At 32.3% G+C, this 122,667-nt stretch overlaps 1 protein-coding gene across 1 annotated transcript; it reads right to left on the bottom strand.

Moving 5' to 3' along the window:
- Nucleotides 1–37,426: 37,426 nt before the first annotated feature.
- Nucleotides 37,427–105,054, bottom strand: LOC143228687 (uncharacterized). The gene is made up of 5 exons (XM_076459948.1): nucleotides 104,917–105,054; nucleotides 76,052–76,145; nucleotides 64,939–65,258; nucleotides 50,649–50,834; nucleotides 37,427–41,683 (listed from the first exon to the last, which is right to left on the bottom strand). Exons 2-4 carry the CDS (start codon nucleotides 76,108–76,110, stop codon nucleotides 50,662–50,664), a joined length of 552 nt encoding a protein of 183 aa, XP_076316063.1. The 5' UTR covers nucleotides 76,111–76,145; nucleotides 104,917–105,054; the 3' UTR covers nucleotides 37,427–41,683; nucleotides 50,649–50,661.
- Between the last annotated feature and the right edge of the window lie 17,613 nt (nucleotides 105,055–122,667).

Raw genomic sequence — 122,667 nt, 5'->3', positions numbered from 1 at the left:
TGTGTAATATCATGGTCACTAAATTAATGTTTAGATATGATACACAGAGAGAAAGAAATGTGTGTAATATCATGGTCACTAAATTAATGTTTAGTATATGATACACAGAGATAAAGAATATGTGTGTAATATCATGGTCACTAAATTAATGTTTGTATATGATACACAGAGAGAAAGAAATGTGTGTAATATCATGGTCACTAAATTAATGTTTAGATATGATACACAGAGAAAGAAATGTGTGTAATATCATGGTCACTAAATTAATGTTTGTATATGATACACAGAGAGAGAAAATGTGTGTGTAATATCATGGTCACTAAATTAATGTTTGGAAATTATACACAGATTAAAGAAATGTGTGTAGTATTATGTTGAGCAAATTAATGTTTAGATATGATACACAGAGAAAAAGATATGTGTGTAATATCATGGTCACTAAATTAATGTTTAGATATGATACACAGAGAGAAAGAAATGTGTGTAATATCATGGTCACTAAATTAATGTTTAGATATGATACACAGAGAGAAAAATGTGTGTAATATCATGGTCACTAAATTAATGTTTGAGATATGATACACAGAGAGAAAGATATGTGTGTAATATCATGGTCACTAAATTAATGTTTGTATATGATACACACAGAGAAAGAAATGTGTGTAATATCATGGTCACTAAATTAATGTTTAGATATGATACACAGAGAGAAAAATGTGTGTCTAATATCATGGTCACTAAATTAATGTTTGTATGTGGTACACAGAGAGAAAGAAATGTGTGTAATACCATGGTGACTAAATTAATGTTTAGATATGATACACAGAGAGAGAAAGAAATGTGTGTAATATCATGGTCACTAAATTAATGTTTAGATATGATACACAGAGAGAAAGAAATGTGTGTAATATCATGGTGACTAAATTAATGTTTAGATATGATACACAGAGAGAAAGAAATGTGTGTAATATCATGGTCACTAAATTAATGTTTAGATATGATACACAGAGAGAAAGAAATGTGTGTAATATCATGGTCACTAAATTAATGTTTGATATGATACACAGAGAGAAAGAAATGTGTGTAATATCATGGTCACTAAATTAATGTTTAGATATGATACACAGAGAGAAAGAAATGTGTGTAATATCATGGTCACTAAATTAATGTTTAGATATGATACACAGAGAGAAAGAAATGTGTGTAATATCATGGTCACTAAATTAATGTTTGTATATGATACACAGAGAGAAAGAAATGTGTGTAATATCATGGTCACTAAATTAAGATATGATACACAGAGATGTGTGTAAAAAGAAAATGTGTGTAATATCATGGTCACTAAATTAATGTTTAGATATGATACACAGAGAGAAAGAAATGTGTGTAATATCATGGTCACTAAATTAATGTTTAGATATGATACACAGAGAGAAAGAAATGTGTGTAATATCATGGTCACTAAATTAATGTTTGTATATGATACACAGAGAGAAAGAAATGTGTGTAATATCATGGTCACTAAATTAATGTTTGTATATGATACACAGAGAGAAAGAAATGTGTGTAATATCATGGTCACTAAATTAATGTTTAGATATGATACACAGAGAGATACACAGAGAATGATATGTGTAATATCATGGTCACTAAATTAATGTTTAGATATGATACACAGAGAGAAAGAAATGTGTGTAATATCATGGTCACTAAATTAATGTTTAGATATGATACACAGAGAGAAAGAAATGTGTGTAATATCATGGTCACTAAATTAATGTTTAGATATGATACACAGAGAGAAAGATATGTGTGTAATATCATGGTCACTAAATTAATGTTTAGATATGATACACAGAGAGAAAGAAATGTGTGTAATATCATGGTCACTAAATTAATGTTTAGATATGATACACAGAGAGAAAGAAATGTGTGTAATATCATGGTCACTAAATTAATGTTTAGATATGATACACAGAGAGAAAGAAATGTGTGTAATATCATGGTCACTAAATTAATGTTTTGTATATGATACACAGAGAGAAAGAAATATGTGTGTAATATCATGGTCACTAAATTAATGTTTGATATGATACACAGAGAGAAAGAAATGTGTGTAATATCATGGTCACTAAATTAATGTTTGTATATGATACACAGAGAGAAAGAAATGTGTGTAATATCATGGTCACTAAATTAATGTTTGGATATGATACACAGAGAGAAAGAAATGTGTGTAATATCATGGTCACTAAATTAATGTTTAGATATGATACACAGAGAGAAAGAAATGTGTGTAATATCATGGTGACTAAATTAATGTTTAGATATGATACACAGAGAGAAAGAAATGTGTGTAATATCATGGTCACTAAATTAATGTTTAGATATGATACACAGAGAGAAAGAAATGTGTGTAATATCATGGTCACTAAATTAATGTTTAGATATGATACACAGAGAGAAAGAAATGTGTGTAATATCATGGTCACTAAATTAATGTTTAGATATGATACACAGAGAGAAAGAAATGTGTGTAATATCATGGTCACTAAATTAATGTTTAGATATGATACACAGAGAGAAAGAAATGTGTGTAATATCATGGTCACTAAATTAATGTTTGTATATGATGATACAGAGAGAAAAGATGTGTGTGTAATATCATGGTCACTAAATTAATGTTTGTATATGATACACAGAGAGAAAGAAATGTGTGTAATATCATGGTCACTAAATTAATGTTTGTATATGATACACAGAGAGAAAGAAATGTGTGTAATATCATGGTCACTAAATTAATGTTTGTATATATACACATGTGTAATATCATGGTCACTAAATTAATGTTTAGATATGATACACAGAGAGAAAGATATGTGTGTAATATCATGGTCACTAAATTAATGTTTAGATATGATACACAGAGAGAAAGAAATGTGTGTAATATCATGGTCACTAAATTAATGTTTAGATATGATACACAGAGAGAAAGATATGTGTGTAATATCATGGTCACTAAATTAATGTTTGTAATATATGGTACACAGAGAGAAAGAAATGTGTGTAATATCATGGTCACTAAATTAATGTTTAGATATGATACACAGAGAGAAAGATATGTGTGTAATATCATGGTCACTAAATTAATGTTTGTATATGATACACAGAGAGAAAGAAATGTGTGTAATATCATGGTCACTAAATTAATGTTTAGATATGATACACAGAGAGAAAGAAATGTGTGTAATATCATGGTCACTAAATTAATGTTTAGATATGATACACAGAGAGAGAATGTGTGTAATATCATGGTCACTAAATTAATGTTTAGATATGATACACAGAGAATTAAAATGTGTGTAATATCATGGTCACTAAATTAATGTTTAGATATGATACACAGAGAGAAAGATATGTGTGTAATATCATGGTCACTAAATTAATGTTTAGATATGATACACAGAGAGAAAGAAATGTGTGTAATATCATGGTCACTAAATTAATGTTTAGATATGATACACAGAGAGAAAGATGTGTGTGTAATATCATGGTCACTAAATTAATGCTTGTAATACACAGAGAGAAAGAATGTGTGTAATATCATGGTCACTAAATTAATGTTTGATATGATACACAGAGAGAAAGATATGTGTGTAATATCATGGTCACTAAATTAATGTTTAGATATGATACACAGAGAGAAAGAAATGTGTGTAATATCATGGTCACTAAATTTATGTTTAGATATGATACACAGAGAGAAAGAAATTTGTGTAATATCATGGTCACTAAATTAATGTTTTGATATGATACACAGAGAGAAAGAAATGTGTAATATCATGGTCACTAAATTAATGTTTAGATATGATACACAGAGAAAGATGTGTGTAATATCATGGTCACTAAATTAATGTTTAGATATGATACACAGAGAGAAAGAAATGTGTGTAATATCATGGTCACTAAATTAATGTTTAGATATGATACACAGAGAGAAAGAAATGTGTGTAATATCATGGTCACTAAATTAATGTTTAGATATGATACACAGAGAGAAAAAATGTGTGTAATATCATGGTGACTAAATTAATGTTTAGATATGATACACAGAGAGAAAGATATGTGTGTAATATCATGGTCACTAAATTAATGTTTAGATATGATACACAGAGAGAAAGAAATGTGTGTAATATCATGGTCACTAAATTAATGTTTGTATGTGGTACACAGAGAGAAAGAAATGTGTGTAATATCATGGTCACTAAATTAATGTTTGATATGATACACAGAGAGAAAGAAATGTGTGTAATATCATGGTCACTAAATTAATGTTTAGATATGATACACAGAGAGAAAGAATGTGTGTAATATCATGGTCACTAAATTAATGTTTAGTATATGATACACAGAGAGAAAGAGAAATGTGTGTAATATCATGGTCACTAAATTAATGTTTGTATATGATACACAGAGAGAAAGAAATGTGTGTAATATCATGGTCACTAAATTAATGTTTAGATATGATACACAGAGAGAAAGAAATGTGTGTAATATCATGGTCACTAAATTAATGTTTAGATATGATACACAGAGAGAAAGATATGTGTGTAATATCATGGTCACTAAATTAATGTTTTGATATGATACACAGAGAGAAAGAAATGTGTGTAATATCATGGTCACTAAATTAATGTTTAGATATGATACACAGAGAGAAAGAAATGTGTGTAATATCATGGTCACTAAATTAATGTTTAGATATGATACACAGAGAGAAAGAAATGTGTGTAATATCATGGTCACTAAATTAATGTTTAGATATGATACACAGAGAGAAAGATATGTGTGTAATATCATGGTCACTAAATTAATGTTTGTATATGATACACAGAGAGAAAGAAATGTGTGTAATATCATGGTCACTAAATTAATGTTTAGATATGATACACAGAGAGAAAGAAATGTGTGTAATATCATGGTCACTAAATTAATGTTTGTATATGGTACACAGAGAGAAAGAAATGTGTGTAATATCATGGTCACTAAATTAATGTTTGTTTGATATGATACACAGAGAGAAAGAAATGTGTGTAATATCATGGTCACTAAATTAATGTTTAGATATGATACACAGAGAGAAAGAAATGTGTGTAATATCATGGTCACTAAATTAATGTTTAGATATGATACACAGAGAGAAAGAAATGTGTGTAATATCATGGTCACTAAATTAATGTTTAGATATGATACACAGAGAGAAAAAATGTGTGTAATATCATGGTCACTAAATTAATGTTTGTATATGATACACAGAGAGAAAGAAATGTGTGTAATATCATGGTCACTAAATTAATGTTTGATATGATACACAGAGAGAAAGAAATGTGTGTAATATCATGGTCACTAAATTAATGTTTAGATATGATACACAGAGAGAAAGAAATGTGTGTAATATCATGGTCACTAAATTAATGTTTAGATATGATACACAGAGAGAAGGATATGTGTGTAATATCATGGTCACTAAATTAATGTTTAGATATGATACACAGAGAGAAAGAAATGTGTGTAATATCATGGTCACTAAATTAATGTTTAGATATGATACACAGAGAGAAAGAAATGTGTGTAATATCATGGTCACTAAATTAATGTTTAGATATGATACACAGAGAGAAAGAAATGTGTGTAATATCATGGTCACTAAATTAATGTTTAGATATGATACACAGAGAGAAAGAAATGTGTGTAATATCATGGTCACTAAATTAATGTTTAGATATGATACACAGAGAGAAAGAAATGTGTGTAATATCATGGTCACTAAATTAATGTTTGTATGTGGTACACAGAGAGAAAGAAATGTGTGTAATATCATGGTCACTAAATTAATGTTTAGATATGATACACAGAGAGAAAGAAATGTGTGTAATATCATGGTCACTAAATTAATGTTTGTATGTGGTACACAGAGAGAAAGATATGTGTGTAATATCATGGTCACTAAATTAATGTTTAGATATGATACACAGAGAGAAAGAAATGTGTGTAATATCATGGTCACTAAATTAATGTTTAGATATGATACACAGAGAGAAAGAAATGTGTGTAATATCATGGTCACTAAATTAATGTTTAGATATGATACACAGAGAGAAAGAAATGTGTATAATATCATGGTCACTAAATTAATGTTTAGATATGATACACAGAGAGAAAGAAATGTGTGTAATATCATGGTCACTAAATTAATGTTTAGATATGATACACAGAGAGAAGGATATGTGTGTAATATCATGGTCACTAAATTAATGTTTGGTATGATACACAGAGAGAAAGAAATGTGTGTAATATCATGGTCACTAAATTAATGTTTAGATATGATACACAGAGAGAAAGAAATGTGTGTAATATCATGGTCACTAAATTAATGTTTGTATGTGATACACAGAGAGAAAGATATGTGTGTAATATCATGGTCACTAAATTAATGTTTGTATATGATACACAGAGAGAAAGAAATGTGTGTAATATCATGGTCACTAAATTAATGTTTAGATATGATACACAGAGAGAAAGAAATGTGTGTAATATCATGGTCACTAAATTAATGTTTGTATATGGTACACAGAGAGAAAGATATGTGTGTAATATCATGGTCACTAAATTAATGTTTTGATATGATACACAGAGAGAAAGAAATGTGTGTAATATCATGGTCACTAAATTAATGTTTAGATATGATACACAGAGAGAAAGAAATGTGTGTAATATCATGGTCACTAAATTAATGTTTGGATATGATACACAGAGAGAAAGAAATGTGTGTAATATCATGGTCACTAAATTAATGTTTAGATATGATACACAGAGAGAAAGATATGTGTGTAATATCATGGTCACTAAATTAATGTTTAGATATGATACACAGAGAGAAAGAAATGTGTGTAATATCATGGTCACTAAATTAATGTTTAGATATGATACACAGAGAGAAAGAATGTGTGTAATATCATGGTCACTAAATTAATGTTTTGATATGATACACAGAGAGAAAGAAATGTGTGTAATATCATGGTCACTAAATTAATGTTTGTATATGATACACAGAGAGAAAGAAATGTGTGTAATATCATGGTCACTAAATTAATGTTTGTATATGATACACAGAGAGAAAGATATGTGTGTAATATCATGGTCACTAAATTAATGTTTTAGATATGATACACAGAGAGAAAGAAATGTGTGTAATATCATGGTCACTAAATTAATGTTTAGATATGATACACAGAGAGAAAGAAATGTGTGTAATATCATGGTCACTAAATTAATGTTTAGATATGATACACAGAGAGAGAAAGAAATGTGTGTAATATCATGGTCACTAAATTAATGTTTGGATATGATACACAGAGAGAAAGAAATGTGTGTAATATCATGGTCACTAAATTAATGTTTAGATATGATACACAGAGAGAAAGATATGTGTGTAATATCATGGTCACTAAATTAATGTTTAGATATGATACACAGAGAGAAAGAAATGTGTGTAATATCATGGTCACTAAATTAATGTTTAGATATGATACACAGAGAGAAAGAAATGTGTGTAATATCATGGTCACTAAATTAATGTTTGTATGTGGTACACAGAGAGAAAGATATGTGTGTAATATCATGGTCACTAAATTAATGTTTGTATGTGGTACACAGAGAGAAAGAAATGTGTGTAATATCATGGTGACTAAATTAATGTTTGATATGATACACAGAGAGAAAGAAATGTGTGTAATATCATGGTCACTAAATTAATGTTTAGATATGATACACAGAGAGAAAGAAATGTGTGTAATATCATGGTCACTAAATTAATGTTTGGATATGATACACAGAGAGAAAGAAATGTGTGTAATATCATGGTCACTAAATTAATGTTTAGATATGATACACAGAGAGAAAGATATGTGTGTAATATCATGGTCACTAAATTAATGTTTAGATATGATACACAGAGAGAAAGAAATGTGTGTAATATCATGGTCACTAAATTAATGTTTAGATATGATACACAGAGAGAAAGATATGTGTGTAATATCATGGTCACTAAATTAATGTTTGTATATGATACACAGAGAGAAAGAAATGTGTGTAATATCATGGTCACTAAATTAATGTTTAGATATGATACACAGAGAGAAAGATATGTGTGTAATATCATGGTCACTAAATTAATGTTTGGTATGATACACAGAGAGAAAGAAATGTGTGTAATATCATGGTCACTAAATTAATGTTTAGATATGATACACAGAGAGAAAGAAATGTGTGTAATATCATGGTCACTAAATTAATGTTTAGATATGATACACAGAGAGAAAGAAATGTGTGTAATATCATGGTCACTAAATTAATGTTTGTATGTGGTACACAGAGAGAAAGATATGTGTGTAATATCATGGTCACTAAATTAATGTTTGTATGTGGTACACAGAGAGAAAGAAATGTGTGTAATATCATGGTCACTAAATTAATGTTTAGATATGATACACAGAGAGAAAGAAATGTGTGTAATATCATGGTCACTAAATTAATGTTTTATGATATGTAATATCACACTAAATTAATGTTTGATATGAGAGAGAAAGAAATGTGTGTAATATCATGGTCACTAAATTAATGTTTGATATGATACACAGAGAGAAAGAAATGTGTGTAATATCATGGTCACTAAATTAATGTTTGTATATGATACACAGAGAGAAAGAAATGTGTGTAATATCATGGTCACTAAATTAATGTTTAGATATGATACACAGAGAGAAAGAAATGTGTGTAATATCATGGTCACTAAATTAATGTTTGTATGTGGTACACAGAGAGAAAGATATGTGTGTAATATCATGGTCACTAAATTAATGTTTGGATATGATACACAGAGAGAAAGAAATGTGTGTAATATCATGGTCACTAAATTAATGTTTAGATATGATACACAGAGAGAAGGATATGTGTGTAATATCATGGTCACTAAATTAATGTTTAGATATGATACACAGAGAGAAAGAAATGTGTGTAATATCATGGTCACTAAATTAATGTTTAGATATGATACACAGAGAGAAAGAAATGTGTGTAATATCATGGTCACTAAATTAATGTTTAGATATGATACACAGAGAGAAAGAAATGTGTGTAATATCATGGTCACTAAATTAATGTTTAGATATGATACACAGAGAGAAAGAAATGTGTGTAATATCACGGTCACTTAATTAATGTTTGGTATGATAGACAGAGAGAAAGAAATGTCTGTAATATCATGGTCACTAAATTAATGTTTATATATGATAAACAGAGAGAAAGAAATGTGTGTAATATCATGGTCACTAAATTAATGTTTGTATGATACACAGAGAGAAAGATATGTGTGTAATATCATGGTCACTAAATTAATGTTTAGATATGATACACAGAGAGAAAGAAATGTGTGTAATATCATGGTCACTAAATTAATGTTTGATATGATACACAGAGAGAAAGAAATGTGTGTAATATCATGGTCACTAAATTAATGTTTAGATATGATACACAGAGAGTAAAGAAATGTGTGTAATATCATGGTCACTAAATTAATGTTTAGATATGATACACAGAGAGAAAGAAATGTGTGTAATATCATGGTCACTAAATTAATGTTTAGATATGATACACAGAGAGAAAGAAATGTGTGTAATATCATGGTCACTAAATTAATGTTTAGATATGATACACAGAGAGAAAGAAATGTGTGTAATATCATGGTCACTAAATTAATGTTTGTATATGATACACAGAGAGAAAGAATGTGTGTAATATCATGGTCACTAAATTAATGTTTAGATATGATACACAGAGAGAAAGAAATGTGTGTAATATCATGGTCACTAAATTAATGTTTGTATGTGATACACAGAGAGAAAGAAATGTGTGTAATATCATGGTCACTAAATTAATGTTTAGATATGATACACAGAGAGAAAGAAATGTGTGTAATATCATGGTCACTAAATTAATGTTTAGATATGATACACAGAGAGAAAGAAATGTCTGTAATATCATGGTCACTAAATTAATGTTTAGATATGATACACAGAGAGAAAGAAATGTGTGTAATATCATGGTCACTAAATTAATGTTTTGATATGATACACAGAGAGAAAGAAATGTGTGTAATATCATGGTCACTAAATTAATGTTTGATATGATACACAGAGAGAAAGAATGTGTGTAATATCATGGTCACTAAATTAATGTTTGATATGATACACAGAGAGAAAGAAATGTGTGTAATATCATGGTCACTAAATTAATGTTTAGATATGATACACAGAGAGAAAGATATGTGTGTATTATCATGGTCACTAAATTAATGTTTAGATATGATACACAGAGAGAAAAAATGTGTGTAATATCATGGTGACTAAATTAATGTTTAGATATGATACACAGAGAGAAAGAAATGTGTGTAATATCATGGTCACTAAATTAATGTTTAGATATGATACACAGAGAGAAAGATATGTGTGTAATATCATGGTCACTAAATTAATGTTTAGATATGATACACAGAGAGAAAGAAATGTGTGTAATATCATGGTCACTAAATTAATGTTTAGATATGATACACAGAGAGAAAGAAATGTGTGTAATATCATGGTCACTAAATTAATGTTTAGATATGATACACAGAGAAAGAAATGTGTGTAATATCATGGTCACTAAATTAATGTTTAGATATGATACACAGAGAGAAAGAAATGTGTGTAATATCATGGTCACTAAATTAATGTTTAGATATGATACACAGAGAGAAAGAAATGTGTGTAATATCATGGTCACTAAATTAATGTTTAGATATGATACACAGAGAGAAAGAAATGTGTGTAATATCATGGTCACTAAATTAATGTTTAGATATGATACACAGAGAGAAAGAAATGTGTGTAATATCATGGTCACTAAATTAATGTTTAGATATGATACACAGAGAGAAAGAAATGTGTGTAATATCATGGTCACTAAATTAATGTTTAGATATGATACACAGAGAGAAAGAAATGTGTGTAATATCATGGTCACTAAATTAATGTTTAGATATGATACACAGAGAGAAAGAAATGTGTGTAATATCATGGTCACTAAATTAATGTTTAGATATGATACACAGAGAGAAAGAAATGTGTGTAATATCATGGTCACTAAATTAATGTTTAGATATGATACACAGAGAGAAAGATATGTGTGTAATATCATGGTCACTAAATTAATGTTTAGATATGATACACAGAGAGAAAGAAATGTGTGTAATATCATGGTCACTAAATTAATGTTTAGATATGATACACAGAGAGAAAGAAATGTGTGTAATATCATGGTCACTAAATTAATGTTTGTATATGATACACAGAGAGAAAGATATGTGTGTAATATCATGGTCACTAAATTAATGTTTGTATATGGTACACAGAGAGAAAGATATGTGTGTAATATCATGGTCACTAAATTAATGTTTAGATATGATACACAGAGAGAAAGAAATGTGTGTAATATCATGGTCACTAAATTAATGTTTTAGATATGATACACAGAGAGAAAGAAATGTGTGTAATATCATGGTCACTAAATTAATGTTTAGATATGATACACAGAGAGAAAGAAATGTGTGTAATATCATGGTCACTAAATTAATGTTTAGATATGATACACAGAGAGAAAGAAATGTGTGTAATATCATGGTCACTAAATTAATGTTTAGATATGATACACAGAGAGAAAGAAATGTGTGTAATATCATGGTCACTAAATTAATGTTTGTATATGATACACAGAGAGAAAGATATGTGTGTAATATCATGGTCACTAAATTAATGTTTGTATGTGGTACACAGAGAGAAAGATATGTGTGTAATATCATGGTCACTAAATTAATGTTTGTATGTGGTACACAGAGAGAAAGAAATGTGTGTAATATCATGGTGACTAAATTAATGTTTAGATATGATACACAGAGAGAAAGAAATGTGTGTAATATCATGGTCACTAAATTAATGTTTGTATATGATACACAGAGAGAAAGAAATGTGTGTAATATCATGGTCACTAAATTAATGTTTGATATGATACACAGAGAGAAAGAAATGTGTGTAATATCATGGTCACTAAATTAATGTTTGATATGATACACAGAGAGAAAGAAATGTGTGTAATATCATGGTCACTAAATTAATGTTTGGTATGATACACAGAGAGAAAGAAATGTGTGTAATATCATGGTCACTAAATTAATGTTTAGATATGATACACAGAGAGAAAGAAATGTGTGTAATATCATGGTCACTAAATTAATGTTTAGATATGATACACAGAGAGAAAGAAATGTGTGTAATATCATGGTCACTAAATTAATGTTTGTATGTGGTACACAGAGAGAAAGAAATGTGTGTAATATCATGGTCACTAAATTAATGTTTATATATGATACACAGAGAGAAAGAAATGTGTGTAATATCATGGTCACTAAATTAATGTTTAGATATGATACACAGAGAGAAAGATATGTGTGTAATATCATGGTCACTAAATTAATGTTTAGATATGATACACAGAGAGAAAGAAATGTGTGTAATATCATGGTCACTAAATTAATGTTTAGATATGATACACAGAGAGAAAGATATGTGTGTAATATCATGGTCACTAAATTAATGTTTAGATATGATACACAGAGAGAAAGAAATGTGTGTAATATCATGGTCACTAAATTAATGTTTAGATATGATACACAGAGAGAAAGAAATGTGTGTAATATCATGGTCACTAAATTAATGTTTAGATATGATACACAGAGAGAAAGAAATGTGTGTAATATCATGGTCACTAAATTAATGTTTAGATATGATACACAGAGAGAAAGATATGTGTGTAATATCATGGTCACTAAATTAATGTTTGTATATGATACACAGAGAGAAAGAAATGTGTGTAATATCATGGTCACTAAATTAATGTTTAGATATGATACACAGAGAGAAAGAAATGTGTGTAATATCATGGTCACTAAATTAATGTTTGTATATGATACACAGAGAGAAAGAAATGTGTGTAATATCATGGTCACTAAATTAATGTTTAGATATGATACACAGAGAGAAAGAAATGTGTGTAATATCATGGTCACTAAATTAATGTTTGGTATGATACACAGAGAGAAAGAAATGTGTGTAATATCATGGTCACTAAATTAATGTTTAGATATGATACACAGAGAGAAAGAAATGTGTGTAATATCATGGTCACTAAATTAATGTTTGTATGTGGTACACAGAGAGAAAGAAATGTGTGTAATATCATGGTCACTAAATTAATGTTTAGATATGATACACAGAGAGAAAGAAATGTGTGTAATATCATGGTCACTAAATTAATGTTTTGATATGATACACAGAGAGAAAGAAATGTGTGTAATATCATGGTGACAAAATTAATGTTTAGATATGATACACAGAGAGAAGGATATGTGTGTAATATCATGGTCACTAAATTAATGTTTGGTATGATACACAGAGAGAAAGAAATGTGTGTAATATCATGGTCACTAAATTAATGTTTAGATATGATACACAGAGAGAAAGATATGTGTGTAATATCATGGTCACTAAATTAATGTTTAGATATGATACACAGAGAGAAAGAAATGTGTGTAATATCATGGTCACTAAATTAATGTTTAGATATGATACACAGAGAGAAAGAAATGTGTGTAATATCATGGTCACTAAATTAATGTTTGTATGTGGTACACAGAGAGAAAGAAATGTGTGTAATATCATGGTCACTAAATTAATGTTTAGATATGATACACAGAGAGAAAGAAATGTGTGTAATATCATGGTCACTAAATTAATGTTTGTATGTGGTACACAGAGAGAAAGATATGTGTGTAATATCATGGTCACTAAATTAATGTTTGATATGATACACAGAGAGAAAGAAATGTGTGTAATATCATGGTCACTAAATTAATGTTTGTATATGATACACAGAGAGAAAGAAATGTGTGTAATATCATGGTCACTAAATTAATGTTTGGTATGATACACAGAGAGAAAGAAATGTCTGTAATATCATGGTCACTAAATTAATGTTTAGATATGATACACAGAGAGAAAGAAATGTGTGTAATATCATGGTCACTAAATTAATGTTTTGATATGATACACAGAGAGAAAGATATGTGTGTAATACCATGGTGACAAAATTAATGTTTAGATATGATACACAGAGAGAGAAAGAAATGTGTGTAATATCATGGTCACTAAATTAATGTTTAGATATGATACACAGAGAGAAAGAAATGTGTGTAATATCATGGTCACTAAATTAATGTTTGTATATGATACACAGAGAGAAAGAAATGTGTGTAATATCATGGTCACTAAATTAATGTTTATATATGATACACAGAGAGAAAGAAATGTGTGTAATATCATGGTCACTAAATTAATGTTTGGATATGATACACAGAGAGAAAGAAATGTGTGTAATATCATGGTCACTAAATTAATGTTTAGATATGATACACAGAGAGAGAAAGAATGTGTGTAATATCATGGTCACTAAATTAATGTTTAGATATGATACACAGAGAGAAAGAATGTGTGTAATATCATGGTCACTAAATTAATGTTTAGATATGATACACAGAGAGAAAGAAATGTGTGTAATATCATGGTCACTAAATTAATGTTTAGATATGATACACAGAGAGAAAGAAATGTGTGTAATATCATGGTCACTAAATTAATGTTTGTATATGATACACAGAGAGAAAGAAATGTGTGTAATATCATGGTCACTAAATTAATGTTTAGATATGATACACAGAGAGAAAGATATGTGTGTAATATCATGGTCACTAAATTAATGTTTAGATATGATACACAGAGAGAAAGAAATGTGTGTAATATCATGGTCACTAAATTAATGTTTGTATATGATACACAGAGAGAAAGATATGTGTGTAATATCATGGTCACTAAATTAATGTTTGTATATGATACACAGAGAGAAAGAAATGTGTGTAATATCATGGTCACTAAATTAATGTTTGAGTATGATACACAGAGAGAAAGAAATGTGTGTAATATCATGGTCACTAAATTAATGTTTGTATATGATACACAGAGAGAAAGAAATGTGTGTAATATCATGGTCACTAAATTAATGTTTGTATGTGGTACACAGAGAGAAAGAAATGTGTGTAATATCATGGTCACTAAATTAATGTTTGGATATGATACACAGAGAGAAAGAAATGTGTGTAATATCATGGTCACTAAATTAATGTTTAGATATGATACACAGAGAGAAAGAAATGTGTGTAATATCATGGTCACTAAATTAATGTTTAGATATGATACACAGAGAGAAAGAAATGTGTGTAATATCATGGTCACTAAATTAATGTTTAGATATGATACACAGAGAGAAAGAAATGTGTGTAATATCATGGTCACTAAATTAATGTTTGGTACGTGGTACACAGAGAGAGAAAGATATGTGTGTAATATCATGGTCACTAAATTAATGTTTAGATATGATACACAGAGAGAAAGATATGTGTGTAATATCATGGTCACTAAATTAATGTTTAGATATGATACACAGAGAGAAAGAAATGTGTGTAATATCATGGTCACTAAATTAATGTTTAGATATGATACACAGAGAGAAAGAAATGTGTGTAATATCATGGTCACTAAATTAATGTTTAGATATGATACACAGAGAGAAAGAAATGTGTGTAATATCATGGTCACTAAATTAATGTTTAGATATGATACACAGAGAGAAAGAAATGTGTGTAATATCATGGTCACTAAATTAATGTTTGTATGTGGTACACAGAGAGAAAGATATGTGTGTAATATCATGGTCACTAAATTAATGTTTGTATATGATACACAGAGAGAAAGAAATGTGTGTAATATCATGGTCACTAAATTAATGTTTAGATATGATACACAGAGAGAAAGAAATGTGTGTAATATCATGGTCACTAAATTAATGTTTGTATGTGGTACACAGAGAGAAAGAAATGTGTGTAATATCATGGTCACTAAATTAATGTTTAGATATGATACACAGAGAGAAAGAAATGTGTGTAATATCATGGTCACTAAATTAATGTTTGTATATGATACACAGAGAGAAAGAAATGTGTGTAATATCATGGTCACTAAATTAATGTTTTGATATGATACACAGAGAGAAAGAAATGTGTGTAATATCATGGTCACTAAATTAATGTTTAGATATGATACACAGAGAGAAAGAAATGTGTGTAATATCATGGTCACTAAATTAATGTTTAGATATGATACACAGAGAGAAAGAAATGTGTGTAATATCATGGTCACTAAATTAATGTTTGTATATGATACACAGAGAGAAAGAAATGTGTGTAATATCATGGTCACTAAATTAATGTTTGGATATGATACACAGAGAGAAAGAAATGTGTGTAATATCATGGTCACTAAATTAATGTTTAGATATGATACACAGAGAGAAAGATATGTGTGTAATATCATGGTCACTAAATTAATGTTTAGATATGATACACAGAGAGAAAGAAATGTGTGTAATATCATGGTCACTAAATTAATGTTTAGATATGATACACAGAGAGAAAGAAATGTGTGTAATATCATGGTCACTAAATTAATGTTTGTATATGATACACAGAGAGAAAGAAATGTCTGTAATATCATGGTCACTAAATTAATGTTTAGATATGATACACAGAGAGAAAGAAATGTGTGTAATATCATGGTCACTAAATTAATGTTTAGATATGATACACAGAGAGAAAGATGTGTGTGTAATATCATGGTCACTAAATTAATGTTTGTATGTGGTACACAGAGAGAAAGAAATGTGTGTAATATCATGGTCACTAAATTAATGTTTAGATATGATACACAGAGAGAAGAAATGTGTGTAATATCATGGTCACTAAATTAATGTTTAGATATGATACACAGAGAGAAAGAAATGTGTGTAATATCATGGTCACTAAATTAATGTTTGTATATGATACACAGAGAGAAAGAATGTGTGTAATATCATGGTCACTAAATTAATGTTTGTATGATATGATACACAGAGAGAAAGAAATGTGTGTAATATCATGGTCACTAAATTAATGTTTAGATATGATACACAGAGAGAAAGATATGTGTGTAATATCATGGTCACTAAATTAATGTTTAGATATGATACACAGAGAGAGAAAGAAATGTGTGTAATATCATGGTCACTAAATTAATGTTTAGATATGATACACAGAGAGAAAGAAATGTGTGTAATATCATGGTCACTAAATTAATGTTTGTATATGATACACAGAGAGAAAGAAATGTGTGTAATATCATGGTCACTAAATTAATGTTTGTATATGATACACAGAGAGAAAGAAATGTGTGTAATATCATGGTCACTAAATTAATGTTTTAGATATGATACACAGAGAGAAAGAAATGTGTGTAATATCATGGTCACTAAATTAATGTTTGATATGATACACAGAGAGAAAGAAATATGTGTAATATCATGGTCACTAAATTAATGTTTAGATGTGATAGCCACAGAGAAAGAAATGTGTGTAATATCATGGTCACTAAATTAATGTTTAGATATGATACACAGAGAGAAAGATATGTGTGTAATATCATGGTCACTAAATTAATGTTTGTATATGATACACAGAGAGAAAGAAATGTGTGTAATATCATGGTCACTAAATTAATGTTTAGATATGATACACAGAGAGAAAGAAATGTCTGTAATATCATGGTCACTAAATTAATGTTTAGATATGATACACAGAGAGAAAGAAATGTGTGTAATATCATGGTCACTAAATTAATGTTTGATATGATACACACAGAGAGAAAAATGTGTGTAATATCATGGTCACTAAATTAATGTTTGATATGATACACAGAGAGAAATAAATGTGTGTAATATCATGGTCACTAAATTAATGTTTGTATGTGGTACACAGAGAGAAAGATATGTGTGTAATATCATGGTCACTAAATTAATGTTTAGATATGATACACAGAGAGAAAGAAATGTGTGTAATATCATGGTCACTAAATTAATGTTTAGATATGATACACAGAGAGAAAGAAATGTGTGTAATATCATGGTCACTAAATTAATGTTTAGATATGATACACAGAGAGAAAGAAATGTGTGTAATATCATGGTCACTAAATTAATGTTTGTATGTGGTACACAGAGAGAAAGATATGTGTGTAATATCATGGTCACAGATATGATACACAGAGAGAAAGAAATGTGTGTAATATCATGGTCACTAAATTAATGTTTAGATATGATACACAGAGAGAAAGATATGTGTGTAATATCATGGTCACTAAATTAATGTTTAGATATGATACACAGAGAGAAAGAAATGTGTGTAATATCATGGTCACTAAATTAATGTTTAGATATGATACACAGAGAGAAAGAAATGTGTGTAATATCATGGTCACTAAATTAATGTTTAGATATGATACACAGAGAGAAAGAAATGTGTGTAATATCATGGTCACTAAATTAATGTTTGATATGATACACAGAGAGAAAGAAATGTGTGTAATATCATGGTCACTAAATTAATGTTTAGATATGATACACAGAGAGAAAGATATGTGTGTAATATCATGGTCACTAAATTAATGTTTGTATATGGTACACAGAGAGAAAGAAATGTGTGTAATATCATGGTCACTAAATTAATGTTTGATATGATACACAGAGAGAAAGATATGTGTGTAATACCATGGTGACTAAATTAATGTTTAGATATGATACACAGAGAGAAAGAAATGTGTGTAATATCATGGTCACTAAATTAATGTTTAGATATGATACACAGAGAGAAAGAAATGTGTGTAATATCATGGTCACTAAATTAATGTTTGATATGATACACAGAGAGAAAGAAATGTGTGTAATATCATGGTCACTAAATTAATGTTTAGATATGATACACACAGAGAGAGAAAGAAATGTGTGTAATATCATGGTCACTAAATTAATGTTTGTATATGATACACAGAGAGAAAGAAATGTGTGTAATATCATGGTCACTAAATTAATGTTTAGATATGATATACAGAGAGAAAGAAATGTGTGTAATATCATGGTCACTAAATTCATGTTTGTACGTGGTACACAGAGAAAAAGATATGTGTGTAATATCATGGTCACTAAATTAATGTTTAGATATGATACACAGAGAGAAAGAAATGTGTGTAATATCATGGTCACTAAATTAATGTTTAGATATGATACACAGAGAGAAAGAAATGTGTGTAATATCATGGTCACTAAATTAATGTTTGTATGTGGTACACAGAGAGAAAGATGTGTGTAATATCATGGTCACTAAATTAATGTTTGTATGTGGTACACAGAGAGAAAGATATGTGTGTAATATCATGGTGACCAAATTAATGTTTAGATATGATACACAGAGAGAAGGATATGTGTGTAATATCATGGTCACTAAATTAATGTTTAGATATGATACACAGAGAGAAAGAAATGTGTGTAGTATCATGGTGACTAAATTAATGTTTAGATATGATACACAGAGAGAAAAAATTATGTTATATCATGGTGACTAAATTAATGTTTAGATACGATACACGGAGAGAAAGAAATGTGTGTAATATCATGGTCACTAAATTAATGTTTAGATATGATACACAGAGAGAAAGAAATGTGTGTAATATCATGGTCACTAAATTAATGTTTGTATATGATACACAGAGAGAAAGAAATGTGTGTAATATCATGGTCACTAAATTAATGTTTGTATGTGGTACACAGAGAGAAAGAAATGTGTGTAATATCATGGTCACTAAATTAATGTTTAGATATGATACACAGAGAGAAAGAATATGTGTGTAATATCATGGTCACTAAATTAATGTTTGATATGATACACAGAGAGAAAGAAATGTGTGTAATATCATGGTCACTAAATTAATGTTTAGATATGATACACAGAGAGAAAGATATGTGTGTAATATCATGGTCACTAAATTAATGTTTAGATATGATACACAGAGAGAAAGAAATGTGTGTAATATCATGGTGACTAAATTAATGTTTAGATATGATACACAGAGAGAAAGAAATGTGTGTAATATCATGGTCACTAAATTAATGTTTGTATATGATACACAGAGAGAAAGAATGTGTGTAATATCATGGTCACTAAATTAATGTTTAGATGTGATACACAGAGAGAAAGAAATGTGTGTAATATCATGGTCACTAAATTAATGTTTAGATATGATACACAGAGAGAAAGATATGTGTGTAATATCATGGTCACTAAATTAATGTTTAGATATGATACACAGAGAGAAAGAAATGTGTGTAATATCATGGTCACTAAATTAATGTTTAGATATGATACACAGAGAGAAAGAAATGTGTGTAATATCATGGTCACTAAATTAATGTTTAGATATGATACACAGAGAGAAAGATATGTGTGTAATATCATGGTCACTAAATTAATGTTTAGATATGATACACAGAGAGAAAGAAATGTGTGTAATATCATGGTCACTAAATTAATGTTTAGATATGATAATGTGTGTAATATCATGGTCACTAAATTAATGTTTGTATATGATACACAGAGAGAAAGATATGTGTGTAATATCATGGTCACTAAATTAAAATTAATGTTTGTGTAATATCATGGTCACTAAATTAATGTTTAGATATGATACACAGAGAGAGAAAGAAATGTGTGTAATATCATGGTCACTAAATGAATGTTTGTATATGATAAAGAGAGAGAAAGAAATGTGTGTAATATCATGGTCACTAAATTAATGTTTGTATGTGGTACACAGAGAGAAAAAGAAATGTGTGTAATATCATGGTCACTAAATTAATGTTTAGATATGATACACAGAGAGAAAGAAATGTGTGTAATATCATGGTCACTAAATTAATGTTTAGATATGATACACAGAGAGAAAGAAATGTGTGTAATATCATGGTCACTAAATTAATGTTTAGATATGATACACAGAGAGAAAGATATGTGTGTAATATCATGGTCACTAAATTAATGTTTAGATATGATACACAGAGAGAAAGAAATGTGTGTAATATCATGGTCACTAAATTAATGTTTGTATGTGGTACACAGAGAGAAAGAAATGTGTGTAATATCATGGTCACTAAATTAATGTTTAGATATGATACACAGAGAGAAAGAAATGTGTGTAATATCATGGTCACTAAATTAATGTTTGTATGTGGTACACAGAGAGAAAGATATGTGTATAATATCATGGTCACAAAATTAATGTTTTGATATGATACACAGAGAGAAAGAAATGTGTGTAATATCATGGTCACTAAATTAATGTTTGGTATGATACACAGAGAGAAAGAAATGTGTGTAATATCATGGTCACTAAATTAATGTTTAGATATGATACACAGAGAGAAAGAATGTGTGTAATATCATGGTCACTAAATTAATGTTTAGATATGATACACAGAGAGAAAGAAATGTGTGTAATATCATGGTCACTAAATTAATGTTTAGATATGATACACAGAGAGAAAGAAATGTGTCTAATATCATGGTCACTAAATTAATGTTTATATATGATACACAGAGAGAAAGAAATGTGTGTAATATCATGGTCACTAAATTAATGTTTAGATATGATACACAGAGAGAAAGAAATGTGTGTAATATCATGGTCACTAAATTAATGTTTGGGTATGATACACAGAGAGAAAGAAATGTGTGTAATATCATGGTCACTAAATTAATGTTTAGATATGATACACAGAGAGAAAGAAATGTGTGTAATATCATGGTCACTAAATTAATGTTTGTATATGATACACAGAGAGAAAGAAATGTGTGTAATATCATGGTCACTAAATTAATGTTTGTATATGATACACAGAGAGAAAAAGAAATGTGTGTAATATCATGGTCACTAAATTAATGTTTGTATATGATACACAGAGAGAAAGAAATGTGTGTAATATCATGGTCACTAAATTAATGTTTAGATATGATACACAGAGAGAAAGAAATGTGTGTAATATCATGGTCACTAAATTAATGTTTGTATATGATACACAGAGAGAAAGATATGTGTGTAATATCATGGTCACTAAATTAATGTTTGTATATGATACACAGAGAGAAAGAAATGTGTGTAATATCATGGTCACTAAATTAATGTTTAGATATGATACACAGAGAGAAAGAAATGTGTGTAATATCATGGTCACTAAATTAATGTTTAGATATGATACACAGAGAGAAAGAAATGTGTGTAATATCATGGTCACTAAATTAATGTTTGTATGTGGTACACAGAGAGAAAGATGTGTGTGTAATATGATGGTTACTAAATTAATGTTTGGATATGATACACAGAGAGAAAGAAATGTGTGTAATATCATGGTCACTAAATTAATGTTTAGATATGATACACAGAGAGAAAGAAATGTGTGTAATATCATGGTCACTAAATTAATGTTTGTATATGATACACAGAGAGAAAGAAATGTGTGTAATATCATGGTCACTAAATTAATGTTTAGATATGATACACAGAGAGAAAGAAATGTGTGTAATATCATGGTCACTAAATTAATGTTTAGATATGATACACAGAGAGAAAGAAATGTGTGTAATATCATGGTCACTAAATTAATGTTTAGATATGATACACAGAGAGAAAGAAATGTGTGTAATATCATGGTCACTAAATTCATGTTTGTACGTGGTACACAGAGAAAAAGATATATGTGGAATATCATCGTCACTAAATTAATGTTTAGATGTGATACACAGAGAGAAAGAAATGTGTGTAATATCATGGTCACTAAATTAATGTTTGTATGTGGTACACAGAGAGAAAGAAATGTGTGTAATATCATGGTCACTAAATTAATGTTTAGATATGATACACAGAGAGAAAGAAATGTGTGTAATATCATGGTCACTAAATTAATGTTTGTATGTGGTACACAGAGAGAAAGATATGTGTGTAATATCATGGTCACTAAATTAATGTTTAGATATGATACACAGAGAGAAAGAAATGTGTGTAATATCATGGTCACTAAATTAATGTTTAGATATGATACACAGAGAGAAAGAAATGTGTGTAATATCATGGTCACTAAATTAATGTTTGTATGTGGTACACAGAGAGAAAGATGTGTGTAATATCATGGTCACTAAATTAATGTTTGATATGATACACAGAGAGAAAGAAATGTGTGTAATATCATGGTCACTAAATTAATGTTTAGATATGATACACAGAGAGAGATATGTGTGTAATATCATGGTCACTAAATTAATGTTTAGATATGATACACAGAGAGAAAGAAATGTGTGTAATATCATGGTCACTAAATTAATGTTTAGATATGATACACAGAGAGAAAGAAATGTGTGTAATATCATGGTCACTAAATTAATGTTTAGATATGATACACAGAGAGAAAGAAATGTGTGTAATATCATGGTCACTAAATTAATGTTTAGATATGATACACAGAGAGAAAGAAATGTGTGTAATATCATGGTCACTAAATTAATGTTTAGATATGATACACAGAGAGAAAGAAATGTGTGTAATATCATGGTCACTAAATTAATGTTTGATATGATACACAGAGAGAAAGAAATGTGTGTAATATCATGGTCACTAAATTAATGTTTAGATATGATACACAGAGAGAAAGATATGTGTGTAATATCATGGTCACTAAATTAATGTTTAGATATGATACACAGAGAGAAAGAAATGTGTGTAATATCATGGTCACTAAATTAATGTTTAGATATGATACACAGAGAGAAAGAAATGTGTGTAATATCATGGTCACTAAATTAATGTTTAGATATGATACACAGAGAGAAAGAATGTGTGTAATATCATGGTCACTAAATTAATGTTTAGATATGATACACAGAGAGAAAGAAATGTGTGTAATATCATGGTCACTAAATTAATGTTTGTAATATCATGGTCACTAAATTAATGATATACAGAGAGAAAGAAATGTGTGTAATATCATGGTCACTAAATTAATGTTTAGATATGATACACAGAGAGAAAGAAATGTGTGTAATATCATGGTCACTAAATTAATGTTTGTATATGATACACAGAGAGAAAAAGAAATGTGTGTAATATCATGGTCACTAAATTAATGTTTGTATGTGATACACAGAGAGAAAGATATGTGTGTAATATCATGGTCACTAAATTAATGTTTGATATGATACACAGAGAGAAAGAAATGTGTGTAATATCATGGTCACTAAATTAATGTTTGTATATGATACACAGAGAGAAAGAAATGTGTGTAATATCATGGTCACTAAATTAATGTTTGTATATGATACACAGAGAGAAAGAAATGTGTGTAATATCATGGTCACTAAATTAATGTTTAGATATGATACACAGAGAGAAAGAAATGTGTGTAATATCATGGTCACTAAATTAATGTTTAGATATGATACACAGAGAGAAAGAAATGTGTGTAATATCATGGTCACTAAATTAATGTTTGTATGTGGTACACAGAGAGAAAGAAATGTGTGTAATATCATGGTGACTAAATTAATGTTTAGATATGATACACAGAGAGAAAGAAATGTGTGTAATATCATGGTCACTAAATTAATGCTTGTATGTGGTACACAGAGAGAAAGAAATGTGTGTAATATCATGGTCACTAAATTAATGTTTAGATATGATACACAGAGAGAAAGAAATGTGTGTAATATCATGGTCACTAAATTAATGTTTAGATATGATACACAGAGAGAAAGAAATGTGTGTAATATCATGGTCACTAAATTAATGTTTAGATATGATACACAGAGAGAAAGAAATGTGTGTAATATCATGGTCACTAAATTAATGTTTAGATATGATACACAGAGAGAAAGAAATGTGTGTAATATCATGGTCACTAAATTAATGTTTAGATATGATACACAGAGAGAAAGATATGTGTGTAATATCATGGTCACTAAATTAATGTTTAGATATGATACACAGAGAGAAAGAAATGTGTGTAATATCATGGTCACTAAATTAATGTTTAGATATGATACACAGAGAGAAAGAAATGTGTGTAATATCATGGTCACTAAATTAATGTTTGTATGTGGTACACAGAGAGAAAGATATGTGTGTAATATCATGGTCACTAAATTAATGTTTGTGATATGATACACAGAGAGAAAGATATGTGTGTAATATCATGGTCACTAAATTAATGTTTGATATGATACACAGAGAAAGAAAGAAATGTGTGTAATATCATGGTCACTAAATTAATGTTTAGATATGATACACAGAGAGAAAGAAATGTGTGTAATATCATGGTCACTAAATTAATGTTTAGATATGATACACAGAGAGAAAGAAATGTGTGTAATATCATGGTCACTAAATTAATGTTTAGATATGATACACAGAGAGAAAGATATGTGTGTAATATCATGGTCACTAAATTAATGTTTGTATATGATACACAGAGAGAAAGATATGTGTGTAATATCATGGTCACTAAATTAATGTTTATATATGATACACAGAGAGAAAGAAATGTGTGTAATATCATGGTCACTAAATTAATGTTTAGATATGATACACAGAGAGAAAGAAATGTGTGTAATATCATGGTCACTAAATTAATGTTTGTATGTGATACACAGAGAGAAAGATATGTGTGTAATATCATGGTCACTAAATTAATGTTTGTGATATGATACACAGAGAGAAAGAATATGTGTGTAATATCATGGTCACTAAATTAATGAGATATGATACAAGAGAGAAAGAAATGTGTGTAATATCATGGTCACTAAATTAATGTTTGGTATGATACACAGAGAGAAAGAAATGTGTGTAATATCATGGTCACTAAATTAATGTTTAGATATGATACACAGAGAGAAAGAAATGTGTGTAATATCATGGTCACTAAATTAATGTTTAGATATGATACACAGAGAGAAAGAAATGTGTGTAATATCATGGTCACTAAATTAATGTTTGTATGTGGTACACAGAGAGAAAGATATGTGTGTAATATCATGGTCACTAAATTAATGTTTGGATATGATACACAGAGAGAAAGAAATGTGTGTAATATCATGGTCACTAAATTAATGTTTAGATATGATACACAGAGAGAAAGAAATGTGTGTAATATCATGGTCACTAAATTAATGTTTGATATGATACACAGAGAGAAGGATATGTGTGTAATATCATGGTCACTAAATTAATGTTTGATATGATACACAGAGAGAAAGAAATGTGTGTAATATCATGGTCACTAAATTAATGTTTAGATATGATACACAGAGAGAAAGAAATGTGTGTAATATCATGGTCACTAAATTAATGTTTAGATATGATACACAGAGAGAAAGAAATGTGTGTAATATCATGGTCACTAAATTAATGTTTAGATATGATACACAGAGAGAAAGAAATGTGTGTAATATCATGGTCACTAAATTAATGTTTATATATGATACACAGAGAGAAAGAAATGTGTGTAATATCATGGTCACTAAATTAATGTTTAGATATGATACACAGAGAGAAAGATATGTGTGTAATATCATGGTCACTAAATTAATGTTTAGATATGATACACAGAGAGAAAGATATGTGTGTAATATCATGGTCACTAAATTAATGTTTAGATATGATACACAGAGAGAAAGAAATGTGTGTAATATCATGGTCACTAAATTAATGTTTAGATATGATACACAGAGAGAAAGAAATGTGTGTAATATCATGGTCACTAAATTAATGTTTGAGTATGATACACAGAGAGAAAGAAATGTGTGTAATATCATGGTCACTAAATTAATGTTTGTATGTGGTACACAGAGAGAAAGAAATGTGTGTAATATCATGGTCACTAAATTAATGTTTAGATATGATACACAGAGAGAAAGAAATGTGTGTAATATCATGGTCACTAAATTAATGTTTAGATATGATACACAGAGAGAAAGAAATGTGTGTAATATCATGGTGACTAAATTAATGTTTAGATATGATACACAGAGAGAAAGAAATGTGTGTAATATCATGGTCACTAAATTAATGTTTGTATGTGTTACACAGAGAGAAAGAAATGTGTGTAATATCATGGTCACTAAATTAATGTTTAGATATGATACACAGAGAGAAAGAAATGTGTGTAATATCATGGTCACTAAATTAATGTTTAGATATGATACACAGAGAGAAAGATGTGTGTGTAATATCATGGTCACTAAATTAATGTTTGTATGTGGTTCACAGAGAGAAAGAAATGTGTGTAATACCATGGTCACTAAATTAATGTTTAGATATGATACACAGAGAGAAAGAAATGTGTGTAATATCATGGTCACTAAATTAATGTTTAGATATGATACACAGAGAGAAAAAATTATGTTATATCATGGTCACTAAATTAATGTTTAGATATGATACACAGAGAGAAAGAAATGTGTGTAATATCATGGTCACTAAATTAATGTTTAGATATGATACACAGAGAGAAAGAAATGTGTGTAATATCATGGTCACTAAATTAATGTTTAGATATGATACACAGAGAGAAAGATATGTGTGTAATATCATGGTCACTAAATTAATGTTTGGTATGATACACAGAGAGAAAGAAATGTCTGTAATATCATGGTCACTAAATTAATGTTTAGATATGATACACAGAGAGAAAGAAATGTGTGTAATATCATGGTCACTAAATTAATGTTTGTATGTGGTACACAGAGAGAAAGATATGTGTGTAATATCATGGTCACTAAATTAATGTTTAGATATGATACACAGAGAGAAAGAAATGTGTGTAATATCATGGTCACTAAATTAATGTTTGTATATGATACACAGAGAGAAAGAAATGTGTGTAATATCATGGTGACTAAATTAATGTTTAGATGTGATACACAGAGAGAAAGAAATGTGTGTAATATCATGGTCACTAAATTAATGTTTAGATATGATACACAGAGAGAAAGAAATGTGTGTAATATCATGGTCACTAAATTAATGTTTAGATATGATACACAGAGAGAAAGATATGTGTGTAATATCATGGTCACTAAATTAATGTTTAGATATGATACACAGAGAGAAAGAAATGTGTGTAATATCATGGTCACTAAATTAATGTTTAGATATGATACACAGAGAGAAAGAAATGTGTGTAATATCATGGTCACTAAATTAATGTTTGTATGTGGTACACAGAGAGAAAGAAATGTGTGTAATATCATGGTCACTAAATTAATGTTTGTATGTGGTACACAGAGAGAAAGATGTGTGTGTAATATCATGGTCACTAAATTAATGTTTGGATATGATACACAGAGAGAAAGAAATGTGTGTAATATCATGGTCACTAAATTAATGTTTGTATGTGATACACAGAGAGAAAGAAATGTGTGTAATATCATGGTCACTAAATTAATGTTTGTATATGATACACAGAGAGAAAGAAATGTGTGTAATATCATGGTCACTAAATTAATGTTTAGATATGATACACAGAGAGAAAAAGAAATGTGTGTAATATCATGGTCACTAAATTAATGTTTAGATATGATACACAGAGAGAAAGAAATGTGTGTAATATCATGGTCACTAAATTAATGTTTGTATATGATACACAGAGAGAAAGAAATGTGTGTAATATCATGGTCACTAAATTAATGTTTAGATATGATACACAGAGAGAAAGATATGTGTGTAATATCATGGTCACTAAATTAATGTTTGTATATGATACACAGAGAGAAAGAAATGTGTGTAATATCATGGTCACTAAATTAATGTTTAGATATGATACACAGAGAGAAAGAAATGTGTGTAATATCATGGTGACTAAATAAATGTTTAGATATGATACACAGAGAGAAAGAAATGTGTGTAATATCATGGTCACTAAATTAATGCTTGATATGATACACAGAGAGAAAGAATGTGTGTAATATCATGGTCACTAAATTAATGTTTGTATGTGGTACACAGAGAGAAAGAAATGTGTGTAATATCATGGTCACTAAATTAATGTTTAGATATGATACACAGAGAGAAAGAAATGTGTGTAATATCATGGTCACTAAATTAATGTTTGTATATGATACACAGAGAGAAAGAAATGTGTGTAATATCATGGTGACTAAATTAATGTTTAGATATGATACACAGAGAGAAAAAATTGTGTTATATCATGGTGACTAAATTAATGTTTAGATATGATACACAGAGAGAAAGAAATGTGTGTAATATCATGGTCACTAAATTAATGTTTGTACATGGTACACAGAGAGAGAAAGATGTGTGTGTAATATCATGGTTACTAAATTAATGTTTGGATATGATACACAGAGTTAAAGAAATGTGTGTAATATCATGGTCACTAAATTAATGTTTAGATATGATACACAGAGAGAGAAAGATATGTGTGTAATATCATGGTCACTAAATTAATGTTTGATATGATACACAGAGAGAAAGAAATGTGTGTAATATCATGGTCACTAAATTAATGTTTGTATGTGGTACACAGAGAGAAAGAAATGTGTGTAATATCATGGTCACTAAATTAATGTTTGTATATGATACACAGAGAGAAAGATATGTGTGTAATATCATGGTCACTAAATTAATGTTTAGATATGATACAGAGAGAAAGAAATGTGTGTAATATCATGGTCACTAAATTAATGTTTAGATATGATACACAGAGAGAAAGAAATGTGTGTAATATCATGGTCACTAAATTAATGTTTGTATGTGGTACACAGAGAGAAAGAAATGTGTGTAATATCATGGTCACTAAATTAATGTTTGATATGATACACAGAGAGAAAGATATGTGTGTAATATCATGGTCACTAAATTAATGTTTGTATATGATACACAGAGAGAAAGAAATGTGTGTAATATCATGGTCACTAAATTAATGTTTAGATATGATACACAGAGAGAAAGAAATGTGTGTAATATCATGGTCACTAAATTAATGTTTGTATGTGGTACACAGAGAGAAAGATATGTGTGTAATATCATGGTCACTAAATTAATGTTTAGATATGATACACAGAGAGAAAGAAATGTGTGTAATATCATGGTCACTAAATTAATGTTTAGATATGATACACAGAGAGAAAGAAATGTGTGTAATATCATGGTCACTAAATTAATGTTTAGATATGATACACAGAGAGAAAGAAATGTGTGTAATATCATGGTCACTAAATTAATGTTTAGATATGATACACAGAGAGAAAGAAATGTGTGTAATATCATGGTCACTAAATTAATGTTTAGATATGATACACAGAGAGAAAGAAATGTGTGTAATATCATGGTCACTAAATTAATGTTTGTATATGATACACAGAGAGAAAGAAATGTGTGTAATATCATGGTCACTAAATTAATGTTTTTATATATGATACACAGAGAGAAAGATATGTGTGTAATATCATGGTCACTAAATTAATGTTTAGATATGATACACAGAGAGAAAGAAATGTGTGTAATATCATGGTCACTAAATTAATGTTTAGATATGATACACAGAGAGAAAGAAATGTGTGTAATATCATGGTCACTAAATTAATGTTTGTATGTGGTACACAGAGAGAAAGATATGTGTGTAATATCATGGTCACTAAATTAATGTTTGTATGTGGTACACAGAGAGAAAGATATGTGTGTAATATCATGGTCACTAAATTAATGTTTGATATGATACACAGAGAGAAAGAAATGTGTGTAATATCATGGTCACTAAATTAATGTTTAGATATGATACACAGAGAGAAAGAAATGTGTGTAATATCATGGTCACTAAATTAATGTTTGTATGTGGTACACAGAGAGAAAGAAATGTGTGTAATATCATGGTCACTAAATTAATGTTTGTATATGATACATAGAGAGAAAGAAATGTGTGTAATATCATGGTCACTAAATTAATGTTTGGATATGATACACAGATTAAAGAAATGTGTGTAGTATTATGGTCACTAAATTAATGTTTAGATATGATACACAGAGAGAAAGAAATGTGTGTAATATCATGGTCACTAAATTAATGTTTAGATATGATACACAGAGAGAAAGAAATGTGTGTAATATCATGGTCACTAAATTAATGTTTGTATATGATACACAGAGAGAAAGAAATGTGTGTAATATCATGGTCACTAAATTAATGTTTGTATGTGGTACACAGAGAGAAAGATATGTGTATAATATCATGGTCACAAAATTAATGTTTTGATATGATACACAGAGAGAAAGAAATGTGTGTAATATCATGGTCACTAAATTAATGTTTGTATATGGTACACACAGAGAGAAAGAAGTGTGTGTAATATCATGGTTACTAAATTAATGTTTGATATGATACACAGAGAGAAGGATATGTGTGTAATATCATGGTCACTAAATTAATGTTTGTATATGATACACAGAGAGAAAGAAATGTGTGTAATATCATGGTCACTAAATTAATGTTTAGATATGATACACAGAGAGAAAGAAATGTGTGTAATATCATGGTCACTAAATTAATGTTTGTATGTGGTACACAGAGAGAAAGATATGTGTGTAATATCATGGTCACTAAATTAATGTTTAGATATGATACACAGAGAGAAAGAAATGTGTGTAATATCATGGTCACTAAATTAATGTTTAGATGTGATACACACAGAGAAAGAAATGTGTGTAATATCATGGTCACTAAATTAATGTTTAGATATGATACACAGAGAGAAAAATGTGTGTGTATTATCATAGTCACTAAATTAATGTTTAGATATGATACACAGAGAGAAAGAAATGTGTGTAATATCATGGTCACTAAATTAATGTTTAGATATGATACACAGAGAGAAAGAAATGTGTGTAATATCATGGTCACTAAATTAATGTTTGTATGTGGTACACAGAGAGAAAGATATGTGTGTAATATCATGGTCACTAAATTAATGTTTGTATGTGGTACACAGAGAGAAAGATATGTGTGTAATATCATGGTCACTAAATTAATGTTTGATATGATACACAGAGAGAAAGAAATGTGTGTAATATCATGGTCACTAAATTAATGTTTGTATGTGGTACACAGAGAGAAAGAAATGTGTGTAATATCATGGTCACTAAATTAATGTTTGTATGTGGTACACAGAGAGAAAGAAATGTGTGTAATATCATGGTCACTAAATTAATGTTTGGATATGATACACAGAGAGAAAAAGAAATGTGTGTAATATCATGGTCACTAAATTAATGTTTAGATATGATACACAGAGAGAAAGAAATGTGTGTAATATCATGGTCACTAAATTAATGTTTGTATGTGATACACAGAGAGAAAGATATGTGTGTAATATCATGGTCACTAAATTAATGTTTGGATATGATACACAGAGAGAAAGATATGTGTGTAATATCATGGTCACTAAATTAATGTTTGTATGTGGTACACAGAGAGAAAGAAATGTGTGTAATATCATGGTCACTAAATTAATGTTTAGATATGATACACAGAGAGAAAGAAATGTGTGTAATATCATGGTCACTAAATTAATGTTTAGATATGATACACAGAGAGAAAGATGTGTGTGTATTATCATGGTCACTAAATTAATGTTTGTATGTGGTACACAGAGAGAAAAGATATGTGTGTAATATCATGGTCACTAAATTAATGTTTGTATATGATACACAGAGAGAAAGAAATGTGTGTAATATCATGGTCACTAAATTAATGTTTAGATATGATACACAGAGAGAAAGATGTGTGTGTAATATCATGGTCACTAAATTAATGTTTGTATGTGGTACACAGAGAGAAAGAAATGTGTGTAATATCATGGTCACTAAATTAATGTTTAGATATGATACACAGAGAGAAAGAAATGTGTGTAATATCATGGTCACTAAATTAATGTTTAGATATGATACACAGAGAGAAAGAAATGTGTGTAATATCATGGTCACTAAATTAATGTTTGTATATGGTACACAGAGAGAAAGATATGTGTGTAATATCATGGTCACTAAATTAATGTTTGGATATGATACACAGAGAGAAAGAAATGTGTGTAATATCATGGTCACTAAATTAATGTTTAGATATGATACACAGAGAGAAAGATATGTGTGTAATATCATGGTCACTAAATTAATGTTTGTATATGATACACAGAGAGAAAGATATGTGTGTAATATCATGGTCACTAAATTAATGTTTGTATATGATACACAGAGAGAAAGAAATGTGTGTAATATCATGGTCACTAAATTAATGTTTGTATGTGGTACACAGAGAGAAAGATATGTGTGTAATATCATGGTCACTAAATTAATGTTTTGATATGATACACAGAGAGAGAAAGAAATGTGTGTAATATCATGGTCACTAAATTAATGTTTAGATATGATACACAGAGAGAAAGAAATGTGTGTAATATCATGGTCACTAAATTAATGTTTGGGTATGATACACAGAGAGAAAGAAATGTGTGTAATATCATGGTCACTAAATTAATGTTTGTATGTGATACACAGAGAGAAAGATATGTGTGTAATATCATGGTCACTAAATTAATGTTTGTATGTGGTACACAGAGAGAAAGAAATGTGTGTAATATCATGGTCACTAAATTAATGTTTAGATATGATACACAGAGAGAAAGAAATGTGTGTAATATCATGGTCACTAAATTAATGTTTGTATGTGATACACAGAGAGAAAGATATGTGTGTAATATCATGGTCACTAAATTAATGTTTATATATGATACACAGAGAGAAAGAAATGTGTGTAATATCATGGTCACTAAATTAATGTTTAGATATGATACACAGAGAGAAAGAAATGTGTGTAATATCATGGTCACTAAATTAATGTTTAGATATGATACACAGAGAGAAAGAAATGTGTGTAATATCATGGTCACTAAATTAATGTTTGATGTGATACACAGAGAGAAAGATGTGTGTAATATCATGGTCACTAAATTAATGTTTGTATATGATACACAGAGAGAAAGAAATGTGTGTAATATCATGGTCACTAAATTAATGTTTGTATATGATACACAGAGAGAAAGAAATGTGTGTAATATCATGGTCACTAAATTAATGTTTAGATATGATACACAGAGAGAAGGATATGTGTGTAATATCATGGTCACTAAATTAATGTTTGGATATGATACACAGAGAGAAAGAAATGTGTGTAATATCATGGTCACTAAATTAATGTTTAGATATGATACACAGAGAGAAAGAAATGTGTGTAATATCATGGTCACTAAATTAATGTTTGTATGTGGTACACAGAGAGAAAGATATGTGTGGAATATCATGGTCACTAAATTAATGTTTGTACGTGGTACACAGAGAGAAAGATATGTGTGTAATATCATGGTCACTAAATTAATGTTTGTATGTGATACACAGAGAGAAAGAAATGTGTGTAATATCATGGTCACTAAATTAATGTTTGGATATGATACACAGAGAGAAAGATATGTGTGTAATATCATGGTCACTAAATTAATGTTTGTATGTGATACACAGAGAGAAAGAAATGTGTGTAATATCATGGTCACTAAATTAATGTTTGTATGTGGTACACAGAGAGAAAGATATGTGTGTAATATCATGGTCAGAAAATTAATGTTTTGATATGATACACAGAGAGAAAAAAATAAATGTGTAATATCATGGTCACTAAATTAATGTTTAGATATGATACACAGAGAGAAAGAAATGTGTGTAATATCATGGTCACTAAATTAATGTTTGGATATGATACACAGAGAGAAAGATATGTGTGGAATATCATGGTCACTAAATTAATGTTTGTATGTGGTACACAGAGAGAAAGAAATGTGTGTAATATCATGGTCACTAAATTAATGTTTGTATGTGATACACAGAGAGAAAGATATGTGTGTAATATCATGGTCACTAAATTAATGTTTTGATATGATACACAGAGAGAAAGAAATGTGTGAAATATCATGGTCACTAAATTAATGTTTGTATGTGGTACACAGAGAGAAAGAAATGTGTGTAATATCATGGTCACTAAATTAATGTTTGTATATGGTACACGGAGATAAAGATATTTGTGGAATATCATGGTCACTAAATTAATGTTTGTATGTGGTACACAGAGAGAAAGAAATGTGTGTAATATCATGGTCACAAAATTAATGTTTGGATATGATACACAGAGAGAAAAAAATGTGTGTAATATCATGGTCACTAAATTAATGTTTGTACGTGGTACACAGAGAGAAAGATATGTGTGTAATATCATGGTCACTAAATTAATGTTTGGATGTGATACACAGAGAGAAAGAAATGTGTGTAATATCATGGTCACTAAATTAATGTTTGGATATGATACACAGAGAGAAAGAAATGTGTGTAATATCATGGTCACTAAATTAATGTTTAGATATGATACACAGAGAGAAAAGCAATGTGTGGAATATCATGGTCACTAAATTAATGTTTGTATGTGGTACACAGAGAGAAAGAAATGTGTGTAATATCATGGTCACTAAATTAATGTTTGTATGTGGTACACAGAGAGAAAGAAATGTGTGTAATATCATGGTCACTAAATTAATGTTTGTATGTGGTACACAGAGAGAAAGATATGTGTGTAATATCATGGTCACAAAATTAATGTTTGGATATAATACACAGAGAGAAAAAAATGTGTGTAATATCATGGTCACTAAATTAATGTTTGGATATGATACACAGAGAAAAAGATATGTGTGGAATATCATGGCCACTGAATTAATGTTTGTATGTGGTACACAGAGATAAAGAGGTGTGTGTAATATCATGGTCACTAAATTAATGTTTGTATGTGGTACACAGAGAGAAAGATATGTGTATAATATCATGGTCACAAAATTAATGTTTTGATATGTTACACAGAGAAAAATAAATGGGTGTAATATCATGGTGACTAAATTAATGTTTGTATATGATACACAGAGAGAAAGAAATGTGTGTAATATCATGGTCACTAAATTAATGTTTGTATTTGGTACACGGAGATAAAGATATTTGTGGAATATCATGGTCACTAAATTAATGTTTAGATATGATACAGAGAGAGAAAGATGTGTGTAATATCATGGTGACTAAATTAATGTTTAGATATGATACACAGAGAGAAAGAAATGTGTGTAATATCATGATCACTAAATTGATGTTTGGATATGATACACAGAGCGAAAGTTGTGTGTGTAATATCATGGTCACTAAATTAATGTTTAGATATGATATACAGAGAGATGGAGTAAGCAGATAATATTTAATTAAGAGAGTAAAAAAAGATATTAAACAAGTAACCCATATGTTCAAATAGGCAGGGGGTTTATATAGAATACTTCAAGAAAACAGTGAGGGAGTGTGTGTCATTATGAATAATTCTGTAAATACCTATAGAAAAGTTGTCATGTGAAACAAATGAGAACCCTATAACTACTAGTGAGAAGTTAGGTAGGTAATAAATATACAGTAGGTTTATTTTTAGTTTCTTTTCTTTTGTTTATACTTTAGCTTATATTCCATTTGTATTTGTTAGAGTTAAGTATTTTGTAAACCATTAAGATATATTTTATACACTGGGTAGAAATATTTTGTGATGAGAACTGATGAGGTACAAGTTTTTAATGAGGTGATTAACCAGAGATTAACAAATTGTATTACTTTATAATAGGAAAGAAATCATCTTTTTCTGAGAAAAATTATGGGATTCTTTTAAGATTGTTTTTTACTGCAGTCCTTTGTTATAGATAAACATTGCATAAGAACTATTTCTTTTCTCTTGCATTTAATATTACTTATTTTACACTTATTTGTTATTTCTGTAAGCAAAGCTAATGGAGGAGATTTTGGTAACCCAATTTTGTTCTTATCATCAGTATTATATTATATGGATTTTAATCAACCTTCACCAATCTCAACGTGATGAGATTTTCAGCTCATATTACAAAAGTTAACAACTCTACTGAGCAAAACACTGTTAAGAGTTATTTAAACAGCAAAACATCATTGTTACTGATTTCCCTAAACAATAGAAATCAGATGCACTTCTGGATGAAATGGTTAAACTTTCTTTGTTGGTGTGAAAACACATTAAGAAAACTACAGATCCAATGTTTAATAAGAAAGCAATTTTATTTGGAATGCAACTTTTAGTGTATTTTACACAGTCCAATAGAAATATATATATATATATATACCAAGTTTCTCTATAACTTATATCTCTCTTCAGCAGGGCAGGCTTTGATACAAGTGTTTCTGCCCATGTTGGGAATGTTTAGTAATGGACAAAGAGTTGTAGAAAATCAAACAAACACTACAGCACCAAGGAATAAACCCAAAGTATATAATTCTGATAATCCAATTCTGTCTAGGTGTTGTATATCCATTATATGAAACAACACAAACCTTCTCAAGATACTTCTTATATCCAATAACAAAGTTCCTCTCTGTACTTAACTGTATATTTGTTATATCCAACAATACAGACCTTCTCTGTATGTTTTCTGAAGTTTATATTTCTGACAGCCAAGATTCGTTCTAGGTGTTATATTTCAGACAGTCGAAATCCTTTCCACATATTATACATATATCCGTAACAGTCTTTATTCATTTGAAAAGTGGGTTATACACATTTGACTGATCAGATTCAATGTATATATTAAGAATACCTTTATATTGGAGATTAATTTGAAATATTTAGATTTTAGCTTAATCTTACAGTCGTCTAATGGTCAGCCTGATTATCCAAATCCTTTCTAGGTGTATAAGTAATCGTATTTTCCGAACAGTATATATTTTTGTCTAGTGATTAGTGTATATTCTGTATTCTAGAAAATCCATCTACAAGTTAATGTAACATGATATATTTCTCCAGATTGTGTTCCTTCTAGAGTAACTGTCATAAAGTGGTTACGAATGTGCTCGTGTGGTGAGTGAACTATGCAACTTCCAGTAGTATTTGTTTCACATGGTAAAGATGATGAGTTGTCCACTTATCTATATTTTAATGTTTGGTACTTGATAGAACTGTATAATTACAACAGACATTAGAAAATATTCAATTCTAGCACAAGCTCTTGTACCACAAGAAGTACTCAGTTCTTTTTAACTATAGAAATGTTTGGATTATTGGCCATGATTTTAAAGCAACTAATGACCAACAAATGTGTCTATAGTGATGTCAGTGCTTACAATTTGTACTTTTATTTTTGTTGTCAAATGCTGAATGAAATTTCCCAGTAGGTTTTGTTCTGATTATACAGTCCTACGATGGTTTTACTGTCTTGAAATTGTTACATGTACTATAATAATTCCTGTAAGTAGAATCCGAAACTTATATCCATTTTTTCTCCATCACGTACAAACTTTTCACATAATATCACTTTATGTTTTTACATAAGTGAATCATTTTCATATTAGGGTCACATTTTGTTATGCTTAAAATGTTGACAACCATTGGGTGTAGGTTTCTCTTATCCAATCGCAATGTGAGAGTTTTATCAATAGTTCTACAACCCAAAACTAACAACAATAATAATAATAAATGTTTATTGTTGTAAGCAAAATAATATTTCGACCTAAGTAAGAATCTGTTCTTCCCAATTTGTAAAAAAATCCTTACGTGATAGAAAAAAATTAATATTGTTTTCGAAATCTACACAGATGAATTATGGGAAATACGTTAATAAAACTAAAACAACGTTTATAAAGTTTAGGTATGCAGGCTTGTGTCATTTATAATTCTGAATAAGAAAATTAGTAAAACGTAAAAAGGAACTTTGAACCGCATAAATATCCTGTTAACCAGGAAATATTAATTACAGTAGCTGTTGTAGCAACATTTGCCATAATTTACTACTAATTAGGTAATTTGTTTTGTTAAGTTTCGCGCAAAACTACTCGAGGGGTAACTGTGATAGCCGTACCTAACTTTGAAGTGTCAGACTAGAGACAGCAGCTAGTCAACACCACCTACCACCAATTCTTGGACTGCTATTTACAAAGGAAGTGGAATAGACTTCAAGTTAAATCGTCCTCAAGGCTGAAAGTGTGAACATATTCGATGACTGATTTCCATCCCGCAATTAGCAATGCTGTGCTGGGTCCAATATCAAGCCCTAAATTATAGATCCTTTAACTATTACACATGACAAGTACCGTCAAAAATGGGATAATCGTTAAAACAGAGTGAAGCTAATGTCTTAATAACGTACTTTTTTGTATTTTGTAAACAGTCTCACATATAGACGAGTATACGACAAAACGAACAGAAACATCAAATAATAAGAACGTTATTAGCAAATCGAAAACAATCAAGAACGTAACAACAGAACAGGAAACAAGTTAAGAACATAATGAAAGAACGGGAAACAAGTTAAGAACGCAATGAAAGAACGGGAAACAAGTTAAGAACGCAATGAAAGAACGGGAAACAAGTTAAGAACGTAATGAAAGAACAGGAAACAAGTTAAGGACTAATGAAAGAACAGGAAACAAGTTAAGGACTAAAGAAAGAACAGGAAACAAGTTAAGGACTAAAGAAAGAACAGGAAACAAGTTAAGAACGTAATGAAAGAACAGGAAAAAAGTTAAGAACGTAATGAAAGAACAGGAAAAAAGTTAAGAACGTAATGAAAGAACAGGAAACAAGTTAAGAACGTAAAGAAAGAACAGGAAGCAAGAACACAGCGAAAGGACAAAAAACAAGTCAAGAACATGATAAAGGATCTAATTTATCAATAGTGATGTTGAAGGTGCTGTATCCCAGTGCTACTGACATCTGAAATAATAGAACGAATAGTTAAATGTGTAATATAGGGTTAAACAAAATGTTCGTGTGGAACTGATGGATCCCTTTATTCAACGTGGGTACATAGCATGGCAAAGCTATCTTTTATAGGAAATTTCTTAATTAATTATAAACATCGGTATTACTGTAATTTCTCTACAGCTATAAGTACAGATAGCCCATTGTGAAGCTTTGTGCTTAACAAGCCGCGGGGCAGCGAAGATAAGGGTTTACAAAATGTTTAGTACCACGTAACAAAAATATAAAACATTCTGTTCTACATGTAAACACGTTCATTGGAGGGTGTTAGAACCAAAGCTATTTAGATGAGTGCGGTCATTATCACAAACTGTATTGTCATATAGGTATTCCCGTATACATAAAACCTGACGACTCTTACCATCACAGAAGTCGAGCGTTCGGACTGCTATATCACAGAATCTATATCATTTAACGAAACCAAAACCTATAATTTGTCATCAGCAAATATACGAATACAGGTCTGAACCATCGTCTTTGTGTAAATAGAAACTGATTTGAAAAAGTTATTGTATCACATCAATTATAAGAAGAAATAGTGTACCACAATAAGGCGGCACTTGTCAATGAAACCTAAATAAACTTAGTCTCTGCCACAACGGCCATCGTTTAAATTATTTATAAATTGTTACGAAAAAATAAGCAAAATTAACATTAATAACACAAAAAAGCATAGAACGTAAAGGTAAAGGCTTGGTTACTATAAATCATTAAAATTAATTACAAGATTTTCATATAATTAACCATTAAATTCTGGTAGGAAGGAAGTAAATATTTTAAATGCTCAAATATTGACTGGAGTTGATTTTGGAATCCATAACAGGTAGTCAAAATTGTTTCAAAATTACAATAAAAATCTTTCACGAAACAAAATTCTCAATGCTAAGCAAATTTCTTGTGTGTTTTGTAATTTAAAGCCAGGTTTTTCAAACAGTATATTAACAACATTAGTACTTTCAAATATTCAGTTGAAGGCAGTGTTCATATAAAATGTCACTGAGCAACTTTTAATATGTATATTTATATATTTATATATTCTTTACATATAAGGTGATTCTCCTGACTTATCACCATCAACCACGTGGAAGAAGCACCTTACCCCTGAAAGTGGGTAATAACTGGCCTGGGGAGCTCTACGTTGAGCTTACACGACTTATTTCGGTTAATGTTAACCCTTCTCTTCATCTGGACGAATTGTAAAATGGGGAAGCCCGACACAGGACGCTAAAATATAGCAAATGTATGCTGACCAGTACACAGGTATGTTGTAACCAGCAGCCTTTTCTCAGCTGATCATCTTAGTGTGAATAATAAATGTTTCACAAACAGTATCTTACAGCTGTCTCTAGCCAACGAACGTCTCGATGCATTATGGCCCAGGTAAGTAAATATAAAAGTGTCTTCCAGCAAAAACCGCTGTATGCTGCTGACGTCATGGTCACTAAACATAAAAAACAGATGAACACCGGATTCGTCCTGAGCCATTTTAGTTTTGAAGTAGTTCATCTTGTTCTTATTCGTCAGTAGGCTGTAAGGTCACAGGAAATATCTGTTAACAAAAATTGTATTAAAAGACTGGATATTTTAAAGTAATGAAATATGAAAAACAGTCTTTACTAAACCATTAAACAATGATTGACCATACTGCAGTAAAGCTTGTTCTTGGGTTATGAAGTTGTAAAATGAAATATTAAACAATTATTGACCATACTGCAGTAAAGCTTGTTCTTGGGTTATGAAGTTGTACAATGTAATATTAAACAATGATTGACCTTATAGCTTCATTAAATTTTGGTGCTTGGTTATGAAGTTGTACAATGTAATATTAAACAATGATTAACCTTATTGCATTAATAAATCTTGGTGATTAGTGATGAAGTTGTACAATGAAATAAAAAATGATTGATTTTATTCCTTTACTAAATTTTGGTGTTCGGCTATCAAGTTGAACAATGAAATGTTAAATAATGATTGGCCTTATTGCTTCAGAAAGTGTTGGTGACTAGTGATAAAGATATACAATGAAATATAAAACAATAATTGATTTTATTGCTTGCATAAAATTCCTTGTTTACTGATGAAATTGTACAATGAAATATTAAACAATGATTCATCGTATTCCTTCATTAAATGTTGGTGTTTGGTAATGAAGTAGTAAAATAAAATATTAAACAATTATTGGAGTTATTACTTTAATAAATCTCGGTGATTAGTGATGGAGTTGTACAATGAAATATTAAACAACGATTTTCTTTACAGCTTGAGTTACTGTTTGTATTATTTATTATAAAAATGTACAATGAAATATTGAACAACGATTGGCCGTATTACTTAAGTAAATCTGTGTGTTTAGTGAAGAAGTTTTACAATGAAAAATTACACGATGACTGACCATATTGCATCAGTAAATCCTGGTGTTTCGTTATGAAGCATAGTAAAAAATGATTGACCTTATTGTTTCAGTAAATCTTCTTGTTTAGCGGTAAAGTTGCACAATGAAATATTTAACCATGATCGACATTATTGCTTCGGTAAATCTTGGTGTTTGGCAATGAAGTTGTGCAATGAAATATTAAACAACTATTGACCTTATTGTTTCATTAAATCTTGCTGTTTGGTTTTGATGTTGGATATTGAAATATTAAACACTCATTGGCCATATTCCTTCATTATATTTTGGTGTTTCATTATGCAGTTGTATAATGAAATATTAAACAATGATTGAACTTACTTCTTCAGTAAATCATAGTGTTTGGTATGAAATTTTACAATGATATATTAAACAATCACTAACCTTAGTGCATCAATAAATTTTGGTGTTTAGTGATCAAGTTGTATGGGTGATTGGTTATGAAATATTAAAAAAATGATTTATCTTATTGCTTTTGTAAATTTTCATGTTTGGCTATAAAGTTGTGCAATGAAATTTAAAAACTAATGGACCTTACTACTTCCATCAATAATGGTGTTTGGTTATAAAGTAGTAAAATGAAATATTACAAAATGATTAACCTTATAACTTTATTACATTTGATGTTTGGTTATGACGTTCTACAATGAAATCTTAAACAATGATTGTCCTTATTGCCTCATTAAATCTTGGCATTTTTGGTTATAAAGTTGTACAATGAAGTATTGAACAATGACTGACCTTATTGCTTCATTAAATCTTGGTGTTTAGTGATGAAGGTGTACTATGAAATATTAAACAATGATTGAAGTTATTGCTTCATTAAATCTTGGTATTTAGTGACGATGTTGTACCATAAATATTTAACAATGATTGACGTTATTGCTTCATTAAATCTTGGTGTTGTTTGGTTTTTACGTTGTACAATGAAATATTGAAAAATGACTGACCTTATTGCTTCATTAAATCTTGGTGTTTAGTGATTAAGGTGTACTATGATTGACCTTATTGCTTCATTAAATCTTGGTGTTTTTTGGTTATAAAGTTGTACTATGAAATATTAAACGATGATTGACCTTATTGCTTCATTAAGTCTTGGTGTTTTTTGGTCATAAAGTTGTACAATGAAATATTAAAGAATGATCTTATTGGTTCATTAAATCTTGGTGTTTAGTGATGGTGTACTATGAAATATTAAACAATGATTGACCTTATTGCTACATTAAATCTTGGTGTTTTTGGTTATAAAGTTGTACCACGGAATATAAAACAACGATTGACCTTACTTCTTCATTAAATCTTGGTGTTTTTTGGTTTTTAAGTTGTACAATGAAATATTAAACAATGATTGACCTTATTGCTTCATTAAATCTTGGTATTGTTTTGTTATAAAGTTGTACTATGAAATATTAAACGATGATTGACCTTATTGCTTCATTAAATCTTGGTGTTTTTTTGGTTATAAAGTTGTACAATGAAATATTAAACAATAATTAATCTTATTGCTTCATTAAATCTTGGTGTTTAATGATGGTGTACTATGAAATATTAAACAATGATTGACCCTATTGCTACATTAAATCTTGGTGTTTTTGGTTATAAAGTTGTACCAAGAAATATAAAACAACGATTGACCTTACTTCTTCATTAAATCTTGGTGTTTTTTGGTTATAAAGTTGTACAATGAAATACTAAACAATGATTGACCTTTTTGCTTTATTGAATCTTGGTATTTTTTTGGTTATAAAGTTGTACAATAAAATATTAAACAATTATTGACCTTATTGCTTCATTAAATCTTGGTGTTTAGTGATGGTGTACTATGAAATATTAAACAATGATTGACCTTATTGCTTCATTAAATCTTGGTGTTTTTTAGTTATGAAATTGTACTATGAAATATTAAACAATGATTGACCTATTGTTTCATTAAATCTTGGTATTTTTTGGTTATAAAGTTGTAAAATGAAATATTAAACAATGATTGACGTTATTGCTTCATTAAATCTTGGTATTTTTTGGTTTTTAAGTTATACAATGAAATATTAAACAATGATTCACCTTATTGCTTCATTAAATCTTGGTGTTTCTTGGTTATCAAGTTGTACAATGAAATATTAAACAATGATTGAACTTATTGCTTCATTAAATCTTGGTGTTTTTTGGTTTTTAAGTTGTACAATGAAATATTGAACAACGACTGACCTTATTGCTTCATTAAATCTTGGTGTTTAGTGATGAAGGTGTACAATGAAATATTAAACAATGATTCACCTTATTGCTTCATTAAATCTTGTTATTTTTGGTTTTTAATTTGTACTATGAAATATTAAACAGTGATTGACCTTATTGCTTTATTAAATCTTGATGTTTTTTGGTTTTTAAGTTGTACAATGAAATATTGAAAAATGACTGACCTTATTGCTTCATTAAATCTTGGTATTTAGTGATGAAGGTGTACTATGAAATATTAAACAATGATTGACCTTATTGCTTCATTAAATCTTGGTATTTTTTGGTTTTTAAGTTGTACAATGAAATAGTAAGCAGTGATTGACATTATTGCTTCATTAAACCTTGGTTTTTAGTGATGAAGGTGTACGGTGAAATATGAAACAGTGATTGACCTTATTGCTTCATTAAATATTGGTGATTTTGGTTATAAAGTTGTACAATGAAATACTAAACAATGATTGACCTTATTGCTTTATTTGATCTTGGTATTTTTTTGTTATAAAGTTGTACTATGAAATATTAAACGATGATTGACCTTATTGCTTCATTAAGTCTTGGTGTTTTTTGGTTATAAAGTTGTACTATGAAATAATAAAGAATGATTGACTTTATTGCTTCATTAAATATTGGTGTTTAGTTTTGAAGTTGTACTATGAAATATTAAACAATAATTGACCTTATTGCTTCATTAAATCTTGGCATTTTTGGTTATAAAGTTGTACAATGAAATATTAAACAATGATTGATCTTATTGCTTCATTAAATCTTGCTGTTTAGTGATGGTGTACTATGAAGTATTAAACAATGATTGACCTTATTGCTACATTAAATCTTGGTGTTTTTGGTTATAAAGTTGTACCACGAAATATAAAACAATGATTGACCTTATTTCTTCATTAAATTTTGGTGTTTTTTGGTTTTTAAGTTGTACAATGAAATATTAAACAATGATTGACCTTATTGCTTCATTAAATCTTGGTGTTTTTTTGGTTATAAAGTTGTACAATGAAATACTAAAAAATGATTGACCTTATTGCTTCATTAAATCTTGGTGTTTTTTGGTTATAAAGTTGTACTATGAAATATTAAAGAATGATTGACTTTATTGCTTCATTAAATCTAGGTGTTTTTTGGTTATAAATTTGTACAATGAAATATTAAACAATGATTGACCTTATTGCTTCATTAAATATTGGTGTTTAATTTTGAAGTTGTACAATGAAATATTAAACAATGATTGACCTTATTGCTTCATTAAATCTTGGTATTTTTGGTTTTTAAATTGTACTATGAAATATTAAACAGTGATTGACCTCATTGCTTCATTAAATCTTGGTGTTTTTTGGTTGTTAACTTGTACAATGAAATATTGAAAAATGACTGACCTTATTGCTTCATTAAATCTTGGTATTTAGTGATGAAGGTGTACTATGAAATATTAAACAATGATTGACCTTATTGCTTCATTAAATCTTGGTATTTTTTGGTTTTTAAGTTGTACAATGAAATAGTAAACAGTTATTGACCTTATTGCTTCATTAAATCTTGGCGTTTTGTGGTTATAAAGTTGTACTATGAAATGTTAAACAATAATTCACCTTATTGCTTCATAAAATATTGGTGTTTTTGGTTATCAAGTTGTACAATTTAATATTAAACAATGATTGAACTTATTGCTTCATTAAATATTGGTGCTTTTAGGTTATAAAGTTGTACAATAAAATATTAAACAATGATTCACGTTATTGCTTCATTAAATCTTGGTGTTTAGTGATGAAGGTGTACAATGAAATATTAAACAATGACTGAACTTATTGCTTCATTAAATATTGGTGTTTTTTGGTTATAAAGTTGTACAATGAAATATTAAACAATGATTGACGTTATTGCTTCATTAAATCTTGCTATTTAGTAACGAAGTTGTACTGTAAATATTAAACAATGATTGAAGTTATTGCTTCATTAAATCTTGGTATTTAGTGACGAAGTTGTACTATAAATATTAAACAATGATTGACGTTATTGCTTCATTAAATCTTGGTGTTGTTTGGCTTTTAAGTTGTACAATGAAATATTGAACAATGACTGACCTTATATATGCAAAAACGGCTCATTTGGGTTGAGAAAATATTTTGCATAGAAGAGCGAACAACCTTATTGCTTCATTAAATCTTGGTATATTTTGGTTATAAAGTTGTACTATAAAATATTAAACAATAATTGACCTTATTGCTTCATTAAATCTTGGTATTTTTGGTTATAAAGTTGTACAATGAAATATTAAACAATTATTGACCTTATTGCTTCATAAAATATTGGTATTTTTGGTTTTTAAGTTGTACTATGAAAAATTAAACGATGATTGACCTTATTGCTTCATTAAATCTTGGTGTTTAGTTTTGAAGTTGTACAATGAAATATTAAACAGTTCTTCTTGGTGTTTAGTGATGAAGTTGTACAATGAAATATTAAACAGTTCATCTTGGTGTTTAGTGATGAAGTTGTACAATGAAATATTAAACAGTTCATCTTGGTGCTTGGTGATGAAGTTGTACAATGAAATATTAAACAGTTCATCTTGGTGTTTAGTAATGACGTTGTACAATGAAATATTAAACAGTTCATCTTGGTGTTTAGTGATGAGTTTGTATAATGAAATATTAAACAGTTCATCTTGGTGTTTGGTGATGACGTTGTACAATGAAATATTAAACAGTTCATCTTGGTGTTTAGTGATGAAGTTGTACAATGAAATATTAAACAGTTTATCTTGGTGTTTGGTTATGAAGTTGTACAATGAAATATTAAACAGTTCTTTTTGGTGTTTGGTTATGAGGGTGTACAATGAAATATTAAACAGTTCATCTTGGTGTTTAGTAATGAAGTTGTACAATGAAATATTAAACAGTTCTTCTTGGTGTTTAGTGATGAAGTTGTACAATGAAATATTAAACAGTTCATTTTGGTGTTTAGTAATGAAGTTGTACAATGAAATATTAAACAGTTCATCTTGGTGTTTGGTTATGAAGTTCTACAATGAAATATCAAACAGTTCATCTTGGTGTTTATTGATGAAGTTGTATTATGAAATATTAAACAGTTCATCTTGGTGTTTAGTGATGAAGTTGTACAATGAAATATTAAACGGTTCATCTTGGTGTTTAGTAATGACGTTGTACAATGAAATATTAAACAGTTCATCTTGGTGTTTAGTAATGAAGTTGTACAATGAAATATTAAACAGTTCTTCTTGGTGTTTGGTTATGAGGGTGTACAATGAAATATTAAACAGTTCATTTTGGTGTTTAGTGATGAAGTTGTACAATGAAATATTAAACAGTTCATCTTGGTGTTTGGTTATGAAGTTCTACAATGAAATATTAAACAGTTCATCTTGGTGTTTATTGATGAAGTTGTATTATGAAATATTAAACAGTTCATCTTGGTGTTTAGTGATGAAGTTGTACAATTAAATATTAAACGGTTCATCTTGGTGTTAGGTTTTGGAAGTTGTACAATGAAATATTAAACAGTTCATCTTGGTGTTTAGTGATGAAGTTGTACAACGAAATATTAAACAGTTCATCTTGGTGCTTGGTGATGAAGTTGTACAATGAAATATTAAACAGTTCATCTTGGTGTTTAGTAATGACGTTGTACAAAGAAATATTAAACAGTTCATCTTGGTGTTTAGTGATGAGTTTGTATAATGAAATATTAAACAGTTCATCTTGGTGTTTGGTGATGACGTTGTACAATGAAATATTAAACAGTTCATCTTGGTGTTTAGTGATGAAGTTGTACAATGAAATATTAAACAGTTTATCTTGGTGTTTGGTTATGAAGTTGTACATTGAAATATTAAATAGTTCATCTTGGTGTTTGGTTATGAAGTTGTACAATGAAATATTAAACAGTTCATCTTGGTGCTTGGTGATGAAGTTGTACAATGAAATATTAAATAGTTCATCTTGGTGTTTAGTAATGACGTTGTACAATGAAATATTAAACAGTTCATCTTGGTGTTTAGTGATGAAGTTGTACAATGAAATATTAAACAGTTCATATTGGTGTTTGGTGATGAAGTTGTAAAATGAAATATTAAACAGTTCATCTTGGTGTTTGGTTATGAAGTTGTACAATGAAATATTAAACAGTTCATCTTGGTGTTTAGTGATGAAATTGTACAATGAAATATTAAACAGTTCATCTTGGTGTTTGGTTATGAAGTTGTACAATGAAATATTAAACAGTTCATCTTGGTGTTTAGTGATGAAGTTGTACAATGAAATATTAAACAGTTCATCTTGGTGTTTAGTAATGACGTTGTACAATGAAATATTAAACAGTTCATCTTGGTGTTTAGTGATGAAGTTGTACAATGAAATATTAAACAGTTTATCTTGGTGTTTGGTTATGAAGTTGTACATTGAAATATTAAATAGTTCATCTTGGTGTTTAGTAATGACGTTGTACAATGAAATATTAAACAGTTCATCTTGGTGTTTGGTTATGAAGTTGTACAATGAAATATTAAACAGTTCTTTTTGGTGTTTGGTTATGAGGGTGTACAATGAAATATTAAACAGTTCATCTTGGTGTTTAGTAATGAAGTTGTACAATGAAATATTAAACAGTTCTTCTTGGTGTTTAGTGATGAAGTTGTACAATGAAATATTAAACAGTTCATTTTGGTGTTTAGTAATGAAGTTGTACAATGAAATATTAAACAGTTCATCTTGGTGTTTGGTTATGAAGTTCTAGAATGAAATATCAAACAGTTCATCTTGGTGTTTATTGATGAAGTTGTATTATGAAATATTAAACAGTTCATCTTGGTGTTTAGTGATGAAGTTGTACAATGAAATATTAAACAGTTCATCTTGGTGTTTAGTAATGACGTTGTACAATGAAATATTAAACAGTTCATCTTGGTGTTTAGTAATGAAGTTGTACAATGAAATATTAAACAGTTCTTCTTGGTGTTTGGTTATGAGGGTGTACAATGAAATATTAAACAGTTCATTTTGGTGTTTAGTGATGAAGTTGTACAATGAAATATTAAACAGTTCATCTTGGTGTTTGGTTATGAAGTTCTACAATGAAATATTAAACAGTTCATCTTGGTGTTTATTGATGAAGTTGTATTATGAAATATTAAACAGTTCATCTTGGTGTTTAGTGATGAAGTTGTACAATTAAATATTAAACGGTTCATCTTGGTGTTAGGTTTTGGAAGTTGTACAATGAAATATTAAACAGTTCATCTTGGTGTTTGGTTATGATGTTGTACAATGAAATATTGAACAGTTGATCTTTGTGTTTAGTGATGAAGTTGTACAATGAAATATTAAACGGTTCATCTTGGTGTTAGGTTTTGGAAGTTGTACAATGAAATATTAAACAGTTCATCTTGGTGTTTGGTTATGATGTTGTACAATGAAATTTTGAACAGTTGATCTTTGTGTTTAGTGATGAAGTTGTACAATGAAATATTAAACAGTTCATCTTGGTGTTTGGTTATGATGTTGTACAATGAAATTTTGAACAGTTGATCTTTGTGTTTAGTGATGAAGTTGTACAATGAAATATTAAACGGTTCATCTTGGTGTTAGGTTTTGAAGTTGTACAATGAAATATTATATAAGGAGAGATAATTGGGAATCCAAGGAATAAGGAGTTTGGAAGATAATTAATTTTATCGAAGTTTTATAGTGAAACAAGTTGTAATTGAAGTCACATTTATACAAGTTTAATTAGTGTTATGTTAACAGTATATTGTAATATTACAACCTTGTGTATTTTTTTTATTGGAGAGATTAAATTTCCCATACATGTCTTTTCACCAAGTAACAAGTGTTATACTCACCTTTATTGCGTGCCTAATGCCTCTTCATGTGAAGAGAAAGGTGATCTGAGCGTGAAAATGACCTTTGACATAGCTGGCACTTAAATGGTTTTTGACCCGTATGTTTGCGGTAGTGACGGGTTAACTCGTCTGACCTCGCAAACTTCCACGTGCAACCTTCCCAGGTGCAGGTGTAGGGCTTCTCACCTGTAAAACAGGTAGTTCTATTTTACAGTCAGTAAATACACAAGCTTAAATAAAATACGTTAATTTATTCATAGATATCTGCATTTTGTGTTAGTAGAAAAATGAAAACAATAAAGAACTTTAATTTTTATCCATTGTTTTAAGTTTATGGAATACAATGAAACACCTTTAACCACAGAAGCTACAAATACACAAAATAAAATTAGATATTTCAGTAGTTTGTTTATGATAACAATGTATTCTGAGGTAACTAATCTAAATAGAATCGTGACATACTCTCGTCCCAGACTACACACGAGGCATTTCCGTTTTGCGAAGAGTTGGAGACGTCGCCTACTTGAAGTGTATGTCACACAAGCTACATTGCATTCTCACCTTTCCCAACGGCTTACTAGTGTCACTGTAAGATAAAGATCACCATAACCAGCCCAAGAAACCGAGAAAATAAACTTCATTGCAATGTATAGCAGGTGCAAGGTGACCACGTGACGTACTTACTTAGCCAACACAAGTCTACCCCTGGAAGGTACTTATGATTGAGGTACAATATATCATTTTATTAACCTTAATATCCATATGTGGTATGAGGGCTGAATGTAGTTTTTCTACCTCAACTCTTGCATGCGATGATGTTCACCCAAATTTTCACAAAAATATTAACCACGTGAATATTATTAGTGTTTCATCCACCTTTTATAAACTATTTATGTTTGTTGTGAGATCGCTAGTTACAAAGAAACAGTTGAAGTCCTTCCCTTCATTACGTTCCTAATTATAAGTTATTGCTTCGGTCTTCTATTTAGTTTACATAGAAAAGGTTCGGTTGTCATGCATTTAGTGAGTGTGGACCACCAGGTAATGAGATATATGGAAACAAGTCGATGATATTAGGGTTAGTGTACTAAAGAATCTTATTATCTGGGAAATATGTCGCTGTTGTAACACCAAGTTGAGAAGTCGAAACTATAAGAAAAACTCCGCCTTTATAATTCGGGACTTCAGAATATATATAGATTTAGATTCTACAAATTACATTTCAGTTATACACTCACATACGCACGACTAGAAAATCCATATTAAGACCCATAATAATTTATTTTATAGTTGAGAAACAACAAAGCGAAGGTTCACCATGAATCCCAAACAACAAGTGGTGACGTTGTCAATGAAGTTCAACAAACTGTACAAATGTTTGACAGAAACAAATCTTACTGGACTCAGAACACTGGCAAAGTCACTTTACTTGAACCACTATTTACCTTACGATGACGAGTTAATGATGGTTATTAACATCACGAAAGTCCACAGTATTTGAATGTTGCGTCCTTGCATGTTACCACAAGGAGCACGAATCTTAACCTACTGCAGTGGAAGCAGAACATTTAACGTGGTCATGTCACCTCTACACTTTCTTCTCTTCCCACGACTGGATGACCCGCTTAAGTCGTGACTACCGAACAACGACAATATAAACGTTAGGGTTAGATGGGGGAGGGTGGTGCTCTAATTAGAGGTAGATGATGTCAACGAACTGAACCCGTGAGAAACGAGACCGGTACTGGACTTGTGAAAGGTCAACATCTCGTGCTCCGTCTATTCTTTAATGGTGAATATGTAGGTTATCTCCACCCACAGGTAGCGTTGGCTAAAACACGCAGGAGATGAGTAAATAAAGACTGAACATTGCACGAACATATTGTACAAACATCGTCTTCCATTCTTATGTTAATAAACATCGATGAAACATTAATGAGAATGAAAAAAACAAGTTCGTGCTCTCAAAGCTGTATACATGTCTTTGTTACTAGTCGAAAAGAACTGAGAATTTACAAGATATTAGGTACAAAAGTCACGTATCTTTCTAAGTTCTAAAATCTAAATTAAACGTTCAATAAGTATTACTTAGTATGTCCGTTCAGTAAGTATTCATGAAGAACTTATGGCTTATGTTAAACGATCAGTTTATTTATAAACACTTTGGAATCATGGTCAAGCTATCAATGTGTTTATAAACAGAGTTGGGGTCAAACCATCAGTATGTTTATAAACACATAAGTTGTTTAATGTGTTATGGCAAAAAGCAACTAGGCTATCTGCACCACACAATCAATAAATAAGTAACAATACAAATATTATCAAGTGTAAACAGAAATGAAGTTAAAAGAAAAACAGTGGCCCAACTTCACATACAAATTTAAATAGAATTCAAAAGATCATTGGCCCTGAATACCTCAGAGTTACGTTTGGTACTACAAGTAACATATTTTGGTTTTCTCCACTAAACAATGTTTATATAGGGCTCAACTCAAACAATCCTTACACATTACTTCAAACCAAGTAATTTTAACAAATGCCATTTCTGTACAAAGAATTTAGTGACATTGTGGCAGGGTATGAACGTCTTCATGATATCAGTGGCACGTGATGACCTATTCACCTGTGACTGGTCTTGGGCACAGATGAACTACTCGTGACATGCACTGAGCGCACGACGTGTTTGTTCACCTAATGCAGGGTTACCGACTCATTCTTAAAAACTATCGTTATGTAAGCAAATGCATTCCTTACGAAAGGAACTTTTAAACTATATCAAAAATCTGGATTAGACGTGTGTCTTGTAAAAAAACAAACAAACAAAAAACAACCGAGAAACTGGGTTCAATAACAGTTGCGAGTCAAAATCATCTTTTGGAAAAAAAAACGAATTTTTATATTCCACGTGATGCATTTCGTAAAGATGTACTGTTTAGTAATGTTTCTCACAAGAAGAGCTTTTACACCAGTTCAAGAGGTTGTTGTCTATTATAAATGGTTAATTCTAGGCTTATCCGGAAAATTTGATTTAACAAGTATTATTCACTACTGTGTATATGTTTAAAACTTTATGTAAAATATGTTTTAGTTTTCGCACGTAGCTTGACAAAGGATGTTTGTTTTTCGAATTTCGCACAAAGCTACTCGAGGGCTATCTGTGCTAGCCGTCCCTAATTTAGTAGTGTAAGACTAGAGGGAAGGCAGCTAGTCATCACCACCCACCGCCAACTCTTGGGCTACTCTTTTACCAACGAATAGTGCGATTGATCGTCACATTATAACGCCCCCACAGCTGAGAGGGCGAGCATGTTTGGCGCGACGGGGATGCGAACCCGCGACCCTCGGATTACGAGTCGCACGCCTTAACACGCTTGGCCATGCCGGACCTTCACAAAGAACTAGTTTTAAACTAATAATCACTTACGTTCCTGACCTACTGTTGTCTGGTCGAATAATCACTTCAGTTCGTGACCTACTGTTGTCTGGTCGAATAATGATGACACTCTTATTGTTCGCCCACAAAGTGCGGAGCGAACGAAAACCGTGAATCATCGGATTCATACTTCAGCAGTAAACCGGCAGGATATGCTTAAAACGTTTCTGTATTAGTGATTATTACTATAACTGATGTAGAACTTTAACCGGACATTAAGCTTTAAAGAAGTAATGTCTCGGTGTCGAGTTGAAATCTAACAGAAACACAATACAGATTGTGTCTGACAACGAAAACTCTCCACTATTTTAACGTGCATTGTCCACTATTTTAATGTGCATTGTTTGCACAATAAACACCTGTATTCCGAATTTCGGCTGACAAACCTGCTGATTGAATAACCCTCAACACATTGTTTCTATAGAAAAGAACTGTGTTAAGATAATGTTTGTAAGAAAAACTTTTAGTATGACATATATGGCAGATTAAAACTTAACATGGCACCAGATCATCGTTCATGTTTCTCATTATGGTCTACTTCATGTTTAATAAATCACATATTCACCAAGATCTCCTACATGTTTAAGTAATTATTATTTAAACCGGACATTCTTCTCACAAGGTTCAAATCAGTTTATATACTGTTCTTGTTTTGGTTACTTTCTGTTCCTCACTGTATAGTGTTTCAGTGTATATACTGTTCTTGTTTCGGTTACTTTCTGTTCCTCACTGTATAGTGTTTCAGTGTATATACTGTTCTTGTTTCGGTTACTTTCCTCACTGTATAGTGTTTCAGTGTATATACTGTTCTTGTTTTGGTTACTTTCTGTTCCTCACTGTATAGTGTTTCAGTGTATATACTGTTCTTGTTTCGGTTACTTTCCTCACTGTATAGTGTTTCAGTGTATATACTGTTCGTGTTTCGGTTACTTTCCTCACTGTATAGTGTTTCAGTGTATATACTCAGTGATGACGAGAAACCCACTTGTTGAGTGTTTAGTGTAAACACTGTTCTTGTTTGGGTGAAAACACTTTAGAAGAGCGAACAACGTTTCGACCTTCTTCGGTCATCGTCAGGTTCACTCTTCGTATGTAAAGTGTTTTCAGCCCTCACTGTATAGTGTTTCAGTGTATATACTGTTCTTGTTTCGGTTACTTTCCTCACTGTATAGTGTTTCAGTGTATATACTGTTCTTGTATCGGTTACTTTCCTCACTGTATAGTGTTTCAGTGTATATACTGTTCTTGTTTCGGTTACTTTCCTCACTGTATAGTGTTTCAGTGTATATACTGTTCTTGTTTCGGTTACTTTCCTCACTGTATAGTGTTTCAGTGTATATACTGTTCTTGTTTCGGTTACTTTCCTCACTGTTTAGTGTTTCAGTGTATATACTGTTCTTGTTTTGGTTACTTTCCTCACTATATAGTGTTTCAGTGTATATACTGTTCTTGTTTCGGTTACTTTCCTCACTGTATAGTGTTTCAGTGTATATACTGTTCTTGTATCGGTTACTTTCCTCACTGTATAGTGTTTCAGTGTATATACTGTTCTTGTATCGGTTACTTTCCTCACTGTATCAGTGTTTCAGTGTATATACTGTTCTTGTATCTGGTTACTTTCCTCACTGTATAGTGTTTCAGTGTATATACTGTTCTTGTATCGGTTACTTTCCTCACTGTATAGTGTTTCAGTGTATATACTGTTCTTGTTTCGGTTACTTTCCTCACTGTATAGCGTTTCAGTGTATATACTGTTCTTGTTTCGGTTACTTTCCTCACTGTATAGTGTTTCAGTGTATATACTGTTCTTGTTTCGGTTACTTTCCTCACTGTATAGTGTTTCAGTGTATATACTGTTCTTGTTTCGGTTACTTTCCTCACTGTATAGTGTTTCAGTGTATATACTGTTCTTGTTTCGGTTACTTTCCTCACTGTATAGTGTTTCAGTGTATATACTGTTCTTGTTTCGGTTACTTTCCTCACTGTATAGTGTTTCAGTGTATATACTGTTCTTGTATCGGTTACTTTCCTCACTGTATAGTGTTTCAGTGTATATACTGTTCTTGTTTCGGTTACTTTCCTCACTGTATAGTGTTTCAGTGTATATACTGTTCTTGTATCGGTTACTTTCCTCACTGTATAGTGTTTCAGTGTATATACTGTTCTTGTATCGGTTACTTTCCTCACTGTATAGTGTTTCAGTGTATATACTGTTCTTGTTTCGGTTACTTTCCCTCACTGTATAGTGTTTCAGTGTATATACTGTTCTTGTATCGGTTACTTTCCTCACTGTATAGTGTTTCAGTGTATATACTGTTCTTGTTTCGGTTACTTTCTGTTCCTCACTGTATAGTGTTTCAGTGTATATACTGTTCTTGTTTCGGTTACATTCCTCACTGTATAGTGTTTCAGTGTATATACTGTTCTTGTTTCTGGTTACTTTCCTCACTGTATAGTGTTTCAGTGTATATACTGTTCTTGTTTCGGTTACTTTCCTCACTGTATAGTGTTTCAGTGTATATACTGTTCTTGTTTCGGTTACTTTCCTCACTGTATAGTGTTTCAGTGTATATACTGTTCTTGTATCGGTTACTTTCCTCACTGTATAGTGTTTCAGTGTATATACTGTTCTTGTTTCGGTTACTTTCTGTTCCTCACTGTATAGTGTTTCAGTGTATATACTGTTCTTGTATCGGTTACTTTCCTCACTGTATAGTGTTTCAGTGTATATACTGTTCTTGTTTCGGTTACTTTCCTCACTGTATAGTGTTTCAGTGTATATACTGTTCTTGTATCGGTTACTTTCTGTTCCTCACCGTATAGTGTTTCAGTATATATACTGTTCTTGTTTCGGTTACTTTCCTCACTGTATAGTGTTTCAGTGTATATACTGTTCTTGTATATACTTATGGTAGTCAACCTATTTTGAAAATTCCTCAGTAACAGAAGAAACCTCCACATTGGACTAAAGACAGACATTTAGAAGCGTGACCAGATAACATTAAAAATCTTACATTTTACATCGCCTGGAGGCAAAGATGAAAGGCCTTGCTCGAGAGCCGAGACAAAACAAACAGAAATCCTTGTTGCTTCTGGCATTGAATGAAAAATATTACTTAAGTTCACCAGGGAAACTGACACTGTGGCTCAAATCTTTTTCAATTGGTCACGTGTTTCAGTTATGTGGTAGTTGATTGGTTTAGCTGCTGCAGCACGATTTATTGAAGAGATTGTTGTATCCCTCTAGTAAGACGAGTCTTGTTCGGTTAGGACTTTATGGGACTTGCATCTCATCAGAAAGGTGAACGCATTCCTTTAACCTATCCTAATTCCGGTGTCTAAGTACAGATTAAGCTTAACCCGGAAGTTATACATATAAAGCGAGAATGTTGTTTGATTTCTCTAGAAAAACGTTTCACACTCAAGAAACTACGGTTTCATTATATTTTTTTTCGTCGTTTCCAAATCAACCAATAATCCTATTGTTCAACAGTGTGGCTATTATAAATAATAATAAGATGAAAAAAATGTTATTTTTTCAAAGAGAAATACGAGGTTTAAGGTTCGAAAACAAAAGGAAAGTTCGCTTTCCATAACACGTTTAGTAGCAAGTGTTTTATATGTGCAGTAACAATGATGTTTATTAAGATAATTTAACTGGAAAACAAACAGGAAATTCAGATTAATATTCTTCAATATCTTGTACTTAGGACACGTTACGAAGTCAGTTTATAATTACTTTTCCACAACTAGTTTCTAGCACACATTACGGTTACTAATTTGCTGACGTCTCCAGTTTGGTGCTTTATACACGTGATGGGGACTCCCCCATTGGAACTTAACTCACCACATGAATGTTATGAAAAAGGTTATATAGGTTTTACTGATTTTTAGGACAGGTTGTTCAAGTGTGTTAACTGTTACATCTAAGGATTTTATACATAGTTCATCATGTTGTTACAGTAGTACGCATAGTTCATCACGTTATTACAGTAGTACGCATAGTTCATCATGTTATTACTGCAGTACGCATAGTTCATCACGATATTACAGTAGTACGCATAGTTCATCATGTTGTTACAGTAGTACGCATAGTTCATCACGTTATTACAGTAGTACGCATAGTTCATCACGTTATTACAGTAGTACGCATAGTTCATCATGTTGTTACAGTAGTACGCATAGTTCATCACGTTATTACAGTAGTACGCATAGTTCATCATGTCGTTACAGTAGTACGCATAGTTCATCATGTCATTACAGTAGTACGCATAGTTCATCATGTTGTTACAGTAGTACGCATAGTTCATCATGTCATTACAGTAGTACGCATACTTCATCACGTTATTACGGTAGTACGCATAGTTCATCACGTTATTACGGTAGTACGCATAGTTCATCACGTTAATACGTTAGTATACATGGTTCATAACGTTAATACGTTAGTATACATGGTTCATCATGTTATCATCACTATTTTCTCTAGTGTTTTAAACATCTGAACTGGTTCTACTGTTACGGTGTTGTCATCACTATTTCAGTATTTTTTCTAGTGTTTTGAACTCCTGAACTGGTTCTCTTGTTACAGTGTTGCCATCACTATTTTCTCTTGTGTTTTGAGCTCCTGAACTGGTTCTCTTGTTACAGTGTTGTCATCACTATTTTCTCTAGTGTTTTGAACTCCTAAACTGGTTCTCTTGTTACAGTGTTATTATCACTGTTTTCTCTGATGTTTTGAACTCCTCAACTGGTTCTCTTGTTACAGTATTGTCATCACAATTTTCTTTAGTGTTTTAAACATCTGAACTGGTTCTATTGTTACAGTGTTGTCATCACTATTTCAGTATTTTTCTAGTGTTTTGAACTCCTAAACTGGTTCTCTTGTTACAGTGTTATTATCACTGTTTTCTCTGATGTTTTGAACTCCTGAACTGGTTCACTTGTTACAGTATTGTCATCACAATTTTCTTTAGTGTTTTAAACATCTGAACTGGTTCTATTGTTACAGTGTTGTCATCACTATTTCAGTATTTTCTATAGTGTTTTGAACTCCTGAACTGGTTCTCTTGTTAGAGTGTTGTCATCACTATTTCAGTATTTTCTCTAGTGTTTTGAACTCCTGAACTGGTTCTCTTGTTAGAGTGTTGTCATCACTGTTTTCTCTAGTGTTTTGAACTACTGGACTAGTTCTCTTGTTACAGTATTGTCATCACAATTTCTCTAGTGTTTTAAACATCTGAACTGGTTCTATTGTTACAGTGTTGTCATCACTATTTCAGTATTTTTTCTAGTGTTTTGAACTCCTAAACTGGTTCTCTTGTTACAGTGTTGTCATCGCTATTTTCTTTAGTGTTTTGAACTCATGAACTGGTTCTCTTGTTACAGTGTTGTCATCACTATTTTCTCTAGTGTTTTGAACTCATGAACTGGTTCTCTTGTTACAGTGTTGTCATCACTATTTTCTCTAGTGTTTTGAACTCCTGAACTGGTTCTCTTGTTACAGTGTTGTCATCGCTATTTTCTTTAGTGTTTTGAACTCATGAACTGGTTCTCTTGTTACAGTGTTGTCATCACTATTTTCTCTAGTGTTTTGAACTCATGAACTGGTTCTCTTGTTACAGTGTTGTCATCACTATTTTCTCTAGTGTTTTGAACTCCTGAACTGGTTCTCTTGTTACAGTGTTGTCATCACAGTTTTATCTAGTGTTAAACATCTGAACTGGTTCTATTGTTACAGTGTTGTCATCACTATTTCAGTATTTTTTCTAGTGTTTTGAACTCCTGAACTGGTTCTCTTGTTACAGTGTTATTATCACTGTTTTCTCTCGTGTTTTGAACTCCTGAACTGGTTCTCTTGTTACAGTGTTGTCATCACTATTTTCTCTTGTGTTTTGAACTCCTGAACTGGTTCTCTTGTTACATTGTTGTCATCACTATTTTCTCTAGTGTTTTGAACTCCTAAACTGGTTCTCTTGTTACAGTGTTATTATCACTGTTTTCTCTGATGTTTTGAACTCCTGAACTGGTTCTCTTGTTACAGTATTGTCATCACAATTTTCTCTAGTGTTTTAAACATCTGAACTGGTTCTATTGTTACAGTGTTGTCATCACTATTTCAGTATTTTCTCTAGTGTTTTGAACTCCTGAACTGGTTCTCTTGTTAGAGTGTTGTCATCACTATTTTCTCTCGTGTTTTGAACTCCTAAACTGGTTCTCTTGTTACAGTGTTATTATCACTGTTTTCTCTAGTGTTTTGAACTCCTGGACTAGTTCTCTTGTTACAGTATTGTCATCACAATTTCTCTAGTGTTTTGAACTCCTAAACTGGTTCTCTTGTTACAGTGTTGTCATCACTATTTTCTCTAGTGTTTTGAACTCCTAAACTGGTTCTCTTGTTACAGAGTTGTCATCACTATTTTCTATAGTGTTTTGAACTCATGAACTAGTTCTCTTGTTATAGTGTTGTCATCATTATTTTCTTTAGTGTTTTGAACTCATGAACTAGTTCTCTTGTTATAGTGTTGTCATCATTATTTTCTTTAGTGTTTTGAACTCATGAACTGGTTCTCTTGTTACAGTGTTGTCATCACTATTTTCTCTAGTGTTTTGAACTCCTGAACTGGTTCTCTTGTTACAGTGTTGTCATCACTATTTTCTCTAGTGTTTTGAACTCCTGAACTGGTTCTCTTGTTACAGTGTTATCATCACTATTTTCTCTAGTGTTTTGAACTCCTGAACTGGTTCTCTTGTTACAGTGTTATGATCACTATTTTCTCTAATGTTTTGAACTCATGAACTGGTACTCTTGTTACAGTGTTGTCATCACTATTTTCTTTAGTGTTTTGATCTCTAGATCCTATTGTATCACTATAGTGATGTCATCTCCAAATCAATACTTTCTTTAACATAGTATATATTCAGTACCTGTTGTTCTGCTTTAATGTTGTTATACATTTTCTCTTGTGTTATTTTCTCCAAAACCTGCTTTCTTGCTACTTTAATGTTGTGTCTATATTTAGTGTTCTCTCTACTGAGCTATTTTCAGAACCAATTCTTATTTCAATGATACCTGTTCACTGCTTGTCTACAACCAGAATAAGCATCCAGGCAGTCATGATAAGGAACATTTCAAGTCAGTATATTTTGAAAATGATATTTCTGTTTATTAAAGGTTATTTGGTCCAGACAAAAAAGTGTTTGTAACCAAGCATACTTGTAGATAACATATCTCATGAAAACAAAGAACTTCATATCATATGTCATTTTATTGAAATTTTTCATTCCTAGTATTTTGAAATGTTGAAGCTGTTTGGCTGTTATCATAAGTCCAGTTATATTTGAACAACATAATTTTGTTGTTCAAATATAACAACATAGTGTTAATGCAATGTATACAATTTCTCACCTGTTTGTGTTCTCTTGTTACAGTGTTGTCATCAATGTGTTCTCTTATTACAGTGTTGTCATCAGTGTGTATAATTTCTCACCTGTATGTGTTCTTTTGTTACAGTGTTGTCGTCAATGTGTATAATTTCTCACCTGTATGTGTTCTCTTGTTACAGTGTTGTCATCAATGTATATAATTTCTCACCTGTATGTGTTCTATTGTTACAGTGTTGTCATCAGTGTGTATAATTTCTCACCTGTATGTGTTCTCTTGTTACAGTGTTGTCGTCAATGTGTATAATTTCTCACCTGTATGTGTTCTCTTATTACAGTGTTGTCATCAGTGTGTATAATTTCTCACCTGTATGTGTTCTCTTGTTACAGTGTTGTCGTCAATGTGTATAATTTCTCACCTGTATGTGTTCTCTTGTTACAGTGTTGTCAGCAATGTGTATAATTTCTCACCTGTATGTGTTCTATTGTTACAGTGTTGTCATCAGTGTGTATAATTTCTCACCTGTATGTGTTCTCTTGTTACAGTGTTGTCACCATGTGTATAATTTCTCAACCTGTTTGTGTTCTCTTGTTACAGTGTTGTCATCAGTGTGTATAATTTCTCACCTGTATGTGTTCTCTTGTTACAGTGTTGTCATCAATGTGTATAATTTCTCACCTGTATGTGTTCTCTTGTTACAGTGTTGTTGTCAATGTGTATAATTTCTCACCTGTATGTGTTCTCTTGTTACAGTGTTGTCAGCAGTGTGTATAATTTCTCACCTGTATGTGTTCTCTTGTTACAGTGTTGTCATCAGTGTGTATAATTTCTCACCTGTATGTGTTCTCTTGTTACAGTGTTGTCATCAGTGTGTATAATTTCTCAACCTGTATGTGTTCTCTTGTTACAGTGTTGTCATCAGTGTGTATAATTTCTCACCTGTATGTGTTCTATTGTTACAGTGTTGTCATCAGTGTGTATAATTTCTCACCTGTATGTGTTCTCTTGTAACAGTGTTGTCGTCAATGTGTATAATTTCTCACCTGTATGTGTTCTCTTGTAATAGTTTTGTCATCAATGTGTATAATTTCTCAATCTGTATGTGTTCTCTTGTTACAGTGTTGTCATCAGTGTGTATAATTTCTCACCTGTATGTGTTCTCTTGTAACAGTGTTGTCGTCAATGTGTATAATTCTCACCTGTATGTGTTCTCTTGTTACAGTGTTGTCATCAATGTGTATAATTTCTCAACCTGTATGTGTTCTCTTGTTACAGTGTTGTCAGCAGTGTGTATAATTTCTCAACCTGTATGTGTTCTCTTGTTACAGTGTTGTCATCAATGTGTTCTCTTGTAACAGTGTTGTCGTCAATGTATATAATTTCTCACCTGTATGTGTTCTCTTGTAACAGTGTTGTCATCAATGTGTATACTTTCTCACCTGTATGTGTTCTCTTGTTACAGTGTTATCATCAATGTGTATAATTTCTCACCTGTATGTGTTCTCTTGTTACAGTGTTATCATCAATGTGTATAATTTCTCAACCTGTATGTGTTCTCTTGTTACAGTGTTGTCATCAGTGTGTATAATTTCTCAACCTGTATGTGTTCTCTTGTTACAGTGTTGTCATCAATGTGTATAATTTCTCAACCTGTATGTGTTCTCTTGTTACAGTGTTGTCATCAATGTGTATAATTTCTCAACCTGTATGTGTTCTCTTGTTACAGTGTTGTCATCAATGTGTATAATTTCTCACCTGTATGTGTTCTCTTGTTACAGTGTTGTCATCAATGTGTATAATTTCTCACCTGTATGTGTTCTATTGTTAGTGTTGTCATCAGTGTGTATAATTTCTCACCTGTATGTGTTATATTGTTACAGTGTTGTTATCAGTGTGTATAATTTCTCACCTGTATGTGTTCTCTTGTTACAGTGTTGTCATCAATGTGTTCTCTTGTAACAGTGTTGTCGTCAATGTGTATAATTTCTCACCTGTATGTGTTCTCTTGTAACAGTGTTGTCGTCAATGTGTATACTTTCTCACCTGTATGTGTTCTCTTGTTACAGTGTTGTCGTCAATGTGTATACTTTCTCACCTGTATGTGTTCTCTTGTTACAGTGTTGTCATCAATGTGTATAATTTCTCACCTGTATGTGTTCTCTTGTTACAGTGTTGTCATCAATGTGTATAATTTCTCACCTGTATGTGTTCTCTTGTTACAGTGTTGTCATCAGTGTGTATAGTTTCTCATCTGTATGTGTTCTCTTGTTACAGTATTGTCGTCAATGTGTATAATTTCTCACCTGTATGTGTTCTATTGTTACAGTGTTGTCATCAGTGTGTATAATTTCTCACCTGTATGTGTACTCTTGTTACAGTGTTGTCATCAGTGTGTATAATTTCTCACCTGTATGTGTACTCTTGTTACAGTGTTGTCATCAATGTGTATAATTTCTCACCTGTATGTGTTCTCTTGTTACAGTGTTGTCATCAGTGTGCATAGTTTCTCATCTGTATGTGTTCTCTTGTTACAGTGTTGTCGTCAATGTGTTCTCTTGTAACAGTATTGTCGTCAATGTGTATAATTTCTCACCTGTATGTGTTCTCTTGTTACAGTGTTGTCGTCAATGTGTATAATTTCTCACCTGTATGTGTTCTCTTGTAACTGTTGTCGCCAATGTGTATACTTTCTCAATCTGTATGCGTTCTATTGTTACAGTGTTGTCATCAATGTGTATAATTTCTCACCTGTATGTGTTCTCTTGTTACAGTGTTGTCATCAATGTGTATAATTTCTCACCTGTATGTGTTCTCTTGTAACAGTGTTGTCGTCAATGTGTATAATTTCTCACCTGTATGTGTTCTCTTGTTACAGTGTTATCATCAATGTGTATAATTTCTCACCTGTATGTGTTCTATTGTTACAGTGTTGTCATCAGTGTGTATAATTTCTCACCTGTATGTGTTCTATTGTTACAGTGTTGTCATCAGTGTGTATAATTTCTCACCTGTATGTGTTCTCTTGTTACAGTGTTGTCATCAGTGTGTATAATTTCTCACCTGTATGTGTTCTCTTGTTACAGTGTTGTCATCAATGTGTATAATTTCTCACCTGTATGTGTTCTCTTGTTACGGTGTTGTCGTCAATGTGTATAATTTCTCACCTGTATGTGTTCTCTTGTTACAGTGTTGTCGTCAATGTGTATAATTTCTCACCTGTATGTGTTCTCTTGTTTCAGTGTTGTCGTCAATGTGTATAATTTCTCACCTGTATGTGTTCTCTTGTTACAGTGTTGTCATCAGTGTGTATAATTTCTCACCTGTATGTGTTCTCTTGTTACAGTGTTGTCATCAGTGTGTATAATTTCTCACCTGTATGTGTTCTCTTGTTACAGTGTTGTCATCAGTGTGTATAATTTCTCACCTGTATGTGTTCTCTTGTTACAGTGTTGTCGTCAATGTGTATAATTTCTCACCTGTATGTGTTCTCTTGTGCGCCTTCAAGTGAGAACTTTTAGTGTAAACCTTTTCACATCCTTCAAAGTCACATTTATGAACTTTCCGCCTCCGAAGACTTTCTGAATACATGTCTGTCTGGGAAAGGGCCAAGGCTGAAGACCCGTTCACAAAAGTGGTGCTGTTAACGGAACTTAATAGTGAAGAAACAGTCACGTGCATAGGTGTCACTGCTGGGTGTGATGCCCGGCTGTGTGCCAAGATCCCATTTTGTAGAATTCCATTTACTCCAGAGGGTTCTGTTACACTTGATCTTTTTGGTAGGTGATTTGTCAGAGCTCTGCAAGAGAAAAATATAATCCTTTACAGATACTTCTAAGCAAATCATCTTAATATTTTCATGAAACTTAGTTCATCCAGTAATCATAAGCCACCTGTAGCTTATTATTTTGAAGAAGAACATCTCATTCTTACATTTGTAGCTATACAACTTAAATAATAATTATAACACATCACACAGCGTTTTAACATGTCCATTACTGAGAATTTTTACCAAGAACACCAACTGACATCAACAATAAAAGTAGCATTCAGGCAAACATATTAACGGTGTCTACTGTACAATACTAAAAAACAAAACATTTAATAATGGTGTCTACTACACAATACTAAAAAAACATTTAATAATGGTGTCTCCTGCACAATACGAAAACAACATTTAATAATGGTGTCTGCTACACAATACTAAAAAACATTTAATAATATCGTCTGCTACACAATACTAAAAAACAACATTTAATAATGGCGTCTGCTACACAATACTAAAAAACAACATTTAATAATGGCGTCTGCTACACAAAACTAAAAAACAACATTTAATAATGGCGTCTGCTACACAATACTAAAATCATTTAATAATGGTGTCTGCTACACAATACTAAAAAACAACATTTAATAATGGTGTCTGCTACACAATACTAAAAAACAACATTTAATAATGGTGTCTACTACACAATACTAAAAACATTTAATAATGGTGTCTACTACACAATACTAAAAACATTTAATAATGGTGTCTACTACACAATACTAAAAACATTTAATAATGGTGTCTACTACACAATACTAAAAAACATTTAATAATGGTGTCTACTACACAATACTAAAAACATTTAATAATGGTGTCTACTACACAATACTAAAATCATTTAATAATGGTGTCTACTACACAATACTAAAAAACATTTAATAATGGTGTCTACTACACAATACTAAAAACATTTAATAATGGTGTCTACTACACAATACTAAAAACATTTAATAATGGTGTCTACTACACAATACTAAAACATTTAATAATGGTGTCTACTACACAATACTAAAAAACTAAAAAACATTTAATAATGGTGTCTACTGTACAATACTAAAAACAACATTTAATAATGGTGTCTACTACACAATACTAAAAAACTAAAAAACAACATTTAATAATGGTGTCTACTACACAATACTAAAAAACTAAAAAACAACATTTAATAATGGTTACTACTACACAATACTAAAAAACTAAAAAACATTTAATAATGGTGTCCACTATACAATACTAAAAACTAAAAAACAACATTTAATAATGGTGTCTACTATACAATACTAAAAAAGAAACAACATTTAATAATGGCATCTACTACATAACACTAAAAAACAGAAAACATTTAATAATGGTGTCTACTACACAATACTAAAAACATTTAATAATGATGTCTACTACACAATACTAAAAACATTTAATAATGGTGTCAACTACACAATACTAAAAACATTTAATAATGGTGTCAACTACACAATACTAAAAACATTTAATAATGGTGTCTACTACACAATACTAAAAACATTTAATAATGGTGTCTACTACACAATACTAAAAACATTTAATAATGGTGTCAACTACACAATAATAAAAAACATATAATAATGGTGTCTACTACACAATACTAAAAACCATTTAATAATGGTGTCTACTACACAATACTAAAAACATTTAATAATGGTGTCTACTACACAATACTAAAAAATTTAATAATGGTGTCTACTACACAATACTAAAAAACATTTAATAATGGTGTCTACTACACAATACTAAAAACATTTAATAATGGTGTCTACTACACAATACTAAAAACATTAAATAATGGTGTCTACTACACAATACTAAAAAACATTTAATAATGGTGTCTACTACACAATACTAAAAAACATTTAATAATGGTGTCTACTACACAATACTAAAAAACAACATTTAATAATGGTGTCTACTACACAATACTAAAGAACTAAAAAACAACATTTAATAATGGTGTCTACTACACAATACTAAAAAACTAAAAACAACATTTAATAATGGTGTCTGCTACACAATACTAAAAAACATTTAATAATGGTGTCTACTATACAATACTAAAAAACTAAAAAAACATTTACTAATGGTGTCTACTATACAATACTAAAAAACAAACAACATTTAATAATGGCGTCTACTACATAACACTAAAGAACAGAAAACATTTAATAATGGTGTCTACTACATAACACTAAAAAACAGAAAACATTTAATAATGGTGTCTACTACACAATACTAAAAACATTTAATAATGGTGTCTACTACACAATACTAAAAACATTTAATAATGATGTCTACTTCACAATACGAAAAACATTTAATAATGATGTCTACTACACAATACTAAAAACTAAAAAACAACATTTAATAATGGTGTCTACTATACAATACTAAAAAACAAACAACATATAATAATGGCGTCTACTATACAATACTAAAAAACAAACAACATTTAATAATGGCGTCTACTATACAATACTAAAAAACAAACAACTTTTAATAATGGCGTCTACTACATAACACTAAAAAACAGAAAACATTTAATAATGGTGTCTACTACACAATACTAAAAACATTTAATAATGATGTCTACTTCACAATACTAAAAACATTTAATAATGGTGTCTACTACACAATACTAAAAACATTTAATAATGATGTCTACTTCACAACACTAAAAACATTTAATAATGGTGTCTACTACACAATACTAAAAACATTTAATAATGGTGTCTACTACACAATACTAAAAACATTTAATAATGATGTCTACTTCACAATACTAAAAACATTTAATAATGGTGTCTACTACACAATACTAAAAACATTTAATAATGATGTCTACTTCACAATACTAAAAACATTTAATAATGGTGTCTACTACACAATACTAAAAAACATTTAATAATGATGTCTACTTCACAATACTAAAAACATTTAATAATGGTGTCTACTACACAATACTAAAAACATTTAATAATGATGTCTACTTCACAATACTAAAAACATTTAATAATGGTGTCTACTACACAATACTAAAAACATTTAATAATGGTGTCTACTACACAATACTAAAAACATTTAATAATGATGTCTACTTCACAATACTAAAAACATTTAATAATGATGTCTACTACACAATACTAAAAACTAAAAAACAACATTTAATAATGGTGTCTACTATACAATACTAAAAAACAAACAACATTTAATAATGGCGTCTACTATACAATACTAAAAAACAAACAACATTTAATAATGGTGTCTACCATACAATCCTCAACATAAAACATTTAATAATGGTATCTACTACACAATGCTTCACATAAAAACATTTAACATTGGTATCTATTACACAATCCTCAACATAAAACATTTAATAATGGTGTCTACTACACAATGCTTAACATAAAAAACGATATTTAATAATGGTGCCTACCATACAATCCTCAACATAAAACATTTAATAATGGTGTCTACTACACAATGCTTAACATAAAAAACGATATTTAATAATGGTGCCTACCATACAATCCTCAACATAAAACATTTAATAATGGTGTCTACTACACAATGCTTAAACACAAAAAAACGATATTTAATAATGGTGCCTACCATACAATCCTCAACATAAAACATTTAATAATGGTGTCTACTACACAATGCTTAACATAAAAAACGATATTTAATAATGGTGCCTACCATACAATCCTCAACATAAAACATTTATAAATGGTGTCTACTACACAATGCTTAACATAAAAAACGATATTTAATAATGGTGCCTACCATACAATCCTCAACATAAAACATTTAATGGTGTCTACTACACAATGCTTAACATAAAAAACGATATTTAATAATGGTGCCTACCATACAATCCTCAACATAAAACATTTAATAATGGTGTCTACTACACAATGCTTAACATAAAAAACGATATTTAATAATGGTGCCTACCATACAATCCTCAACATAAAACATTTAATAATGGTGTCTACTACACAATGCTTAACATAAAAAACGATATTTAATAATGGTGCCTACCATACAATCCTCAACATAAAACATTTAATAATGGTGTCTACTACACAATGCTTAACATAAAAAACGATATTTAATAATGGTGTCTACCATACAATCCTCAACATAAAATATTTAACAATGGTATCTACTACACAATGCTTAACATAAAAAACGATATTTAATAATGGTGTCTACCATACAATCCTCAACATAAAACATTTAATAATGGTGTCTACTACACAATGCTTAACATAAAAAACGATATTTAATAATGGTGTCTACCATACAATCCTCAACATAAAATATTTAACAATGGTATCTACTACACAATGCTTAACATAAAAACAATATTTAATAATGGTGTCTACCATACAATCCTCAACATAAAAAATATTTTAACAATGGTATCTACTACACAATGCTCAACATAAAAAACGATATTTAATAATGGTGTCTACCATACAATCCTCAACATAAAAATATTTAACAATGGTATCTACTACACAATGCTTAACATAAAAAACGATATTTAATAATGGTGTCTACCATACAATCCTCAACATAAAAATATTTAACAATGGTATCTACTACACAATGCTTAACATAAAAAACGATATTTAATAATGGTGTCTACCATACAATCCTCAACATAAAAATATTTAACAATGGTGTCTACTACACAATGCTTAACAAAACAACATTTAGTGATGTTGAGAAATTTATATGCAAAACGGCTCGTTTGGGTTGAGAAAATATTTTACATAGAAGAGCGAACAACTTTTCAACCTTCTTCGGTCATCGTCAGGTTCACAAACAACATTTAATAATAAAGGTGTCTACTACAGAATTAATAGTTCACAGTTTTAATAAATTACATTCTACTGATGTTGTCTACCACACAGTTAACAGTTTTCAGTCTTAACAAAGCCCATTCTATTTCTGTTGTTTACCACACTGTTCAGAATTTCAACAAAAAAAGTCTATTTAATTAAAGAAATATTATCTAATGACTGCAACAGTCCGTGAGAGGGCAGTGTATTCAAACCTGAGTGATCTTTACAAGTGTTGTATATGCTTTTCAACCTGATGTAAGAAATTACTATCTACTCCTAAAAACTTGGAATAGATATATATTTTGATAACCTGATATCAAAGAATACCTCCTACTCAACTTGTTTGTTCATCACATTCACAAAGTATGAATATCTTGTTGTCGATCTATTATATTTACTGTTTGCTACACTCACAACGATTTCACTTCAAGATGTTATAGCTGACAGGATTTATAAATGTTTTGCTTAATGGAAGTATGTTGTTAACGTATGGGAATACTGAATATATAGCTGAGAATAGAATTATTATAGATATTCTTAATAAAGACGTATAGGCTTCAGTTCCTATCATTGATATTATTGTTTTTAAAAGTTCGTTATTACAGGGCCTAATTTGCTGTAAATGAATGTTGTTTAAAAGTGTCGGACAATCACCTGTCACGGAATCTGTCAGTAATGTTTAGCAGTGATGTGAAAACATTCAATGATAGTCATTAATCAAGGAGTCGTAATGATAGTGAAGCCTGAAGTGGAAGTTGTTCTACGTTCACAATCAATAACCGCAACTTAAGTTAAATGGCCTCGTGGCGGTCTCGTGCCTGATTGGCGGTTACATAATGAAAGTGGTCCTTCTTCGTAAGAGCACTTACTTAAGTTTTTTCATCCTATTTCATACCATAACCACTTGATTCCAGGTTTGGATAGACCTCTACAAAAGACGACAGGATTGAGCCATTAAGCAATTTGAGTTTTATTCCATGAAGACGTGTAGTAAGCCACATAAAAGTACGATACTAATACAGAAAGGGGATTGCCTAACTTACCACTAGAATAGTAGCGATAGGGCAAGAAATGTATCAACGTTGTGAATAAAACGTTTTCTACCAGGCTACAAAAAATCTGCAACACAAAACCCTAAATGAAGAAGATAAGTCAGCTTCTCTGGTTAACATAATCTCTAATTCTCAAATCTACTTACTATAGTAAAGCGTTCAACTTCAACATCGGCTAATGACAGTGAAGTGCATTATCAACATGTACCTTACCTCTTTATTACCGAATATCTCAAGATATATTGACTTCTTGGTTTACGTTTCATTGTCAGAAATATGAGCAGCGTTGTAATCACATTTAGGTCAACGAAATTAAATCGTTGACACGTAGAAGCCAGAACGTCTATCACCTTGGAACAGAACATTTAAGTATGTAAATAGATATTGTAATATAAGAAGGAATCCAACAATAACGAAAATATCTGGTTTTGCTTCAAGGTTCTTTATGACAGATGTGGACAGATGTTTGCACGTAGATAAAATCATTATTTTGCTGAATTATTGTCGTGCAAAGTATATGTCTATCTTCCTTACACTTTTACGCACCTGTCTTGAAGGAGGAAATTTAATTATTTATTAAGTGGCATTACCAGAATGATGTCAAAGGCATTTTTATTAAGTGGCATTACCAGAATGATGTCAAGGGCATTTTTATTAAGTGGCATTACCAGAATGATGTCAAAGGCATTTTTATTAAGTGGCATTACCAGAATGATGTCAAGGGCATTTTTATTAAGTGGCATTACCAGAATGATGTCAAGGGCATTTTTATTAAGTGGCATTACCAGAATGATGTCAAGGACATTTTTATTAAGTGACATTACCAGAATAATGTCAAGGACATTTTTATTAAGTGCCATTACCAGAATGATGTCAAGGACACTTTTATTAAGTGGCATTACCAGAATGATGTCAAGGACACTTTTATTAAGTGGCATTGCCAGAATGATGTCAAGGACATTTTTATTAAGTGGCATTACCAGAATGATGTCAAGGACATTTTTATTAAGTGGCATTACCAGAATGATGTCAAGGACATTTTTATTAAGTGGCATTACTAGAATGATGTCAAGGGCATTTTTGGCAACTTGTTGTTTTTCTTGTAGTCTCAACGTTCAAACATGTCAACATTTATTTATTATTATTTATAACTTTGAAGTTTCCAGAGAAATTCCAATTCTTAAGTTCTACATAGTTTGAATAAAGTGTTCCTAAATTTCGATTTGTATATATGAACTCAAAATGATTTTTATTGGATGTCAGTGTGTTTGAAACAAGGTAATAAGAAACTTAATCTGTGTAAAAAATGTGTACGATAACAATCTGGTTCTAAATCTGTATAGAATAAATTAATAGATATTTGGTAGATCTAAAAGTACACATAAGAAATTGATAAAGATTTTTCTAGATCTAAATTTTTATATAGAATAAATTAATAGATACTTAGTAGATCTAAATATATATATGAAATTGATAGATACTTAGTAGATATAAATGTATATATAAGAAACTAACAGAGATTCTCTTGATCTAAATCTAGATAAGATAAATTAATAGATATATCGCTAAATCTAAATGTATGTATAAGAAATGAATAGATATATAGCTAAATCTAAACGTATATATAAGAAACTAATACAGATTTTCTAGATCTAAATCTGTATAAAAGAAATTATTAGACTTGCTAGATATAAACCTATAAATAAAAAATTAATAGGCTATATGGTAGAATTAATAGCCTTTATAGATATACATCTATATATAAGAAATTAATATAGACTATAGAACTGAATCTATATAAACAAAATTAATAGATATTTTCTAGCTTTCGATGTTAAAAAAAAGAATTGAAGGAAGTATTTCTATATGTTAATTTTTATAAAGCACTAATTGAAAGAAGTATCTCTATATGTTAATTTTTATAAAGCACTAATTGAAGGAAGTATTTCTATATGTTAATTTTTATAAAGCACTAATTGAAGGAAGTATTTCTATATGTTAATTTTTATAAAGCACTAATTGAAAGAAGTATTTCTATATGTTAATTTTTATAAAGCACTAATTGAAGGAAGTATTTCTATATGTTAATTTTTATAAAGCACTAATTGAAAGAAGTATTTCTGTATGTTAATTTTTATAAAGCACTAATTGAAAGAAGTATTTCTATATGTTAATTTTTATAAAGCACTAATTGAAAGAAGTATTTCTGTATGTTAATTTTTATAAAGCACTAATTGAAGGAAGTATTTCTATATGTTAATTTTTATAAAGCACTAATTGAAGGAAGTATTTCTATATGTTAATTTTTATAAAGCAGTAATTGAAGGAAGTATTTCTATGTTAATTTTTATAAAGCACTAATTGAAGGAAGTATTTCTGTATGTTAATTTTTATAAAGCACTAATTGAAAGAAGTATTTCTATATGTTAATTTTTATAAAGCACTAATTAAAAGAAGTATTTCTGTATGTTAATTTTTATAAAGCACTAATTGAAGGAAGTATTTCTATATGTTAATTTTTATAAAGCACTATTTGAAGGAAGTATTTCTATATGTTAATTTTTATAAAGCACTAATTGAAGGAAGTATTTCTGTATGTTAATTTTTATAAAGCACTAATTGAAAGAAGTATTTCTGTATGTTAATTTTTATAAAGCACTAATTGAAGGAAGTATTTCTGTATGTTAATTTTTATAAAGCACTAATTGAAGGAAGTATTTCTATATGTTAATTTTTATAAAGCACTAATTGAAGAAAGTATTTTTATATGTTAATTTTTATAAAGCACTAATTGAAGGAAGTATTTCTATATGTTAATTTTTATAAAGCACTAATTGAAGGAAGTATTTCTGTATGTTAATTTTTATAAAGCACTAATTGAAGGAAGTATTTCAAAATGTTAATTTTTATAAAGCACTAATTGAAGGAAGTATTTCTATATGTTAATTTTTATAAAGCACTAATTGAAGGAAGTATTTCTATATGTTAATTTTTATAAAGCACTAATTGAAGGAAGTATTTCTATATGTTAATTTTTATAAAGCACTAATTGAAGGAAGTATTTCAAAATGTTAATTTTTATAAAGCACTAATTGAAGGAAGTATTTCTATATGTTAATTTTTATAAAGCACTAATTGAAGGAAGTATTTCTATATGTTAATTTTTATAAAGCACTAATTGAAGGAAGTATTTCTATATGTTAATTTTTATAAATCACTAATTGAAAGAAGTATTTCAAAATGTTAATTTTTATAAAGCACTAATTGAAAGAAGTATTTCTGTATGTTAATTTTTATAAAGCACTAATTGAAAGAAGTATTTCTGTATGTTAATTTTTATAAAGCACTAAATTGAAGGAAGTATTTCTATATGTTAATTTTTGTAAAGCACTAATTGAAGGAAGTATTTCTATATGTTAATTTTTATAAAGCACTAGACAGGCAGTTAAAACATTTTCTCATTTTTAACCCTGTAAACCATTTGCATGCTCATTTTTAACCCAAATTTTTTGTACAAAGCAGAGGAAATACGTCACCAATTCACCCGTTTGTTGATACTTTTTTAATGTAATATTTAAACAGTTTGAAAGTTCTTGTAAATAGATAAGTAGGAGACTTAAAATAAAGTGTAAAGCTAGTCAGTTCCTTTTACTTGGTCGTAGCTTTGGACGGACTTGGCCTTCAGTTAGAATCGCTGCTAACCTCTGACCTTTGGCCTCTAGCCGAACCAGGCGTGTCGCTAGGTAGAGATTTCCCCTCTGTAGGGGTTAGGGAAGGTGTGTCGTCTGCACGCAGCACCCTATTTCGTGTACAGCCACACCCCCCAAAGTATTGAGCGATGGTCACCAACGTGGGGACGTGTGTATCTCACCCACGGCCCACGTGAACCAGAGACGGATACAGGATCTTAGTCATGCATACGTCTTGGCACCATCTACACAATTCCTGCTCAGTTTTGTTAGAGGTCTCCCTCCGTATTGGTGGTAGAACGTCTTGACGCCCTTCATTCTGTAACTCTTGCTCATCAGTCTTGTTGAAGTCATCCTTACATGTCCAACCTTCCAAGGATATCTTAAGTATGTGCAAATATATGCGAAGAAATAAGTGACCCCAATTTTTAGTAGAAAACATCAGCGCCACTCGTGCAAGCTCACCACTTTCAACAAGAAATTACTGAAGAAAAGATCATCCTTCAGTCTTTTGAAACGTTGAAGAAATGAAATGTCATTTCCTACATCACGACAGAGATAAGAAGGTATTATTTTCTGGGTAGGTGACTTGTTCACATGACGAGATTCTACGTAAAGTAGCTTTACTATCGAAACAAAGCGGTAAAGTTTGAAGGACACTTTTTGTCATTTGGCTCTAGCAAGCTAAGTTTCTGTGTAAATTAAACAGTATATCTTAGAAAGGTATCACATATCTTAGTGCCAGTTTTTGTGTTATGTGCTCATATTACAAGAAAATTCAACCATCTAATCCACCAATAAATAGCACTAACTGAACACAACAGATATACTCATTTCAACCCAAAACAAATAATAAAACAGACACTTACAGAGAAGACAAATTATGACAGAAATATGAACAAGTCCAGTTCAAGAAAGAAAGAAATATGATGGAAAGTAATCTAGACTAGAAACAAATATATCCAAAATAATCACCCTTATTACCGTTGAAGTAGAAATAACAGACAGATAAACTAGAAGTCAAAAAACCCACCTCAAGTACAAACAAAACAAAAATAAATCACTTTATCTTAAACTTGTCATGTATTTTTATACAGTTACCAAACTATCCTGAACCAGTAGAGTCAGTCACTTACATGGACGCTTCTTTTATCCTCTGCAGTGACAACAATCTTGATCGATTGATAGTTTCCATGGTAATTAGTGAGTGGTCGTCACAGGAAATGGTTTCTAGAAAATATGGGAGAATAACCTGATTTAAAACTCTTAATGGTTAACATTGGTTACATCTAATTCATCAAACTGTAAGAAACAGGTTAACGTTGGTTACATCTAATTGATCAAACTGTAAGAAACAGGTTAACATTGGTTACATCTAATTCATGAAACTGTAAGAAACAGGTTAACGTTGGTTACATCTAATTGATCAAACTGTAAGAAACAGGTTAACATTGGTTACATCTAATTCATGAAACTGTAAGAAACAGGTTAACATTGGTTACATCTAATTCATGAAACTGTAAGAAACAGGTTAACATTGGTTACATCTAATTCATGAAACTGTAAGAAACAGATTAACATTGGTTACGTTTATTCATGAAACTGTAAGAAACAGGTTAACATTGGTTACATCTAATTCATGAAACTGTAAGAAACAGGTTAACATTGGTTACGTTTATTCATGAAACTGTAAGAAATAGGTTAACGTTGGTTACATCTAATTCATGAAACTGTAAGAAACAGATTAACATTGGTTACATCTAATTCATGAAACTGTAAGAAACAGGTTAACATTGGTTACATCTAATTCATCAAACTGTAAGAAACAGGTTAACATTGGTTACGTTTATTCATCAAACTGTAAGAAATAGGTTAACGTTGGTTACATCTAATTCATGAAACTGTAAGAAATAGGTTAACGTTGGTTACATCTAATTCATGAAACTGTAAGAAACAGGTTAACAAATATAGCTTTTCCATGAAAAATCACTGTCAAACACACTACAACCACCTAGTTTTATAAAAATGATTTGTATGCGGTTTACTGATGTCATACGCAGGCCTTCCAAGAAGTTTAGAGAGGCACCTGGTTATAATAATAAAAAAATATGCCATACGAATGAAAATTGACAGTCGTCAGGCCAAATGAAAAGTGAAACCTAAGTTGAACATTTGGTTTCTACATATTATTTACAATTATGAGCTGAAACCGTTTGTCACATTTTGTTCCGATATCAAAAGAAGTCGCGAAACTTAACAAATGTAAAACAATAACAGAAGAGTACATTTGAGGCCCTTTCTCAGCTTGAAGCTTTGACCAAACGCCTCTTGTCCCTCGTTCTAATTGGTCCTAATCATACAGTGTACTTCGTCCGGATTTCTCACTGTTTTCAATGAACCTGGTCAGTAGTCTTGAGGAATTACTAAGATTTTATCCAGAAAGCGGTGTAAAAAATGTCTGTTATTCGGTTAGTGTATTAGCCCAGGCCTTTTTTAGGTATCATAACTTACACCTTCGATAATAACGTTTCTATATATGTAAAGTTATCCAAGAAGACCCGAGTCACACAAAATAAAAGCAAATCAAAACATCTTTTGTGTTGTAGATTTTGTTTTTCTAATTTTCTCTCCCTCCCCAGCGGCACAGTGGTGTTTCTATATCTCTAAAAATTGGATTTCGATACCCGTGATGGGCAGAGCACAAATAACCCTTTATGTAGCTTTGTGCTTAATGGCAAACAAACAGATCTGTCTAATTTTATTTAATAATCATTAAACTCTAGTCACCACTTGGAACTCGAAATAACCATGCAACTTGTGAGTTAATCAGAAACGAAACAATAAAAATGCAAACAAACTCTTAACACTAGCGTACTCATTTGAAAGACACAGCCGGTCTTATAAAATTCGCAAAGTGTTGACAACTGATTAACATTCACATGTCAAATTCTTTAAAAAAAAAGTTAAAGTTTAATGCATAATAAGTGTGATGATTTTATTTTTATATTAATGCAAAGTTACACGAACCATTCTGATGAAATCATCACGACTAAAAAGTCAGCTTCGACTCTCACGAAGTAAATACTACAAAACTGCGACACCTGGTGGGCGTGCGGCAAACGAAGCTTTCACAAGTTTAATGATTGCCGATAAGATCGTGAAACGTCACGACTTTCTAAGTTTGTTTCTAACCTTGAGCTAAACTTCAAGTAAATCATGTACAATCAATTCTTCAACGCGCTTTATTCTCCAGTGTAGCTTTGTATTTAGTGAGTGCTACAGTTCAGTCGGTTTCGTTTTGATGTCGGATTAACAGTACTTTGAGCCCAATAAAGAAACTGAGGAGACTTGACTAATAACACAGCCTATATGTTCAGAAACAATTTATTATTGACCACCTGTAGTGTCAAACACTTGCGAGCCCAAGGCCGTCCGCTTCCAAATGTCTTCATCTTTATTTGCCAATCTCTTGATTTATGAACGCCAGGAAGCAGAGTTAAGTTCTGAATACAACACAATTTTCCTGTCTACAATCCAGTTCCAAAGAGTTCTGCAGGTCACCCGCTGCTGCTGTGTGGTGAAGTCAGTCCATGTCTTTGCAAAAGATTATCGCTTCTAAGGGATAAATGGATTGAAAAACAGCAGTCTTCTTTATGATAGAGTTGAACTTCGTGAGATGAAAGAACATTCACATGACGCATCCGGAGCTGGTGGTCGCTTATGGGAAATCAGTTGTGGTCATCATGACGACCCTTACTTATTTTAACCGAAATATCAATAAAGCATAGGTTACATAATGTTTAGACGGGACGTAATGGCGTTACGTAATATATTCTCCTATTTATACCTAAGTTGGGAGTGAAAATCAGTATATATATATGTGATAATTCACCAATAACTAGGTGGTAGATACAAGTATACAAAATATTATAAAAACTATATTATTTGAAAGCTTTTATCAGTTGTACATACCGAAATGGCCTGTCATAGCTAGGTGGTTAAGGCGCTCGACTCATAATCTGAGGGTCGCGGGTTCGAATCCCCGTCACACCAAACATGCTCGCCCATTCAGACGTGGGAGCGATATAATGTTACCGTTAATCCCATTATTCGTTGGTAAAAGAGTACCCAAGAGTTGGCGGTGGGTGATGATGACTATCTTCCCTCTATTCTTACATTGCTAAATTACGGAAGGCTAGTGCAGATATCGCTCGTGTAACTTTGCGCGAAATTCACAAAAACATAGTAAAACTTTTTATTATTTCGTTCACAAAGTTTCATCAGTTTACCTGGCATCACCAGGTGGCGTGTTAAAACTGATGTCTAGCAAAAGTAATAACGTAAGAATCTGTTATAACAGTAATGTAGAAATATGTGGTTGAACAGCTACAAACTTAATAAAATAATTTACCAATGAGCTGTTAAATATATGAATATATAAGTAAAGTTTTTAAAAGAATTTACTTATGTTCTATACAAAGGAAGCAGCTTGTGTTACACTTGATCTTGTACCTTACGTGGTAAGTGTGATGAAACAAACGTTTTAACATGTATCACCGATAAAAATTCAAAACAGTTTCAGTTTTATATAAATGCAAAAAAAACATTGGATTCAAATTTTATCAGAAGATAATTTAAAATGATTTAAAGTTTCAGTAGAAAAAACTCAGTGTTATAACCAGCTTATGTTGTAATCCTTCTATAAAAGGATAGTGTCATGACGTCACTTGAAGCCTTATATAAAGAGATACAGTGTTACAGCCAGCTGATGTTGTAATCCTTTTATAAAAGGATAGTGTCATGGCGTCACTTCAAGCCTCAGATAAAGAGATACAGTGTTATAGCCAGCTGATGTTGTAATCCTTTTATAAAAGGACAGTGTCATGACGTCACTTCAAGCCTCAGATAAAGAGATACAGTGTTATAACCAGCTGATGTTGTAATCCTTCTATAAAAGGACAGTGTCATGACGTCACTTCAAGCCTCAGATAAAGAGATACAGTGTTATAACCAGCTGATGTTGTAATCCTTCTATAAAGGATAGTGTCATGACGTCACTTCAAGCCTCAGATAAAGAGACAGTGTTATAACCAGCTGATGTTGTAATCCTTCTATAAAGGACAGTGTCATGACGTCACTTCAACAAGCCTCAGATAAAGAGATACAGTGTTATAGCCAGCTTATGTTGTAATCGTTCTATAAAAGGACAGTGTCATGGCGTCACTTCAAGCCTCAGATAAAGAGACAGTGTTATATCCAGCTGATGTTGTAATCCTTCTATAAAAGGACAGTGTCATGACGTCACTTCAAGCCTCAGATAAAGAGATACAGTGTTATAACCAGCTGATGTTGTAATCCTTCTATAAAAGGATAGTGTCATGACGTCACTTCAAGCGTCAGATAAAGAGACAGTGTTATTACCAGCTGATGTTGTAATCCTTCTATAAAAGGACAGTGTCATGACGTCACTTCAACAAGCCTCAGATAAAGAGATACAGTGTTATAACCAGCTTATGTTGTAATCCTTCTATAAAAGGACAGTGTCATGGCGTCACTTCAAGCCTCAGATGAAGAGAGACAGTGTTATAACCAGCTGATGTTGTAATCCTTCTATAAAGGATAGTGTCATGACGTCACTTCAAGCCTCAGATAAAGAGATACAGTGTTATAACCAGCTTATGTTGTAATCCTTCTATAAAAGGACAGTGTCATGACGTCACTTCAAGCCTCAGATAAAGAGAGACAGTGTTATAACCAGCTGATGTTGTAATCCTTCTATAAAGGACAGTGTCATGACGTCACTTCAAGCCTCAGATAAAGAGAGGCAGTGTTATAACCAGCTGATGTTGTAATCCTTCTATAAAGGACAGTGTCATGACGTCACTTCAAGCCTCAGATAAAGAGAGACAGTGTTATAACCAGCTGATGTTGTAATCCTTCTATAAAAGGACAGTGTCATGGCGTCACTTCAAGCCTCAGATAAAGAGAGACAGTGTTATAACCAGCTGATGTTGTAATCCTTCTATAAAGGACAGTGTCATGACGTCACTTCAAGCCTCAGATAAAGAGAGGCAGTGTTATAACCAGCTGATGTTGTAATCCTTTTATAAAAGGACAGTGTCATGACGTCACTTCAAGCCTCAGATAAAGAGATACAGTGTTATAACCAGCTTATGTTGTAATCCTTCTATAAAAGGACAGTGTCATGACGTCACTTCAAGCCTCAGATAAAGAGAGACAGTGTTATAACCAGCTGAGGTTGTAATCCTTCTATAAAAGGACAGTGTCATGACGTCACTTCAAGCCTCAGATAAAGAGAGACAGTGTTATAACCAGCTGATGTTGTAATCCTTCTATAAAGGACAGTGTCATGGCGTCACTTCAAGCCTCAGATAAAGAGATACAGTGTTATAACCAGCTTATGTTGTAATCCTTCTATAAAAGGACAGTGTCATGACGTCACTTCAAGCCTCAGATAAAGAGAGACAGTGTTATAACCAGCTGATGTTGTAATCCTTCTATAAAGGACAGTGTCATGGCGTCACTTCAAGCCTCAGATAAAGAGATACAGTGTTATAACCAGCTGATGTTGTAATCCTTCTATAAAAGGACAGTGTCATGACGTCACTTCAAGCCTCAGATAAAGAGATACAGTGTTATAACCAGCTGATGTTGTAATCCTTCTATAAAAGGACAGTGTCATGACGTCACTTCAAGCCTCAGATAAAGAGAGACAGTGTTATAACCAGCTGATGTTGTAATCCTTCTATAAAGGACAGTGTCATGACGTCACTTCAAGCCTCAGATAAAGAGAGACAGTGTTATAACCAGCTGATGTTGTAATCCTTCTATAAAAGGACAGTGTCATGACGTCACTTCAAGCCTCAGATAAAGAGATACAGTGTTATAACCAGCTGATGTTGTAATCCTTCTATAAAGGACAGTGTCATGACGTCACTTCAAGCCTCAGATAAAGAGACAGTGTTATAACCAGCTGATGTTGTAATCCTTCTATAAAAGGACAGTGTCATGACGTCACTTCAAGCCTCAGATAAAGAGATACAGTGTTATAACCAGCTGATGTTGTAATCCTTCTATAAAGGACAGTGTCATGACGTCACTTCAAGCCTCAGATAAAGAGAGACAGTGTTATAACCAGCTGATGTTGTAATCCTTCTATAAAAGGACAGTGTCATGACGTCACTTCAAGCCTCAGATAAAGAGATACAGTGTTATAACCAGCTTATGTTGTAATCCTTCTATAAAAGGACAGTGTCATGGCGTCACTTCAAGCCTCAGATAAAGAGAGACAGTGTTATAACCAGCTGATGTTGTAATCCTTCTATAAAAGGACAGTGTCATGACGTCACTTCAAGCCTCAGATAAAGAGATACAGTGTTATAACCAGCTGATGTTGTAATCCTTCTATAAAGGACAGTGTCATGACGTCACTTCAAGCCTCAGATAAAGAGAGACAGTGTTATAACCAGCTGATGTTGTAATCCTTCTATAAAAGGAAAGGACAGTGTCATGAGCGTCACTTCAAGCCTCAGATAAAGAGAGACAGTGTTATAACCAGCTGATGTTGTAATCCTTCTATAAAGGACAGTGTCATGACGTCACTTCAAGCCTCAGATAAAGAGAGACAGTGTTATAACCAGCTGATGTTGTAATCCTTCTATAAAAGGACAGTGTCATGACGTCACTTCAAGCCTCAGATAAAGAGAGACAGTGTTATAACCAGCTGATGTTGTAATCCTTCTATAAAAGGACAGTGTCATGACGTCACTTCAAGCCTCAGATAAAGAGAGACAGTGTTATAACCAGCTGATGTTGTAATCCTTCTATAAAAGGAAAGGACAGTGTCATGTTATAACCAGCGTCACTTCAAGCCTCATGACGTCACTTCAAAGAGAGACAGTGTTATAACCAGCTGATGTTGTAATCCTTCTATAAAAGGACAGTGTCATGACGTCACTTCAAGCCTCAGATAAAGAGAGACAGTGTTATAACCAGCTGATGTTGTAATCCTTCTATAAAAGGACAGTGTCATGACGTCACTTCAAGCCTCAGATAAAGAGAGACAGTGTTATAACCAGCTGATGTTGTAATCCTTCTATAAAGGACAGTGTCATGGCGTCACTTCAAGCCTCAGATAAAGAGATACAGTGTTATAACCAGCTGATGTTGTAATCCTTCTATAAAAGGACAGTGTCATGACGTCACTTCAAGCCTCAGATAAAGAGAGACAGTGTTATAACCAGCTGATGTTGTAATCCTTCTATAAAAGGACAGTGTCATGACGTCACTTCAAGCCTCAGATAAAGAGATACAGTGTTATAACCAGCTGATGTTGTAATCCTTCTATAAAGGACAGTGTCATGACGTCACTTCAAGCCTCAGATAAAGAGAGACAGTGTTATAACCAGCTGATGTTGTAATCCTTCTATAAGGAAGGAGCCTCAGTGAGACAGTGTTATAACCAGCTGATGTTGTAATCCTTCTATAAAAGGACAGTGTCATGACGTCACTTCAAGCCTCAGATAAAGAGACAGTGTTATAACCAGCTGATGTTGTAATCCTTCTATAAAAGGACAGTGTCATGACGTCACTTCAAGCCTCAGATAAAGAGATACAGTGTTATAACCAGCTGATGTTGTAATCCTTCTATAAAAGGACAGTGTCATGACGTCACTTCAAGCCTCAGATAAAGAGAGACAGTGTTATAACCAGCTGATGTTGTAATCCTTCTATAAAAGGACAGTGTCATGACGTCACTTCAAGCCTCAGATAAAGAGAGACAGTGTTATAACCAGCTGATGTTGTAATCCTTCTATAAAAGGACAGTGTCATGACGTCACTTCAAGCCTCAGATAAAGAGAGACAGTGTTATAACCAGCTGATGTTGTAATCCTTCTATAAAAGGACAGTGTCATGACGTCACTTCAAGCCTCAGATAAAGAGAGACAGTGTTATAACCAGCTGATGTTGTAATCCTTCTATAAAAGGACAGTGTCATGACGTCACTTCAAGCCTCAGATAAAGAGAGACAGTGTTATAACCAGCTGATGTTGTAATCCTTCTATAAAGGACAGTGTCATGACGTCACTTCAAGCCTCAGATAAAGAGATACAGTGTTATAACCAGCTGATGTTGTAATCCTTCTATAAAGGACAGTGTCATGACGTCACTTCAAGCCTCAGATAAAGAGAGACAGTGTTATAACCAGCTGATGTTGTAATCCTTCTATAAAAGGACAGTGTCATGGCGTCACTTCAAGCCTCAGATAAAGAGAGACAGTGTTATAACCAGCTGATGTTGTAATCCTTCTATAAAAGGACAGTGTCATGACGTCACTTCAAGCCTCAGATAAAGAGATACAGTGTTATAACCAGCTGATGTTGTAATCCTTCTATAAAAGGACAGTGTCATGTCACGTCACTTCAAGCCTCAGATCAAGCCTCAGAAAGAGAGACAGTGTTATAACCAGCTGATGTTGTAATCCTTCTATAAAAGGACAGTGTCATGGCGTCACTTCAAGCCTCAGATAAAGAGAGACAGTGTTATAACCAGCTGATGTTGTAATCCTTCTATAAAAGGACAGTGTCATGACGTCACTTCAAGCCTCAGATAAAGAGAGACAGTGTTATAACCAGCTGATGTTGTAATCCTTCTATAAAAGGACAGTGTCATGACGTCACTTCAAGCCTCAGATAAAGAGATACAGTGTTATAACCAGCTGATGTTGTAATCCTTCTATAAAAGGACAGTGTCATGACGTCACTTCAAGCCTCAGATAAGAGAGACAGTGTTATAACCAGCTGATGTTGTAATCCTTCTATAAAAGGACAGTGTCATGACGTCACTTCAAGCCTCAGATAAAGAGATACAGTGTTATAACCAGCTGATGTTGTAATCCTTCTATAAAAGGACAGTGTCATGACGTCACTTCAAGCCTCAGATAAAGAGAGACAGTGTTATAACCAGCTGATGTTGTAATCCTTCTATAAAAGGACAGTGTCATGACGTCACTTCAAGCCTCAGATAAAGAGAGTGTTATAACCAGCAGTGTTATAACCAGCTGATGTTGTAATCCTTCTATAAAAGGACAGTGTCATGACGTCACTTCAAGCCTCAGATAAAGAGAGACAGTGTTATAACCAGCTGATGTTGTAATCCTTCTATAAAAGGACAGTGTCATGACGTCACTTCAAGCCTCAGATAAAGAGAGACAGTGTTATAACCAGCTGATGTTGTAATCCTTCTATAAAAGGACAGTGTCATGACGTCACTTCAAGCCTCAGATAAAGAGAGACAGTGTTATAACCAGCTGATGTTGTAATCCTTCTATAAAGGACAGTGTCATGACGTCACTTCAAGCCTCAGATAAAGAGAGACAGTGTTATAACCAGCTGATGTTGTAATCCTTCTATAAAAGGACAGTGTCATGACGTCACTTCAAGCCTCAGATAAAGAGAGACAGTGTTATAACCAGCTGATGTTGTAATCCTTCTATAAAAGGACAGTGTCATGACGTCACTTCAAGCCTCAGATAAAGAGAGACAGTGTTATAACCAGCTGATGTTGTAATCCTTCTATAAAAGGACAGTGTCATGACGTCACTTCAAGCCTCAGATAAAGAGAGACAGTGTTATAACCAGCTGATGTTGTAATCCTTCTATAAAGGACAGTGTCATGACGTCACTTCAAGCCTCAGATAAAGAGAGACAGTGTTATAACCAGCTGATGTTGTAATCCTTCTATAAAAGGACAGTGTCATGACGTCACTTCAAGCCTCAGATAAAAGAGACAGTGTTATAACCAGCTGATGTTGTAATCCTTCTATAAAAGGACAGTGTCATGACGTCACTTCAAGCCTCAGATAAAGAGAGACAGTGTTATAACCAGCTGATGTTGTAATCCTTCTATAAAAGGACAGTGTCATGACGTCACTTCAAGCCTCAGATAAAGAGAGACAGTGTTATAACCAGCTGATGTTGTAATCCTTCTATAAAAGGACAGTGTCATGACGTCACTTCAAGCCTCAGATAAAGAGAGACAGTGTTATAACCAGCTGATGTTGTAATCCTTCTATAAAAGGAAAGGACAGTGTCATGTTATAACCACGTCACTTCAAGCCTCAGATAAAGAGAGACAGTGTTATAACCAGCTGATGTTGTAATCCTTCTATAAAAGGACAGTGTCATGACGTCACTTCAAGCCTCAGATAAAGAGAGACAGTGTTATAACCAGCTGATGTTGTAATCCTTCTATAAAAGGACAGTGTCATGACGTCACTTCAAGCCTCAGATAAAGAGAGACAGTGTTATAACCAGCTGATGTTGTAATCCTTCTATAAAAGGACAGTGTCATGACGTCACTTCAAGCCTCAGATAAAGAGACAGTGTTATAACCAGCTGATGTTGTAATCCTTCTATAAAAGGACAGTGTCATGACGTCACTTCAAGCCTCAGATAAAAGAGACAGTGTTATAACCAGCTGATGTTGTAATCCTTCTATAAAAGGACAGTGTCATGACGTCACTTCAAGCCTCAGATAAAGAGAGACAGTGTTATAACCAGCTGATGTTGTAATCCTTCTATAAAAGGACAGTGTCATGACGTCACTTCAAGCCTCAGATAAAGAGAGACAGTGTTATAACCAGCTGATGTTGTAATCCTTCTATAAAAGGACAGTGTCATGACGTCACTTCAAGCCTCAGATAAAGAGATACAGTGTTATAACCAGCTGATGTAAAAGGACAGTGTAATCCTTCTATAAAGAACAGTGTTATAACCAGCTGATGTTGTAATCCTTCATAAAAGGACGTCACGTCACTTCAAGCCTCAGATAAAGAGAGACAGTGTTATAACCAGCTGATGTTGTAATCCTTCTATAAAAGGACAGTGTCATGACGTCACTTCAAGCCTCAGATAAAGAGAGACAGTGTTATAACCAGCTGATGTTGTAATCCTTCTATAAAAGGACAGTGTCATGACGTCACTTCAAGCCTCAGATAAAGAGAGACAGTGTTATAACCAGCTGATGTTGTAATCCTTCTATAAAAGGACAGTGTCATGACGTCACTTCAAGCCTCAGATAAAGAGAGACAGTGTTATAACCAGCTGATGTTGTAATCCTTCTATAAAAGGACAGTGTCATGACGTCACTTCAAGCCTCAGATAAAGAGAGACAGTGTTATAACCAGCTGATGTTGTAATCCTTCTATAAAAGGACAGTGTCATGACGTCACTTCAAGCCTCAGATAAAGAGAGACAGTGTTATAACCAGCTGATGTTGTAATCCTTCTATAAAAGGACAGTGTCATGACGTCACTTCAAGCCTCAGATAAAGAGAGACAGTGTTATAACCAGCTGATGTTGTAATCCTTCTATAAAGGACAGTGTCATGACGTCACTTCAAGCCTCAGATAAAGAGAGACAGTGTTATAACCAGCTGATGTTGTAATCCTTCTATAAAAGGACAGTGTCATGACGTCACTTCAAGCCTCAGATAAAGAGAGACAGTGTTATAACCAGCTGATGTTGTAATCCTTCTATAAAGGACAGTGTCATGACGTCACTTCAAGCCTCAGATAAAGAGAGACAGTGTTATAACCAGCTGATGTTGTAATCCTTCTATAAAAGGACAGTGTCATGACGTCACTTCAAGCCTCAGATAAAGAGAGACAGTGTTATAACCAGCTGATGTTGTAATCCTTCTATAAAGGACAGTGTCATGACGTCACTTCAAGCCTCAGATAAAGAGAGACAGTGTTATAACCAGCTGATGTTGTAATCCTTCTATAAAAGGACAGTGTCATGACGTCACTTCAAGCCTCAGATAAAGAGAGACAGTGTTATAACCAGCTGATGTTGTAATCCTTCTATAAAAGGACAGTGTCATGGCGTCACTTCAAGCCTCAGATAAAGAGAGACAGTGTTATAACCAGCTGATGTTGTAATCCTTCTATAAAAGGACAGTGTCATGACGTCACTTCAAGCCTCAGATAAAGAGATACAGTGTTATAACCAGCTGATGTTGTAATCCTTCTATAAAAGGAAAGGTCACTTCAAGCCTCAGTGTCAGTGAGCGTCACTTCAAGCCTCAGATAAAGAGAGACAGTGTTATAACCAGCTGATGTTGTAATCCTTCTATAAAAGGACAGTGTCATGACGTCACTTCAAGCCTCAGATAAAGAGAGACAGTGTTATAACCAGCTGATGTTGTAATCCTTCTATAAAAGGACAGTGTCATGACGTCACTTCAAGCCTCAGATAAAGAGATACAGTGTTATAACCAGCTGATGTTGTAATCCTTCTATAAAAGGACAGTGTCATGACGTCACTTCAAGCCTCAGATAAAGAGAGACAGTGTTATAACCAGCTGATGTTGTAATCCTTCTATAAAAGGACAGTGTCATGAGCGTCACTTCAAGCCTCAGATCAAAGAGAGAGACAGTGTTATAACCAGCTGATGTTGTAATCCTTCTATAAAAGGACAGTGTCATGACGTCACTTCAAGCCTCAGATAAAGAGAGACAGTGTTATAACCAGCTGATGTTGTAATCCTTCTATAAAAGGACAGTGTCATGACGTCACTTCAAGCCTCAGATAAAGAGAGACAGTGTTATAACCAGCTGATGTTGTAATCCTTCTATAAAAGGACAGTGTCATGACGTCACTTCAAGCCTCAGATAAAGAGAGACAGTGTTATAACCAGCTGATGTTGTAATCCTTCTATAAAAGGACAGTGTCATGCTGATGTTGTAATCCTTCTATAAAGGATAGTGTCATGACGTCACTTCAAGCCTCAGATAAAGAGAGACAGTGTTATAACCAGCTGATGTTGTAATCCTTCTATAAAAGGACAGTGTCATGACGTCACTTCAAGCCTCAGATAAAGAGAGACAGTGTTATAACCAGCTGATGTTGTAATCCTTCTATAAAAGGACAGTGTCATGACGTCACTTCAAGCCTCAGATAAAGAGAGACAGTGTTATAACCAGCTGATGTTGTAATCCTTCTATAAAAGGACAGTGTCATGACGTCACTTCAAGCCTCAGATAAAGAGAGACAGTGTTATAACCAGCTGATGTTGTAATCCTTCTATAAAAGGACAGTGTCATGACGTCACTTCAAGCCTCAGATAAAGAGAGACAGTGTTATAACCAGCTGATGTTGTAATCCTTCTATAAAAGGACAGTGTCATGACGTCACTTCAAGCCTCAGATAAAGAGAGACAGTGTTATAACCAGCTGATGTTGTAATCCTTCTATAAAAGGACAGTGTCATGACGTCACTTCAAGCCTCAGATAAAGAGAGACAGTGTTATAACCAGCTGATGTTGTAATCCTTCTATAAAAGGACAGTGTCATGACGTCACTTCAAGCCTCAGATAAAGAGAGACAGTGTTATAACCAGCTGATGTTGTAATCCTTCTATAAAAGGACAGTGTCATGACGTCACTTCAAGCCTCAGATAAAGAGAGACAGTGTTATAACCAGCTGATGTTGTAATCCTTCTATAAAAGGACAGTGTCATGACGTCACTTCAAGCCTCAGATAAAGAGAGACAGTGTTATAACCAGCTGATGTTGTAATCCTTCTATAAAAGGACAGTGTCATGACGTCACTTCAAGCCTCAGATAAAGAGAGACAGTGTTATAACCAGCTGATGTTGTAATCCTTCTATAAAAGGACAGTGTCATGACGTCACTTCAAGCCTCAGATAAAGAGATACAGTGTTATAACCAGCTGATGTTGTAATCCTTCTATAAAAGGACAGTGTCATGACGTCACTTCAAGCCTCAGATAAAGAGACAGTGTTATAACCAGCTGATGTTGTAATCCTTCTATAAAAGGACAGTGTCATGACGTCACTTCAAGCCTCAGATAAAGAGATACAGTGTTATAACCAGCTGATGTTGTAATCCTTCTATAAAAGGACAGTGTCATGACGTCACTTCAAGCCTCAGATAAAGAGAGACAGTGTTATAACCAGCTGATGTTGTAATCCTTCTATAAAAGGACAGTGTCATGACGTCACTTCAAGCCTCAGATAAAGAGAGACAGTGTTATAACCAGCTGATGTTGTAATCCTTCTATAAAAGGACAGTGTCATGACGTCACTTCAAGCCTCAGATAAAGAGAGACAGTGTTATAACCAGCTGATGTTGTAATCCTTCTATAAAGGACAGTGTCATGACGTCACTTCAAGCCTCAGATAAAGAGACAGTGTTATAACCAGCTGATGTTGTAATCCTTCTATAAAAGGACAGTGTCATGACGTCACTTCAAGCCTCAGATAAAGAGAGACAGTGTTATAACCAGCTGATGTTGTAATCCTTCTATAAAAGGACAGTGTCATGGCGTCACTTCAAGCCTCAGATAAAAAGAGATACAGTGTTATAACCAGCTGATGTTGTAATCCTTCTATAAAAGGACAGTGTCATGGCGTCACTTCAAGCCTCAGATAAAGAGAGACAGTGTTATAACCAGCTGATGTTGTAATCCTTCTATAAAAGGACAGTGTCATGACGTCACTTCAAGCCTCAGATAAAGAGACAGTGTTATAACCAGCTGATGTTGTAATCCTTCTATAAAAGGACAGTGTCATGACGTCACTTCAAGCCTCAGATAAAGAGAGACAGTGTTATAACCAGCTGATGTTGTAATCCTTCTATAAAAGGACAGTGTCATGACGTCACTTCAAGCCTCAGATCAGTGTTATAACCAAGAGAGGACAGTGTGACGTCACTTCAACCAGCTGATGTTGTAATCCTTCTATAAAAGGACAGTGTCATGACGTCACTTCAAGCCTCAGATAAAGAGAGACAGTGTTATAACCAGCTGATGTTGTAATCCTTCTATAAAAGGACAGTGTCATGACGTCACTTCAAGCCTCAGATAAAGAGATACAGTGTTATAACCAGCTTATGTTGTAATCCTTCTATAAAAGGACAGTGTCATGGCGTCACTTCAAGCCTCAGATAAAGAGACAGTGTTATAACCAGCTGATGTTGTAATCCTTCTATAAAAGGACAGTGTCATGACGTCACTTCAAGCCTCAGATAAAGAGATACAGTGTTATAACCAGCTGATGTTGTAATCCTTCTATAAAAGGACAGTGTCATGACGTCACTTCAAGCCTCAGATAAAGAGACAGTGTTATAACCAGCTGATGTTGTAATCCTTCTATAAAAGGACAGTGTCATGACGTCACAACAAGCCTCAGATAAAGAGATACAGTGTTATAGCCAGCTTATGTTGTAATCCTTCTATAAAGGACAGTGTCATGGCGTCACTTCAAGCCTCAGATAAAGAGACAGTGTTATAACCAGCTGATGTTGTAATCCTTCTATAAAAGGACAGTGTCATGACGTCACTTCAAGCCTCAGATAAAGAGATACAGTGTTATAACCAGCTGATGTTGTAATCCTTCTATAAAAGGACAGTGTCATGACGTCACTTCAAGCCTCAGATAAAGAGAGACAGTGTTATAACCAGCTGATGTTGTAATCCTTCTATAAAAGGACAGTGTCATGACGTCACTTCAAGCCTCAGATAAAGAGAGACAGTGTTATAACCAGCTTATGTTGTAATCCTTCTATAAAAGGACAGTGTCATGACGTCACTTCAAGCCTCAGATAAAGAGAGACAGTGTTATAACCAGCTGATGTTGTAATCCTTCTATAAAAGGACAGTGTCATGACGTCACTTCAAGCCTCAGATAAAGAGAGACAGTGTTATAACCAGCTGATGTTGTAATCCTTCTATAAAAGGACAGTGTCATGACGTCACTTCAAGCCTCAGATAAAGAGAGACAGTGTTATAACCAGCTGATGTTGTAATCCTTCTATAAAGGACAGTGTCATGACGTCACTTCAAGCCTCAGATAAAGAGAGACAGTGTTATAACCAGCTGATGTTGTAATCCTTCTATAAAAGGACAGTGTCATGACGTCACTTCAAGCCTCAGATAAAGAGAGGCAGTGTTATAACCAGCTGATGTTGTAATCCTTCTATAAAAGGACAGTGTCATGACGTCACTTCAAGCCTCAGATAAAGAGAGACAGTGTTATAACCAGCTGATGTTGTAATCCTTCTATAAAAGGACAGTGTCATGGACGTCACTTCAAGCCTCAGATAAAGAGAGACAGTGTTATAACCAGCTGATGTTGTAATCCTTCTATAAAAGGACAGTGTCATGACGTCACTTCAAGCCTCAGATAAAGAGAGGCAGTGTTATAACCAGCTGATGTTGTAATCCTTCTATAAAGGACAGTGTCATGGCGTCACTTCAAGCCTCAGATAAAGAGATACAGTGTTATAACCAGCTGATGTTGTAATCCTTCTATAAAAGGACAGTGTCATGGCGTCACTTCAAGCCTCAGATAAAGAGAGACAGTGTTATAACCAGCTGATGTTGTAATCCTTCTATAAAAGGACAGTGTCATGACGTCACTTCAAGTCTCAGATAAAGAGATACAGTGTTATAACCAGCTGATGTTGTAATCCTTCTATAAAAGGATAGTGTCATGACGTCACTTCAAGCCTCAGATAAAGAGACAGTGTTATAACCAGCTGATGTTGTAATCCTTCTATAAAAGGACAGTGTCATGACGTCACTTCAACAAGCCTCAGATAAAGAGATACAGTGTTATAACCAGCTTATGTTGTAATCCTTCTATAAAAGGACAGTGTCATGGCGACACTTCAAGCCTCAGATAAAGAGAGACAGTGTTATAACCAGCTGATGTTGTAATCCTTCTATAAAAGGACAGTGTCATGACGTCACTTCAAGCCTCAGATAAAGAGATACAGTGTTATAACCAGCTTATGTTGTAATCCTTCTATAAAAGGACAGTGTCATGACGTCACTTCAAGCCTCAGATAAAGAGAGACAGTGTTATAACCAGCTGATGTTGTAATCCTTCTATAAAGGACAGTGTCATGACGTCACTTCAAGCCTCAGATAAAGAGAGACAGTGTTATAACCAGCTGATGTTGTAATCCTTCTATAAAGGACAGTGTCATGACGTCACTTCAAGCCTCAGATAAAGAGATACAGTGTTATAACCAGCTGATGTTGTAATCCTTCTATAAAAGGACAGTGTCATGACGTCACTTCAAGCCTCAGATAAAGAGAGACAGTGTTATAACCAGCTGATGTTGTAATCCTTCTATAAAAGGACAGTGTCATGACGTCACTTCAAGCCTCAGATAAAGAGAGACAGTGTTATAACCAGCTGATGTTGTAATCCTTCTATAAAGGATAGTGTCATGACGTCACTTCAAGTAGCCTCAGATAAAGAGAGACAGTGTTATAACCAGCTTATGTTGTAATCCTTCTATAAAAGGACAGTGTCATGACGTCACTTCAAACCTCAGATAAAGAGAGGCAGTGTTATAACCAGCTGATGTTGTAATCCTTCTATAAAAGGACAGTGTCATAACGTCACTTCAAGCCTCAGATAAAGAGAGGCAGTGTTATAACCAGCTGATGTTGTAATCCTTCTATAAAAGGACAGTGTCATGGCGTCACTTCAAGCCTCAGATAAAAAGAGACAGTGTTATAACCAGCTGATGTTGTAATCCTTCTATAAAAGGACAGTGTCATAACGTCACTTCAAGCCTCAGATAAAGAGATACAATGTTATAGCCAGCTTATGTTGTAATCCTTCTATAAAAGGACAGTGTCATGGCGTCACTTCAAGCCTCAGATAAAGAGAGACAGTGTTATAACCAGCTGATGTTGTAATCCTTCTATAAAAGGATAGTGTCATGACGTCACTTCAACAAGCCTCAGATAAAGAGAGACAGTGTTATAGCCAGCTTATGTTGTAATCCTTCTATAAAAGGACAGTGTCATGGCGTCACTTCAAGCCTCAGATAAAGAGATACAGTGTTATAACCAGCTGATGTTGTAATCCTTCTATAAAAGGACAGTGTCATGACGTCACTTCAAGCCTCAGATAAAGAGATACAGTGTTATAACCAGCTGATGTTGTAATCCTTCTATAAAAGGATAGTGTCATGACGTCACTTCAAGCGTCAGATAAAGAGACAGTGTTATTACCAGCTGATGTTGTAATCCTTCTATAAAAGGACAGTGTCATGACGTCACTTCAACAAGCCTCAGATAAAGAGATACAGTGTTATAGCCAGCTTATGTTGTAATCGTTCTATAAAAGGACAGTGTCATGGCGTCACTTCAAGCCTCAGATAAAGAGACAGTGTTATATCCAGCTGATGTTGTAATCCTTCTATAAAATGACAGTGTCATGACGTCACTTCAAGTCTCAGATAAAGAGATACAGTGTTATAACCAGTTGATGTTGTAATCCTTCTATAAAAGGATAGTGTCATGACGTCACGTCAAGCCTCAGATAAAGAGACAGTGTTATAACCAGCTGATGTTGTAATCCTTCTATAAAAGGACAGTGTCATGGCGACACTTCAAGCCTCAGATAAAGAGAGACAGTGTTATAACCAGCTTATGTTGTAATCCTTCTATAAAAGGACAGTGTCATGACGTCACTTCAAACCTCAGATAAAGAGAGGCAGTGTTATAACCAGCTGATGTTGTAATCCTTCTATAAAAGGACAGTGTCATAACGTCACTTCAAGCCTCAGATAAAGAGAGGCAGTGTTATAACCAGCTGATGTTGTAATCCTTCTATAAAAGGACAGTGTCATGGCGTCACTTCAAGCGTCAGATAAAGAGAGACAGTGTTATAACTAGCTGATGTTGTAATCCTTCTATAAAAGGACAGTGTCATGACGTCACTTCAAGCCTCAGATAAAGAGAGACAGTGTTATAACCAGCTTATGTTGTAATCCTTCTATAAAAGGACAGTGTCATGACGTCACTTCAAGCCTCAGATAAAGAGAGACAGTGTTATAACCAGCTGATGTTGTAATCCTTCTATAAAAGGACAGTGTCATGACGTCACTTCAAGCCTCAGATAAAGAGAGACAGTGTTATAACCAGCTGATGTTGTAATCCTTCTATAAAAGGACAGTGTCATGACGTCACTTCAACAAGCCTCAGATAAAGAGAGACAGTGTTATAACCAGCTTATGTTGTAATCCTTCTATAAAAGGACAGTGTCATGACGTCACTTCAAGCCTCAGATAAAGAGAGACAGTGTTATAACCAGCTGATGTTGTAATCCTTCTATAAAAGGACAGTGTCATGACGTCACTTCAAGCCTCAGATAAAGAGAGGCAGTGTTATAACCAGCTGATGTTGTAATCCTTCTATAAAAGGACAGTGTCATAACGTCACTTCAAGCCTCAGATAAAGAGAGGCAGTGTTATAACCAGCTGATGTTGTAATCCTTCTATAAAAGGACAGTGTCATGGCGTCACTTCAAGCGTCAGATAAAGAGAGACAGTGTTATAACCAGCTGATGTTGTAATCCTTCTATAAAAGGACAGTGTCATGACGTCACTTCAAGCCTCAGATAAAGAGAGAGGCAGTGTTATAACCAGCTGATGTTGTAATCCTTTTATAAAAGGACAGTGTCATGGCGTCACTTCAAGCCTCAGATAAAGAGATACAGTGTTATAGCCAGCTGATGTTGTAATCCTTCTATAAAAGGACAGTGTCATGGCGTCACTTCAAGCCTCAGATAAAGAGAGACAGTGTTATAACCAGCTGATGTTGTAATCCTTCTATAAAAGGACAGTGTCATGACGTCACTTCAACAAGCCTCAGATAAAGAGATACAGTGTTATAGCCAGCTGATGTTGTAATCCTTTTATAAAAGGACAGTGTCATGGCGTCACTTCAAGCCTCAGATAAAGAGATACAGTGTTATAACCAGCTTATGTTGTAATCCTTCTATAAAAGGACAGTGTCATGGCGTCACTTCAAGCCTCAGATAAAGAGAGACAGTGTTATAACCAGCTGATGTTGTAATCCTTCTATAAAAGGACAGTGTCATGACGTCACTTCAAGTCTCAGATAAAGAGATACAGTGTTATAACCAGCTGATGTTGTAATCCTTCTATAAAAGCATAGTGTCATGACGTCACGTCAAGCCTCAGATAAAGAGACAGTGTTATAACCAGCTGATGTTGTAATCCTTGTATAAAAGGACAGTGTCATGACGTCACTTCAACAAGCCTCAGATAAAGAGATACAGTGTTATAGCCAGCTTATGTTGTAATCCTTCTATAAAAGGACAGTGTCATGGCGACACTTCAAGCCTCAGATGAAGAGAGACAGTGTTATAACCAGCTGAGGTTGTAATCCTTCTATAAAAGGACAGTGTCATGACGTCACTTCAAGCCTCAGATAAAGAGAGGCAGTGTTATAACCAGCTGATGTTGTAATCCTTCTATAAAAGGACAGTGTCATGGCGTCACTTCAAGCGTCAGATAAAGAGAGACAGTGTTATAACTAGCTGATGTTGTAATCCTTCTATAAAAGGACAGTGTCATAACGTCACTTCAAGCCTCAGATAAAGAGATACAATGTTATAGCCAGCTTATGTTGTAATCCTTCTATAAAAGGACAGTGTCATGGCGTCACTTCAAGCCTCAGATAAAGAGAGACAGTGTTATAACCAGCTGATGTTGTAATCCTTCTATAAAAGGATAGTGTCATGACGTCACTTCAACAAGCCTCAGATAAAGAGAGACAGTGTTATAGCCAGCTTATGTTGTAATCCTTCTATAAAAGGACAGTGTCATGGCGTCACTTCAAGCCTCAGATAAAGAGATACAGTGTTATAACCAGCTGATGTTGTAATCCTTCTATAAAAGGACAGTGTCATGACGTCACTTCAAGCCTCAGATAAAGAGATACAGTGTTATAACCAGCTGATGTTGTAATCATTCTATAAAAGGATAGTGTCATGACGTCACTTCAAGCGTCAGATAAAGAGACAGTGTTATTACCAGCTGATGTTGTAATCCTTCTATAAAAGGACAGTGTCATGACGTCACTTCAACAAGCCTCAGATAAAGAGATACAGTGTTATAACCAGCTGATGTTGTAATCCTTCTATAAAAGGACAGTGTCATGACGTCACTTCAACAAGCCTCAGATAAAGAGATACAGTGTTATAGCCAGCTTATGTTGTAATCCTTCTATAAAAGGACAGTGTCATGGCGTCACTTCAAGCCTCAGATAAAGAGAGACAGTGTTATAACCAGCTGATGTTGTAATCCTTCTATAAAAGGACAGTGTCATGACGTCACTTCAAGCCTCAGATAAAGAGAGACAGTGTTATAACCAGCTGATGTTGTAATCCTTCTATAAAAGGACAGTGTCATGACGTCACTTCAAGCCTCAGATAAAGAGAGACAGTGTTATAACCAGCTTATGTTGTAATCCTTCTATAAAAGGATAGTGTCATGACGTCACTTCAAGCCTCAGATAAAGAGAGACAGTGTTATAACCAGCTGATGTTGTAATCCTTCTATAAAAGGATAGTGTCATGACGTCACTTCAAGCCTCAGATAAAGAGAGACAGTGTTATAACCAGCTTATGTTGTAATCCTTCTATAAAAGGACAGTGTCATGACGTCACTTCAAGCCTCAGATAAAGAGATACAGTGTTATAACCAGCTGATGTTGTAATCCTTCTATAAAAGGACAGTGTCATGACGTCACTTCAAGCCTCAGATAAAGAGAGACAGTGTTATAACCAGCTGATGTTGTAATCCTTCTATAAAAGGATAGTGTCATGACGTCACTTCAACAAGCCTCAGATAAAGAGAGACAGTGTTATAACCAGCTTATGTTGTAATCCTTCTATAAAAGGACAGTGTCATGACGTCACTTCAAGCCTCAGATAAAGAGAGACAGTGTTATAACCAGCTGATGTTGTAATCCTTCTATAAAAGGACAGTGTCATGACGTCACTTCAAGCCTCAGATAAAGAGGCAGTGTTATAACCAGCTGATGTTGTAATCCTTCTATAAAAGGACAGTGTCATAACGTCACTTCAAGCCTCAGATAAAGAGAGGCAGTGTTATAACCAGCTGATGTTGTAATCCTTCTATAAAAGGACAGTGTCATGGCGTCACTTCAAGCGTCAGATAAAGAGAGACAGTGTTATAACTAGCTGATGTTGTAATCCTTCTATAAAAGGACAGTGTCATGACGTCACTTCAAGCCTCAGATAAAGAGAGGCAGTGTTATAACCAGCTGATGTTTTAATCCTTTTATAAAAGGACAGTGTCATGGCGTCACTTCAAGCCTCAGATAAAGAGATACAGTGTTATAGCCAGCTTATGTTGTAATCCTTCTATAAAAGGACAGTGTCATGGCGTCACTTCAAGCCTCAGATAAAGAGAGACAGTGTTATAACCAGCTGATGTTGTAATCCTTCTATAAAAGGATAGTGTCATGACGTCACTTCAACAAGCCTCAGATAAAGAGATACAGTGTTATAGCCAGCTGATGTTGTAATCCTTTTATAAAAGGACAGTGTCATGGCGTCACTTCAAGCCTCAGATAAAGAGATACAGTGTTATAGCCAGCTTATGTTGTAATCCTTCTATAAAAGGACAGTGTCATGGCGTCACTTCAAGCCTCAGATAAAGAGAGACAGTGTTATAACCAGCTGATGTTGTAATCCTTCTATAAAAGGACAGTGTCATGACGTCACTTCAAGTCTCAGATAAAGAGATACAGTGTTATAACCAGCTGATGTTGTAATCCTTCTATAAAAGCATAGTGTCATGACGTCACGTCAAGCCTCAGATAAAGAGACAGTGTTATAACCAGCTGATGTTGTAATCCTTGTATAAAAGGACAGTGTCATGACGTCACTTCAACAAGCCTCAGATAAAGAGATACAGTGTTATAGCCAGCTTATGTTGTAATCCTTCTATAAAAGGACAGTGTCATGGCGACACTTCAAGCCTCAGATGAAGAGAGACAGTGTTATAACCAGCTGATGTTGTAATCCTTCAATAAAAGGACAGTGTCATTACGTCACTTCAAGCCTGAGATAAAGAGATACAGTGTTATAACCAGCTTATGTTGTAATCCTTCTATAAAAGGACAGTGTCATGACGTCACTTCAAGCCTCAGATAAAGAGAGACAGTGTTATAACCAGCTGATGTTGTAATCCTTCTATAAAAGGACAGTGTCATGACGTCACTTCAAGCCTCAGATAAAGAGAGACAGTGTTATAACCAGCTGATGTTGTAATCCTTCTATAAAAGGACAGTGTCATTACGTCACTTCAAGCCTCAGATAAAGAGATACAGTGTTATAACCAGCTTATGTTGTAATCCTTCTATAAAAGGACAGTGTCATGACGTCACTTCAAGCCTCAGATAAAGAGAGACAGTGTTTTAACCAGCTTTTGTTGTAATCCTTCTATAAAAGGATAGTGTCATGACGTCACTTCAAGCCTCAGATAAAGAGAGACAGTGTTATAACCAGCTGATGTTGTAATCCTTCTATAAAAGGACAGTGTCATGACGTCACTTCAAAGCCTCAGATAAAGAGAGACAGTGTTATAACCAGCTTATGTTGTAATCCTTCTATAAAAGGACAGTGTCATGACGTCACTTCAAACCTCAGATAAAGAGAGGCAGTGTTATAACCAGCTGATGTTGTAATCCTTCTATAAAAGGACAGTGTCATAACGTCACTTCAAGCCTCAGATAAAGAGAGGCAGTGTTATAACCAGCTGATGTTGTAATCCTTCTATAAAAGGACAGTGTCATGGCGTCACTTCAAGCGTCAGATAAAGAGAGACAGTGTTATAACTAGCTGATGTTGTAATCCTTCTATAAAAGGACAGTGTCATAACGTCACTTCAAGCCTCAGATAAAGAGATACAATGTTATAGCCAGCTTATGTTGTAATCCTTCTATAAAAGGACAGTGTCATGGCGTCACTTCAAGCCTCAGATAAAGAGAGACAGTGTTATAACCAGCTGATGTTGTAATCCTTCTATAAAAGGACAGTGTCATGACGTCACTTCAACAAGCCTCAGATAAAGAGATACAGTGTTATAGCCAGCTGATGTTGTAATCCTTTTATAAAAGGACAGTGTCATGGCGTCACTTCAAGCCTCAGATAAAGAGATACAGTGTTATAGCCAGCTTATGTTGTAATCCTTCTATAAAAGGACAGTGTCATGGCGTCACTTCAAGCCTCAGATAAAGAGAGACAGTGTTATAGCCAGCTTATGTTGTAATCCTTCTATAAAAGGACAGTGTCATGGCGTCACTTCAAGCCTCAGATAAAGAGATACAGTGTTATAACCAGCTGATGTTGTAATCCTTCTATAAAAGGACAGTGTCATGACGTCACTTCAAGCCTCAGATAAAGAGACAGTGTTATTACCAGCTGATGTTGTAATCCTTCTATAAAAGGACAGTGTCATGACGTCACTTCAACAAGCCTCAGATAAAGAGATACAGTGTTATAGCCAGCTTATGTTGTAATCCTTCTACAAAAGGACAGTGTCATGGCGTCACTTCAAGCCTCAGATAAAGAGACAGTGTTATATCCAGCTGATGTTGTAATCCTTCTATAAAAGGACAGTGTCATGACGTCACTTCAAGCCTCAGATAAAGAGATACAGTGTTATAACCAGCTGATGTTGTAATCCTTCTATAAAAGTATAGTGTCATGACGTCACTTCAAGCGTCAGATAAAGAGACTGTGTTATAACCAGCTGATGTTGTAATCCTTCTATAAAAGGACAGTGTCATGACGTCACTTCAACAAGCCTCAGATAAAGAGATACAGTGTTATAGCCAGCTTATGTTGTAATCCTTCTATAAAAGGACAGTGTCATGGCGACACTTCAAGCCTCAGATGAAGAGAGACAGTGTTATAACCAGCTGATGTTGTAATCCTTCTATAAAAGGACAGTATCATGACGTCACTTCAAGCCTCAGAACTTAACACCCAGTTCAAGAGAAATCAGTGCTTCAAATCTAAATAAACTTTTCTATGTCTACAAAACTTGACACCAACATTACTATATTTACTTACGAACTATATGGAACTTGTGAACCGACAACTTTAACCATATTCTGTAGAATGTTATCAGTAAACATCTCAAACAAATATAAAAGTTGGTCTTGTTTGTAAAGTAAACATTTTAATTTGAAATAACAGTAAATGTGTGACAACATAAGAGGAACACGATCATTCAATGTTCTACCATTAAAACATAATTATTTGTGCCATCAATATCAAAACCACCTTAACCATAACTGATAAATATATTAATATACTAATATTTTTACTATACTAAGTTTGTTACGCCCTACGGTCCCTACTGATCTCAGCCTTTATTAACCTAACTCCTGAGTTAATACAATTAAACTTTGGTAGTACTACTGACTGACTTGTGTTAAAAGAGAGTGGTTGTTAAACTTTAGCTTGAGGACTAATGGGTGACTGCTAATCAAATAAGTTTAGTTAACATTGCTTACTGGAAATATTATGTTTGTGTGTGTGTTTTATAGCCAAGCCACATCAAACTATCTGCTGTGTCGTCTTAGGGAAATCAAAACACTGATTCCAGCATTTTAGAATTGCCACTGTCCCACCGGGGTACAAAATATTTAATAAAAGCATGTGTGTCAGGAATTTACTTTTCAGTTTCTATAGAAGTATGGCTGAGGATTCTTCAGCAGGTGTCTGTGACTTGTTGACGATAAATGAAGAGTACGCTCTCCACTTTTTAAAGGAATTTATTTAAAACAAGTTAAACGTATGCACAAAAGTTATTTTCACTACGTATATCATAGTTATTCTTAGATATTACACTACAGTTCTCTTGTCAAAAGTCGCCAATTGTATTACTTTAGAATTAAGTTGACAAGCCTAACTACTTTCTCTTCTCTTAAACACTATCAATGTATTTATTCCTTTTTCTTCTCTCTCTTTCATCTTCTTTTTTATCACCACAGTATCGGTGTATAATTCACTTGTGTTGCCTCGTGAGTTACCGCAGCGTATCCTTAACTTTTTATACTTGTTTGCTTTGTTATATTTTCGCCTGCTTATAATAAACGTTTGTTTTATGCACATAAACTTCTAAATAATCGTCTGTTTAAATCCTTTCACGAGACAAATTATTTTCTTAAAATGTCAGAAAACTGTTAATTTCACTGTAACACATCAACCATGAAGCTATTTATTCCTACACGGTTAACTTTACATTTTCTAACTTTTTCTGACCGAACTTCTCTTTCTCTTGGCTTTACTTCTGGATTTCTTCCTGTTCTCTGTCTGTATTCTTCCAGCTATTTATAAGTTTATCACTTAAGCCTTCTAGAAATCTCTATATTCTCAAAATCAGTGGATTGCAGCACGCGACGTTCGATAGCATCGAAATGAATAACTTAAAAAACACAGCTTCCGTTTATCGCCTGCTTTCAACTCTCTTATGATACAAAGCTAAACAATCATGAAATATTAATCCACAAAATAAATAAATTAATACTACCTACAATAAAGAGTCCTCTATATCTGATAATGTTTATGTGCTAGTTTTGTGAAACAGTTTAATTAAGTAACTGTTTAAGACACGATTTGTTATATTTGGATGTTATTTTTACAAAATAACTGATTAAGAAAGGATTTGCTATATCTGGATGCCAGTTCTACTAATTGTATGTTTAAAACATGACTTTTCATATCATTATGTTAGTTCTAGTGATTGTGTGGAAAGGGTTTTTTAAGGTTTCGTGTTCTTACTTCACTTTCTAATACAGGTGCGATAACATAGGTGCTAAACACGTGATGTACATAACCATTTTAAAAAGAATTCTTTCCAAACCCAGATAAGTGACAAACTGATGATTTGTTGTATGAGTAGTTTAACGTAACTTGTATTCCAGGGGAGGGACCAGTTTAAAACCCCAGGGGGTCCAGACATGATTGATTCATCCTTATGGGAGGAGTGTTTGCTTTCTGTCATCTCAGTACGAAACTATTTTTTATAGACAGTTGGAAAACAATTTAACAACTTAAAAAAGAAGATAAACTTACACAGCTGTTCAGTGTGCAAGTTGGAAGTGTAATTACACTATGTGCATGTTGGAAGTGTAATTACACTAATGAAGTAAACACTTCCATAATTCGTTACACTTTATTTTTCTTACCTTTATCGGTATGAGGTTAAATGTGGATTTTTTTGTATCACACAAACATAATTCCCAGTTATATATAGATATGTGTTGGAAACAGGACCAAGTTATCAGAGTAAACTTGTAGTTATACTGGAGTCATTATCCATCATGCAACACAGAACAGGATACCCCAGCGGTATGTCTGCGGATTTAATGCTAGAAACCGGGTTTCGATAACCCATTGTATAGTTTGTGCTTAACTTGAAAACAAGTAAACGGACATGACATTGTGTTAGACAACTCTATTAACACTAACGATTCTTAACTAACGGAATACGGGTTACCCGTACAATATATTATTACTTTAGTCACACGTTCTTAAGTATATGTGACTGAAGTCGAAATGCCAGATCTCATCAGTCCTGCTTATATTTTGTTTATTTTAATCGAATATGGGACATAAGACAACAATACCAGCCCAAGCTACACATATATAGTATGATAAAAAACAACACAGTACGAAACTTTAAATTATAGTGTAAATTACACACACTGGATAACAACACAAGCTGTACCAATAACGTATCTGAAACATGATAACATGATCCACAAGGTTGCGACTTCAATACTGACATACATTAAAAATCGACGCACAACAGGATGTTTGATTTGACGTTAGAGAAACTCGAGTAGTGTTTTGATATACAGTAAAGTTAACGCATACGCTCACAACGGGACGTCTGAGTTGACTGTGGAAAAAAACCACAGTTTTTTGACACATACAAGTTTGTAAAACCACACATACAATCAAAGTACAGTTACAGAACTGGATGTTTGGTTTGATACTGTAAAAACCACACAGTTTTGACACACACAATCAAAGTGAAGTTTAAGAACGGGATATCTGGGTTGACTGTGGAAAAATTATACCAGTGATACACAGAAATCGATAATTCTATTGGAACCATGCCTGATGAAGGATCTAAGTACATAGGATATGGAACAACGTATGTATGTTTAATTAAATTAGCGGATTTCCAAGTACTATGGACATAATGGACTTGCAGTTTCATATAGTTGATAAATCTGTGAAATTTCTTAACGGTATATTACTCAAAGTGACATACAGGTAACAAATCTGTTTTTGTTGTTAATGGACATACAAGAGCTGTGTGTGTATTTTCTTATAGCAAAGCCACATTGGATTATCTCCTGAGTCCACCGAGGAGGAATCAAACCCCCGATTTTAGCGCTGTAAATCCGTAGAGTTACCGCTGTAACAGCCGGGGACTATAAATCATGAAACTGTTTTATTGGTCACTCAACTGAACAATGTTACTTCCAGGTAATTTATAATTTCTCGCAGTGGCGGAGTTAAGGCTGGGTGGGCACAGGGGTTAATAATTTTTGTAGGCCCTACATTCCATGTAATTTTACATATAATAAAATAATCGATTGGTCTCATTAAGACTATGGGGCCTGGGACTGAGCGTCCTCTAGCCCTACCTAAATACAACACCGAATATACATCATATAAACATATTTTGTGTACAGAATATAACAATTTAAGTAAGAAATTTAAATAAAAATATTAATACCGCAACATTTTCAGACTACTGCAACAGGGTGTTAAAAAGCTGAAACGAAAGTGTTATATTGACGAATAAAAATATTAATACCGCAACATTTTCAGACTACTGCAACAGGGTGTTAAAAAGCTGAAACGAAAGTGTTATATTGACAAATAAAAATATTAATACCACATTTTCAGACTACTGCAACAGGGTGTTAAAAAGCTGAAAAGAAAGTGTTATATTGACAAATAAAAATATTAATACCGCAACATGTTCAGACTACTGCAACAAGGTGTTAAAAAGCTGAAACGAAAGTGTTATATTGACAAATAAAAAATGTTTACACATTAATTACATGAAGTAGACTTGACTTTCTCCGTAGCTGACTTGATGAAATACCATTCTGAAAACTTGTGGCTATTTCTTCCATAGACTTTGTTTCAGTTCACTTCTCACCTTAAAATATTCTGTCATTAGTTCTGACACAGGCGTGCTCTACAACCACGCCAGTTCGAGCACTACCAAGTCAGTTTACACGTATGTAGGAATGTACACGGAGAAACCCTGACTGCATTGTTCCGGTTCCTTCATTAGACCTTTGGCCTTGGTTACCAACATAAGGTGCGCGTGGCAGGTGGTAGCCTGTGCTTAACTGATTTACTCAAATCCTGGTCTCGACAGATGTGCCATACTGGTTACCTTTAAAACCAGAAGGATAAGACATTCTTGCTTTCCTTGACAACCCTGTCTAGAGCAAGGAAATGTGTCTTCATAAATAAAGATAACGTGGGCAGGGCGAATTAGCCCACACGTATTACTTTAAACAACACAGTTTTATTTTCTCAGCCCTGTCAAGTACGCGCAAGGACCTGAGATACACACAACTGTGTATCTTAGCAAATCGAGTTTCCTACCGCTCTAGTGTGCAACGCATTCCAAGTGTTTAAAATAACTAAAATGATATTCACGCAAACTTTTAAGTTACATCTAATGATTCCAGGACAGCTACATCAATGACGTAAAACCAACATATCAAAGATATTTTATATCCATGTACAGTAGACTTAATAAATGTTTTTATTAGCAGTCTTCAACATTACAGATGTTCACGGAGGTAAACTATCGAAAAGTGTTCTTTTTTTATGGACCCATGGGGGAATTATAAGAGAAGTGTGTGGTAACCCTGAACCTAACGCACGTAAGCCTAATGTGAAAATCCCACACGTAGTTAAAAAAAATTACCAGAAGGCAATTCATTTGAAGTTGCAGTCGAACATGGTTATAACTGAAACTTTCAGTTGTTTCTACGTAAGTTTAGAGACCACTGAAATAACATAAACTACAAAAATAAATGAAAAATGGATAATTATGAAAACAATGAAGAATTCTAAGTAAGGGTGAATGGTTAATTATACGATTATTATAAATCTTTAATTCTCAAAAATCTCTGAAGGACTAGATAAATAATGCATTGTTAAAAATACAATAGAGCTAATACTAACGTCTCATGACAAGTATAATTAATTATAATCATGGTTCACCAGCTCAGAGAAAACGTTCTCTCCGTAACAATAAACCTTAATGAGTTAGATTTTTTCTATGTAAAGACAGGTTATTGCATTGACTAAAAACGTTCTGACTTAGTTTAAGTAAAATATAATTACAGTGAGTTGTCACCTATGTAAATGCAGTTTTGATCACAGAGATTTCGAGACTTAAAACTTTCATATAAGATAAAAAAAATCGGTTAAGTTGATTTTAAGTAAACATGAAGTTGACGAGATAAACAGAAACCAACAGGTAACATTACAAAACAAATAATAACGATAACTAACTAACCTAAATGGTAGTTACAGCGTTCGTTCTAACCTCTTTGGAATACACGACCTAACTTTGTGAAATGGACAATTTACATTTTAAGCATGAAATTTAACACACCCCTACGGGGTTTATATGGAAATGTGAGTTCTATCAGCTTCAATGAAACCACAAAGGCTGAAGGTACACGCTGTGGGTAAAAACAACTATTCCATTAAGCCTTGTTTAGAGACTATTGAAACACAACACAGTAAAACCAAATAGAATATAGAACTTGTACGATTTTCAATATTTTCATATTGTCTAGTTTGCTTAAGTGTCCTATAAGTGTAAAAAATTAGTTGGCAGCATAGATTTATTTGAAGTATCAATAAGGTACCCTAACAAGTATTAAACATGTTACCAAACCAATAACTTTAACATAAGACTGATCGGAACATCTCACATGAGAAAAAAAATGTCTACTTTACGAAACAAAATTTTTTATCATGAACTGAAGTCAAATAAATATAGTTTTAATAAATGTAAATAATTAAAGATACCAGAAAAGATTGGGTTTCAGTGGCGGCGCCAGGATATTTTCATTGGGGGGGGGGGGGCTGAGGTAAACTGTGGAGGGGCTTCCCAAAATGCCATCAATATGAAGTATAGATGGTAAATTATAATAATGTAAATACCAAGGTACATTTCAGAAAGGTGTGCTATTTGGAACTGTGTTTTCAATGCAGTTTTCATTGGAAACTCATACTCTGATTAATAATTCATTATTACAAATTAGAAATAATCTGTTTATGAGAATATGCATATATGTAAAAGAGGAAGCTCACCTAAGTTCCACCCAAGGTAATAAATAATAATAAAGAAAATCAAGATTAGCTTAGATTGAACATTTAATATACTATTAAGAGTAAAGCTACAAATCAAAAGAAATATAACATAAAAGACAGTTTACATAGAAGAAACAATTATCCCATGTGAAGTTAATACACTCTGAGGAAAAGTAAGGTCACTATCAGGCTAACTATCTTTCATCATGTTGTGTTTATAGTCAATATTACTTCAAAACAATGCACCTGTTCTGGTGATTGACAGCAAATTTTCGATGGCTGATACACGATGTGAAACGATCTCACAGAGGACACAACATGGGCTAAATCCTTCATAGTTTTGACCTATACACAATACACTTATACATGCATGCTATGTTTTACTTTTCAATAAAAGATAAATGAAATTAATGGGTAAATACCTGTGAAACCTTTGGCTTATCAAGTAAAATCCCTGATGATCTGTTGTAACTTGAAATCAACGTGGTTGTCTAATCTTCGTCAAAGCTCAAGATAGAATGGTATTACACAGGAGCAGCAATACAGCGCATGAGTTTCAGTGCATTCAGTACGTTGCTATGATACGCATGACACATACTTCCGTCTCAATGAAGACGCTGAGTTCCACAGATCTATGTCTCTTTCATGTTAATTGTTAAGCAACCACGATGATTGTGTTTTCTATATTTTATGAATATATGTAGGTAACAATATTGGGGGGGGCTGAAGGGGCTTGGCTCATTTTGGGCCCCAGCGCCGCCACTGTTGCGTTTAGTCTTGTGTTACAATATGATTTTAAAAATGAAATTGAGCATATCTATGAATGTTACTGACATTTGTGAAGCTAACACTAAAGGTGGACAGTAAGGTTATGATAACAAATATAACAACCTTACAAACCATGTAATTATTCTATCTTTTTGTTTTTAAAGTTTGTACCCATCTATACCTTAAAAACATTCTTACTTAAAGTAAAATATATCTGCAATGATTTTTCAGTCATCAAGGTTTAAAAAGACTAATTTTTTTAAACTTAGGAATACATTTAAAAGCGTCTTGGTATTGTTCTAACATGAGGTACCCTGGTTTTTATTTGTTTAGTACTAGCATAAGATTAAAAAGTAGTCAGAAGAATTTTTACTTGTGAATTATTCATCAAACCCTACAATAATTATTGTTATTGAGTTAGTTAACGTAAATTTTACCATAAAGGATTTCTGTAGTCTTTGATCTCAAATGATTTTCCTGTTGCTAAACAACATGATGACTTTATGTTTCTTTAGTAACAATAACAGGTAAATTGATAGCAGAAGGACAGAAACACAACAATGTAAAGTAGGTTGTCATGGTGATGAGAGATATTAAAGAAATGAACTGTGATATTGCATTTGGTTAAAAACTTCCTGCTCTAAATGTATAGTTGTGAACATATCACTACACGAACGTCTATGGAATCAAACTTTTAATAATAGCATGAAAGAGAAGATAAAAACACTAGAAATTATCCATCGCCATGAGAATAAAAACAACAACAATAAAACAAAGTTTTCTGATATTAACCCCATAACTATGAAGGTTCCGTATGCGTGTGTGAGTTTCTATATCTCTTTGACTTGAGTTATATCTACTTAATAAACTATCATAACTGGGAAACGTACCCAAAAGCAAGTTTTATCAGTAATAATATTACTACTTCAACAAAGTTTTATTTATAATATTACTACTTCCAGCAATTTTATTTATAATATTACTACTTCCAGCAAATTTTGTTTATAATAATATTACCACTTCAAGAAAGTTTTATTTATAATAATATTACTACTTCCAGCAAGTTTTATTTATAATATTACTGCTTCCAACAAGTTTTATTTATAATATTACTACTTCCAGCAAGTTTTATTTATAATAATATTACTATTTCATGAAAGTTTTATTTATAATATTACTACTTCAAGAAAGTTTTATTTATAATATTACTACTTCCAGCAAATTTTGTTTATAATAATATTACCACTTCAAGAAAGTTTTATTTATAATAATATTACTACTTCCAGCAAGTTTTATTTATAATATTACTGCTTCCAGCAAGTTTTATTTATAATATTACTACTTCCAGCAAGTTTTATTTATAATAATATTACTATTTCATGAAAGTTTTATTTATAATATTACTACTTTAAGAAAGTTTTATTTATAATAATATTATTACTTCCAGCAAGTTTATTTATAATATTACTACTTCCAGCAAGTTTATTTATAATAATATTATTATTTCATGAAAGTTTTATTTATAATATTACTACTTCAAGAAGTTTATTTATAATAATATTACTACTTCAAGAAAGTTTTATTTATAATATTACTACTTCAAAGAGTTTCATTTATAATAATATTACTACTTCAAGAAGTTTTATTTATAATAATATTACCACTTCAACAAGCTTTAATTATAATATTACTACTTCCAGCAGATTTTGTTTATAATAATATTACTACTTCAAGAAAGTTTTATTTATAATAATATTACTACTTCAAGAAAATTTTATTTATAATAATATTACTACTTCCAGCAAGTTTTATTTATAATAATATTACTACTTCCAGCAAGTTTTATTTATAATAATATTACTACTTCAGAAAATTTTATTTATAATAATATTACTACTCAATAAAGTTTATTTATAATAATATTACTACTCAAGAAAATTTTATTTATAATAATAATACTACTTCAATAAAGTTTTATTTATAATAATATTACTACTTCAATAAAGTTTTTGTAATAATATTACTACTTCAATAAAGTTTTATTTATAATAATATTACTACTTCAAGAAAGTTTTATTTATAATAATATTACTACTTCAAGAAAATTTTATTTATAATAATATTACTACTTCAATAAAGTTTTATTTATATTAATATTACTACTTCAATAAAGTTTTATTTATAATAATACTACTTCAAGAAAGTTTTATTTATAATAATATTACTACTTCAAGAAAGTTTTATTTATAATAATATTACTACTTCAAGAAAGTTTTATTTATAATAATATTACTACTTCTAGAAAATTTTATTTATAATAATATTACTACTTCAATAAAGTTTTATTTATATTAATATTACTACTTCAATAAAGTTTTATTTATAATAATATTACTACTTCAATAGTTTTATTTATAATAATATTACTACTTCAAGAAAGTTTTATTTATAATATTACTACTTCAAGAAAGTTTCATTTATAATAATATTACTACTTCAAAGTTTTATTTATAATAATATTACTACTTCAGCAAGCTTTAATTATAATATTACTACTTACAAATTTTGTTTATAATAATATTACTACTTCAAGAAAGGTTTATTTATAATAATATTACTTCAACAAGTTTTATTTATAATAATATTACTACTTCAAGAAAATTTTATTTATAATAATATTACTACTTCCAGCAAGTTTTATTTATAATAATATTACTACTTCCAGTAAGTTTTATTTATAATAATATTACTACTTCAAGAAAATTTTATTTATAATAATATTACTACTTCAATAAAGTTTTATTTATAATAATATTACTACTTCAAGAAAATTTTATTTATAATAATAATACTACTTCAATAAAGTTTTATTTATAATAATATTACTACTTCAATAAAGTTTTATTTATAATAATATTACTACTTCAATAAAGTTTTATTTATAATAATATTACTACTTCAAGAAAGTTTTATTTATAATAATATTACTACTTCAAAAAAATTTTATTTATAATAATATTACTACTTCAATAAAGTTTTATTTATATTAATATTACTACTTCAATAAAGTTTTATTTATAATAATATTACTACTTCAAGAAAGTTTTATTTATAATAATATTACTACTTCAAGAAAGTTTTATTTATAATAATATTACTACTTCAAGAAAGTTTTATTTATAATAATATTACTACTTCTAGAAAATTTTATTTATAATAATATTACTACTTCAATAAAGTTTTATTTATATTAATATTACTACTTCATTAAAGTTTTATTTATAATAATATTACTACTTCAATAGTTTATTTATAATAATATTACTACTTCAATAAAGTTTTATTTATAATAATATTACTACTTCAAGAAAGTTTTATTTATAATAGTATTATTACTTCTAAACGCGATAATAAGATAAATCATTCGTTTTCTTACAGCCAGAAGCTTCTAAAACATAAACTGGTTCTCCTTAAAAGAGACCTTCATTAACTGATTAACAAAACAAAGTTCAACACCATTTAGAAAAATTGTAGAATTTGAAGAAAAAAGTGCACTCTAGTAAATAATATTAACGTTTTTGAGAGGTAATTACCATAATAGACTTTATCTACATAAACATCGTGTAATTACCATAATAGACTTTATCTACATAAAGATCGTGTAATTACCATAATAGACTTTATCTACATAAAGATCGTGTAATTACCATAATAGACTTTATCTACATAAAGATCGTGTAATTACCATAATAGACTTTATCTACATAAACATCGTGTAATTACCATAATAGACTTTATCTACATAAACATCGTGTAATTACCATAATAAACTTTATCTACATAAACATCGTCGACAGAGACTCTTAAATTATGGTTAATCCACCAAAACATATGCTTCCCTCTTCCCAATGCTCTTATTTTATTATTTAAAATAATAATAAAAACAACACATTATAGTAACGTTGTTATTTTGTTGGGCAGATTGTGGGGTGAATGAGTTCACTTATTTACTAAATATCCTTCTCTTTGTGTAAACTGAAGGCCTTTAATAACAGTAGCGCGACTGACCGTTGGAGTAGCTGAAAACACGATAAGTGTTTGTTTGTTTTGGAATCAAGCACAAAGCTACACAATTGGCTATATATGTGTTTTGCCCATGATGGGTGTCGAAACCCAGTTTCTAGTGTTGCAAACCTACTGCTGTTCCACTAGTGGGAGATGACACGATAACTAATAGTGATCTTAATACTGTTTCATTGCTAGTTCACTAGTTGACTGGCCCACAAATATTCGTATGTGGTGTTTGTTCTTCACTATAAAATATTTGTCTTAGATTCTTGCGCCCTATAACAAATATCCAAATGAAACCTTTAAAAGTATGGCTTACATTAATATTAACCCTTAATTGTGGAAACTTCCACCTTTCTAAACTTTTTCTGTTGTATCTTCACTATCATATTAATATGTAATAATTATAACATAAATTAACTACCAACAAAACATCTATCAAATGAAGACTACATTCGAAAGCTTGTATTAATAAAATGGTAAACACTGAATGTAAAATAGTCTCTTAATTTACAGTACTGAGTTAGGAGAATAAAATATTTTCTCATTCATGTGTCTGATTTATCATCATATAATCAGTTTAATAGCACTCCACAAAGAAACTTCGGTGTAGACAGTATTTAACCTTATATATTAAGTTTCATTGTTATACCACGGTCCAAAAAACGTAGAAAACTGCCAATAGAGCAGAGCGTTCACAGACAAGCTTTACGTGATGCTGGTTGGACTCTCCGACAAACTGCCGCAGACTTGAAATGCTCCACAAACACTGACAAATGCATCCTAGAACTTGAAACCGAGACAGGTAAATTTTAAAATAAGAAAGGAAGAGGTAGAACACATAAACTCAGTGATAATGATTTTAAATATCTTTGTTTATGAAGTCTTCAGGACAAAAGTAAGACTGGCACTGATATCTAGCATGACACAAACAACATGTACCAAATAACAGAAGAGTGTCCAGATCTACAGTATGAAGAACACTGAACCAGAATGGAATATTTGGTTATGTACCAGTTTAAAACCTTTACTTTGACATAGAAACATTTTCAAGAAACTGAAAGTTGGTAAAAAGTACAAAAACTGGACTGTTTATAATTTGGAAAGGGTGTTATGGACGGATAAGTCCAAGTTTGAAATATTTGGTTCAAAGTGTAGGTTGTACGTCCAGTGGAAAAAAAGGTGGAATATACCTCAAAGCATACCCCTACCATGAAGCATGAGGGGGCAGTGTTATTATTTTGGGGGTGTTTCTCTTCTGAGATGACAAGAGATACTTGCAAAATAAATGGAATAATGGACCAGGTCAAGTACCATCAGATATTGATCCATCATGGTATACCAAGCAGTTTATGTATTATTGGTAAATGATTCTACTATCAAGAAGATAATAACCCCAAACACACATCCAACCTATGTAGAAACTGTTTAGTTAAGAAAGAAGCTACTGGACTCATTCATTCATTGGTTCCCACAGAGCTTCAATCTCAATCCAGTTGAGTAGATATGGAATTTACTATATCAAAAACATGACAAATCAATAGTTTCTTCCAGTTTATGAGAGTGCATTAAAGACGTTTGGAATAAAAACCCAAAGGACACTATGTATTTTTAATTTCGCGCAAAGCTACACGAGGGGTATTTGCGCTAGCCGTTCCTAATTTAACAGTGTAAGACTAGAGGGAAGGCAGCTAGTCATCACCAACCACCGTCAACTCTTGGGTTGCTCTTTTACCAATGAATAGTTTGGATTGACCGTAACATTATAACGCCCCTACGGCTGAAAGGGCGAGTATGTTTGGTGTGACGGGTATTCGAACTCGCGATCCTCAGATTACGAGTCAAGTGCCTTAACCATCTGGCCATCCCAGTAGCCATTCTCTGAACCATTTCCTACAGTTCGATGTTTTTTGAAAGGTAAGGAGTCCAAGACTGAACATAGTAATCTAAATATAGCCTAACCAACGGCTTATACAATAACAATGTAGCCTCTTTAGACTTGTACTGCATATATATGTAGATACAACCTATAGTCCTATTTGCCCTGTCACTAGCAACAACACACTACTTGGATGACCTACAAGATTCATCAACCAGATCACTAATATATTTTCCAGAATACTGTTGTGTCCAACGCCTTAACCCAGCTGGCCATGCCGGGCCTGTATAAATAATAATTAAGTTATGTCAACACATACAAAATTAAATAAATACATTTTTCAGAATGAAGTATTGTTATGGATATTTTTAAATTATAAATTTAAATTATGAAACAGTTATTACCGGGCACAAAAAAGATATTACGGTGAAATGTATACAATTATAAATTATTTATTGAAATAAATAAAACACAGCTAGTTTTCTGAAAGCAATAAATAAAACACAGTGCTAGTTTTCTGAAAGCAATAAATAAAACACAGTGCTAATTTTCTGAATGTAATAAATAAAACACAGTGCTAGTTTTCTGAAAGCAGTAAATAAAACACAGTGTTAGTTTTCTGAAAGTAATAAATAAAACACAGTGTTAGTTTTCTGAAAGTAATAAATAAAACACAGTGCTAGTTTTCTGAAAGTAATAAATAAAACACAGTGCTAGTTTTCTGAAAGCAATAAATAAAACACAGTGCTAATTTTCTGAATGTAATAAATAAAACACAGTGTTAGTTTTCTGAAAGCCATAAATAAAACACAGTGCTAGTTTTCTGAAAGTAATAAATAAAACACAGTGTTAGTTTTCTGAAAGCAATAAATAAAACACAGTCTTAGTTTTCTGAAAGCAATAAATAAAACACAGTGCTAGTTTTCTGAAATCAAAATTCTGGTTTTCCAGAAAACTAGTGTTTTCATTCAACAATAAATTCTGATAGACTCTAATATTATTATTATTATTATTATTAACATTTTTTTTTTTTAACTACATTTACCAGGTTAAACAGCATCATTAGTTCTAGTTTCTAAATTTTAAATTTCTATAGTGAAAGTAAGCAATAACAAAACCATTATATTTTCTGTGTATTGTGGTATAAACTACTTATTTAACACTAACTTTAAGTTTACTCGGAATGCTGCAAAGCTTGGGTAATATCTAAGAAAGAATATATAATCACTCGCATTTTACGTTATAAAGTAAATATAACAAAACTCTGGATGTCTTCCTAAACAGTCTTTCTAAAACTAAAACACACTGACAATCCCTTCTACTATCTGCCCTGTGCAGTGTTATCTAATATCACGCTTAAATTGGTAAAGTACAGTTATAAGTAGTTAGGAGGATATATACTTCCCCGACTACTGCTATATAACTTAAAATATTATTATTTCTCTAGTCCAAGAAACATGAAATAAGGAAGTTACGTCCGCATGGCTTTTGCTATATGCTGCTCTCTGCAGAATAGATCAAATAAAATAGTGAATGATTCACAATTTGGCACGTGACGTAAACAAACGTTTGTCTATTTTGCTACAGAAAATGAAAACCTTACATTTATACACTTAGAACTGAAAATATGTATAGCCGTTCTAATATCTTAGAAAATCAAAATAATAGTTACGATAACTTACAGTAGAAACTCGTGGTGACAAGAAACCCAATTGAAGTAAAATTTATTCTCAAGACAGCTGGTAGGTTATTAAAACTTTAATTAAAAATAAATTAGAGAAAAACGTTTCTACCTTCCTATGTCATCTTCAGGCTAATACTAATACTAGCCGTCTTAAGAATACATTTTACATTCAGATTATTTATAACCAATACCTCTAACCAATCACCGTAACGTGTGCCTGTACAGTGTAACTTACCTGTGTAGGCCTCTACCTTTACAACGTAACGTGTGCCTGTACAGTTAATTGACCTCTACCTTTACAACGTAACCTCTACCTTTACAAGCGTAACGTGTGCCTGTAACCGTAATATTCTACCTGTACAACAACGTAACGTCTGCCTCTACACAACGGATGTAACCTCTGTACCTATACAACGTAACGTTGTTGCCTTTACGGTGTAACTTCTGCCTGTGCAACGCGTCTACCCTACAATGTAACCCCACGTACAATTGCCTGTACGGTCAAACCTCTACCTTTACAACGTAACGTGTGTACCTGTACAGTAATGACCTCTTCCAGCACAACGTAACGTGTACTTCCTGTACAGTGTGGCCTCTACCTTTACAACGTAACGTTGTGCCTGTACAGTGTGACCTCTACCTTTACAACGTGTGCGTGTGCCCGTACAGTAATGACTTCTACCTCTACAATGTAAGATTACCTGTACAATGTAACATCTGTCTCTACAACGTAATATCTACCCTGTACAATGTTTCCTTTGTTACAATAACTATCACCTACTTTAGTTGATGTGTTCTGTGTTACAATAACTATCACCTACTTTAACTGATGTGCTCTGTGTTACAATAACTATCACCTACTTTAACTGATGTGCTCTGTGTTACAATAACTATCACCTACTTTAGTTGATGTGTTCTGTGTTACAATAACTATCACCTACTTCAGTTGATGTGTTCTGTGTTATAATAACTGTCACCTACTTTAGATGATTTGAAATTACCTTGTATAAAATAGAAGAATACGGTTTGGATGCAGCTCTCAAAGGTTAGCGTGTTTAGTACGCTATGAGCTTACAATGAAAACTATGTGTAGAAAAGTCAGTAGACGATCCAAGTAATAGGGCCTGCTTGATTTACAATTAAGGACATTTACCTTCTTGTTGACCTCATTAACTATATGAAGAACTCACAGTCCACCCACACTCCCCGATGGGTGACTCCCCAGGAGTGCTTCTCTTGTTCAATGTGAAATATTCTCCGCAAGTTTAAGCTACTTAACCGATGGTCTCCCGTAAAACATAACTCACCTACCCTATTAATACGGCAAGTGGGCTAATTAAAGGGGAAAACTGGTAAGCCACGTTGCATGTCGTGACTTTCAGGCACATAACACGGAACACGGCATGGAGGGGCGGACATAATTTGTAGAACCGTGACTCTCTTACCGCTTGCCTCAGGACCCGCCATTTCCACATCGTGTGGTGAAAACTAATAAATAGTAAATATTCGAGAGACCTCATTGTAAATAGCTTTAAGCCTGAACTTTTCCCATTCCTCGCTCATCCTTATGCTAGATTTGGAAATCACGAAACTGGTGAGATATCTGTCTTCTCTCAAAGAAGTTTCGTTTACCTCATATTAAACGACCGGTGTTCACGTTCAGATATTTTCTCTACATTTTATCAATCGAGGATACATTCATCTTCCGGTTAAGAGCTGGTCTTAATGGTGCAAGACTCTAGAATTATTCTCAGGAGTGGGGAATGACCTATAGGTAGACACAGCATAACCTTCCTTTAGAGAGTGGTTGCTAATACTGCTGCTAATGTAAACCGGCTCTTAACCAGAAGGTGAGTGGCTTGTTGTGAACATAATCCAAGGTTTAAAGTTGTATATAATTTTACTTTAAGTCAGCCATCTTCTCTACACTCTGCCGCTTAAAGTTAGGGACAGACAGACAATTTGCAACTTCACATTAATATACGAAACAAACAACTAAACGTAGAAACTGTTTGTTTGCTTTTAAATTTTGCGCAAAACTACACGAGGGCTATTTGCGCTAGCCGTCCCTAATTTAGCAGTGTTAGACCAGATGGAAGGTAGCTAGTCATCACCACCCACCGCAAACTCTTGGTCTACTCTTTTACCAACGAATAGTGGGATTGATCGCAACATTATCACGCCCCACGGCTTAAGGACGAGCATGTTTGGTGCAACGGGGATTCGAACCCGCGATCCTCAGATTACGAATCGAACGCCTTAACCAACTTGGCCATGCCGGGCCATGTGGAAACTAACAGCACGTGGAAGTAATTGTATAAATATGTTTGGTGTGAGGCTTCAGACAATGACGAAAGAAATATAAACCTGCTTGGTTCCAGGTTTCACATCAATGGTGTAAGAAGTGTAAACTTGCTTGGTTTCATGCTTCACATCAATGGTGTAAGAAGTGTAAACCTGCTTGGTTCCAGGTTTCACATCAATGGTGTAAGAAGTGTAAACCTGTTTGGTTTCAGGCTTCACATCAATGATGTAAGAAGTGTAAACCTGTTTGGTTTCAGGCTTCACATCAATGATATAAGAAGTGTAAACCTGTTTGGTTTCAGGCTTCACATCAATGATGTAAGAAGTGTAAACCTGCTTGGTTTCAAGCTTCACATCAATGATGTAAGATGTAAACCTGCTTGGTTTCAGAGCTTCACATCAATGATGTAAGAAGTGTAAACCTGTTTGGTTTCAGGCTTCACATCAATGATGTAAGAAGTGTAAACCTGTTTGGTTTCAGGCTTCACATCAATGATGTAAGAAGTGTAAACCTGCTTGGTTTCAGGCTTCACATCATTGATGTAAGAAGTATAAATCTGTTTGGTTTCAGGCTTCACATCAATGATATAAGAAGTGTAAACCTGCTTGGTTTTAGGCTTCACAACTGTATTTTAACAGTTATTTAAGCGTTATAAAAGTGTTGTTGATCTTTGTTTAAAATTATAAAAATTATCAAGTGTAATATAATCTTAATTAAACCTTATAACATCTTAATTATACCTTATAACATCTTAGTATACCTTATAATACGTTGCTAACAATTAATCACCCGTGCCATCATAATTATGACTCGTGATACCCTCACTGTCGCCTATTTACAAAAAAACAAAAATGTAATTGTTGCTCGAAACTTGATTATTATTGGCTGATTATTCATTCAAATAATTATCGATCAAAGAATAGTCGTGAATGAAAGATAAACGTTATTGTTTAAATGGATTTTGGAACTAAGTTTTAACTTTACTGTGTCATGATTAACATACCATAGTGATCTACATGTTAATTATATTCTAATCAGCTACAGGGTAATATAGGAACAGCCAAATCCGTGGTCAGCACTTCATTAGTAACAGCCCACGGTCTTGCAAGACTGGTCACGAAACGAAAGGATGTACAATTAAAAAGCCGCTTCAAGTCGTGCTGATTACTGGTTTCAGCCCCTGTAGCGTCATCCAAACGGGGTCGGAGGGTTGAACGACCACTTCGGTCCAACCCCTTGAAGCACGTGACAACATCAGCCTATAGTGACAACAAATTCTGCATCTCGTGCGTGGCAAACGTGTCTCACAGGCGATGTATCCTCTGGAAGGATATTCTATACGAGTTGGTGGTGATTTTAATAAAACTGTTTCTTATAGTTATTTGAATAATTAAAACTGAAACAAGGTCCTGTCCTTATCTTCTCTTGTGAGAACAATGATTACATGGGGAGTTGTTCCCCTCTAACACCGCATTCTGCAGCTCGTGCAAATTTTGTAGCTCAGAGATATCAGAGTACGTTCCAGTATTATGGCAGTCGATACCGGTAGTTTCTTCCCATAATGCTCCTGGCCTCACTAGTGGTCTTTTAAAAATAAAATGGAATATTGGCTGGGATGAACGGCCAGATACCGCTGAGACAATCACGACAGGTCACCAGCTAGTGCACGGTCCCTAAATAATTACCTTCAGAAATAATCCGACCTCACACAGGGATTACAAGGTTGTGATGACGCAACGCCCTTCTCATGAGCTATCTATGTCAGTCTGTCGTGGAAACAAGACAGGAAACGCCCAGTGGTTTACCGACATTCTGGGAACTGTAGTTAATAGCCACAAAGATGACATGAAGGACAGACAAACAGGTTGTCGACCTCACCACATCTATTTCCTACGTTTATTTCCTCACACATTAGAAAGTCTGTATTATATGACACTTGAAACAAGCAGAATATATTCCCCGACACTATGTAATGGATTTACATGGTTACCATGTTCCCTCACACAACGTAACAGTTGTATACGGTTACGATGTTTCTTGACATTACGTGATATTTACTCATGGTTACACTGTTTTCAATCAAACATTGTTACTTAGTACAACTCGAACAGTTATAACGTACACACACACACAGTAATATTTCCTGGATTTATTTCCGTTCTGTTATATATAAACCATCTCCCGGTTTTGTCGACGTTCGGTGGGTTGGCGGAACATATGTAGATTTATAATGTTAGACATTGGGTTTCGATACCCATGGTGGGAAGAATATAGATAGCCCTTTGTCTAGCTTTGTGATTATTTACAAAAGAACCAGCAAAATGTGTGTGCTTTTGTTGCTTTAAAAGTAAGATTTTCAAATTATCAAAAAATAATTCTGTTTCGAATTTTTGAAAACAAAAAGTTACAAAACAAGAAATTCTACCACTAGTTACGAACTGGGTACATGTAATTATTGTACGACCGTAGCAGCTTCCTACCTCCTTTATTAACCCTAAGATCAATGAGGCTTGGGCTTTCTGCCGGTGATGCTGGTGATAGCAGTCGACGTCAAACCCGGAGACACGGACAAAGTAGGCGAAGATGACGTCGACCGACTTTTGTTGACGGACAGGTCGACTGGTTCCATTTGAATAGGCGGGCACTCAGCCTGGAAATTAGAAAATGGGTTGTGAGAACCGAATCTGGATAACATAACCACAATACCAGAAGGTTTATGGTTACATAGTAATACAATAAAGTTGTTCCTGATTTTCGCTTAACCGTTGAAGTCTTCTTGACGTGAAACTGAAATGAATATTTGAAATTAATGACAATGTAATTCTGTAATTCCTTTCAGTGGGTCAGTTCCATACTTACAATGAAATATCCAGGGTTAGGTTCGCCGCGCTGAACAGAGTGAAGACATTACATTGTGTATCTTTGCACTAAGAACATAATGTTCTTTCACATAACTAAACAGAAAACAATGATAGACAATTAAAACTAAATTCCTAGATTAACAGGTCATGTTCGACAAATCCAATACACTAGAATTAGTTTTATAAGTAAACTAGACTATTATTTAGTGATGCAATAAAATAGAGATAGCATAAAGTAATGGATTTCATGAAATACTGAAACGTGATATAATTTACTACAGATAAACCGAAACCTGGACAGATGGTTCACATTCATTCTACAACAGTTTCAGAAAATACTAATTGGACAGATAGTTCACATTCATTCTACAACAGTTTCAGAAAATACTAATTGTCATTTGTTTCTTTTCATGTTCATCAAGTAATTCAGATGTCAAAACTGAGAAAGAAAAAAAGATGTGGTGATCTGTGTACTAATATATTTCATATGTTGATCTGTGTACTAATATATCTGATGAAGTGATCTGTGTACTAATATATTTGATGTGGTGATCTGCATACTAATATATCTGATGAGGTTAATCTGTGTACTAATATATTTGATGTGGTGATCTGTGCACTAATATATTTGATGTGGTGATCTGTGTACTAATACATTTCATATGGTGATCTGTGTACTAATATATTTCCCTTACATTAAACATTCCCAGTTAGTGTAATTCTACGTCTGTAGGCTATTGATTAAAATCAAGTTTCGATACTGGTGATGGGCACAGCACAGATAGCCATTGTGTATCTTTGTGTGCAACAACAACAAAACCAATCCATTAAATAATACTTTCCAGTGACCTAGCAGTTAGTCAGAATGTATGCATATGACACTAAAATTGAGTTTCGATACCTATGATGGGTAGACCACAGAGAGGCAGCTTTGTGTTTTAACAACCGACATATTGAGTAAAATATTAAAATTATATTTAAAAGCTCCAAATATAACTAATTTAAACGTGGTTTTTTTAAAACTTTAGCCTAAATAACAACTAAACACAAGAGAGGGATTGCGTCATTATAACAACAACTAAACATCAGAGGGATTGCGTCATTATGATAACAACTAACCAACAAGAGGGATTGCGTCATTATAATAACAACTAAACACCAGAGGTTATTGCGTCATAATAACAACAACTAAACACCAGAGAATTGCGTCATTATAATAACAACTAAACACAGAGAGGGATTGCGCCATTATAATAACAACTAAACACCAGAGAGGGATTGCGTCATTTATAATAAGAACTAAGCACAAGAAAGGATTGCGTCATTATAATAACAACTAAACACCTGAAGGAGGGATTGCGTCATTATAATACCAACTAAACACCAGAGGATTGCGTCATTATAATAACAACTTAACACCAGAGGGATTGCGTCATTATAATAACAACTTAACACCAGAGAGGAATGCGTCATTATAATAACAACTAAGCACCAGAGAGATTGCGTCATTATAATAACAACTAAAGACCAGAGAGGACTGCGTCATTATAATAACAACTAAACACCAGAGGGATTGCGTCATTTATAATAACAACTAAACACCAGAGAGGATTGCATCATTATAATAACAACTGAACACCAGAGGATTGCGTCATTATAATAACAACTAAACACCAGAGAGATTGCGTCATTATAATAACAACTAAACACCAGAGAGGATTGCGTCATTATAATAACAACTAAGCACCAAGGAGGGATTGCGTCAGTATATGTAACAACTAAACACCAGAGTTATGTCAGTGTCATTATATTTCCTTCATTAAGAGATAGATTAGCAAACACTTTGGAAGAAATAAAATGTTAAGACAGTGTTTTAAGACTAAAAACACAAATAGA

The sequence above is a fragment of the Tachypleus tridentatus genome, chromosome 10, assembly GCF_004210375.1.
Source record: "Tachypleus tridentatus isolate NWPU-2018 chromosome 10, ASM421037v1, whole genome shotgun sequence".
Classification (NCBI taxonomy): domain Eukaryota; kingdom Metazoa; phylum Arthropoda; class Merostomata; order Xiphosura; family Limulidae; genus Tachypleus; species Tachypleus tridentatus.
Note: the sequence above shows the minus strand (reverse complement) of the source record. Positions and strands in the feature narration are given on the sequence as shown.

Bases quoted from the DNA above. Each gene is read 5' to 3' on its own strand.
- LOC143228687 (XM_076459948.1), bottom strand. From the start codon at position 76,110: ATGGAAACTATCAATCGATCAAGATTGTTGTCACTGCAGAGGATAAAA. The intron at 65,259-76,051 runs GTAAGTGACTGA...TTTCTCTTGCAG, and splicing joins AGGATAAAAGAAGCGTCCAT to AGCTCTGACAAATCACCTAC. The intron at 50,835-64,938 runs GTGAGAAATTAT...CCTGTTTTACAG, and splicing joins GCACAAGAGAACACATACAG to GTGAGAAGCCCTACACCTGC.